This window comes from Heloderma suspectum, chromosome 15 (assembly GCF_057233095.1).
Source record: "Heloderma suspectum isolate Gila_16-S chromosome 15, 16-S_ref, whole genome shotgun sequence".
NCBI classification, from domain to species: Eukaryota; Metazoa; Chordata; class Lepidosauria; order Squamata; family Helodermatidae; genus Heloderma; species Heloderma suspectum.
In genome coordinates this window covers 21077149-21221327 of record NC_139472.1, presented here as the reverse complement: position 1 = coordinate 21221327, position 144179 = coordinate 21077149, and positions in this window count along the sequence as shown.

Genomic DNA, 144179 nt, shown 5'->3' with positions numbered 1-144179 from the left:
TGGGTGGCCGGTAGTAGACTCCGACCATTGGTTTGCACCTTCTGGACTTGAACACAAACCTGGATGCAATCAGCAGTCTCTGCCCCAAACAGCTTACATTCTCACTTCTCACTCCCCTCGCCACTAACGTTTCTGGCTCTAAGTCTGCTCGCAGACAGCTCTCTGCCCCAATCAGCTTACATTCTAAATCTTAACAGTGGAAGAGAAACCAGAGCGAGGGAAAGGTATGGAAATGCTGTGCCAGAGAGAAGGCTAACAGCAGATAGTGACGTATCTGTGTATTGCTTCATTTATAGGGATGGTGTACAGGGGCCAACGAGATCATATTATGCCAGTACTTTCCCAGCTGCACTTTCCCTTTCTGGGCCTGATTCAAAGTGCTGGTATTAACATCAAAGCCCTAAATGGCTTGGGGCCAGGTTATCTGAAGGATCGCCTCCTCCCATATGTGCCTGCCTGGACCCAAAGATCATCTTCGGGGTCCTTCTCCATAAGCCCCTGCCAAAAGAGGTGAGGCAGGTGGCTACCAGGAAAAAGGCATTTTCTGCTGTGGCACCCTGGCTGTGGAATGACTCCCTAGAAGGCTTCACCTGGCGCCTACGTTGTACTCTTTCTGGTGATCGATGAAGACCTTTTTAGTTTCCCAGGCATTTTTAGCATTTTAGCATTCCAGTTTTTTAGCTCTGCTGTCCTAAATCTGCTATTGTGTTTTAAATATCTGCACTAGGGATGTTAGAGAATTCCACCACCGACTCCAATGAGGCCGGATTCTTTAGAATTCTAAAGAATCCGGCCCCTCAGAGTCCATGGTGGAATGGACCACCCACTTCTGCCACCCCATGAAGTTGCACCGGAATGGACCCTACCTGCCACCGGCTGGGTCCGGTCTGTCCGCTGCCTTCTGCAGAAGAAAATGGCATAGCGGATGTCATTTACATCCCTTCTCTTCACCGTGATAGGCTATGTAAATATTTATGTAGCCTATCACGGCAAAGAGCAGGGACGCAAATGGCGTCCGCTATGCTGGACGCCATTTGTGTCCCAGTGGCCAGAAGTCCCCCAGCGGCTGGAGCTGGCCAGCAGCTCCACGGACTCGCCATGGAGCGGGGCCGGCCAGTGAGGATTCCAGGGGGGAGGGATGGATCTCCTTCCCCCCCTGCAGTCCCCCCGTGGACTCCAGGTAAGGGGTTTTTGTACATCTCTAATCTGAGCTGCTGCTAGTTTTACTCTGGTTGTATTTTTATTCTGTAGTTTTAATTATATTTAATATTGTATTTGCTGTTGTATTTTTGTGGTTTTAATTTTGTGAACCCCCCCAGATAGCTTCAGCTATTGGGTGATATAAAAATGAAATAAATAAATAATGTATAAAGAATTCATTTCAGTTTGTTTTTGATCAGGATTTACTCAGTTCACACTTTCCAGACCAAATGCAGACTTGGATGAAATCTGTGGTCAAAGTCTGTACATTTCCGAGCTTGCACTGTGATTTGCGGACCCCCAAAATGCATTTGACAACATGCATACATTCAAGAAATGTGCATGAAAAATGCATACGACTGAAAAATGTGCACAAGTATGCTTCAGTCAATGGGAGAAGAATGTGTACATTTCAAAGATGCACATGATCGATGCATACATTTGGAAACATATGCATGAAAATATGCATGGATTTTCACGTGAAAAGAAAAGAAAAGTTCGCAACTTCAGTTGGAATGAGCTTTGAGATCATAGAATCCTAGAATAGTAGGGTTGGAAGGGGCCTATTAAGACCCTCGAGACTAACCCCCTCCTCAATGCAGGAATCCAAGTCAGAGCATCCCTGACGGATGGCTGTCCAGAGTCCAGCCTCCTCTTGAATGCCTCCAGTGTGGGACAGCCCACTGCCTCCCTGGGTAAGGGGTTCCCTTGTCATATTGCTCTGACAGTCAGGAAGTGTTTCCTGATCTTCAGCCAGAATTTGGCTTCCTGTCACTTGAGCCCATGATTCCGTGTCCTGCACTCTGGGATGATCGAGAAGAGATCCTGGCCTCAATGGAATTCAGGTAATTTTGTCGAGCTCATGTTTTGCTGATTTGCACGTCCCTATTCATTCATAAATCTTTCCCAACTTCTTTCTGCATTTTCAGTCTGCTCAAGATTTATCTCTTCATGTTGGCTTTCCCTGAGGGGTGACCCAGCCAGCATAGTTGGAATCAATCAGTTATTATTTTATCATTCTTTTATTGTTATGTTTTTTTAATATTCCTGTTAACAGTTTGGAGAGTTCACTGGAAAGCGGTATAGAAAAACATTCAATATTTTTTTTAAAAAATTAGTCTGTGATTTTTTTTAAAAAAATATCCACACAAAACTTGCCTTTCAATACTATTTAAAATTAAATGCATATTTTAAACATACTTTCTCTCCAAAAATACATTTCCAGTTGTATTTTCTCTCCAATACACACTCAGATCGGAGAAATCCGATGGTCCCTGGGAGGGACTGCCTATGTAAATAATGTGTAACCCACTGGTATATTTTTCTTTACGAATTCTGAGGAATATTCTTGCGCATGCTCAGTAAGGGAGTGAGATAGGGAGCGGCCACCATTTTAGGCAGTTACTAGAAATGCAGGGTAGGAGAAGCTTGTTTTCTCCTCCCCGTAAGACCCTGAATCCTTAAGACAGGGCTGTTTAATGATGTTCCTGTGTTGCTGGATCCTGATCCAGTTTTGAGAAGATTGCTGTGGAGCTGGAGTGAACTGAGTAGAGACTGTTCCTCCTTCTTCAGCCAGCAGAAAAAATCAAGCTTCAGAGAGAAGTTTTATTTATATTTTTGTTGTGGACTCAAGCTGAAAAGAAAGACAGAACTTTGGGAGGGATGTGCTCTGTTTTATTATTTTGGTGATAAGTGTATGGTTATGCATGTAAAACTATTACACGTGCATTATTATTGTTTTAGTGAAGATATTAAAATATATGTTAATTTTTAAAGCTCTTACTGCCATTAACCAAGACTTAGGAGAGACATTTCAACTTTTTAGAATGGGTAAAAACTGCACAAACCCCCAGAAACTTCCAAACAATCAGTGGTTGGGGAAAGAGGGTGGGGCCAAGGTAAGGGTGTGTGGCTATCTGGGAAACTCCAGAGGGCCTGGTTGGGAGCCCAGGAGGGCTGGATTTGGCCCATGTGCCTAAGGTTAAACATCCCTCGTCTATGTCAACAGCGGCCTTAGCTTAGTTGAAGATCAGATGCTTTGTGGCAGGGATGAGTCCAAGCACCTTGAGATATCTGACAGCTCTGATTCTGAATCAGAGTTGGAGCAGCAGTGAGATCAGAGGCCGGGGGAGGGACCTTCCCTAGTGAGCCAAAATGCTGGAAGAGAGTCCTCCCAGGACCTTGACTAACAGATGGCCCAGGCTGAGTCCCTGCCCCCCTCCACATTGAGAATGCACATTTCAGAGGAGGAGGAGGAGGAGGAAGAGGAAGGAGATGCTAGGGTACAACTCAAAGCTAAGTAGGAAAAGTTAGGGGCAGGGCTCAGTCACTCTGCCTGGATAGCCACTCTTGGAAGCCAGTCTAGGAGGGAGCCATCCTAAGGGACGTTCATACCCAAGCTTCCAACAACTTTCTCTCCCTCTGGTTCATCTCCTCTGCTTAGAGATTGTTGATTAGTTGTTTAGAGCCTGGGGCAGCCTGAGAGTTTCCTTGAATATGCATTTGTAGAGAGGCTAGGCTCAAGCAAAATAAAGTCAAATTAGCCTGAACCTTTGTCTATTATGGTGTTGATTGTGAAAGGGAAGGACGATCCATTTCTGACACATTGCTTACAGAAGGCCCCATCTTCAATTCCCTACATCTGCAGTGTAGAAACAGATCCAGTGATTGGCAAGTCAAAGCTTGGACCAGAGCACCTGACTCCAGGTGTGCTGCTTTATGGACTGCCTCTTCCTCCCCCTGTGATCGATGCCCTTAATTCTCCTCCTCCATTCCCTATGCCCAACACTGTACATGTCCCCTATTTCAAAGTGGAAAGGAGTAGTAGCTATTGTTAGCAGAGCGGCAGATCAAGAGACCATAAATATGTGTCAAAAATGGTCCATGACAAATCTAGGTTATTTCTCTGCAAAGAGATATTCTCTCAGCCCGAATTCAAAGTCAAAGAGGGTTTCAAAGTGTGAAATGTTCAAAGTATTCCTTTCTCATCCCCCCCACCAACTCGAGCTTTGAAATGATTCTGTGGATTCATCAGATTAAAGAATTGTGGTCTTCATGCCTGGAGCATGGATTTGCATGCAGGTTGTGGCCAGCTGGCCTGTGTCCTCCTGTCCTCCTGGCTAAATCCCACACACTTGTCTCTTATTATGCAATGTATGTAGGGCTATCAAAGGACATCGTCCTTTACTGTGGTTCAAAAGCAGAGCTGAAACAATGGGTGTGGGAGGTGGGGGGTGGAGACTTCTCCCTCTCAGGGATATTTTGGGCCCCTCCTCTGAATGTTCAGCTTTAATTTAACAAAACAATACAAACCAGCCTCTAGCCCTATTACTTGTGGAAATGCAGTATAAGAAAACCTGTGAAGGCATTTGCTAGCTGAGAAGCAGTGCAACGAAATCACGTTAGCTAAACTGGGGTGCCCTTGTATACGTCCGGCTCTTTTGCGATGCTTGCCTGGTCCTCTAGGTCCCCTTACCACAATAATTTCTGGCTTGTGGACAACTCTCTGCCCCAAACAGCTTACATTCTGAATCTTGGCGGTGGAAGGGACACCAAAGGGAGGGAAAGGCATGGAAATGCTATGCCAGAGAGGAGGCTAACAGCAGATAGACATCAGGAATGAGTCTGAGCATGTGGAGATGTCTGGCAGCTCAGATTTGGAATCAGAAGGGGAACAACCAGAAGAGAAGGAGGCACCCTCCTGAGTGAGCCCAGATACGGCAAGACTTTCTTCCCAAGACACACAGATGGCCCAGCCCGAATGGCTCCCCCCTTCCTCCACCATGAGAACTCAAGTTTCGGAGGGAGAGGGGAAGGAGGGCGAGGGGTGTGACTTGAGGGACGCAAGGGTCCATCGCAGAGTGAAGCAGGAAAAGTTAGGGGCAGGGCTCAGATGCTCTACTAGGTTGGCCAATCGTGGAAGCCAACGTAGGAGGGAGCCTCTCTAAGGGAGGGGCATACCTGCATCTGACTGAGGAATCATAGAATAGTGGGGCTGGAAGGGGCCTACAAGGCCATCGAGTCCAACCCCCTGCTCAATGCAGGCATCCAAGTCAAAGCATCCCTGACAGGTGGCTGTCCAGCCTAGGGATGTCAAGGAATTCTGCAACGGAATGAAATGGGATCGAATTCCATTCAGGCTGTGCCATGGAATCCTCTGCAGAATGGCACCATGAGGTCCTGCGGAGCCAGCAGCCATGCGGCTTTTTTTTTTGTCGTCCGCAGAGAGTCACGGAATTTTCATAAATAAAAACACGGAATTTTCATAAATAAAAATAAATAAAAAAGTGTAGTATAACCCACAATAAATACATCAGTTTTTTTTTTTTAAAAAAAAATGAATTGTGTTCACTGCCTTGGTTGTGGGCATTCTTTTTGAATTGAAATCCTCCATCTCCGTTTACTTTCAGCCAAAACACTTCCTCTTCCTACGGGCTTCCCAGAAGAAGGCTGTCTTAGGTGTGCCTGAGTGATGAACTCTTTGTTTAAAGCAACGCTGTTTTAAAGAAAGAAAAAACCTTTTAAAATGACTACGCTAGTCCTGGAGCATGTTTATTTGGGAAGCCCCTAGGAAGAGGAAGTGTTTTGGCTGAAAGTAAATGGAGATGGAGGATTTCAATTTTTTTTTTAAACATAAATATTTACGAAAAATAGAGATTCTTACGGAAGTTATGCAGACTCATGGAAACAGCTGGGCACCAGAATTACAGTTGTCACTATGGATTTATCTTCGCAATTTTTGGAGCGGAAAAAAAAGAGAATTCCGGGGGCTTGTTAACAGTAGGAGTGCTCGAAAGTCACTTACCTCGTCTTGCAGCTTGCTTTGCGGTGGGGGGGAGGCGCTTCGCTTCTCCCCCTGAAATTCAGGCTGGGGGGGGAGGCGCCTCGCCTCACCCAGCCGAAATTCAGGCCGGGGAGGAGGCGCCTTGCCTTGCCCGGCCGCGAAATAAAAAGTTAAAAAAAAAAAACCGCCCCCGTGATAGGCTACGTGACGATTTACGTAGCCTATCATGGCTAGATCTGCAAAGTCAGCCAAGATAGGCTATGTTAATCATCACGTAGCCTATCACGGGTGACTTAAAAAAAAAAAATGCACGTACGCAAATGGCGGCCCCCATAGGGATCCGCCATTCGCGTTCCTTATTTGGTCGCTGTAGTCTACGTAAATCTTTACGTAGACTACGGCGAAAATAAGGGCAATGCAAATAGCGTTGCCCTTATTTTCGTCGTAGTCCACGTAATCTTTACGTAGACTACAGCGACCAAATAAGGAACACGAATGGCGGCTCCCTATGGGGGCCGCCATTAGCCGTACACGCTTTTTTTTTTGCAAATCTAACTGTGATAGGCTACGCTAATCACCTCGTAGCCTATCACGGGGGCATTTTTTTTTTTACTTTTCTTGGAATGGCGGCGGCGGCGGCCCCATTCCAAGAAAATGGGGCCGCCCCCACCCCTGTCGAAGTCCTGCTGAACCGCCGCTGCGACCCGCCACTCCAAGAATCTCTTGGAGGGGCCACGTTCATGCCCAGACTGCTGGCAACATCTCTAACTTCATATCCACTTCATCTCCTCTATTGATATTTGTAGATGTGTGGATTGGCTGGTTCTATGCAGTCGGAGAGTTTCCTAGGATCTGCATTTGTAAAGAAGTGAGTTGTTGACTCCTAAAGTGGTCAGGGATGGGCCTGTCAGGGATGGGCATGGATCTGCCATATCCAAAGCCATTTGGTTTCCCCAGTTAATTCCCTCCACCTCCCAACTGCCCACAGCAAAATGTAAGGCAATGGCCCAGTTCACATGATCACAGAGGGGGAAATAAGCCACTGTGGGTTATGTCCCCATCTGTAAACATCTCAGCCCAGCCAATGAATGTGCAGGTTGCTTGACCAGGGGACTTCCCTCCTGCAACTGAAAAAGTACATCATGATAGCTCTGTTAACCACTGCAAGACTTTTCTTCTTATGGCTAGTGTTCTTTATTGATGGTTTTAACACCCGCTCTTGATTTCATGCTGCCTCTCTGCTTGCAATGTTATTTGTATTGTTAACATCTTTTCATTGTGCCTGGCTTTGGGAATCTGAAAAGATGAAAAGCAGGCTAAGATGAACCTAAATAAACAATCTAGCAAACAAAGAGAGCCAGCTCACAGAAGAGGAGATGACGGAGAATGAGATGTTGACCCGCTGGAATAATGGGAAATGTGCTTCCGTGCATCAAAACGACCTTCCTTTTCTTTACGGACATGTGCCGGACTCACTTTGGCAGATGAATCCCCCCTCCCCAGTGCCTGCTGAAGGTAACCTTCGCCTCTCTAAATAGCTCATTGCAGCAAAGCTCTTAATAATGTGCGAGAGAGAAAAATGTCAAGGACCTCTCGAAAGACAACTGGTTTAAAACGGATTTGGTTCTTTGAATGGTTTCAGTTCCTGGAATAACTCAGTGATGGAGGGAAACAATTTGACACTGAGACAGACTACTCCCCAACCCCACATCAATAATCTTTTGGGTTGTTGATGAGGATCTGGTGCCTACATCTGCCTTGCTTTTGGTTATCGTAGGACCTTGGGGATGTACTACTTGGAAGCTTGCTCGCATGTTCATTTGTTTGGTGTTCTTATAGTTTGGGGGGAAAAATTCAAGGCAGCTAACAGCTAGTAATGAAGGCAATCCTAAAAAAACACACACATTGCAAATAAAACATATTCCAGAAATGATTGGAAAGCAGTCAGACATTACAGATTTACTGCAGAAGGAAAGGCAATTAGCCGGTACTAAACACATTCCGAAAAAGGCAGTTCTTCTCCACATTGCAGCAAGGAAGCAGTGATGGTACTGGGGGGGGGGGCTTCCCTGTGAGGTGGGGCATTCCATGCCAATGATGCCATGACCCCAAAGACCTCAGCCTCGGATGGCAGAGTGGGGCAGACACAGAATGTATTGGAGGAGGCAGCCCTTACAGCAGGGGTGTTGAACCTCTTTCAGCCTGAGTCTGGATTTCGGAGAAGCACATAGGGCCACATTCCAGCAGAGTGCAGTGCCAGCGGCAAAATGGTATTTTTGGCCAAAATACCAAAAACACTGGCATATTTAAGTTTAAAGTGCTTGGTGCCAGGAAGTAAGCCTTAGGAGAGGCATTTCAATATTCTAGAATGAGGGGAAAAAACAGCACAAAAGCCATGAAACCATCACATAATTAGTGGCTGGAGAAAAGTGTGCAGCTAGGGGAAGGGGCCATCCACCTGAGGAACCACAGCCCAAGCCATGGTCAAGCTTCCCCACCACTCCTGATTAGCCCCCCATTAACGTCAGTCGCACATTGCAGGGCACACTCTTAATTGATATGGGGCTCACCAGACCTGGCCGGTGCCCTGTGTTCACAACTTGTCCCCAGACGTTCTGCAAGGCAGCGGCTTCCAGAGCTTCCTCCACACCTAAATCAATGTGGAAGGCTCAAAAAGTAGCTAAAAAGCTACCATTTTAAGAACACCTCCATTGTTATTGTTTTTGGTTGCTAAAACCTCAGTTTGTAGCGGCAGACTCTCCCCTATGCTGCCCCTCACCTGTTAGGATCCTGCTCCAGGTACCTTCTAATCTCAGGCTGAGCGCCAGGGGTCTTGAACTTAAGATTTTGTGTGTTTTTTGCTCGTAGTTAACAGAATGTGCGGTTCACACATGCAGGTAACATCATTTATCACTTTCGGGACAAGAGCACACACTGATCCCAGCTTATGTTTTTATTAGGAGTGTGGACTAAGTTTGGGTGAGAATTTCATTTCAGTAAGGTTTTGATAAGAACTTATCAAAATTCTCTATATATGGGACAAAAAGAACTTGAGATTAAAAAAAAAATCAAATGTGGCGGGAGAAACCAAAAATGGACAGATTCATCCAATCAGGTCTAGGATTTAGTGTGCTTAGGTCTTAAAAGTCTGTGTTTGAATCCCTAGGTATAGGGATGAATGGGTGCCCCTGCACCCGTTCGGGTTCTCTGGGTGCCCACCGAGCCCCTGTCCCCTCTTGCGCACCCCCAGACCTGTGCCCAACCCCCCCACACACTAGCTAAGCTGTCTGTGCTCATCCTGGGCCCGTCTGGAGACCTCTGCGGCCACCATTTTCTGGGGGGGGGGAAAGGTGGGCGCAGATAAGGCAAAATGGCGCCGTGAATGGCTAATATATGCAAGGTTACAGTCATAAATAGGCCTCTTCATGGTGGGAAGACTATGGAATCTGGCTGGTACAGATGGGTGATAATTTTGTTTTTGGTAAGAATTTGCCAAAATTTGCAAAGTTCATATACAGGATAGAAAGAACTTGAGATTTTAAAGAACCTGATCGCAGGAAGCAGTGATATTGACAGGTTTGCCTATCCCTCGTGTACTCTGATCACAAGATTTATTTTGCTGCTGGATTTACTGCTTTGGAAAACAGCTGGACTTGGCTTGGATCCATTTGGAGGCTGCCTGCTTCCATGTGAGTCTGAATCCAATTCTCAGTTTGGAAATCCAAATCTTCATGTCTCCCATTGACCCTCATTGAAAACCAACAAGTGGCAATAACTTTTTTTAATGTTTGCCAGAATTGGATGAAATCTTTAGGCAAAGTATTTTCTTATCATTAGTCCATGGACTGCCAGTGTGGTGTAGTTCTTAGAGTATTGGATTGGGACTCAGGAAATCCGGTTTATCATAGAACCTTGCATATATTGGGTTCTAGTCCTCTCTTGGCCGTGAACCTCACTGGGTGACTTTGGGCCAGTCACTGACTAACCTACCTCACAGGGTTGTTGTGAAGATAAAATTGAGATGAGGAGGATAATTTTTGCCACTGTGGGATCCTTGGATGAAAAGGCAGGATATAAATGCAATAAATTAATAATTATGAAATGCCTGCCAAATTTCAAACACAGGGGTTTTTGTGCTCCGCACCACCTTAATATTTTATTTTGTTTTTCGAAAAAAGTAACTGCCAGTCACTTTTTAATTTCTTGTCAGAATTGGATGAAAGTTGTACAGATCATTTTCAGTGACTCAAGCCTGCTTAAGTCAGAGGAATAAATACGGGGAACTTTGTGCAAGAGCAGCCTTTACAGTTTGGGGGTTTCCAAAAAATGATGCATTTATTCCCCTATGTTTGTTGTGGGTAATAGTTATGAAAATTATGCAGCATAACGGTATCCCTAGCTACAAAAAAATCTGCAAAAATCAGAAAGATAGGTGCAGTATTTTTTGTGTGTGGAAGGGGAATATTTACATTTTGGGGGTTGGGTAAATGACTCACTTCCCCTTGTCCCCTGGCAATTTGATAGGGATGTACGAAAGTCACTTACCTTTTCGAAGGCAAAAAAAAAAAAGGAATGCAAATGGCGTAGTGGCCGCCATTTGCATTCCCTTTCCCCCCCCGTAATAGCCTCCGTAAATATTTACATAGGCTAAAATGGCAAAAAAAGGGAAGGCAAATGGTGGCCGCCGTAGCCGCCGCCATTTGCATTCCCTTAGTTAAGGGATGCAAATGGCGTCCCTGCATTAGCTGTGATAGGCTACGTAAGTATTTACATAGCCTATCATGGCTATATGGATGAAGTGAATGGTGGCTGCAGACGTGGCCGCCATTCGCAAGTCAGCGCGGACGGCAGCAGGTAGGTGCTCTGTTCCGGGCCCATTTCATGTGGTGGGGGGGTGGGGGGCTTTGTTCTGCCATGGATTTCAGGGGGCTGAATGCACTGGCATTCGGCCTCACCGAGATCCATGGCGGAATTCTCTGACATCCCTACAATTTGAATGAAAATGGCATATCTCATTGAGGTGTCCATAGGCAGGAAACCAGCAATGTTTCAGGTAGGGATGGCAGAGAATTCCGCCACGGATCTCGGTGAGGCCGAATGCCAGTGCATTTGGCCCCCCGAACTCCGTGGCGGAACGGCCTGCCCCCCCGCCCCCCCGTGGATCCCCCCGGGACAAGACTTACCTGGGGTGGATCTTCTGGGCGGCTGCCGCCGCCGCCATTTCCAGTGTTGTTAAAAAAAAAAAAAAGACGTGATAGACTACGTAAAGATTTACGTAGTCTATCATGGCTAGGTTTAAGAAAACAACAACACACGACGTGATAGGCTAAGTAAATCTTTACGTAGCCTATCATGGCTGGGTGGGTTTAGAACAAACAAACAAACCGCGTACGCAAATGGAGGCGGCTATGGCCGCCGCCATTTTTGTTCCTTATTTTTCACCGTCTTAGTCTACGTAAATATTTGCGTAGACAATAGGGATGTCAGAGAATTTTGCCATTAATTTCGGGGAGGCCAAATGCCAGCGCATTCGGCCCCCCGAAATCGGTGGCGAAACGGTCTGCCCCCCGCCCCCCCCGGGACGGGACTTACCTTGGGCCAATCTTCCTGGTGGCGGCGGCTCCGGCGGCGGTTTGGTGGCGGTTTGGCGGTGGCTGCGGTGGCTGGTCTTCTCACTGGCTGCCGCCGCTGCCATTTCCAGTAAAAAACAAAACAAAAAACAAAAAAAGTGATAGGCTACATAAAGATTTACGTAGCCTATCATGGCTAGATTTTTTAAAAATACTGTTTTATATTTTTTTTAGATTTTTAAAAAATACTGTAAATCTTTACGTAGCCTATCACGGCTGAGTAAAAAAACAAAAAAACAAAAAACCGCGCGTACACAAATGGCGGTGCCCATGGGCGCCGCCATTTGCGTTCCTTATTTTGGCACGTCTAGTCTATGCAAACATTTACGTAGACTACAGCAAAAATAAGGGGAACACAAATAGCGCAGCGTCTATGCTATTTGCGTTCCCCTTATTTTCGCCGTAGTCTACGTAAATGTTTACGTAGACTAGACGTGCCAAAATAAGAAACCCATGGGCGCCGCCAGTTGCGTATGTGCGGTTTTTTTTTTTTACTCAGCCGTGATAGGCTACGTAAACATTTACGTAGCCTGTCACAGCTGACCGCAGGGACGCAAATGGTTGTGGCTACGGCTGCCGCCATTTGCAGACCCGGCCGGCCAGGATTCGCGGCGGGAGGGACGGGGCGCCTCCCCCCGGCCAGAATTTCAGGAGGAGGGATGGATTTCGCATCCCCCCACCGCGAATCAATTTCGTCATAAGGTAAGTGACTTTCGTACATCCCTAGCTAGACTATGACGGCAAAAATAAAGGGGAATGCAAATAGCGTAGCGGGCACTATTTTTGTCCCTTTTTGATTCGCCGTTTTAGCCTACGTAAAGATTTATGTAGGCTAAAACGGTGAATCAAAAAGGGACGCAAATAGCGCCCGCTACGCTATTTGTGTCCCCCTTTATTTTCGCCATCTTAGTCTACGTAAATATTTACGTAGATTCAGATGGCCAAAAATAAGGAACGCAAATGGCAGCGGCCGTAGCTGCCACCATTTGCGTACGCAGTTCCCCCCCCCCAGAGCCCTCCGCGGCCGGAAATCCGGCTGCAGTCGGCTCTGGGCTGGGCTGGGCCTGGCCGGCTGCTCCGTGGAGCTGCCGCGGAGCACAGCTGGCCATCGAGGATTCCGAGGGGGAGGAACGGATCACCTCCCCCCCTCGTCGAGGATTCCGGGGGAAGGACGGACCGCCTCCCCCCCCACCATCAACATAATCCGCGAAAGGTAAGTCACTTTCATACATCCCTAGTTTCAGGAGGAAAGGTGCAAGGGCTAGGGAATTTTGAATGAAAAACATTCAAGACTCTTTTTTTGTTTGTTTTCTGCTCAATTGGTGCTAAAGTCACGGAATGTGCAAGAGGACAGGGGTGGATGATGGAGGTGGAACCTACAGTGGCTGAGTCAGAAGGACCCGAACATTTAGCATTTTCCAGGGAAGCACCCCATGCTATACTCTCCCAGGTCCACAGATTCTTTTTAACGTTCCTGCTCCTGGGAGAAATAGCAAAGCACACTGATTAGTGGATCAGTCCTGTGATATATTATTTTAACATCCCTCCCCCAAAGTACTGGAATTGGAGGGCCCTGGTTACACCATTCAGTGTGATTAGAAGCTGGATGCATAGAGGTGCCTATCACAAAACCACACCCCTCATCACTCTCCCCTGGCGTTTTCTGTATATGGAGAGCTGGGGAGAAATACATCCAGTTTTGGAGACATGCTGCCAGTGTCTTTGCATCCCACTGAATTCCAGATCTTCACAAGTGTTACAATTTGGATTTGGTTCCCTTTGGAGGAGGCTCGCTTTGATTCGGACATCTCATGAATCTGTCTGAATCAGCCCGATACAGTTCAGGATTTAGCCAGATCTGTATGAGACCCCTAATTTTTATCGCAATTGCAGCAGTGAAGAATTGTGAACAGTATCTGGGTTCAGGGAAGAGGGAGGAGAGAAAGAAACAGGGAAAGAAACAGGGGAGGGAGATGAGAAGAGGTGGGTGGAAGGGAGTATCTTCACAGGTGGTTTTTGGTGAAGGGCGACTCTGTGAAGAGGGAGCGGATTTGGGGATTTAGTACTGGGGCTGAGTGGGAGAGAGAGAGCCTAGCAACAGAGACAGCATGAAGAAAGTGGGGTGTTCCTGCCAATCTGCTAATTGTTATTTGCTTTTTGAGTGCATAGGTATTCTTTAGCCCCAATCACTGAAATTTTGAAAAGCACATATCTCATCTCTTTGGGTGGTATGGAATTATCTGGAAGAAAAGAACTTCCATTCCAATCATTTAATGGTTCTCTTACTCTTAGCTCTGTGAACTGGCTGAGATTCTCATCTTTTGTCTTCATCTAAGGAAGTAAGAACAGAAGGAGCAAGAGGGGAAAATAGAAACAGGGGAAAAGGAAGGGGGGAATTGCCAAAGTTATTTTGATAATAATATATGTATGCGTGAGGCCATCTTATACACCAGGTCAGAACACTGGAAAACCACAGGTTGACTGATTTTATTGACTGATCAGTTCAACTTGTCCAGTATCTGTTAGATTGATAGTCTGAGCAATGAATTTGATGGCTAATTAGCTTTCAAGATGTTTCTCTGTTTGTCATTTTCTATTGTCACATCGAGTGTCACAATCAGCATTCTTTTTTTAAAAAAAGGATAAGTAAACACCAGCCAGGAAATGGCAAAAGTGGAAATGCAAAATGTTTTGACAAATTAACATATAGGATCTTCCTGTGCTCGCTCTCTCTCTCTCTCTCTCTCTCTCTCTCTCTTTCTTTCTCTGGAAAGCGAATGGAGATAGAGACTGCAGCTCTTTCAAAACTGGCTCCTGTTGTGAGACAGCGCGTAGGCCCCATGCCAGATGCAATTTTCCTACAATTGGAGAAAAACAACAACAGCCCCACAACACTACTGCTTGTGTCAAGCATGAAAAATAAGGCAGTATCCAAGCGAAATGAAATGCTGAAGCAAGGATGGTGCAGAGGAATGAAGAGCAAACAACCTCTAAAACATCAGCAACCGCTTCATCTACTCCCTGACAATTCCACACATACATCGAAGGCCCAGTTCATGATAGAAGAATGGAAGTGTGGAAGCCGCAGTGTCACCAACCCTGAAGTGCTAATCTGTATTTGTGTAGCCGTGGCTGGTAGAGAGGAGCCGAAGGACCTCAAGCAAAAAGAGAAAAAGGGCCCCAAAGGACCAGGCTCATGTTAATCCAATGCTTTTTCAAAGCACCACCCGGGAAACCACAGGCAGAGGGAAACCACAGGCATCAGGGGACTGGAAACAAAGCCCTATGAAGAGAGACTGAAAGAACTGGGCATGTATAGCCTTGAGAAGAGAAGACTGAGGGGAGATAGGAGAGCTCTCTTCAAGTCCTTGAAAGGTTGTCACAGACAGGAAGGCCAGGATCTCTTTGCCATCATCCCAGAGTGCAGGACATGGAATCATGGGCTCAAGTGACAGGAAGCCAGATTCCGGCTGAACATCAGGAAAAGCTTCCTTACTATTAGAGCAATACGACAATGGAACCCATTACCTGGGGAGGCGGGGGGCTCTCCCACACTGGAGGCCTTCAAGACGAGGCTGGACAGCCACCTGTCAGGGATGCTCTGACCTGGATTCCTGCATTGAGCAGGGGGTTGGACTCGATGGCCTTGTAGGCTCCTTCCAACCTTACTATTCTATGATTCTGTGATTCTAAGGTCCACCTTAGAATTCTAAGATTCTAATTCCACGAATCTAATTCCACGAATTCCACGAATTAGTAGATTCTAAGGTCCACGCTGTGGCAGGAAGAGTCGATCCTGTTGCTCCCTGAGTGTCCTGTCTGTCAGAACACAGATGGCACAGGGGGCATGGAAATACATGGAAATGCCCCTGGGTCATTTCCACAAGGAAATGACCCAGGGGCATGGCTGGGGCAGCTCCAGAGAGGCTTTGGATCCAGAAGGTCCAAAGCCATCTTGTTCTCCTGACGCTTCTACCTTCAAAGTGGGGAACAAACTATAGCAGTCCTCGAGTGGCATAGAATGGCATCCTGCCATTGGGAGCAATGTGACACAGAATGAAGAAGGAAATCAGAAGGCTGAAAAAGCTCAAGACACAAAGACCCCCCCCCCCACACACACACTTCCTATAGCTGTAGGGTATAAGAAGCAGTGCTTAGTCCACCATGGATTCTCCCTCTTCTGCTGTTGTTGGAATGTTCTGTTAATAATTAAAGGGACTTGTGAACCTCAAACAGCTATTCACAGGGGAGTCTGCCTGCTGTATCCCTGTATGGCTAAGGGCTCTGCCTCCTTCGAATCCAGCTCCACTGGGACCTGGGGTCATTCCATCTCTGCCGCCTCTCTACACTGGGAGTGACGGGCTCATCCAATCACTCCTGATACAGAGATGCAGACCTGTCGTCTGAAGAGGATGCCTGTTGCATCTCTCTGCGTGAGTTCCTGCTCTAGCCTTGCCCTTTTCTAATCAGGAGCCATGCCCCAAACTATCCCTCGTTTAGACACATAAGGCAGGGGCACGTGGAAGGTAGATCGGGACCTACTGCCAGATCTCCGAGTGATTTGCCGACGATTGCCAAGGGTTTCTGATTCCTTACAGTTTTAGGGTAGCAAGTAATACTGTACTGTACGTTTTTTTAAAAGGTTTTGTGCAAATCACATATCTCTCAATGTTCCTCACCTGTAAAATATGAGTCTTACCTGCTTGCCTTTGACCAGGCTTTTGTGCAGCTCTGCTGGCAACTTGGATAGTTTTGTGTTAGAAAGGCCAGACACAAAAGGGGCGAGGCCAAAAAATACCACCCCCCATATTGTAGCTTAAAGCTCTCACTGCCATTAACCAAGGCTTAGGAGAGGCATTTCAATCTTTTAGCATGCAGAAAAGACTGCATGAAAGTCAGAAAACCACCAAATGATTGGTGGTTAGGGTGAAGAGGTGGGGCCAGGGGAAGGGGAAGGGCGGGGCCTTGTGTGGAACCCTTGTATGGAACACAGAGGACATGGTCCTTTGCGAGCCATAGTTCCTACTCTCATGCACTCTAAAACAGCCCTCTCCAGCCTGTATCCCTCCAGACCAGGCTTTTGGACTTCACCTCCCAACACCCCTGACCATTGGCTATTTTGACAGGGGCTGCTGGGAGTTGTAGCCCAAAAAGTTCTGGAGGGACCCAAGTTTGGGAAGACGGCTCTTAAGCAGGAAAGGACAAATCTGTCAATTTTGGTTTCTCTCCATTCCCATTTTCCCAATCTTGAAGTCAGTTCATCCTGAACTGGGAATGTCATGAGTGCCTGGCTTAGGCCGGGGAGCCAGCAAAATCTCCCCTGCTCACCAAACTCCAGGGAACTGATGGGCCCAGCCGATGAGTGCCCTGGAGCTCTGCGAGCGGCTGGGAACAGCTTGGACTTGTTGCCATGCATGCCCCAATGGCAAGAGTGGCTGGGGCATGCTCCGTGCCTCCTCCTGGCCAGCTGTCCTTGAACGGCCTTGGCCAGCACTAGAGATGTTGCCGGCACCCTCCTGACTGCTCCCCACACTCACCCGGGCCCCACCCACTGAGCACCTGCCATGTTGCTGGCTTGAGTTTTTCGAAAAAAGGGAGCTAAAAACCCCTGTGCACATTTAAATATGCACACATTTGAGCCAGGAAAGCTTAATCTACACAATATTAGAAGCATTATGCGCGGCATTATGCGTGGGTCCGGAGGGCCTCCAGTGGGGCCGGTGCTTCAGCAGGTGCCTGACAATCTTGGACAGGGGTGGATTCGCGCATCCCTATCCTGAATGTTGAGAATTTTTCCAATCTTAAATTCAGGTTGTCTGAAATTCCGTTTTTTTTAAGTGTTTGCATGAACATTCATATACTTTTTTTGTGCATTTGTCCTAATACATTTATTTTTGTATACAATTTTGCGCAATAAACACATTTTTTGCAAGTAATTTTCCTAATATAATGGAGTTTTGAACATTTTTTTCAATTAATATATGCACTTGTGTGTGCACTTAGCCTTAGTATACACCTTTTTTGTAAACTTTTTTTTTTCCATTGGAGAACTCCATTGCCAAAATTCAGAGAAGTGCACATTTTGAAGGATAACTGAGGTTTGGATCATGTAATGCAGCCTCCCTCAATGTGGTGCCCTCCAGATATTTTGCACAACAACCCCCAGGATTCCTGAGCATTGGCCATGTTGGCTGAGGCTCCTTGGAATTGAAGTCCAAAACAACTGGAGAGCACTAGATTGGGGAAGGCTGAAGTATTGGTTTGGAAGTGTAAAATTAAAATGCAAAATGAAATTAAGGTGAGGTTTTCCAGTATAAAAGAGAAATGTTCCTGCAATGTAACCAGTGTAACAAAATCTTCTTTCCATTACTGAATGTTTAGAGACACTGTCTGCCCTAGGCACTTCTGCTTGTCCACCCTCCTGTAGGATCTGAGCAGCTGTGCCAATGGCAGGATGAGACCCTTCTGACCGTCCAGCAAACAGTTGAGCCAACCACTGCCTGTTGCTTCATCTCTGCGACACCATCATATAGATGATCACACAATCTCATTGCCTTTCCAAACATTCTCTAAGGTTATGCCATCCACCGAAAGAATGTTCTTTCTCTCTTGACGACAGGGAACAAAGATTTCTAAAGCTTCTTTCACAATCCTTTGTGTTGTTCTCTGATGTTTTTGCTTTCTCATTCCTCGCAAAAATGAGCAGAAGTCAAAGCAGCTCTATGGTAGGGACCGTGCTGCTATCTTGACCTCTTTAAATGAAAACCTTGAGCAAGGCTGGATTCTATTATCTTCTTGCATTGACTAATCTTAACTAGTTATGGGCTTAGTGCTCACTCCCCAGCAGCCTTCAAAGCACAGGTGGGTAGCCCCTGGGCAGCATGCGGCACATAGCCACTTCCTATGCGGCCCACTGGAGCCCCAGGGAGCAGCGCCCATTTCCCCCACAGCCCAGCTGATCAGCCAACAGCTGAATGGCAGGGAAAAGACCACTGTTCCCCCACTGCTGTTAGCAGCAGCAGGACAGTGATCTTTATCAGGATCACTTGGGGTAGGGTGGGGTGTGTGCTGGGGGGAGAGAATGTTGGTACCTAATATGACATTAAGGTTGGTTCTCATGGCCGAACAGGCTGGTCTAACCCTCATAAGAAGGGTGAGAAACCTTTTCATGGTTGAGGGCTGCATCCCCATGGATGTTGGGTGGGGTCAAAACCAAGGGTGAGTAGGACATTCCTCCTCAAGCTCAACCTCTCACGACACAGCTTCTCATGTTCCTTAGCCACGCAGGAACATGAGGCTATAGAAAGAATTGTGGTCCCTTTAAGGGCTATAGCTAGCATCCAGCAGGGGTGGGGCCTCTGAAAGTTCTGGGTCTGCCAGCCTTCTTAAGCCCTCAGCTGCTTGCAGTCCCCTGCTGGGACAACAGCTGTCCTGATGGGGGACCACTTCTGCGAGCATCGCCTGTAGTGTGCTGTCCATGGTCCTGACAGTTCTTTCCCTTGTGTGACTCTGCTCTCCTGAACCTGACTGTCTTTACTTGACATGACCCTGCCTTATTGGACTTGGCCCCTCTCTACCTGACTCTGAACCATCCAGGGATGGATGAACATGCAATGTTGGAGCTTGTTGAGCTTCTCTGAACCTCTCCTTGAAGCTTGGTTCTTCTTCTTTGTGTTCCTGAACATGAGCATCCTTTTTTTCTGATCAAGAAAAAAAGTGCATTTTCAATTGGGAAAAAAACGTGCATTTTAAAAAATACACTATATATTTATTTTAGGAAGTCTGCATCTGTGCCAGTGTGCACTTTTGAACACGAACACACGTTTGGGAACTTGCAAAAACCTCCTGGGAATTGCGTTCCTGCTCATGTTTCCATGCAGGGTTGTGAGCAGGGCATGTTTACATGATTTGCAAACAGGAACAAAATTCTCGAATATCTTAGGACCGTCTGTGTGTTTATGCTGTACAGGCTCCTTCCCCTGGGCATCAGGCCAAGCCATGACAGTTAATAGTACAGTCATTAGTTTGTGCAGGATGGCTGGGAAGATCAGCAGCATCTCTTTGGCTTAGCAATTGGCTGGACTGCTCCCATGCTGTTTAAGCAACCTTGTGCTGGAAAGGAGAGCCAGTGTGGTGTAGTGGTTAGAGTGTTGGACTTGGACTCAGGAGATCCAGGTTCTAGTCTCCAGTCAGCCATGAAGCTCCCTGGATGACTTTGGGCCCAGTCCCTGACTCTCAGCCTAACCAGGGTTGTTGTGAGGGGAAAATGGAGAGGAGGAGGGTCATGATGTAAGCCACCTTGGGTTCCTTGCAAGAGAGGAAAAAGTGGGATATTGATGATATTCAAACAACAATGGCTGTTGCTGCCGGAAGTCGCTCTAATAAGATCTATAAAAGCATCATGACCTCTCCGGGGAAGGCTCCCCCGTATTTGATTTCCATCACCTCACATGAATTGAGATGGCTCATGACTAGGTGTAGACTGAACTCACTCCAATTGATGGAGGTGAAGGCATGTTATAGGTCCCATCATGGCATGAGTGCAGATTGCCCAGCTGGATGCCCCAAGGTAGAGGACATGGTACACTTTCTAGCAGAATGCCCATTGTATATCGATTTGAGGAAGCAATACCTTGAGCCCCTATTAGCTGTGCTTGAGGATACTTCTGGTGCAAGCATAACTCGATTATTATTAGCTGGAACAGATCATTATACATAATATAGGACTGCTAAGTTTGTCAGTCGAGCCCTGGAGAGGAGAAAGTCATTGACGGTTATAAAAAAACTAAATCCGTAAACATGGTAATAACATTCTGGCAGATATTGTTTTAGGATTTTAAAATGTTTTTAACTTGCTCTTGTTAGTTATTTTATTAATAATTTGTACTTCGGTCTCCCTTTTGGGTTGATGTGAGAATTCTATTTGTTTTGTGTGCGGACGGCCTGATCGGCTAAAAAGCAATGAACTGTTAACAAGTGGGATATGCATGTAATAATAAATTTAAAAAATAAACAAACAGCCTTCCCCAACTTTTAGTTGTTTTAGACTATGACATTCACAATCCCTGACCATCTGCTGTATTGATTGGGGCTAATGGGAGTTGTAGTCCAAGATGACTGGAGACACCAGGTTGGAGAAGGCTTCCCTAGTAGAACCTGGCCTAGACTTATCCTCCTCTCAGTGTCCCACTGGGCAGCCTCCCCTGATCTCATTCATAAGGCTGTGACTGTCAGCTGCTTGGTTGGTGAGAATAGGATGAGAGGTTGCCCAGGGCATTGGAATTGAAGAGGTGCTGGGCTTATACAGATAACCCTCTGGGGGGAACACAGCTTGCCTCTGCCCCAGAACTGTGGCTCAACAGGATTAGAAGCAAGTGCCCCCACCTCTTCGATTTTCCCAGTTGCAGTGTCTCCACCTTGATCTCTTCACTGCCATAGCTGGGGGAAGGGGCCGCCATTGAAAGAATCCTTGAGGGAACTCTGTGCCCCTTCATACAAGATGATGTGGAGCGGGGCAGAAAAGTTGATGTTTGCCTTGGGCAGCAAGACCGCCTGAGCTGGCTCTGCCTTCCCCTCCCCCAAGGAGGCTGGAGTGTTGGCAAAGCGAGAAGAAACCGAAGGAAGGGGGCGGGGAGGCACTTCATCAGTAAGGAGAGACAACCCTGAAGGGAAATGAAATCCAGACTGCCAGAGACTCACTGGTTGATTTAAATTCATTGAAAGGAAGTCACAATCCTCTTAGTGGCTCTCCCGGGGACAATAACAGTCCTCAAATGTCATCGTAGCTCTCGGCAGTAAAGGAACAGCAAATCCAACGTCTGCAAGAGAGGGTGCCTCTTTTGGAACTTGGTACGATTCCCATGGGTGACTTCTCATCTCTGTACGAGTTGATTCACCTCCTCCCTACCTCTCCCTGATCCTGTATTTTTTACCTCCCCCCCGATTCTCCCCCATCACTTCTTCCTGGAAGAAGGACCGGGGCTAGAATCATAGGAATATTTAACATGGGGGCAGGCCCTTAAAGACCTAGTCAGTTGTGGCTTTAACTGGAGTTGGTTGGCTGTAGACCAGCCTTCTCCAACCTGGTGCATCTCCCATCACATGGGAATTGGTGAGGTGGTAAATTTTGAATTGCTCATTATGAGAGTCCCCCTAGCCATGCCCCCAAGGAGAGTCCAAAATTCAGGCACCTATGTTGATCCATATCAACAGTGCAAATCTAGAAGTTTTCACAGGAACAGCTCTTTTGTCCATCGAATGGGCCTTAATTGTCCACTCAAGACCAGGACCCCACAAATTACTTTGCATTACAACAGGGATAGCTGACAACAATATAGAGTTTGGAGAGCAAACCACCTGCGACAGAAGGTGGAGTGATATGCAGACCCCGAGAGGTTTGAGGTGCCCCTCTGAGGTTCAGAGCCTAATGACTTGTCCTCCTCTTCACAAAGGTCCTCTGGGGACTTCACTTCAGGCTCCAGTTCCAGTGAATTTGGGAGTCAGGGGACCCCCTGGGGAGAGACCACCTTACCTGTCTCCTGAGAAACCTGTACGAGGGTCAAGAAGCAACAGTAAGAACCAGACATGGAACAACCGAGTGGTTCAAAATTGGGAAAGGAGTACGACAAGGCTGCATATTGTCACCCTGCTTATTTAACTTATATGCAGAGTACATCATGAGAAATGCCGGGCTGGATGAATCAGAGGTCGGAATTAAGATTGCCGGGAGAATTATCAACAACCTCCGATATGCAGACGATACCACCCTAATGGCAGAAAGCGAAGAGGATCTAAAGAGCCTCTTGTTGAGGGTGAAAGAGGAGAGTGCAAAAGCTGGTTTGAAACTCAACATTAAAACAACGAAGATCCTGGCATCTGGCCCCATCACTTCCTGGCATATGGAAGGGGAAGAAATGGAAGCAGTGACAGATTTTACTTTCTTGGGCTCCAAGATCACCGCAGACGGTGACTGTAGCCATGAAATTAAAAGACGCTTGCTCCTTGGGAGGAAAGCTATGGCAAACCTAGACAGCACAGTAAGAAGCAGAGACATCACCTTGCCGACAAAGGTCCGTCTAATCAAAGCTATGGTTTTCCCAGTAGCAATGAATGGCTGTGAGAGCTGGACTATAAGGAAGGCTGAGTGCCGAAGAATCGATGCTTTTGAACTGTGGTGCTGGAGAAGACTCTTATGAGTCCCCTGGACTGCAAGGAGGTCCAATCAGTCCATACTAAAGGAAATCAACCCTGAGTGCTCATTGGAAGGACAGATAATGAAGCTGAAGCTCAAATATTTTGGCCACCTAATGTGAAGAGAAAACTCTCTGGAAAAGACCCTGATGCTGGGAAAGACTGAAGGCAAAAGGAGAAGGGGACGGCAGAGGATGAGATGGCTGGATAGCATCACCGATGCAATGAATATGAACTTGAGCACAGTCCGGGAAAAAGCGCAGGACAGGAAGGCCTGGCGTGCTATGTTCCATGGGGTCATGAAGAGTCGGACACGACTGAACGACTGAACAACAACGAGAATTGTGTTCCACTTCCACAAGTACACATTGGTGCAAGTGTGTATTTGTGCAAATCCAAACTCACTCGAAGCCATCGAAGATTTCCCTCACATTATAATGCTTTGGCTGCTCAACGTTGGTGTTCAGAGTTCTCCTGATGCGGATCCGTTTCCCCAACAACAGCCTGTGCCTCTAGATGCAAACAGCTTTGAATTTCTTATCCTATGAAGAGAGCGTAGTCAATTCTGTGAACTAAGAGAAGCCAGCAGTCAATTAGCAGTTGCTCCTGTGTGGCCTTCTCCTCACGCCCTGAATTGTGTGCTGGAGAATTGTTTTCCCTTGTTATCTTCTGAAGTCATTTTTTAAAGCCTACTGGCTAATATTGAGTGTTTTTTCTTGTTCTTCCTGCTGAGATGACAAGGTGATGTTTAGAAAGGGCCCCTTTCCTCATCTCCCTGATGGATTCCCCCCCCTGCCCCCCGCTTCACTGCTGTGAGTCATTTCACTTTTTTGGAGCTCTTACCTATAGTTAAAGGTGCCAACATGTTTCAAAGCAGTTGCCTCTTTTCCTATAATTATATTTTAGTATTAATTTCCACATCTAAAACAATTTCCAGTTGCAATTAATATTATCCCCCAAATCAAGAGAACAAAAGTCAAAGTAACCCACGGCAATATGGTTGCAGTCCTGAATGCATTTAGAGACACTGGGCTTCAGCGGACCTCTGGAAGGTCATTCTGGACAACCCCAAACCCAAATTTACCTGGAAATACGCTTCACCTCAATTCGACAGGAAAAAGGTTGCCCACCCCTACTTTAAACAAATAACCTAGGGGATGTTTATTCAAAATGGTGTGCACTTCTGTTTCCTGAATTCCAAGAATGCAACATGTTTTCATAAAGTGTCCATCCTCTTCTCATTAGGGATCCAACGAGCTTCTGAGTAATTATCATAGAATCATAGAATAGTAGGCTTGGAAGGGGCCCACAAGGCCATCGAGTCCAACCCCCTGCTCAATGCAGGAATCCAAGTCAGAGCATCCCTGACAGATGGCTGTCCAGCCTCGTCTTGAACGCCTCCAGTGTGGGAGAGCCCACCACCTCCCTAGGTAATTAATTACTCCCTAGGTAATTAATGCACAGGCCTGCAGATTTTTATAGAATTCATCAACAAAATATTAGAGAGGTACTGTGCCCAGCCCCAGATGACCCACCTCCTGGCACTGCTCAGAAATAGAACATGTTGGGTATGGCCAAAGAGAAGGCTGGGGGGTGGGGTGGGGGTGGAACTCCCAGGTCTGGGTGGGGAGTGGGTCTGTCCTCCACCTCATGCTGGGTTCGTGCTTGAGGAGGGGCCATGGCTTGGATGCCGTGTTGTCGGACAGCAAGCAAACCACCCCGTGCGGACCCAGGTGCTACATAAGAACCCGAGTGTCTCCTCTGGGCCTGTGTGGCTTGCTAGGCACAATTTGAGCAGTGGGGTGGGGAGAGAAAGATGAAGAGGGTGGGCAGTTCATTGTGCTGAGAAGGAGCAGAGAGGGGAAGCAGGAAGCAGATGACGCCCCCTGTCCCCCCGTCCCCTCTATATCCGAGGCTTGGAGATGGGGAGACATATTGTGCGATACCCACAGTGGCAAGCAGGAGTCCGCACAAGTCTGCTGCAGTCAAAACCACACCGAGATTTCTAGTACTTTAAAGACCAACGAATTCGCCGTGGCCTTGACATTTGTGGACAGGGGCCTGCTTGGAACATCTGATGAAGTGGGTGCTGCTATGGATGGGAGAACCGGGGTTTTTTGAGCTCACCAAAATTCTCTGAAAATCCCTTCTAAGCTCATTTTGGATCACTCCTGTTTTTGTTTTGACCCGTTTTTTGGACTTCTGTGAACAGGAAAATTGCACGTTTTGAACAGGGAAAGGGTGCATTGTTGAAAAGTGCACATTTCCCCCTGCATTGACTTATGGTGCATTTTTTTTAATGTGCATTTCAAGATGAACATTAAAAAAACCCCAGATTTTTGGAACATGATTGCAAATTCAGGAATTTGCAAACATTTCATGGAAAAAAGCACTCGTGTTCATATTTGGGATTGCAAATAGGACACGACTGCATGAGCTGCGAATAGAAATGAAATTCTCCTACATCCCTAGGTGTCCCTTCACAAAACCTGATGGCAGAAGGGTTTTTTTTTTTTGTGTGTGTGTGTATTCAATTGTCACATCAGGCATTTTGATTTGCTTACATTCTTGCTAAGAACTAGGGATGTGCAGGGACCCCCCGATCTGACTCAGAAGCCGCTTCATGGCTTTGGAGGCAGGCCCAATTTGTCTCGGGCTGATTTGGCCCCCCTGACCCGAATCGGCCCCAAACCCGAAGTGGGATTTGGGCTCCCGAATCCTGCTTCAGGCCCTCCAATGCCCCCGCTCAGACCCCCAGCTCCTTACCTGGGGTGCTGCCTCCGCTACCGCCATTGTCACTGCCCGCCACTGCCAGCTTCTGAGTCCTGGACATGTGCCAGCTCTTTTTAAAAATGGCAACTCCCTGAAACAAGAGCTGGCGCATGTCCAGGGCTCAGAAGCTGGCGGCGGTGGGCAGCAGCGATAGTGGCAGCGGTGGAGGTGGAGACAGCGGCAGCAGCAGCGGGTGGCGACAGAGATGACAGAAGCTGCGACTCCTGCAAAGCAAGGAGCTGGAGGTGCTGGCGCCTCTGGGCCGGGGTGCTGAAGCTCCAAAGCACACCGAGCACTTCAGAGAGCCCCCGACCCACTCCAGGTTGCTTCGTGCTACTTCGCTTTGCCTCGGAAGGGGCCTGAGATGGCCTGAGGCAGCCCGCTTTGACTCAGGGTCCGGGCCTCGGGCTGAAGCGGTGCACAGCCCTACTAAGAACAATGCTTGACCACAAAAAAAGACACTGTTTGTTTGTGTACCCATGTTTGAAAGGTATTAGCTGGTTTCTTTCCTAATTTTATCTTTTCTTCTTTAGCACAGAATATCAATGAAGCCACTGGAATAAAATTAGTACCTTTCCCATCTATAGCAGCACCAGAACATCATTCCGTTAAGCTGCCTTAACAGAAGCACAGTGTTCAGTTCATGGGAAGTAACAGTTCTGTTCTATTCTTCATCAGTCAGTCTGCATTTGGAGCACTATAACTAGTTGTGGGTGCCATAATAATGATGATAATAATGATGATGATGATAATAATAATAATATAAAAACTTGGAGAAGGCCATTCAATTGTATAGCTCGAATTTTATCAACTGGGGAAGGAAATGGCAACCCACTCCAGTATTCTTGCTAAGAAAACACCATGGAACGTATCACAAGGCTAAAAGATATGATGCCGGAAGATGAGCCCCTCAGGTCGGAAGGTGTCCAATATGCTACTGGGGAAGAGCAGAGGTTATTTCCAAGTAGCGCCAGAAAGAGTGAAGCGGCTGGGCCAAAGCCGAAAGGACACTCAGCTGTGGATGTGTCTGTGGTGAAAAGAAAATCCGATGCTGTAAAGAACAATATTGTTTAGGAACCTGGAATGTCAGATCAATGAATCAAGGTAAGCTGGAGGTGGTCAAACATGAGATGGCAAGATTGAACATCGACATCTTGGGAATCAGTGAACTCAAATGGACAAGCACGGGCAAATTTAATTCAGGTGACCATTATATCTACTACTGTGTGGACAAGAATCCCTTAGAAGAAATGGAGTAGCACTCATAGTCAACAAAACGGTGGGAAAAGCAGTACTGGGGTACAATCTCAAAAACGATAGAATGATCTCAGTATGAATCCAAGGCAAACCATTCAACATCACAGTAATTCAAGTCTATGCCCCAACCACTGATGCTGAGGTAGATCGGTTCTATGAAGACCTCCAACACCTTCTAGAACTAACACCAAAAAGAGATGTCCTCTTCATCATAGGGGATTGGAATGCTAAAGTAGGAAGTCAAGAAATCACCGGGATAGCAAGCAAGCATGGCCTTGGTGTACAAAATGAAGAAGGACAAAGGCTAATAGAGTTTTGCCAAGAGAACACGCTGATCATAGCAAACACTCTTTTCCAACAGCACAAGAGGCGACTCTACACATGGACATCACCAGATGGTCAATATCGAAATCAGATTGATTATGTCCTTTGCAGCCAAAGATGGAGAAGCTCTAGACAGTCAGTCAAAACAAGACCTGGAGCTGGCCGTGGCTCAGATCATGAGCTTCTTGTTGCAAGATTTCAGCTTAAATTGAAGAACGTAGGGAAAACCACTAAACCATTCAGGTATGACCTCAATCATATTCCTTATGAATATACAGTGGAGGTGAGGAATAGATTGAAGGGATTAGACCTGATAGACAGAGTGCCTGTGGAACTATGGATGGAGGTCTGTAACAATTGTTCAAGAGGCAGCAACGAAATCCATCCCAAAGAAAAAGAAATGCAAGAAAGCCAAGTGGCTGTCTGATGAGGCTTTACAAGTAGCTGAGGAAAGAAGGGAAGCAAAGAGCAAGGGGAAAGGGGAAGATATATCCAGCTGAATGCAGAGTTCCAGAGAATAGCAAGGAGAGACAAGAAGGCCTTCTTAAATGAACAATGCAAAGAAATCAAGGAAAACAACAGAATGGGAAAGACTAGAGATCTCTTCAAGAAAATTGGAGATACCAAGGGAATGTTTTGTGCAAAGATGGGCATGATAAAGGACAAAGAAGGCAGGGACCTAACAGAAGCAGATGAGATTAAGAAGAGGTGGAAAGAAGACACAGAAGAACTATACAGGAAAGATCTGAATGTCCCTGATAGCCATGATAGTGCGGTCACTGAACTTGAGCCGGACATCCTAGAGAGCGAAGTCAAGTGGGCCTTAGGAAGCATGACTAACAACAAAGCTAGCAGAGATGACAGTATTCCAGCAGAGCTATTTAAAATCCTAAAAGATGATGCTGTTAAAGTGCTGCACTCAATATGCCAACACATTTGGAACACTCAACAGTGGCCACAAGACTGGAGAAGGTCAGTTTACATTCCATTTCCAAAGAAGGGCAACGCCAGAGAGTGCTCAAACTACCGTACAACTGCGCTCATTTCACATGCCAGCAAGGTTATGCTCAAAATCCTACAAGCTAGGCTTCAGCAGTATGCGAACCGAGAACTACCGGAAGTACAAGCTGGGTTTCAAAGAGGCAGAGAAAATAGAGATCAAATTGCCAGCATTCGCTGCATCATGGAGAAAGCAAGAGAATTCCAGAATAACGTCGATTTCTGCTTCATTGACTATGCTAAAGCCTTTGATTGTGTGGATCACAACAAACTGTGGCAAATTCTGAAAGAGATGGGAATACCAGACCACCTTACCTGTCTCCTGAGAAACCTGTACGAGGGTCAAGAAGCAACAGTAAGAACCAGACATGGAACAACCGAGTGGTTCAAAATTGGGAAAGGAGTATGACAAGGCTGCTTACTTAACTTATATGCAGTGTACATCATGCGAAACGCCGGGTTGGATGAATCAGAGGTCGGAATTAAGATTGCCGGGAGAATTATCAACAACCTCCGATATGCAGACGATACCACCCTAATGGCAGAAAGCGAAGAAGACATAAAGAGCCTCTTGTTGAGGGTGAAAGTGGAGAGTGCAAAAGCTGGTTTGAAACTCAACATTACAAAAACGAAGATCATGGCATCTGGCCCCATCACTTCCTGGCATATAGAAGGGGAAGAAATGGAAGCAGTGACAGATTTTATTTTCTTGGGCTCCAAGATCACTGCAGACGGTGACTGTAGCCATGAAATTAAAAGATGTGCTCCTTGGGAGGAAAGCTATGGCAAACCTAGACCACATAGTAAGAAGCAGAGACATCACCTTGCCGGCAAAGGTCCGTCTAATCAAAGCTATGGTTTTCCCAGTAGTAATGTATGGCTGTGAGAGCTGGACTATAAGGAAGGCTGAGCGCTGAAGAATCGATGCTTTCGAACTGTGGTGCTGGAGAAGACTCTTACAAGTCCCCTGGACTGCAAGGAGGTCCAATCAGTCAATCCTAAAGGAAATCAACCCTGAGTGCTCATTGGAAGGACAGATACTGAAGCTGAAGCTCAAATATTTTGGCCACCTAATGCGAAGAGAAAACTCTCTGGAAAAGACCCTGATGCTGGGAAAGATCGAAGGCAAAAGGAGAAGGGGACGGCAGAGGATGAGATGGCTAGATAGCATCACCGATGCAATGAATATGGACTTGAGCACAGTCCGGGAGAGAGCGGTGGACAGGAAGGCCTGGCGTGCTATGGTCCATGGGGTCACGAAGGGTCGGACACGACTGAACGACTGAACAACAACAAATTTTATCAAACAATCCCAGTCCTGTTTCCCTCTAACTCTTAATCCCCTCTTTTATCATTCCCTATATTTCTGAAGTTCAGAGCTGAGTGTGGATCTCTGTGTAGCCAAAACAGTTTCGATAGGCTTGGGGAAATGCCTCTGTTTGCGGAAGGACAAAAAACCAACAAAACCACCCCTCCCCCAAACTGCCCAATGGTGTGGGGTGGAAAACTGAGTGGAGAGGGAACAGAATGAAGTATGGCAGAGGAGGGACTGGCTGGCTGGAACAGTGAACAGGGGCACTCTACACTGGAACATTTTGTTGTAGGCCTCCTTTGTGCTTCCTATTGATTATTATAATTCATGCCTAATTGCTCTTCCTTTTGTTTTTGGTAACATTGATCTGTCTGTCTGTCTGTCTGTCTGTCTGTCTGTCTGTCATCATCTACCTATCTATGTTTAGAGAATCCAACACTGTTCACCAAGCATTAAGGCAACCCAGGGTTTGCAGAAAATTTCTAGAAGAGAGGTGAACACCTTCCTTATTTCTCTCAAAGTGGTGGTGATGGGGGGCAGGATATAATTCTGACATTAAACTAAGCTCAATAGATACAACCGTTGCTCCCGAGAGAAGCTGTGCATAATTTGAACCCAGCTTTTCCAGCTCCACAACTCTATATCCACCAAAAAAATGCTATTATCAGCATTTTCCATGTGTCCTGGCAACTTGGGAGGCAAACGAAAGTGAGCCATGGACATTATGTGGATTAGGACCTGGTGATTAAATCACTGTAATGCACAAACACCCATTTCTTCCACATTTGGGAGGCTTATAAATATGTAATGACGCTAACTAGGCCTTAATTTAAAGGTTACTTATCTTTCCCTGTAAATATTTGCAGTGCTTTCTGCCTGGGCATTAAATTAAACCAGCATGTGAGAGGGAAAAAAAGAAGAAAGCACAAGTATATTCCTTGCCTGAAATTTATATCACTCCAAACAGCAAAGGACCTGTGTTTGCTTTTTCCTTCAAGATCCAGCAAAACCCAAGGATCTGGGCAACAGCAGCAGTGTCCCCTCTTTCAATTTCTGAGGACTGGGCCCATCTTTCATTCCCTAAAGGTGATTTGGAAGACGTGGCTTCTGTGAAATTCTGTGGCTTATACTTCAACAAGGATGGGCTGCAGAGAACTCACTTCCCCTGGCCCGCTGACTGCCCACACCAATCCTTGGATAGTGGCTGCTTTTAAAGTGCCATGTTGCTGTGGAATTGGGGCTCATAAGGTCAAAGTGCTGGGACTTTCTGATTAGCAGGGACAGTGATATCATCCGCCAGGCCCCACTGGCTTCCCTGTTCCCTCACAGCTTAGCTGCAATCCGCACAATACCTGGGGTGGGAATGAACTTTCCCAGCAAGAATATTGTGTGAGCTGTTTTGGGCTTGCTTGGTCTTGAATGGGCAATTAAGATTCTTTGGATAATGGTGACGATTTACATTTCTATGTTGTCCGGTAGCTAAAGGTTTCTGGGTGGTTCACAAAAATTAAAACCCTAAAATACATCAAAACATAGAACGTAATATAAAACCTTTAACATACAAAAATTTAAAGCAGTTTAAAACAGCTAAAACAATTAACAATAAAATACCAGGACCTGATAAAACAACTGACTTAACATTTTAAAAGCCCCATCCTATACCATTAAATGCCTGAGAGCAGAGCAAAGTTATGCCTGGTGTGGAGAAAGTAGATAGGGAGACATTTTTCTCCCTCTCTCATAATACTGGAATTCAACGGGGCCATCCCATGAAGCAGATTGGTGAGAGATTCAGGGCAGACACAAGGAAATCCTTCTTCACAGAGCGCATAGTCAAACTATGGAGTTCACTACCACAGGATGTCGTGATGGCCACCAATTTGGATGGCTTTAAAAGGGACAAATTTAAAAGGACAAATTCCTGGAGGAGAAGGCTATCAATGGCTACTAGTCCTGATGGCTACATGATACCTCCAGTATCAGAGGCAATCTGCCTATGTACACCAGTTGCTGGGGAACATGGGCGGGAGGGTGCTGTTGCACTCATGTCCTGCTTGTGGGCTTCCCATTGGAGGATCGAGCTGGCCACTATGTGAACAGAATGCTGGACTAGATGGACCTTGGTCTGATCCAGCATCAGGGTTGTTCTTATGTTCTTATTGTCAGGAGCGCCTTGGCGGCCTCTCTCAGTAGATTCCAATAGCCAACTCAAGACACAGATGAAAGGATTTCTTTTCAAAGTTTTAATCCTTTTACAACTTAATGACTCTTTCAGATGCTAATCACCAGCGACAAAAGCAAGGAACAGCAGAGAGGCCTAAGCTTCAAGTAGACAGTTGATCCCCGTTTGAAAGAGAGTCACTTGAAGACCCAGAACGTATGGGCTAGGGAGAGATCCTCCCTCTTTCCCTTGGGTCTATGGGAGGCAGACGTTGCTTGCGCGCCAAATGGGCGCTACGCCTCCTTTCCATGCCCTCCATCGCTCATTGCTCTTTGCGTCTGCGTCGAGCATCCAGCAAGCCCCCCTCCTGCACTCCTTCACTACCCGGGTCGCTATCTATCTCTGGAATGCCAGGAAGAGGAATCTCTGCCGGGTGCTGAGCCTGTGAGGGATGAGCTGGCCCCTCTCCCATGGATTGCTGTTCCTCCTCAGAATCCAAACTGCTTTGAGGCTCTCTGGGCTCAGTTTCCACCCTGACACTTGTGTCTTAACCTGGTGCTGGAAAGATAACAATGGTGGTGCCAGGTGGACCATTCCACAATTATGGGGCCACCACTAAAAAGATCCTCCCTTTTGTCATTCTCTGAACCTCCCTCAGATGAGGCACTCGGAGGACTGCAACCTAATCCAGAACAGGCTGAAACCCTTTCCAAAACACCTGCTCCTGGCAGAGGTGGAAATGGCTAGAACTGGTTTGCTGATACGAATCAACACTGCTCCTTCCATTTCTGGACTCTGCTTGTGGGGGTACCTTTGACGAGTGCCTGCACTTCAAGAGCGACCACGTGTTCTAATGTATCAGGAATGTAGAATCAGTTTTAAAGCATGAAAGTGGCAGTTGGAAGGAGCAAAGAGAAAGGTTGACTGTTGGGGCCTCCTCTGGTGCAGAGGCCTTTGGGCTCAGACCATTGGTGGAAGACTTTCCACTCTTGCTCTGGTTAGCTGCTGGTGTAGGTAGAGAATTCTTTTTAGAATTCTTTCCCATTTACGTTCAACTCCTCTCATCCACTATGAGTTTTGTGGCTCGAGGGGAGGTGACAGGGGAAGGCCTCCCGACCCCAAATCCCAATTGAATGTCTCGCCCAATATTACGCCAGGCTACGCTGGCTTTGAGAAGGTGCCTGCTTAGTTCTCCCTTCGCAGATCAAAGAATTTCAATAAATGTAGCCCGGATTTTATTCCAGATACTTGTGTCTCGTCTCTTTATTCCCACCTCCTTACACTCGCAACCCCCTCCCCCCGGGTCCTGCTTGCCTGGCCGCGGGGAGGATTTTGCCGGGGGGGGGGGAGAGAGGAGGGGAACGCGATTGGCGTTCCCAGGGTGGCACCACTGTGGAGAAGAGGGGCACACTGGCCGTTTTAGGCTAGGGCGCCCCCCCTTCGAAGCGCAGCTCCCTCCCACCCGTCCTGGATGCAGTGTTACACACAGGGCTGTCTACGCCCCACCCCCATCAGATAATTAAATCCTGGGTCTTAAATCACCTAGCTGCATCATTGTCTGGATATTCCCCCAGATTATCTCTTGTAGGTGTGATACTAGCATTATTTATTTATTTATTTATTATTAAATTTATTAATCGCCCATCTGGCTGGTCATCCAGGGACCCTCTTGGACAGAACATGGTGGGCACAGGCAGCAGCCGGGTTAAAATGTTTGAGGAGGGGAGAGAAAGAGCGCTGCTGCCATTCCCAGGGCAGCAAGCGGACCTTTTCAGCAGTAAAAACAGCCGCTGCCACCTCCATGATTACCACCCTGCCTAATGTCCTGAAACAACCTGCACTATTTTGGCTCCCAACCACCCTAAAACTGTGCCCCCTTTGTAGGGGAGGGGGAATGTCCCCCCCCATTGGGCAAACCAGCACTTTCAGGGCGATTCAGCCGAGTCCTGTTAGAATTGGCACACCACATTGCCTGGAACGTGGGAATAACCATTAAACCAGTTTTAGTATGTAATGCAGCTACGCGCAAAGCCTGGGACTGCTTGAAAACAGCCCACACTCCCTTCCGCCCTTGTGGCAGAGAATCAGGGTTTCCAGCAATTTTTTCCTGTTCAGTACAACTTGTCCACCTTGATTGGATCGGATTGAATCTGGCACCTTTCATGATCCCGTCCGTCCCTTGGAATGACAGTGTCGGCTCAGGACTTGCTCGCTATGCAAATGGATGCAAAACACATCTAATGCTAAGTCGACAGAGGACGCTGCCTTGCTGACTAATTCTTAGAAATTTCCATAAACTCCTTGCTGTGGTGGCTGGGTTTGGACTGAGCCAAAAGTGCAAATAGGTTTTTTTTTGGTTTGGTTTTGAGTTTTATTTTGAGATTTTTTTTGCTGCAAATATCATTGGCTGTTTCAAAACTCTTCTCTGTTTTGATGGGGAGGGGGGGTTTCGGCACTCAATGAAACACACACACAACGCTCTGTTTTTATTCATTGTTCTTCACTTAGCAACATCTGATTGGCTACATAGGGTTGTGATGTCATCCTGCATGATCCTGATAGTGTGGGATGATCCATGTGGCTGTTCTAGAAAGAAAGAAGAGGCAGGAAAACTATGATTCTGAGCAGGTCAGGGGAAACAAATGCATTTGTTTCTCAGGAAAAATGCCCAGCCTGTCAACATATGTTGATGGGTGGCCATATAAATATGGAGAATAAATAAATACATGCATATTTCTAGTTTGTCCCTGAAAATGGAAATTGGACGGTATTTTATTTATTTATTTATTACATTTCTTAATCGCCCATCTGGCTGTTCACCCGGCCACTCTGGGCAATGTACAGTAATACTAACAGTTCAAAAACAATAAAATTACACATGAAAACATCACTTTCTAAAATTTCCCTAGCCCACCCCAAATGCCTGCCTGAACAACCACGTTTTTAATGCATGGCGGAAGCTCATTAAAGAGGGGGCATGACGGCGTTCCCTAGGGAGGAAGTTCCACAGAGTGGGGGCTACCACAGAGAAGGCCCTGTCCCTCGTCCTCACCAGCCAAGCTGTCCTGGATGATGAGACAGAGAGAAGGCCATCCGAGGCTGATCTTGTTCAGCAGCCTGTCTGGTGTTGCTGGAGGTGCTCCTTGAGATATAGGGTATCTCATATAGGGTTTTAAAGGTCAAACCTAACACCTTGAATTTGGCCCAGAACACAACTGGTAACCAGTGCAACTCCTTCAGCACTGGAGTGATGTGATCACGCCAGCGGCTGCCTTTAATCAGGCAAACCACCATGTTCTGTACCAACTGCAGCTTCCAAACCGTCTTAAAGGGTAACCTTGATGCAGCTGTCCTGACACAGGGTTGAACCCAGATTTAAACATGAAATTAAAAGACGCTTGCTCCTTGGGAGGAAAGCTATGGCAAACCTAGACAGCATAGTAAGAAGCAGAGACATCACCTTGCCGACAAAGGTCCGTCTAATCAAAGCTATGGTTTTCCCAGTAGTAATGTATGGCTGTGAGAGCTGGACTATAAGGAAGGCTGAGCGCCGAAGAATTGATGCTTTCGAACTGTGGTGCTGGAGAAGACTCTTACGAGTCCCCTGGACTGCAAGGAGGTCAAATCAGTCCATCCTAAAGGAAATCAACCCTGAGTGCTCATTGGAAGGACAGATAATGAAGCTGAAGCTCCAATATTTTGGCCACCTAATGCGAAGAGAAAACTCCCTGGAAAAGACCCTGATGCTGGGAAAGACTGAAGGCAAAAGGAGAAGGGGACGGCAGAGGATGAGATGGCTAGATAGCATCACGGATGCAATGAATATGAACTTGAGCACGCTCCGGGAGAGAGCGCAGGACAGGAAGGCCTGGCATGCTATGGTCCATGGGGTCACGAAGAGTCGGACACGACTGAACGACTGAACAACAACAACAACAACAACAACAACAACAACAACTGTGCTGGCGATAGGGATGTACGAAACCCTGCTTAACTGGCTCCACTGGGTTTCGCTGGGGGGGGGGAGGCACTCTGTCCCTCCCCCTGGAATCCTGGCCGGCCGGCTCCGCTCTGTGGGAATTCCGCGGAGCCACCGGCTGGCTCCGCCAGCAGCTGCACATCTGGCCGCTGGCTAGCAGGGACACAAATGGTGGCGGCTGTAGCCGCGGCCGTTTGCGTCCCTGAATTCAGCTGTGATAGGCTACATAAAGACTTACGTAGCCTATCACATCTGGGTTAAAAAAAAGAAAACGCGTACGCAAATGGTGGCGGCTACGGCTGCCGCCATTTGCGTTCCTTATTTTTGGCTGTCTTAGTCTACGTAAATATTTACATAGACTAAGACGAAGACAAGAAAGGGGAATGCAAATAGCGTAGCGGACGCTATTTGCGTTCCCCCTTATTTTCGCCGTCTTAGTAAATATTTACGTAGAGTAAGACGGTGAAAATAAAGGGGAACACAAATAGCGTCCGCTACGCTATTTGCGTTCCCCTTTCTTGTCTTCGTCTTAGTCTACATAAATTTTTACGTAGACTAAGACAGCCAAAAATAAGGAACGCAAATGGCGGCAGCCGTAGCCGCCACCATTTGCGTACGCGTTTTCTTTTTTTTAACCCAGATGTGATAGGCTACGTAAGCCTTTATGTAGCCTATCACAAATGGGGGGGGGGGAACAGACTGCAAATGGTGGCGGCAGCGGCAGCCGGTTGGAAGACCAGCCGCCGCCGAAGCTGCCATCGGAGCCGCCGCTGTCCGGAACATCCGCCCCAGGTAAGTCTCGTCCCGGGGGGGATCTGCGGGGGGTGGCGGCGGGTGGCAGGCTGTTCTGCCATGGAGTTCGGGGGGCCGACCGAGTTCCGTGGCGGAATTGTCTGACATCCCTAGCTGGTGAAGGTGAAATTCCCCACACCTTCCTTCTCATGGCACCTCCTCCAATCCCCCCCCCCCCCGCCGAAAATGGGCATCTCTACACCAGCCTAAAACCTTGCATTTAAAATGGAGCTTTCTGCTTCCATTTTAAATGCAGGATCACGACTCCCTTTTTCACCTGCTTTCTTTCCCTCCTCCCCATTCCCCATCCATCCCTCCATATTGGAGTCTTCCATGGTCTTTCAGTGATCTCGCTCCTCTTCTTGCTGCTTTTACTGTTTTCACAGAGGAAAGTGAAGCAGAACACAGTGGGGTAATTTGAGAGCTCATGATCTGCGATCCATTTAAAAAGGAACAAAGAGCATTTAGTGCAGGAGACGTCCTGGAGGGTCACGGCACGGCCACAGCGTCATGTAAAGAGCCCGCAAACTTCTGTGAAGGAGCCATCTCCCTCACAGGACAAAAGCTCCATGTGAAGAAAGTCAGTGCCACACAGGGGCAATCTACATTACAACTTTAAACTGGTTTCAAACCGGTTTGTCTATAGGGATCCTGCAGTTTCACTGTCCCCTGCCCAAGCGGCCCCTTTTCCTAGAGCTACAATTCCCAGAATTCCTGTATTTGGTAGCCGTAGTCGCTCAAAACAGGTTTGAAACCAGTTTCAAGTTGTAATGTAGATTGCCCCACAGAGAGCAAGGAGACCCCCCCAAATGGGGTGAACCGTGGTGTGTGTGTATGTGAAGTGGGATCCCCCAAAATTGATCAGAGGGGCCTTTGGCATGCAGGGAGGTTCTCCTCATGGAAGGCAGATTCATTCAGTCATTACACTTCTACACCACCCAATAGCTGAAGCTCCCTGGGCAGTGTACAAAGATTAAAACCTAATAAAAATACAATACTATACATAGTAAAAAAAACCCTGTTTACATACAAACATATGAACAGACAGCACATGCGCACACATACACACACACCCCTCTAAGCAATTTTAAACAGTCAACACTATGAAAAACCAGGACCTGATTAAAAAGTTATCATGCACTGCCAAATGCCTGAGAGTAGAGGAAGGTCTTCATCTGGCAGTGAAAGGATAAACATGTTGGCTCCAGGCAGGCCTCACTGGGGAGATCGTTCCATAATTCGGGGCCACCACTGAGAAGGACCTTGCCCTTGTTGCCGCCTTTCAAGCTTCCCTTGGAGGAGGCACCTAGAGGGTGAGCATAGCAAACGGGTTGCTCATTCCAGGAGAGGGCCCTGTCAGGTATCGTGGTCCCTGGATCCAATCTGAATTCTTATACTTCTTCTGTTAGAAGAGTGACTAATCAGCCACTGATGATCGTTGCAGTTGCTCTAGGCATGGGCTTATACTGAGATGGCAGCAAGTGCATCTTTTGCCCAAGTGCTTATTTTCAGCAATTGTAGATAAGCACTTTTACACTGTCTGCAGTATTTTCCCCTCTGGTGTTTATGGGCCTTTCTTTAATGGATCAAACCGCCTTCAACAGGGTGGGCCAATTACCTTCTTTTCACATAGGCAGCAATGTCATCTCAGGGTTTCAGTAACAGCCCTGCTCCATTGTTCAACTTTCTTTACTGAAGGAAGGATGGCTGTAAAATAAAATTGAACATAAAAAAGCAGAGTTCTCCATCTTTATTGCCATGCTGGTTTCCCATTGGGATGAAGGATAAAAATTTGCATCTGTTGCTGAGGGATAAACAGTTATTAGATTTTTTTTTTTTTTTACTAATAACACCCAACACTAGAGATTTTTCATTGTAGATTGTCTCTTTGCTACCAACTAAATCTATTACTGTCCAATTAGTCAGCACTAATAATTGCTATCCAATATAAAATAAAAGTATCTGTGATTTGAGACATAAACTGATGCTTGACCGTTCTCTGGCTTTCATGATCAGTCTCAAAGTTTGGAACCACAGTAGTGAGATGAAACGACATTGAAAGATATGAAAGAGGGATGTGCAACATCAGTCCTTTTGATTGGCTGGCAATGTGAAGCTTCTGGATTGGCCAGGTCTGGTGTGAATATCAGGGACCCACTGATAACACAAGAAGAAGTTTCTTAAGCAACCAGAAATGAGCAGAAATGCTTCAGAATGGGACAGGTCAACACACTCTGGAGAAGGGTGTTGCACTGACCTGTCCTCATCTGTAAATGAGCATTTCTGCTCATTTCTGGGGTTACTTTAGGAAGCACCTAATGATGAGGAAAAAGAAGATTTTTTTTAATCATAATCTGTTTTATGAGAAGTTGTCCTGGTATCGTTAATCCCCAAGTAGACAGAGAACCTGAGGAATTTGTTGAAGTTCAACTAAGTCCCTTCTCTCTCTCAGTCATTCTCTCTCTCTCTCTCTCTCTCTCTCCCGCCCCCCATGCACTGATAAAACACTGGAGCAAGGCCAGGTTTTTCCTCTAGTAGAGGGTGGGGAAAGGACATGAGTGAATACAAGGGACTCAAAGCTTCACTATGTACAAAATTCAGAAATAGGCAAAGGGATGATGGAGGATTCTGAATAAGGAAAGCACCAGTTCCGCTTAGAAAGCAAGACCAGGGATGGACAGATGGGGTCCATGTCAATTTGGGATGTGCTTAATCATGAGTCCATTCCATTCTGTATCTGCATCAGCCTGAATTTAGAAAACAAATGGAAATGTACATTGAAATTGCATTTTTCCTATGCGCATTTTTCATATGTACACATGCCGTCATATGCAATTTTCTGGGTCTGCAAATCCCATTGGAGAAATTTGAGATAGACTAAAATGAGCTCAGATTTCTAAGAATCCAACCTGCAGAATCCATTGCAGAGTGACCCACTCAGGCCACACAGAGTCCGTGGAGTTTTGGAGGATTTCTTTACTGTCCCAAAATTTACACGTACACATTGTAGGAAAATATGAAGTTTCTGCTGAGGAAACGTTGAATGGAATGGGGGACAATGCACTAAACGTTACATACTGAGATAAACTATGTAAATACTTAGTTAAATACATACGTAATTATTTACATATTTTTCCACATGACGAAAAGCAAATTGCTTCTGGCTGTGGGTGGATGACAGAACAAAAAGCACCTGACAATCTATGAAACACAGACGGAGCGGATTTTACACTGTCCGTACATCTGAAGTACAGACTTTGACCGCGGATTGCCTCCGAGTCTGGGTTTGGTGTGGAAGGCGTGAACCAGGTAAATCTTGATCAAAAATGAACTGAAAGGAATTTCTCATACGTCCCTATTGAAATGGAAGGCTTTGAAATCTTCGACTGATTTTATCCTGCCAACTCATCAATGCAGGTTTGCAGTCCAATGGGGGAAAAAAAAATGCTGTGCCCACCAAGCAAACCACATGAGCAAACACTTTCTCTGGTTTGGGTGGATCATGCTTTTTTGCCATGTAATTTCTGACACCATTCCTTGTATTTCCGATGTGTAGGCTGCATGAGTACTGTTGATTATGTAGCGAAAATAGTTCCAACTGCACCCAAGGGGGAAGTCTCAGATGGCGGCAGGGGTGGTGGTGGGGAACGGGACCCAAGGCAGTGGAGGCTGGTGGCTGAATCCGCTCTGGGTTTCAGCTCCGTTAGAGTTCTGACTGTTTCTGGCTGAAACCCGGAGCAGATCCCCCCTCCCCACTGAGATTGGAGCCACCAGCTTCCACCGCTCCAAGGTTTGCAGAACTTTTGACCATCTTTAGGAGGAAGCGGGACCTGTGAACATCCCAGTGAGGAGTGAGCATGCGCAAAGCTCATGGAGTGCTGATTGACTGTTGGGGGAGGGAGGAAAACTATGGCGGGGGGAGAGAATGGCAATGCAATGGAGGGCATCAAATCCGGAAAAGCAGGGTACCACATTGCTACATTCATTCATTCATTCATTCATTCATTCATTCATTTAAAGAATTTTTATTCTACTCCTCCAGCAAAGAAGGCTCCCTGAGCAGCTGACAATTAGTCCATAAAATACAACCATCCCTGCTCACAGGCTTACAATGTAAAAAAGACACAAGGAAAAAGGGGTGGGGAGGGAAGAGGAAAAAAATTAAGTTGACTGTCAGCAGGGCTGGTGAAATGGTCATCCCCTGGTTGAGGGAGTGGTCTAAATGGAGCAGGCCCTCATGTTCCCTTTGGATGATCCCGTCTTCCTCACTCATTCCTTCTCACAGGGCAGTTGATGTCAATTGGCCCCAAGGGGGGGGGCAGTTGAAATGGACCAGGTGATGTTTCCTTTAACATTAACTCCTTGTATTAACTCTAAAAGAGGGGTAGGTAGGCAACCTGGTGCCTTCCAGATGTTTCAGACTGCAACTCCCATGTTCTCTGACCATCAGCCATGAAGGCAGGGGCCTTGTGGAGTTGTAGTCCAAAGCGTGCATAGGGCACCAGGTTGCTTACCCTTGCTCTAAAGGATCCATTATTCCACTCCCAACCTTAAGGCACCATGATGTCAGTTATTTATTTATTTATTCATTTATTTGCAACACGTACTTTGCCTTATAGCTTAACACATTCTCAAGGTGGCCTACGCAGAACAAGTTTAACACCCTAATAAACAAATGGCCTTAAAATACGATCACTAAAAACACATTCTGCCCAACGAAAAGCCGTAACAGAGGGAAGTCATAGTAGGTAGAAAGCCTCATACAGCAGCATCAATTTTACAGAACATTAAAAACCTAGGCAAGGAATCATGCATGGCCTCACTCAGCTGGGTGCCAAGTGAGCTGCCCTCGGAGGCCCATATAAACTTTGCTAGATTCAAGCTTGGAAACGAACTTGCTAGAAAGGGGCGGTGAACCTTAGACACCCCAGAATTCTCCAGCTCAGTTAAAACTGGAGCGCAAGGAAGACTTCCCAGCAAAAAAGATGAACCCCAAACAACTGAGGCTGGGTGCCAAAGGTCCTCTCCACCCACAAGGGGAGCTGAACCCCTCTTAGCCCAAGGACCCCCCATGGGGGGAAGAAGCCCCCCAGTCTGAGTTTTCCAAGTGGGGAGCTGTTCAAGGTGGCTCCCTACCCAACAACAGAAACTTTGCATTGCTTTGGTAGTAGGGTGGGTTTAAGAGCAGCTCCCGTGGAAACTAGAAATAGGGGGAAACTATGGGGGACTCTCAGGCTATGAGGCTCCACCATGAGGGGCAGGCTTGTGTTCCCCACTCCCAATTTTCACAGGGGCAGATCTTTAAACACCCCCCCTAGTAAAGCTGCAGATATGTTTTTCAGTGGCTTTCTAAGGGGAGGGAGTAGTTTGAAGAACTGTCCCTAGGAAATGTGGGAGTAAGGGCCAAAAGGTACCTCCCCTCGCCACACTGGGGACCCTCTCACCCCAAGGGTCTCTGCAGGGGCAGCCATTTAGTTCCCAACCCCTAGTTTTCCTGGGGAGGGTTCTTCAAAGCAAACCCTACCAAAGCCTTGTCTGTTGCTTTTCTGGGGCTGCCCAGATTGGCTTTGGTTTGGCAAGGAACAGAGTTATTTTCTGATTCGGGGTTAAATATCTCTGCTCATTTCCAAGCCAATCCCAGAGGAGCTGAAGGGAGCTCACTTATCTCCAGAGCAGACCATTTCTATGTTGGCTTCTCACCACAGGTAAGGCCCTTCCCTTACTTATAGCACCCACCTGACCTTTATTGGCAGGGACACCTGGATGAGTGGTCGTTTGGGCACCTGGCTTCCAAGTCACACATGGATCTAAAGGTTAAAACCAGCACTTTTTCTTGTGCCTGGAAATGGCCTGAAAGCCAGTGACGCTGTTTCAAAACTGGCAAGACATGTTCTGACTGAACTGGCCCAGTCAGTAGCTCAGATGTTGTATTCTGGACAATTATTGTTTCGAACTAGTAGTCAAAGGCAGACCCATGTACAACACATTGCAGTAGTCTATCTGGAATACCATCAGAGCATGGACAACCATGGCCAGCCTTGTCAGGGTGAACTGAAACCACTTTGGCAGCCATTTTGATTATTTTCAGAATGGACAGGGGTGGGGACTGAATTAGCAACCCTAGTCAGCATATTGAATGACTAGGAATGCTGGGACTAGTAGTCCAAAATCTATAGTGTGCACCAGGCTAGGGGAGTTAACCTAGTAACTGGAGAACCACAGACCACCTAAGTCACAGCTGAACACTTCAGCCACTACAGCAGTCTTGGTAGCGGCTATTTCAATATTTTATTGTATTATTTTATTAAGATTGCCACCATATCTTTTTCTGACAGGGTCCTCATCTTTGACAGCTATGTGGCAGTCAGGTAGGTCCACACTATGGTTCTCTCCATGAACTTATTGAATCTGGCCTCTGTAAATGGATGAGTGTTCCATTTCAGTCTGTTTTTGATAAGAATTTACCATAATCCACCCATTTCTTTGTATCTCAGATAGAAAGAACGTAAGACTTAAAAAATTCAAATGCAGGAGAAAGCAAAATGTACCGGTGTGTCCATCTCTGGTTGGAAGGGTGGTGTATAAGTCTTTGTAAGAAATAAATTCCGTGCTAGGTAAACAGGTAAAAAACCTAGGAGCTGAGCAAGCCCTAGAGATGAGCGGAGAATTCCCTCTTGCTGCCTCTGACCCCATTGGCTGCTGCTCAGTGCAAACGGAAGAGGTTGGAGTTGTGTGGATGGGGTCGTCACGGGCAGTTGGGGCCCCAGCAAATGCTCTGCCTCTGCACCTTCTGGGGCCATGGCAATGCTGAAAAACCTCCAGCACATCATCTCGAGCAGCAGTGGAAGCAGGATATGGCTCAACAGCACTACAAGCGAGAAGGATCTTGGAATTGTTCTAGATCCCAAGCTGAAAACGAGCCAACAATGTGTTGTGGCTGCATTAATAGAAGTATCGCTTCCAAATCCCGGGAAGTCCTAGTTCCCCTCTACTCAGCACTGGTTAGGCCTCATCTGGAGTACTGTGTCCAGTTCTGGGCACCACACTTTAAGAAGGATGCAGACAAGCTGGAGAGGGTTCAGAGGAGGGCAACAAAGATGATCAGGGGACTGGAAACAAAGCCCTATGAAGAGAGGCTGAAAGAACTGGGCATGTTGAGCCTTGAGAAGAGAAGACTGAGGGGAGATATGATAGAGCTCTTCAAGGCCTTGAAAGGTTGTCCCAGAGAGGAAGGCCAGGATCTCTTCTCCATCATCCCAGAGTGCAGGACACGGAATCATGGGCTCAAGTTACAGGAAGCCGGATTCTGGCTGAACATCAGGACAAACTTCCTAACTGTTGGAGCAATACGACAATGGAACCCATTCCCTAGGGAGGTGGTGGGCTCTCCCACACTGGAGGCATTCAGGATGAGGCTGGACAGCCCTCTGGCAGAGATGCTCTGACTTGGACTCCTGTAATGAGCAGGGGGTTGGACTCGATGGTCTTGTAGTCCCCTTCCAACCCTACTATTTTATGATTCCATGAATCAATGGACATGCTCAGATCAAAACAGGCTGGCCTCCAACACACAGACATGTTGTCACTCGGCCTCACACATTCCTTGGTACATTTCAAGCATTTGTCTTCCGCGTTCCCTCTCTCCTGTTGCCCATCTACTCAAAGTCGATGGAGCTCCTGCTGAGTCTTAATGGATCCAATCTCTTCCTGATTATTCCCAGCTCTACAGCCAAATAAGCTGTTCAAAATTAAAGCCCCCCCTTTTTTGCTGCTGTGTTGCTATGGAGATTCAAAGGCAGTCAACTCCCCCGCCCCGCCGTTTTTCTACATATGCGTGTTGTCTTTTCTACATCAGCATTGTTATAGTACTAATTTCAGAGGGCATTTTCAGTTGCTGCTGGGGAATGGAGGTAGAGCAATCTCACAGCTCACTGAGGGAAATGCATTTATGTTGATATTTTCAGGAAAAAGGTGATCCCTTTTAGTGACACCTTCCCATATTCTGTAGAAATTGGAGGTGTCCAGTTTGTCAGAATTGCTCAGCAAGTTTTCCTCAGTTCAGTTCTTTGACAATTTCCTCGACACCCTCCACTCTTGCAGCATTTTTAAATAATGCAGGCACAGGAGAGATCAGGTGTGTCTGCAATTTACTCACCCAAATTCTCTTTGGCATGTTTTGATTTCAAGTGTTCTCTGTTTTCCTGGAGAGTTCCCAACCATTCACCAAATATTTGATACCCCAATTTGACATCCTATGGTATTTGATTTCAATATTTGAGGACTAACTTTTTTTTTACCGTTTATTTATTTATTTATTTATTGCATTTATACCCCGCCTTTCTCCCTCTCGCAAGGAACTCAAGGCGGCTTACATTATCCTCCTCCTCTCCGTTGTATCCTCACAACAACAACCCTGTGAGGTAGGTTGGGCTGAGAGTCTGTGACTGGCCCAAAGTCACCCAGTGAGCTTCCATGGCCAAGTGGGGACTAGAACCCGGATCTCCCAGCTCCCAGTCCGTCACTCTCACCACTACACTACACTGGCTCTCAGATCCTGATATTTAGGATCTACAACTAATGGCTCATGAGATTTCATATTTGAACCCTCTCAAAGCAGTTAAGAGATATGAACAAGTCTAAAACAGGAATCCTATACACACAGTACAGCCCATTAAATTCTGAGTAGACATACATAGGACTGTACTGTTAAGCAGTCAAATTCTGTATGCGGAAGTAAAATTTCACATTCAAAGTGCAACATTGAATTCCCAGAAGACCTTGCAGCTTCCACAGGCTAAATGTTTGGAACACATCAGTTCTGGCATTCTGAAAGTGCTTTGATGGCCCCATGAATTGGTATGACACCCACAGCCATTAGTGCAACATCATAGAATCATAGAATAGCAGGGTTGGAAGGGGCCTACAAGGCCATCAAGTCCAACCCCTTGCTCAATGCAGGAATCAAGTCAGAGCATCCCTGACAGATGGCTGGAGATAGCTCCAGTTTACTTCATTCAAAGTAATTTGAACTCATTCAAAGTAATCAGTAGCTGCCTTTGCCACTTTTCCAGAGATTGAAAGGTTCAAGAGTCCAAGAGATTCAAGTTCGTCAGCACAAACAGGCATCACGCAAAGGCAAGGACTCAACAGTCACCTTCTGCTTGTTTCTTGTCTGCTGTCTTGCCTTGGGACCGGTTCACAGGCAACAAGACCCCAAGGCGACACAGCAGACAAGGAGCAGGCAGAAGGAGAGTCAAAGTCCAGTCCAGAAGCAAGGAACACTGGATTCAGGAATCACAAAATCATAGACTAGTAGGATTGGAAGGGGCCTACAAGACCATCGAGTCCAACCCCCTGCTCATTACAGGAGTCCAAGTCAGAGCATCTCTGCCAGAGGGCTGTCCAGCCCCGTCCTGAATGCCTCCAGTGTGGGAGAGCCCACCACCTCCCTAGGGAATGGGTTCCATTGTCGTATTGCTCCAACAGTTAGGGCATTTGTCCTGATGTTCAGCCAGAATCCGGCTTCCTGTAACTTGAGCCCATGATTCCGTGTCCTGCACTCTGGGATGATCGAGAAGAGATCCTGGCCTTCCTCTCTGGGACAACCTTTAAAGGCCTTGAAGAGCACTATCATATCTCCCCTCAGTCTTCTCTTCTCAAGGCTAAACATGCCCAGTTCTTTCAGTCTCTCCTCACAGGGCTTTGTTTCCAGTCCCCTGATCATCTTTGTTGCCCTCCTCTGAACCCTCTCCAGCTTGTCTGCATCCTTCTTAAAGTGTGGTGCCCAGAACTGGACACAGTACTCAAGATGAGGCCTAACCAGTGATGAGTAGAGGGGGACTAGTACTTTCCGGGATTTGGAAGCTATGCTTCTATTAATGCAGCCCAAAATAGCGTTTGCCTTTTTTGTGGCCACATCACATTGCTGGCTCATATTCAGCTTGGGATCTACAACAGTTCCAAGATCCTTCTCGCTTGTAGTGATGTTGAGCCACGTATCCCCCATCTTGTAACTGTGCCTTTGGTTTCTTTTTCCTAGGTGCAGAACTTGGCTTTTATCCCTATTAAATGTCATTCTGTTGTTTTCTGCCCAGCGCTCCAGTCTATCCAGATCACTTTGAATTTTGTTTCTGTCTTCCAAAGTATTAGCTATCCCGCCCAATTCTGTGTAATCTGCAAATGTGATCAGCATTCCCTGCACCTCCTCCTCCAAGTCATTCATAAAAATGTTGAAGAGCACTGGGCCCAGGACTGAGCCCTGCGGTACCCCACTCGTTACGGCTCCCCAGTTTGAGAAGGTCCCACTGATAAGCACTCTTTGAGTCCGATTCTGTAGCCAACTGTGGATCCACCGGATCATTGTTTCATCTAGCTCACTTTGAGCTAGTTTGCTCATCAGGAGATCATGGGGCACTTTGTTGAAAGCTTTGCTGAAGTCGAGGTATATGATGTCCACAGCATTCCCACAGTCCACAAGGGAGGTGACCTGATCCAAAAATGAGATCAGATTCGTCTGGCAGGACTTGTTTTTGACAAATCCATGTTGGCTTCGAGTAATCACGGCATTGTTGTCAAGGTGCTTACAGATGGATTGCTTTATCATCTGCTCCAGAATTTTCCCTGGGATTGATGTCAGTCTGACTGGTCTGTAGGTCCCAGGTTCCTCCTTTTTACCCGTTTTGAAGATAGGGACAACGTTAGCCCTCCTCCAGTCATCTGGCACTTCCCCCGTCCTCCATGATTTCTCAAAGAGAATAGACAGCGGTTCTGAGAGTTCTTCTGCCAGTTCCTTTATGACTCTAGGGTGCAGTTCATTTGGCCCTGGAGATTTGAATTCATTCAAAGTAATGAGGTGTTCCTTGACCATATGCCTATCAATCTCAAGCTGCAATCCTGCCCCTTCAGCCTGTACTTCGCCTTTGCCAGAGGGGTCATAGACCCTCCTTTGGGAGAAGACTGAGCCAAAGTAGGAATGGAGCACCTCTGCCTTTTCCTTGTCATCTGTTATCATTTTGCCATCTTTCTTTAATAGCTGAACCACGATTGCTTTCCTCTGCCTTTTACTATGCACGTGGCTGAAGAAAGCTTTTTTGTTGCTTTTAGCCTCCCTTGCCAACCTCAGCTCGTTCTCAGCTTTAGCCTTCCTGACGCCATCCCTGCAATTCTGTGCTACCTGCCTGTACTCTTCCTTTGTTACTTGGCCTTCTTTCCACTTCCTATATGTGTCCTTTTTTATTTTCAGGTCATCTCTAAGCTTTTTGTGAAGCCACACTGGCTTCTTCTGCTGTCTTCCACCTTTTCTTCTTGTTGGAATTGTTTGTAATTGTGCCTTGAGAATTTCCCTTTTTAAAAACTCCCACCCATCTTGGACTCCTTTTCTCATTAGTGTCACTTGCCATGGGACCTTACTGATCATTGTTCTGAGTTTATTAAAATCGGCTTTCCTAAATCCAGGGTACGCGTTTGGCTACGTTTAGCTTTTGCTTCTTTTAGAACCAAGAACTCAAGTACAGCATGCTCGCTTTCCCCCAGAGTTCCTGTAACTGCTACTTTACCCACTAAGTCAACTAGTACTTCACGTGATTTGGAAGCTATATTTCTTTGAATGCAGCCCCAAATATCTGGTCAATGTCCGGTCAATGTTGTTTCTAACTTCTCTCTCAGCCTTACACTGCTATTTTTATGCAGAGGCCATCGCCATGTCCAAGCCTCAGCTGTGAGCTGTTAGAATGCAGCTGAAAAGGTCCTCCTTGTGTGCAAGCCTCCTACATGCAAGTAGACGCAAGTGGCGTCCCTGCGTTAGCCATGATAGGCTACGTAAGTATTTATGTAGCCTATCACGGCCATTTGGAAGACGCGAACGGCGGCTGCAGACACGGCCGCCATTCGAGGAGCACTGGAATGGCCAACATTGGTAGGCTCCATTCCAGGCCCATTTCGTGGGGTGGGGGGGTGGGGGGCTTCGTTCCTCCATGGATTTCAGGAGGTCGAATGCGCTGGCATTCGGCCTTACTGAGATCTGTGGCGGAATTCTCCGCCATGCCTAACTGTGCTCAGTTTGCTTCAGCTTTCCATGGCTTGCATCCAAGATCTGCCTTCCACGAGAGGAAGGACTTTCCATGACAGGAACGTCCCTCTGCCCAAGTTTTGAGGATCTCCCTCCCCCATGCACAACAGCTCAACCCATTCAGCAGAGTTTCCGGATTCCCCATGTAGCATTTTCAGGGGGCTAGAATGGCGGGGGGGTGGAGGATGCCATTGGAAGGAAGGTTGATCCAGCATTAATCTGGAGGTTGATCGGAAGGTTGATCTGGGGTTTGATCTAGCAGTAATCTGGAGGTTGATCTGGAGGTTGATCCAGCATTAATCTGAAGGTTGATCTGGAGGTTGATCAAGCAGTAATCTGGAGGTTGATCTGGAGGTTGATCCAGCATTAATCTGAAGGTTGATCTGGAGGTTGATCCAGCATTAATCTGGAGGTTGATCTGGAGGTTGATCCAGCATTAATCTGGAGGTTGATCTGGAGGTTGATCCAGCATTAATCTGGAGGTTGATCTGGAGGTTGATCCAGCATTAATCTGGAGGTTGATCTGGAGGTTGATCCAGCATTAATCTGGAGGTTGATCTGGAGGTTGATCTAGCAGTAATCTGGAGGTTGATCTGGAGGTTGATCCAGCATTAATCTGAAGGTTGATCTGGAGGTTGATCCAGTATTAATCTGGAGGTTGATCTGGAGGTTGATCCAGCATTAATCTGAAGGTTGATCTGGAGGTTGATCAAGCAGTAATCTGGAGGTTGATCTGGAGGTTGATCCAGCATTAATCTGGAGGGTGATCTAGAGGATGATCCCGCATTAATCTGGATCCAATCCAAAGCTTTCAGTTTAGGGCTGGGGAAACTTGTGGCCTGCCAGATGTTCTTGGACTACATTTCCTACCATCCCTGCCTATTGTCCATGCTGGCTGGCACTGATGACAGTACCTGGAGGGTCCTGGGTTCCCTACTTCTGCTTCAGTGCATCTGCAAATTCCCCACTCCCCATTGGTGGCTGTAGCTGTGTTTTGGGATGGAAAATGAATTTGAAATTCTTTGCTTGGGGAAAAAAAGGGTGTGTCATTCCCTTTGTGGTTGCCAGAGTTAGACGAGAAACAAAGGCTGCCCTGGTGAGGAAACCTGCTTGGCCAGTGTGAAAAGATTTTGCAAGATTCCATCTTGAAAGGGTCAGATTTGAAGTGGAATTTCCACATGCTCAGGGGACTGAGACTCTTAAATGTTCAGACCTGGAGGGAAAGGAGAGGGCACGGAGGGAGATAATGTTTTGGAACCGGTGCTTAGTTCCTTCACGAACGATCTCATTTGTAGGCAATTTGCTCACTCCAGTAGAATTTTAATTAGCGTTTTATTTCTTTTGCTGCTACCCTGGATATTATACCTTTAATCCAAATAATCACGTCTCGGTGATAAGAATTTCCACTGGGAGCCTGCTGGAGAGAGGAAGGGGAGGGCTCCATGGGGAGAGGTTTCCAGCAGGCAAAGAAGAATTGTGCCGGTCTCTGTACGTTAGGTGCTTGCGGGCTCAGTGCAGGAACAAACAAACCTGCTTCATCTCGTGGAAGTAATCCTCGCTTAAATTAACACCTTTTCATTAATATGGAAGAACTTTCCTGACGAGGCAGCTGTGAGTGATTTTTTTTTTTTTAAATGGTTGTGACAATTAGATGCGTGTGCAGAAGGAAGCATCGGGGACTTGAATTGAAGCGGGAAATTGACAATTTCGAAGGAACAGCGCTGCAAACAGAATTGGTCAATGTGGACACAAACGAATATGTCAGGAACAGGAACCGAACATGGAGAAAACATGCAAATCAGGGGCAGAAAAAGGACAGAACCTGGTATGTAATCAAAGGAGCTGGTGTGTATTGGCTTTTCAGGACCCCATGCTGGCTATGGTTTTAATGGTTGGATGGGAGGGGCCGTAGCTCAGTGGTAGAGGCCCTGCTTTGCGTGCAGAAGGTCTCAGGTTCAATCCCCAGCATCTTCAGGTAGGGTTAGGAAGGAGTCCCACTTAAAACCCTGGAGAGCTGCTGCTGCCAGTCAGTGTCAACAATACTGGGCTAGATGGACCCAGGGTCTGACTCAGTAGAAGGCAGCTTCCTGGTTTCCTAATGTCCTGCTTGAATCAGTGCTCTTTCAGCATTATTTTTTGCAAACTTAACAGCCAGGAACTAATTAACTTTCTTTCTTTCTTTCTTTCTTTCTTTCTTTCTTTCTTTCTTTCTTTCTTTCTTTCTCTCTCTCTCTCCATCCCAAGAGGTTGGAGTTCTCAATTGCCAGGTCTCATCTTCAAGTCGAACAGACACACTCCTTTTCACTGCCTGGTGCATGTCTGTGGTTTTTATTGGTGGCCTGGCTCAAAGATGACTTCATGTGCTCACCGTTCCCTGTGATGTGATATCATCATGTCCGTCTCCTAGCTTCCTTTGCACATGACTCACTGCCACATGTAAGGGCAAATAAATGTGGAGCGCGATGTTGCCACATCATGGCTAAGGGGAACCAAGTACGATGGAGAGGGAGGGAAGACCACAACACAGGAGGCCATTTCTGGTGGCCATAACATATTGGCTGTAATGTGTTGTTTGGCCTTATACTAGGTGCACAGGATAGTACCTTTGGGAATGGCCTAACTTTAGGGTGAGCTGTTACTTTCTTCTAGCATTTTCAGATGGGTCTTTTTGAGCACTACCTGGAGGTGATGGGGATTGAACTTGGGATCTCTTGAATGCAAAGGATGTGCTCTACCCCTGAGCTACAGCCGTACCTGAAAAAGGAAATGTGAATTTTTCTGTTACAGGAAGTTGCCTTCACTAAGTTAGACCATTGGTCCACCAAGCTCAGTATTGTTTGCTTCAGGCTTCTCCAACCTGGTGCCCTCCAGATGTTTTGGACTTCAACTCCCATCAGCATCAGTGAGCATGACCAATGTACAAGAATGCAGGGATGTATAATCCAAAACATCTGGAGGGCAACAGATTGGGGAAGGCTAGTCTTCTCTGAGTGGCCAAGGCTCTCCAGGGTTTCAGGCAGGAGTTTTTCCAACCATATCCTGGAGAAGTCATGGACTGAACCTGGACCTTCCACATGCAAAGCAGGGGCTCTACCACCAAGTGATGGCTTTTCCCCAATTCCTTTAGTACCAACTGCAATGTCTACAGCTCGATCATCAAGACTAATGGTTAAGGTATATTTGAGCATCTATGAATTGTTAGAATTTGGAACGTAAGTTGAATAAGTTTCTTTTCAACTGCAGAATCCTTTACCTACTTATGATGAACCCCTTTCTTAAAAATGTAACTTCCTGAAATTATCCCTTGTCCTGTGTAAGCCCCCTGTTATGCTCATCATAGCTAAAGGGGACTTTTTCTCTCCCCAGATCACTTCAGCATGAGAAAGGGGTTTGTGATCTTGAAAGTCACAATGACCCTCAGAGTGGTAGGTCAGGTGGGTGGATTTTGGAACACTACAACTTTTCAGGGGCACCAGAAACATTCCTACTCTAAAAAGAAACATTCCTACTCTAAAAACAAGATCTAACTCTTTCAATAGGAACTGACACGTCACAAATTAAGAGGCCTGTTTTTTTTTCTAAATATTATTGTCATAAGGACATAAGAAAGGCTCTGAAGGATCAGATCCAGGGTCTGTCTGATCTCACATCCCAACAAGCAAACAAACAGTGCAGGTGTAAAGAACCTTCAGTGAGACATGGTAAACGGTGAGTAGGTTCAGGTAGTGCATGGGTCAATCTTTTTCTGGTCCATGTCAGTTTTACATATATTCATTTGTAAATTCATTAGGGATGTCAGAGAATTCCGCCATGGATCTCAGTGAGGCCGAATGCCAGTGCATTCGGCCCCCTGAAATCCATGGCAGAACAAAGCCCCCCCACCCCACCACCCCGCAAAAGGTGCGTGAAACGGAGCACTTACCTGGTGCCGTTCGCGCTGCTTTGTGCATTCGCTTCACCATTTTTGCCGTGATAGGCTACATAAATACTTATGTAGCCTATCATGGCTAACGCAGGGATGCCATTTGCGTCCCTGCAGAGGCTGTGATAGGCTACGTAAATATTTACGTAGCCTATCACGGCAAAAAACAGGAACGCAAATGGCAGCCGCTGTAGCTGCCACCATTTGCGTCCGCAGGCTCTGCACGCCTGCGAATGCACCCGGCCGGCGGCTCTGTGGAGTTGCCGCAGAGTTGCCAGCTGGCCGGGTTAGGATTTTGGGGGGAGGTGCAGAGTACCTCCCCCCCACTGTGAATCACCCCCTTTGAAAAGGTAAGTGACTTTCGCACATGCCTAAAATTCACTCTGTCTAGTTTCACCATCATTCTGTCCTGCTTCCTTCTGAGTAGCCATTCAGAGGCTTGTCCTACTTACTTGTGAGTAGACATGCTGCAAGGGATGTTGGAGAAATCCACAACAGAACCAAATGAGTTTGGATTTTTGTGAATCCAATCCAGGGATTCTACAGCGGACTGGCTTTTCCCATCAGGAGGATTCTGTGGACTGGAGGACCATTTTTCTAACCTTCAGAAATTTTGTGCAAATTTCACCATAGAAAAATATGCAAAAATTAAAAATAAAACACCTGAAAATGTGCATTTCTATCATAGGCTAAGGCATGAAATGCACATGGGGGGATTTGAGCATTTTGTGGGAATTTGCACATTTTTGCATGTGTGAATTTGCACAAATTTGGAAACTTAAAAAAAAAAAATCCAATTCCGTCCATGGGTGGATGATGGAATGAAAGGCACTTGATGGAAAGGATTTTACACGATGCATACATCCCTACATGCTGCCCATGCTTACTTCTGAGTAGACACGCTTCCTACTATAAATTGGTAATTGATTTTTTTGTGGGGGGGAGTTGTGGTGGATATTTCAGCCCTTCCCACTTTTGCCTGTGGCCCACCCACAACTGGAATGCGGCCTCCAAGAATTTCTCCAAAATGGAATCTGCCCTTGCTATGGAAAAAGTTCCCCACTCCTGCTAAATGTTAACTCCACCCACATTCATCGGCTTCTAATTCTTCTCTTTTTTGCACCCTGATTTCCCTGAATGGCTCTCAGTTGAAATTAACACTGTTGAGGAAATATTACTTCTATTAACATTGGATAAGCCTCCTGGACCAGATGGTATCCTCTTTGAATTCTTGAACTATAATATGAGTTGTGGACCCTCTGTTGGTCACTAATAAAGAAATCTGGTATAATTCTTGTAGCTCAAGGCTTTTATTATTCCAGTTTACAAGAAAGCCCCCAAAGACGATCCAAATAATTATCAACCTATACATTTGTTACCTATAGTTGGGAAAGTTTATGCCAGCTTTTTGTGCCTTACGTTGGAAATGCGGATTAAAGATTATGAAATCTTAGTGGAGGAGCAAATTGGGTTTAAGTCTGGCCAGTCTAATCTAGATCATTGTTTGGTTCTGGCTCACTTAGCAGACAAATACTCCAAACCAAAGAGAGGTAAACTATTTACTACGTTTATTGATTTAAACCCTGCTTTTGACTCCATATCCCATGACTGTCTCCGGACCAAACTAGAGCAGTTTTCTTTTGATAAGAGGTGACTGTTTCTGTTCTGTGTATTATACCAGTCCAGAGCTCATCTGCCCAGGTACACTGTAGCAATTATGGCCACCTTTCTGAGGAGATTTTATCCACCCAAGGAGTTAGACAAGGATGTGTTCTTGCCCCCACTTTGTTTAATCTGTACTTGGTTGATCTCCCCTCATTCTTGGGGTCAATATCTTCTCATCCCCTAAGATCAGCTCTACAAAGTATCCATTCTTCCCTATACAGATGATGCAGTTCTCATCTCCCAAACATGAAACAGTCTCAAGTGATGATTGACTGCTTTTGCTGATTATTGAGGGCGGAAACTGAGATGTGCAGCTCACACATACATACATACATACATTCTTCCAGCCATTAACTATTCAAAATCTAAAGTTGTGGTATTTTCCAAGAAGTGGGTTAGATATTCTGGCCACCCATGTCTTTAAAGCCAAAATGTGGAACATCTGTGAAACAAGCTCCCTGATGAGGTCCGCCTGGCACCAACATTGTTATCTTTTCAGCACCAGGTTAAGGCCTCTCTCTTTTCCCAGGCATTTGGCAGCACATGATGAATTTTAATCGGTCCTGGATGTGTCTTTAGTTATGACTGACTGTTCAAATTAGTTTTTAGTTATATGTTGTTTGTGTATATTGTCTGTGTGCTTTTATGTAAATGGCTTTTAAACTTTTTATATTGTATTTAATGTTTTAACTTCTATAAACTGCCCAGAGAGCTTTGGCTAAGGGAAGGTATAGAAATGTTAATAATAATAATAATAATAATAATAATAATAATAATAATAATAATATCATATCCCAGACTCTCTTTGGAGCATCTTTCTGGTTTCTATGCACTCAAAATTCTTTTGAAGGAGTTCAATCCCACTTCCTGTGCTGGTGCTACTCATAATTTGGAAGCTGAATTCCTTATATTGTTTGGCTTTGATATATTCCATCCATTTTTTGCTTTACTTCTGTCTCTTGTTACCCTCAGTTCCCTTGAATTCCAGATGATGACAGACTCCTACAAGTCTGCCTGGAAGAAGGAAATGGTGCATACAATTTTTTTTCAGTGAGGCTGTCTCCTTCCTATTTATTATCTATGAATTAGGAAAGAGCCAAATTTATTGTTAAACAGAGGCTAACAGATATTGATTCTGAAGACCTCTACAAAGCGGCACAGGGTCCTTGGACGTTGGGTTTGCCAAGCCCAAACTTCAAAAATGGGATGTCCTATTTAAATTTGTTATCTACCCTCAAATATAGGAAAGCTTTTTCTCTGGCTTGGTGCAATGTTCTACCTTCTGATCTTCTAGATAGGTAACGAGTGGGGTACCGCAGGGCTCGGTCCTGGGCCCAGTGCTCTCTGACATTGTTATTAATGACTTGGATGAGGAGGTGCAAGGAATGCTGATCAGATTTGCAGATGACACAAAATTGGGTGGGATAGCTAATACCCTGGAAGAGAGAAACAAAAGAGAGAAACAAAACAAAACAAAAAGTGATCTTGATAGGCTGGAGCACTGGGCAGAAGACAACAGAATGAGATTTAATAGGGATAAATGCCAAGTTCTGCACCTAGGAAAAAGAAACCAAAGGCACAGTTACAAGATGGGGGATACGTGGCTCAACCACACTACAAGCGAGAAGGATCTTGGAATTGCTGGAGATCACAAGCTGAACATGAGCCAACAATGTGATGTGGCTGCAAAAAAGGCAGATGCTCTTTTGGGCTGCATTAATAGAAGTATAGCTTCCAAATCCTGTGAAGTACTAGTTCCCCTCTCCTCAGCATTGGTTAGGCCTCATCTGGAGTACTGTGTCCAGTTCTGGGCACCACACTGGATGCAGACAAACTGGAGAGGGTTCAGAGGAGGGCAACAAGGATGATCAGGGGACTGGAAACAAAGCCCTATGAAGAGAGACTGAAAGAACTAAGCATTGTTTAGCCTTGAGAAGAGAAGACTGAGGGGAGTTAGGATAGCGCTCTTCAAGTCCTTGAAAGGTTGCCCCACAGAGGAAGGCCAGGATCTCTTCTCGATCATCCCAGAGTGCAGGACACGGAATAATGGGCTCAAGTGACAGGAAGCCAGATTCCAGCTGAACATCAGGAAAAACCTCCTGACTGTTAGAGCAATATGACAATGGAACCCATGACCTACGGAGGTGGTGGGCTCTCCCAGACTGGAGGCATTCAAGACGAGGCTGGACAGCCATCTGTCAAGGATGCTCTGACTTGGATTCCTGCACTGAGCAGGGGGTTGGACTCGATGTTCTTGTAGGCCCCTTCCAACCCTATTATTCTATGATTCTATGATTCTAGATGGTAGATACAATAAAATTCCAGTTAATAATACAAGCTGCCCCTGAAACAAATGAAGAGGTGGAGTCTGTACTGCATGTCTTCTTCAATTGTAGTTTCATCAAGGGGCTAGAGAAACTTTGATTTACCCCATTAAGCAGTCTTTTCCTGGACAATCCTTGGAGAGTGCTTGCTGACCATTTTACTTGAGGGTTCTAACTTTTCAACTACAGCGCAAGTTGCTAATTTTTTTAATGCAGACACCTGGATCAGCCTTTTATGATTTCTTCTTGATTCTGCTCTCAACAGAATACCTATTTTATACTTCCATATTCTTTTATTCTGTATGTACATATATGGTTGGTAGACCATAATAATAAACTACTACTATTATATGCTATCACCAGCATGCATCTGAATACCAGTGACTTCAGAACAACAACAGGAGAAGGTTATCGCCTTTGTGTTCTGCTTCTGGGCTTTCCAGAGCCATAGGTGCAGCATCAGTTTTAAAGTTAGTAATTCAATTCTGAATACAAAGAAGGAAGGAAGGAAGGAAATGAATGAAAGAAAGAAAGAAAGAAAGAAGCACATGCCTTTGTTTTGTTTTCAGGGGACAGAAGGAGGAGGTTTTCTCCAAGCAACAGTGCACATCTCTCATGAAAGCTCAGAAATGCTATTATCATCCGGAGAAATGGAATATTTTCCCCCTGCCCTGCTCGGATAGCTTCCCAGGAATGATCCATGTTATTGATGGTGTTACTCTTGTTTTATTCCCTGTGATTTGTTTTGTTAGTTTTTTTGCTCTGCTGATGCCTACTGGTTTTTAAAAAAACTAATCTTTGGATAAAATTACCTTTTATTCCCTCCTGATGTTGCTTTGCTATATGCACTGGATCTGTAGGCTATGGGTCATTCACACATGCTATGGCTGCAAACCTGGGTTTGCAATGAAGTATTTACACCAGCAGGAGCTACAGCTCATCCGAAATCTGTGATCTTTGTGATATTTGCATATTGAACACTATTTATTTATCATGATATTTATATCTCACCTAATTCATACTCAAGGCAGCATAGAGAATAAATCAAGTTAAACTAGCTGATTTCTCCCCAAAAGGGCTGGGGGTGGCCAATTACGAATGGTCAAAAAGGAGGAACTGCAAGGCCAAAAAGGAGGACAAACGATTTGCATAAGATCTCCATATCCTAATGCACAGTTGGAAATTTATACATTATTTTAATTGTTGTGAACCGCCCAGAGAGCTTTGGCTATTGGGTGGTGTAGAAATGTAATAAATAAATAAATAAATAAATTAATTAATTCAAATAGAACTACAGTACATCTCATCATAGTGGGGAAGTGACTTGTGTATTTGCCTGTTGAATCTGTTGTTCAGGAGCATTGTTGTTGATAAGCAACAGTTCTTATGGTAGCTATCAATGGCCACTATGACATTACATCGCTCTCTATATCTATATCTATATCTATATATGGAGTTTGTAAGTATAATAATGTGTTCCTGTTCCTGTTATAGGTCTATGTTTATGCTGAGTATCTCTAGGGTGAGAGTGGGATGAGTGACAGGAAGAAAGATGGATTTGCACATGTGTGATGAGTGAGTGAAGGGCGGGGGAGTTGAGTGTGTGTTATATAAACTGTATGCATTACTTGAGAGAGTCAGATAGATTCTAGGATATGATTTGATAGGGATCAGACATAGGAAATTGATGTGTTAAGATTGTAGAACTGAGAGAGAGAGAGAGAAAGAGAAAGAGATGGGGTGGTGGTGGTCTGTGATGATTGTGAAGAGTTTGATTTGAGAGGCTGATCTGGTGTATGGTGTATGAGAGCACACACAGTAATAGAACCATTAAGAGTTGCTTATTTACTGTTCAGCAACTTATTTGCTGTAATTAATGAAGTTTATTTGTTTAACCAAAACCGACACCTTCTGCTCTTGGCTACATAAGGTAACAAGGAAACAATACAGGTGATACTATAAACAAGTGTGTCCTCGCAGATAGAGGAGTGAGTGTGGGTAGGACCTGAGCCTTAAAGATCCTGATGGCAGTGAGACTGTGTGTGGGGAAGGTGCTTCCTGCTTGGGGTCAGAAAGAGAAGGGGAATTCTCACTGGGAAGGGGCAGGAACACCACAGCTACTAATCACAATGGCAACATGCCACCTCCAGTATCAGAGGCAGTGTGCCAAAACTCTTGTACATGTATATAGAACCCTAGATTCTTGCACATCTGACAAAGTGGCTAGCACATCAGAAAGAAACAATTAGCCTAGCTCACACCATGCAGGGATCATTGCTACATTCGGGAGAAATGTCTGTTTCCCGCCTCCCAGTTGAGCAGAGCAGAGCAAAGCAGAGGAAGCTGCTCCAGCTGGTTCAGGGACTATAGAAGCAAGCAAGCTCCCAGAGAGTGAGCAACCAGAGCGAGCGCATGGGGGGAGCAAACCAGAGTCAGCCAGGGGAGTTCGGCAGGGGAGGTCAAGGGGGAGGCCCCTAACATTTTTGTAAAAAAAATATTTTTTCTTGTAACACACACTTCCACACCAGTGGGACTCTGTTTTTAACCTCCAGTGAGTAGAGGAGCAGGCACAGGCTAGTCTAGAACAATCAGAAAGCTAGACACAAAAAGGGAAAAGAGGCTATGGAAGGAAAGGACTCTCCAGTGGTGGTGACCTGCAAGGTGTGTGCAATGTTTGTTTTCTTGCCTGAGAACAACATGGCCTACACCTGCAACAAGTGCAAGTTGATCACGCTGCTGGAGGAAAAAGTAAGTGGACTGGAGTGGCGACTGTCGACCCTCCGGGGAATAAGAGAGCACGAAGAGTTCTTGGACAGAACGGTGGAACTACAGAAGCAAAGTGAAGACTAGAAGCTTGAAGAGCAACAGCAAGCTGAGGTAGAAGAGGACAATGCTGAGGTGAGGAAAAATGCAGTAGAGGATACTCCTTGGAAAAGGGTGACAGTTAGGAGAAGAAGAACTAGACGCCACTCTGCACCAGTGGAAGCAGTGGAGCTGTGGAACCAATTCCAGGTACTTGTGGATGAGACTGGAGGACAGCCTGCAGAGGAAGAATCACAGGGGAACCTGCATGAGAGCGAGCAAGAGGCTGAAGGTCAGTCAAGCAGAGGTGATGAAACCAAGGCCTACAACAAGAAGAGAAAAGTAGTAGAAGTGGCAGACTCCTTGCTGCATGGGATCGAGACCCAAGTATGTCACAAAGACCCATGGACTTGCCAGGTATGTTGTCTCATAGGAGGATGGATTAGAGATGTGACTGAAAGGTTCCCTGTACTCATAAAGCCCACTGACAGGTATCCCTTTCTTCTCATCCATGTGGGAACAAATGATACTGCCAAGTGGAGCTACAAAGAAATCACGTCAGACTTTGAAGCTTTGGGAAGGAAACTCAAGAACTTTGGGGCCCAGATAGTTTTCTCATCCATCCTTCCAGTAGTTAGAAGAGGGACAGAAAGGAAAATACTCCAGGCGAATGACTGGCTACGAAGGTGGTGCTGGTGCGAGAGATTTGGATTCTGGAACCACGGGCTATACTTCCTGGAAGATGGGCTGTTGGCAGGGGATGGGTTGCACCTCACAAAGTCTGGGAAAAATGTGTCTGGCTAGCACATCAGGAGGGCTCATCAAGAGGGCTTTAAACTGAATCCTATGGGGAAGGGAGATGTAAAGTTGGGGGTAACAATGGATGAAGGCTCATGCACCACAATGGAGAGAACAGCTCGAATAGCACCCAATAATAGTCTTCAGAAACATGTAGGAAGAAAGCCAGATTATGAAGCACATGGTCTTCGATGTCTATATACTAATGCCCAGACTATGGGAAACAAACAGAATGAACTTGAACTCTTGATACAAGAGGGAAATTATGACTTGAGAGGTGTAACTGAGACTTGGTGGGATGACTCTCATGACTGGAATACAGCAATTTAAGGATATAACTTGTTCAAAAAGAACCGGAGGAACAGAAAGGGAGGTGGGGTTGCACTATATGTGAAAAATACATATCTCTGCACAGAAATACAAGAGGATGAGCTTGGTAGCCCCATCGAGAGCATCTGGGTTGAAATAAATGGAGCAATGAATGAAAGGAACCTGGTGGTCGGAGTCTACTACCGGCCACCCAATCAAGGAGAAGATGAGGATGAAACATTTGAAAAGCAAATAGCCAATGTTTCAAGGAAGCATGATGTAGTAGTAATGGGGGACTTCAATTTCCCCGATATTTGTTGGAAGACAAATTCTGCAAAACACGTCCCCTCCAGGAAATTCCTGACTTGTGTGGCGGATAACTTCCTCCTACAGAAAGTAGAGGAAGGAACTAGAGGATCGGCTATCCTTGACTTGATCCTAACCAAAAGAGATGACCTAGTGGAGAAAGTAGCAGTTACAGGAACTCTGGGGGAAAGCGACCATGTTATACTTGAATTCTTGGTTCTAAGGAAGCAAAAGCCGAGTGTAGCCAAACCTGTACCCTGGATTTTAGGAAAGCTGATTTTAATAAACTCAGAACAATGATAAGTAAGGTCAATGGCAATTCCGTCCCATCCTTCTAGGGAATGCAGCACCAGCCACTCCATGAGGCAAAGTGGGACAACCAGCTCAGGCAGCAATCTTTGAGTGTCATGAAAGAGCATCAAATGGTTATATAATGTGTTGTTATTGTACTTTTACTGCCAGGATGCGGGGGGAGGTGCTTCTGGGAGGTTCTGCCTCACGTGCCAACATAACTTACTTTGAGTACTAAGCACCCTGAGCTGGGTACTGCCAGGGCACCACTTGCTGTGGTGGCAGTTTCATGGAGTTGTGCCTCTCCCCTTTCGAGGGAAGGATGAGCATTTCAGTTTTGCTCTCAAAACATGTGAGCGTGCCCTTTTCGAAGCCCTGAATGCGATCGTGATGATGAGCACGTGTCTGCTGAAAATGTTCTCAAATGGCAGGACATGTGCTCGTGTCTGATTTGTGCAACATTCCCAGCCCAATGTGCACATTTCCCAATTTGCGCAAATTTCCATGTAGACTGAATCAGCCCTGCTTTAGTATGGAGGAAATTTGCACAAATTTGGGAAAATGTGCACAAATTTGGGGAAATGCGTGCACATTTCATATGCAATTGCCTTTCAATTTGTGCAGTTTTCCCGTTTGAGCAGGGTGAGCAGCAATGAACAAGATCTGGGGATGAGACGAGTGGCAAGATGACATTTGGAGAATCATAGCGGTCACAGACATTGCTTGCTCGCCCATCCCAGAGTGCGGGACACGGAATAATGGGCTCATGTTACAGGAAGCCAGATTCCAGCTGAACATCAGGAAAAACGTCCTGACTGCCAGAACAATACGACAATGGAACCTGTTACCTGGGGAGGCGGTGGGCTCTTCCACACTGGAGGCATTCAAGATGAGGCTGGACAGCCATCTGTCAGGGATGCTCTGACTTGGATTCCTGCACTGAGCAAGGGGATGGACTCAATGGTCTTATAGGCCCCTTCCAACCCTACTATTCTAGGAGTCTATGATTCCTACCCCTTTCTCTCTTACATAGCTCCTAAACTGCTGTCTGTAAGTTTCCTCAGTTATTTGATATTTATCCAAAATGGGTGCTTTCACTTTGTCATACTCTAAGGCAGCAAAATCTCTTGGGGAATAAATATAATCCCTGAGGGAATGACAGCACAATGCTATAACGTCAAATTGTTTTAGGTCTTGTTCCTGCCATGGTCAAATTGCTGCCTCATCAGGAGCAGTCCTGTGGTTGAACAGACCAGGAAGGTCGTCAGACTAGTTGGGAGCTGTCCAGCAGGGAGCACAGCGAGAAAGGTGTTGCTTCAGCAAGGAATCCAACTGAGCAGCTTTATGGGGAATGCTGATGGCCCACCCTTCCTGGCTTGCCAGTACGGCCCTGATTCAGACACGCTTCCTCCTCATGAGTAGGGCTCAAGGCTATCTCACGTGCTGCCAGATGGGCATTGCATCTCCAGATCGGGGCTTCTGTCTGGACCCTCTGCTGTCTTTGTTTTTGGGGGTGATCCCTGCAGGGGAATGGGACCAGTTTAAGTGCTTTGGGTCTCCCTGAGTGGGGCATTGCTTCTGGTGATGGTCTCAAGAAGACTATCAGCATCTTCTGCCTTCTCCTGGCTCTTGCAACCACTAGAACCAGTAACAGGGCTGTCCTTCTCAGATGCCTCCTCAAGTATCAAGGTTGTCCTGCCAGGAAAGTGGTGGGATGCCCAAGGCTCACACAAGGTGGGTTGTGCAATCCACCCCAATTTGCTCACAGAACTTGACTGGGGGGCTCACCTAAGTGAGTCACCTTTCTCGATTTCCCATGACACAACTGCATGGGGAATGTGGGGTCTCCCACCCTGGAAGCATTCAAGACAAGGCTGGACAGCCGCCTGCCAGGGATGCTCTGACTTGGATTCCTGCACTGAGCAGGGGGTTGTACTCGATAGTCTTGTAGGCCCCTTCCAACCCTACTATTCTATGATTCTATGAATCTCACATCACATCCAGCATAATGCTTTCCTGTGAAGTCACTTTGAATATTCAGCTGCCAGAGAAATCAGGGGGTTCTGCAAAACACGTCCCCTCCAAGAAATTCCTGACTTGTGTGGCAGATAACTTCCTCCTACAGAAAGTTGAGGTAGGAACTAGAGGATCGGCTATCCTTGACTTGATCCTAACCAACAGAGGGGAATTAGTGGATAAACTAGCAGTTAAAGGAACTCTGGGGGAAAACGACCATGTTATAGTTGAGTTCATGGTTCTAAAGGAAGCAAAAGCCGAGTGTAGCCAAACCTGTACCTTGGATTTTAGGAAAGCCGCTTTTAATAAATTCAGAACAATGATCAGTAAGATCCTATGGCAAGCGACTGTAATGAGAAAAGGAGTCCAAGATGGGTGGGAGTTTTTAAAAAAGGAATTTCTAAAGGCACAATTACAAACAATTCCAACAAGAAGAAAAGGTGGAAGACAACAGAAGAAGCCAATGTGGCTTCACAAAAAGCTTAGGGATGACCTGAAAACAAAAAAGGACACATATAGGAAGTGGAAAGAAGGCCAAGTAACAAAGGAAGAGTACAGGCAGGTAGCACAGAATTGCAGGGATGGCGTCAGGAAGGCTAAAGCTGAGAATGAGCTGAGGTTAGCGAGGGATGCTAAAAGCAACAAAAAAGCTTTCTTCAGCTATGTGCATAGCAAAAGACAGAAGAAAGAAATGTTGGTTCAGCTATTAAATAAGGATGGCAAAATGATAACAGATGACAAAGAAAAGGCAGAGGTGCTCAATTCCTACTTTGGCTCAGTCTTCTCCCAAAGGAGGTTCTATGACCCCCCCCCCCCCGGCAAAGGCAAAATACAGGCTGGAGATCAACAGGCATATGGTCAAGGAACACCTAATGACTTTGAATGAGTTCAAATCTCCAGGGCCAGATGAACTGCATCCTAGAGTCATAAAGGAACTGGCAGAACTCTCAGAACCACTGTCTATTCTCTTTGAGAAATCATGGAGGACGGGGGAAGTGCCAGATGACTGGAGGAGGGCTAATGTTGTCCCTATCTTCAAAAAGGGTAAAAAGAAGGTGTCAGGAGCGCCCTAGCGGCCTCTTTCAGTCTACTCCAATAGCTAACTCAAGACACAGACAAAAGGGTGCTTTTCAAGGCTTTAATCCTTTTACAACTTAATGACTCTTTCAGATGCTATCTATCTCAGGAATGCTGGCAGGAGGAATCTCTGCCAGCTGCTGTGCCTGTGAGAGATAAGCACGCTCCTCTCCCACGGATTGCTGTTCCTCCTCAGAATCAGAACTGCTCTGGGGTTCTATCGGCTCAGTTTCCACCCTGACAGGAGGAACCTGGGAACTACAGACCAGTCAGTCTGACATCAATGCTTGGGAAAATTCTGGAGCAGATGATAAAGCAATCCATCTGTAAGCACCTTGAAAACAATGCAATGATGACTCGAAGACAACATGGATTTGTCAAGAACAAATCCTGCCAGATGAATCTGATCTCATTTTTTGATCAGGTCACCTCCCTTGTGGACTGTGGGAATGCTGTGGACATCATATACCTTGACTTCAGCAAAGCTTTCAACAAAGTGCCCCATGATCTCCTGATGAGTAAACTAGCTCAAAGTGGGCTAGATGAAACAACCATCTGGTGGATCCACAATCGGCTACAGGATCGGAATCAAAGAGTGCTTATCAATGAGACCTTCTCAAACTGGGGAGTGGTAATGAGCGGGGTACCGCAGGGCTCAGTTGTGGGCCCAGTGCTCTTCAACATTGTTAGCAATGACTTGGAGGAGGAGGTGCAGGGAATGCTGATCAAATTTGCAGATGACACAAAATTGGGCAGGATAGCTAATACTCTGGAAGACAGAAACAGAATTCAAAGTGATCTTGATAGGCTGGAGTGCTTGGCAGAGGACAACAGAATGAGATTTAATAGGGATAAATGCCAAGTTCTGCACCTAGGAAAAAGAAACCAAATGCAAAGTTACAAGTTGGGGGATACTTGCCTCAAAAATATTACAAGAGAGAAGGATCTTGGAATTGTTGTCAATCACAAGCTGAATATGAGCCAACAATGTGATGTGGCTGCAAAAAAAGCAGATGCTATTTTGGGCTACATTAATAGAAGTAAAGCTTCCAAATCCCAGAAAGTACTAGTTCCCCTCTATTCAGCACTGGTTAGGCCTCATCTTGAATACTGTGTCCAGTTTTGGGTGCCACACTTTAAGAAGGATGAAGACAAACTGGAAAGGGTTCAGAGAGGGCAACAAAGATGATCAGGAGATTGGAAACAAAGCCCTATGAGGAGAGACTGAAGGAACTGGGCATGTTTACCTTTGAGAAGAGAAGATGGAGGGGAGATAGGATAGTGCTCTTCAAGTCCTTGAAAGGTTGTCACAAAGAGGCAGGCCAGGATCTCTTCTTGTTCATTCCAGCATACAGGACACAGAATAATGGGCTCCAGTTAGCCAGATTCTGGCTGAACATCAGGAAAAACTTCCTGACTGTTTGAGCAATATGACAATGGAACCCATGACCTAGGGAGGTGGTGGGCTCTCCCACACTGGAGGCATTCAAGATGAGGCTGGACAGCCACTTGTCAGGGATGCTCTGACTTGGATTCCTGCACTGAGCGGGGGTTGGACATGATGGTCTTATAGGCCCCTTCCAATCCTACTATTCTATGATTCTACTATTCCTAAAGCACGATTATGGGTGAGCCACCCCAGCCCTGTTCCACCTCTACTTTATGTCTTTGTTCCATCCATCCAACACCCAATAATGGATGTCCTCCTGATTCAAAGTCTCCCAAGACCTAGAGTGTGTTAAAGGAAATCCTAGAAGGTCCCCCAAACCAAAGGATAAACCTGGGAAACCACCTTTCCCCATCAGGGTGACTTTGGGTGGTCTCCAGACATTGCATGTTTATTTTTCCATCTCCCCTGCAACCCTGCCATGGTAAAGGGGCAAGCGTCAGCCTAGACGCTGGGCCTACCAAAACAGTGTGCAGGTCATACTGCGAACCTTGCAAAATTACATTGTTGCCCTGCAGGCCTAAGCCACTCAGGCCTGTTGTAGCAAATCTCAGGATGGGCAAAGAAACTACACAAACCCTGAGGCATGGCAGTCTACAATTCGTTACTTCCTTCTGGCTTTCTTGAGACATCTAGCCCCCCCACCCCCCCATGAATGCCTGGGAAAGACTGCTGACCAAACCAGCAAAATTCCTGGCCAACAGCACTGGATCTCAGACAAATCAGCAATAGCTTGAAGTATCAGGGCCTTGCTTTTCAACTGACCCATATCACTCTCTCCTAAGCGCAGAAGCAAAACATGTGATGGAGGGCCACGCCATTCTCCAAAAATGACCGGAAGCAAATGTTGCTGTCTCATGCCTTGCCTGCCCATCCATTCAATGGAAGCTAAGGGTGCAATCCTATTGAGATAGACTGTAACCAGAGGTGACCGCCTATCCAATGCAAGGTGGCTGAAGCACGGAGGAGAGGGTTCCTTCTGAGCTCTGGCTGCCCTGTAGTTTTCCTTTGATGCCTGATTTCGGGGAGGGGGCAGGAACAGGGCTGAAGACTGCATAGGAAGCTGTCTAGAACAGCTTCCGTGCTCTCCTCCCAGGAACACCCCCTTTTTGTCCATCAGATAGCATGGACAACTACGCAGCTCCCCACAAGGCACAAATGCCGGCACTCTAAAGCTCTGCCAGAGTTATCACCTCTCAAAGTGAGCACTAACTTGCTAATTCGAAATGCATCCAAAAGAGTGGTCAAAGCTGCCGCAGGGAACAACTGAACCTCCAGATCTGGTGAACAAATGTAAATCCACTTGGCTCTCAAAGCTTGCAAAATCTGAGGAGATATCAGTGACCTATCACCCCGTAGGGCTCCCTGCTCCCTCATCCATCCCTCAACCATCTTTTGCAGCCTAAATTTAGGGATGTTGCAGGTGTCTGACTGGGGCTCAAAGCCCGCTGAGGAATTGCCAGCTCAGCCGCCCATCTGCAAATCCCCCCACTTGCCTGGCTGCCAGCTTCCTCACTGAGCTGCCATTTTGCAGGGAAATGGCGGTTCATCCTTGTTCGTAAACACTGATTGCATGAATGGCAGCTGCAAAGTTCCATTTACACAAGATTACAGGTGTAGATGGACCATTTACGCCCGTAATTGTGTGTAAATGGCACCAAGAAAGTGAATGGCCATGCACTGCTTGCCAGGTGTTCGTGGACTGCCCAGTGGCTAGTGTGGCTCAGCAAACAGGGGTGGCTGGCCAGTGGGGGTCCGGCGAGTGGCGTGCGACCCGGACTGTGTTGAGTTCGCCCATCCCTACCTAAAACCAGCTGCCAGATCCCCCAAAGCCTGGTCTTTTAAAGCCAAAATTCTCTGCCCCCACACCAGTGACATACATGATGCTGCATGCACATACGGCATCCACCTGGCCACGCCTCCCTTCTGAGGCATGTGCAAAGCGGCCCCTGGGTCAGTCAGCCAACCTTCTGAGGAGAGTGGACATGGCAAACTGGCATTCTCTGAACAAACAGCTGCTTTCTATGGACTCAATAATAAACAACGGTGGAAAGCTTATGTAAGTTGACGTGACCTCAGCCCTCTTAGTGAACATGAATCAAGCTTATCTGCATGCATTTAAAAACAAAATCAACTAAGGGCAATGGTTGCAATTTAAAATAAATAATAGGGTTTTTTTTTTCAATGAATTCCATAATTTGATCAATGTTTTTTGTCCTGGGAAAGTCAGGCAGATTGTCACATTCTGACAGAGGATATTATCTCAGGGCATGTGGGTAAATTAACAAATAGCTTGAAGATCCAAGAAATGATAGCAATTATAGGAACAAAATTGTTATTAATGTAACTAATTTACTTGGGAGCCAGACGTCATGTAATTACAATTTAGGATCAAGATAAGGTTAATGCATTTACCTTCCCCGGTATTTATAGAAAGTTTAAACGGATTCGCCATAGTCAAATCCTGAGAATTATAATTGCTTGTCTGAGGCTTGGCTTTGTGCTTTCTGCATGGTCTCCAGGTCAAGAAAGAAATTACTAGAGCTGGGCTGAAATTTCTCAAAAGTCATTTTTTTTCGGAGAAAAAATTCTGAGATTTTTCTTTTCCTCACCCCTGTAGAAAAAGAAGGCCACTTTGCAGAAGATTCTATGAATACTGTCCATCATTTTTTTTTGTTTTGTTGTTTTGGCCACCATTCCCCCCCCTCCCCATGCCCTGGAACAATGCTAAGTCTGGGGTATTGTGAAGGATGCAAAATGTACAAAATAGTGGCCAAGCTGCCAACACAGTAGCTGTTTCTGTAACCACTTGTAGATTTTCCCCATCCTATTACGTCATTGTTCCTCTGTTTTATCCTGCCCTGCATTCCACCCCTTAATTCTGATTTATCTTGAAGAAAATTAATTTAGTTAACTGTAGCATCCACAGTTTGCTGCAGCTTTAAGTTCCTTCAGCCCATTTGTGTCTCTCCCCCCGCAAGTTACTGATGTGCATGTGTGCAGTGATAAAACACTATAAAGAAGCAAGCATGATGCTATTGTGTCTATGATTGCCTCAAGATTCCTTTTGTGCAGTGTTTTACTTGGACACACATGCACTTTGGCGCACTGGTAAAACACCAAATCAAAAGAATATCCTTACAACTGTACATGCAATCACGTTAAGAGTGTTTGTTTTGGTGGGGGAATGTTTTATCAATAGCAACTCCATTATGAGGAAAACTTACAACATTTGGGCTATCTAGCTTAGAAAAAGCTAAGGGGGAGGCATGATAAATCTGTACAAAATTATAGATGATATGAAGAAAGTGGAGAGGGGGAAATTTATCTCCCTCTCTCATGATACTAGAACAAGGGATCAACCCATGAAGCTGAATGATGGGAGATTCAGGACAGATAAAAAGGACTTCTAAACACAGTGCACATTTAAACTGTGGAATGCACTACCACAAGATGTAATGATGGCTGTTGTGAAGGAACAGAACTGTCTTCCAATGTTGTATATAGTTTGGTTTGGATATTGTGGGGTTAATACTTTTCTGTGATTGCTAAAACCCAAAGGTCAGAAATTCAGGTAGTTTCCAATAAGTCTTATTGGAAAGGTTCAGCTAAAGCTTCAGCTATGTATCAGGAACCTTGCTCAGTTCAATGTCTGCTCTGAGAGAAAGATCTGTTTCGGTTCTGCAAGATGCAGAGACTTTTGCAAAAAAATGTGTGCAGAACTCAGCAGAAGGAATTTAGGGTAAAAGTGAGCCCTCAGTTACAAGAGCACAGGCTAGCTTTAACATATAAAAAAAAGTTGAGGCAAAATACATTTTTGAGGTAAAGGAAGGTTGGAAGGGAAAAGATCAAGAATGAAAGCTGCTTGGGAGAGCTCCAAACTCTTGACAGTAAGATATTGCTGGGAGGAACATGGAGAAAATAGGTAGGTATCGCGGGATGTGTTTACCCTGGTGGTTTTTGTTCTCTCTCTCTCTCTCTCTCTCTCTCTCTCTGTGTGTGTGTGTGTATGAATGTGATGGTAACCATTCAGATGTTAAAACCTGTTTAATAATAGTAATAATAATAATAATAATAATAATAATAATAATAATTTTCCATTAAACTTTTAACATTTTGACATTTAAATGTTGTGCTCTCTTTTCTGGTTGGACTACCCACCACACGCCTAAAAGCCAAACCCCACACCAACTACCTAAAAGTATTTACAAGAGACCCAGAGGGTTAAGGCTGTTTGGTGGAGGCAGACTAGGAAAATAAAGAATTCCACCTAGGGGCAGTGGAAAAATATCAGCAAGGGAAGGGCAGACTGGAATGGAGCACTCTATTTGGCTTGGTCTCCCTTCTACCAATTTAGATGGCATTAGACCAGGTGACAGTAACCTCCAGTCCAGCTTGCAAAGATATTGAAGATGACAATTCTCAATTTCCTGCATTGAGCAGGGGGTTGGACTCGATGGCCTTGTAGGCCCCTTCCAACCCTACTATTCTATGATTCTACTATTCTACTATTCTATGATTCTATGACAAGGGAATTCCCTCGTACTTGGCCAGGGCTTGCAGGACTGCCCCAATTGGGATGTGAATGGCATGGGAAGGAGGTGCTTGTTTCAGCTGGTACTTCTAGGAGCCAGCTACAGCAAGTGCTATCCAAGTCCCTTTCTCTATGCGCAAAGAAAAAAGTGGGCAGGGTGGCAGTGGTGATGTCATGGGAGGAGTGGGACTTTGGGGAGGGTCCACCCCCCTTGACATCATCCAGCCCACAGGCTTGGTCTGAGAGGACAAACTGACCCCTGGACCAAATGATGCTGCCTGCCCCTGCTTTAGACAAATGCATGGAGGAAAGTCTAGCCATGGCTACAAATCAGGAGGACCAGATATTACCTCCACTATAGGAGGTGGTCTGCCTCTCAGAACCAGTATGCTCGGGAACATGGGCGGGAGGGTGCTGTTGCACTCATGTCCTGCTTCTGGGCTTCCCACTGGGCCATCTGGTTGGCCACTGTGGGAACAGAATGGTGGACTAGATGGACCCGTGGTCTGATCCACCATGGCTTTTCTGATGTTCCATTAGGGTAATGGTACTGTGGAGAGGGGCAGGCTAGGAAAGATGCAAATGAGCTGTAAGAGGTGAAAGGGTGTGTGCTCTGTACAAATCTCAGAATGAAAGGAACTGGAATAGTAGATGCTTCTGAATACCTCAGAAACAAGGCCAGAGAGTTCAAAAGTCCAAAATCCAAGGAGATATTCAGATGAGAATTTCAGAAGCATCTTCAGGGATGTTTTATGTGTGAACCTGTGCAAACATGCCCGAAGTTCATTTTGCTTGCAAACTCCCCCTTCTGCTTGGTTTTTTTTGCAGAAAGTTTGCAAAAGTTGGAAAAGGATTGAAAAAGAAAAGAAATAGGAAGCTCTTCCTACACAGCCAAAGAGTTCTCATTCATGTGGTGAGTTCAGATGCCAAATGCATCTCTTGATGCCTTTAAAAGCACGTCACTTACATAAGAACTCCTATAAACTCATCACCATTAATTTTCCATATTAAATACATTCATAATTAAATCTCCAGAGAAGTGAGGCTAGGCTGGGACCTTGGCACTTCAGAAACAAACCATCCTCTCTGGGGAACAGCAACCAACCAGCCAGCCGGAGAGTGGAGCTAAGTGCTTTCGTGTCCCCTGGGGCATGGATTAAATGGTGGCCCAGGGAATGGGCCTTGCTGCTTCTCTGAAATCTCCCCCAGGTTTATGCATCAATAAATTATTGAAGCAAATTACTCTGAGTGCTGGAAACTGCCAGTTAAGTGTAAGGGTATTTCGACTGGGAGGCTGTTAAAAAGGCACAGGGAAACATGCATTAAGAAAGACAGATTAAGCAAACTCTCCTGTGGAAGAATTATAAGACTGATATCCAGTTGCTAAACCTCCTTGGATTACCAGAAGCAGGCCCGGTCATCTGAGCCTGGCCTTTTCCAAGCTATTCATCCCATGGGTGCCCTCCGAAAAAAAGCTTCCCATGCTTAACTTCTAAAACAAAAGGTCTGTCTCTGTCTCTGTCTCTGTCTCTGTCTGTCTGTCTCTCTCTCTGTCTGTCTGTCTCTCTCTCTGTGTGTGTGAGTTACATTATTGGAGGTAACACTGTAAATGGGATAACACATCAAGCCATCCACCACAACCCAAAGATCCCTTTCTGTTCAGCCACCTCCAGTTGCAACCCCATCAATCAGAGTTAGGAATTTTTACCCCAATGTGCATCACTTTAGACTTGCTTACACTGAACCACATGGGCATTTTAATGTCTATTCCCCGAATAGGGATGTACATCCGAGTAGGGATGTACAAAGGGACGGGGAAGTGCTAGATGACTGGAGGAGGGCTAATGTTGTCCCTATCTTCAAAAGGGGTAAAAAGGAGGAACCTGGGAACTACAGACCAGTCAGTCTGATATCAATCCCTGGGAAAATTATGGAGCAGATGATAAAGCAATCCACCTGGAAGTACCTTGAAAACAATGCAGTGATTACTCGAAGACAACATGGATTTGTCAAGAACAAATCCTGCCAGACGAATCTGATCTCATTTTTTGATCAGGTAACCTCCCTTGCTTCAGCAAAGGAGATCGTTACCTTGTCATGGTGCTGGAGCTTGAGCACCTCAATGACGTCATGAGCTAAACCGTGAAGGGACACCCAAGACGGGAAGGTCATGGCAGAGAGGTCTGACTAAATACGATCCCTGGGGAAGGAAACGGCAACCCACCCCAGTATTCTTGCCATGAAAACTAAATGGATCAGTACAACCAGAGATATGTCAGTAACTCGGTATACCATCGGAAGATGGGACTCCCAGGTCAGAAGATGGTCAAAATGCTACTGGGGAGGAACAGAGGATAAGTTCAACTAGCCCCAGATGTGATGATGCAGCTAGCTCAAAGCCAAAAGGACGGCTAGCAGCCGATGGTGCTGGTGGTGAATGACGAATCCGATGTTCTAGAGATCAACACACCATAGGAACCTGGAATGTAAGATCTATGAGCCAGGGCAAATTGGATGTGGTTATTGGGGAGATGTCAAGATTAAATATAGACATTTTGGGTGTCAGTGAACTGAAATGGACTGGAATGGGCCACTTCACATCAAATGACCACCAGATCTACTACTGTGGACAAGGGAACCACAGAAAAAATGGAGTAGCCTTCATAATTAATAATAAATAAAGTGGCTAAAGCAGTGCTTGGATACAATCCAAAAAATGACAAAATGATCTCAATTCGAATTCAGGGTAAGCCATGTAACATCACAGTGATCCAAATATATGCCCCAACCACAGATGCTGAAGAAGCAGAAGTAGATCAGTTCTATGAGGATCTGCAGCACCTACTGGATAGTATGCCAAACAAAGATGTTATTTTCATTACAGGAGACTGGAATGCTAAAGTGGGTAGTCAAACGACACCTGGAATTACAGGCAAGCATGGTCTGGGAGAACAAAATGAAGCGGGACATAGGCTGATAGAATTTTGCCAAGACAACTCACTGTGCATAACAAACACTCTCTTCCAGCAACCTAAGAGATGACTTTATACATGGACTTCACCAGACGATCGACACCGAAATCAGATTGACTACATCCTTTGTAGCCAAAGGTGGCGGACATCTATGCAGTTGGTAACAACAAGACCTGGAGCTGATTGTAGTTCAGATCACGAACTTCTTATTGAACAATTTAAAATCAGACTAAAGAGAATAGGGAAGACCCACAGATCAGTTAGATATGAGCTCACTAATGTTCCTAATGAATATGCAGTGGAGGTGAAGAATAGATTTAAGGGACTAGATTTAGTAGATAGGGTCCCGGAAGAACTATGGACAGAAGTTCGCAACGTTGTTCAGGAGGTGGCAACAAAAAAAAACTGTCCCAAAGAAAAAGAAAACCAAGGAGGCAAGATGACTGTCTGCTGAGACACTGCAAGCAGCCCAAGAAAGAAGGAAAGCAAAAGGCAACAGTGATAGGGGGAGATATGCCCAATTAAATGCAGAATTCCAGAGGTTAGCCAGAAGAGATAAGGAATTATTTTTAAACAAGCAATGCATGGAAGCGGAAGAAGATAACAGAATAGGAAGGACAAGAGACCTCTTCCAGAAAATTAGAAACATCGGAGGTGAATTCCGGGCAAAAATGGGTATGATCAAAAACAAAGATGGCAAGGACCTAACAGAAGCAGAAGAGATCAAGACAAGGTGGCAAGAATATACAGAAGATCTGTATAGGAAGGATAATAATATCGGGGATAGATTTGACGGTGTGGTCAGTGAGCTAGAGCCAGACATCCTGAAGAGTGAGGTTGAATGGGCCTTAAGAAGCATTGCTAATGACAAGGCAGCAGGAGATGACGGTATCCCAGCTGAACTGTTTAAAATCTTGCAAGATGATGCTGTCAAGGTGATGCATGCCATATGCCAGCAAATTTGGAAAACACAAGAATGGCCAACAGATTGGAAAAGATCAACTTATATCCCCATACCAAAAAAGGGAAGCACCAAAGAATGTTCAAACTATCGAACAGTGGCACTTATTTCACATGCCAGTAAGGTGTAACAGTAACATGCCTCATCTGGAGTACTGTGTCCAGTTCTGGGCACCACAATTTAAGAAGGATGCAGACAAACTGGAGAGGGTTCAGAGGATAGCAACAAAGATGGTCCAGGGACTGGAAACAAAGCCCCATGAAGAGAGACTGAAAGAACTGGGCATGTTTAGCCTTGGGAAGAGAAGACTGATGTGAGATATGATAGTGCTTTTCAAGTCCTTGAAAGGTTGTCATAGAGAGGAAGGCCAGGATCTCTTCTTGATCATCCCAGAATGCAGGACACGGAAGAATGGTCCCAAGTGACAGGAAGCCAGATTCCAGCTGAACATCAGGAAAAACGTCTGACTGTTGGAGCAATACGACAATGGAACCCATGACCTAGGGAGGTGATGGGCTCTCCCACACTGGAGGCATCCAAGACGAGGCTGGACAGCCACCTGTCAGGGATGCTCTGACTTGGATTCCTGCATTGAGCAGGGGGTTGGACTCGATGGCCTTGTAGGCCCCTTCCAACCCTACTATTCTATGATTCTGAGATTCTATGAAATAGTGTAAAATCTGCTCCATCTGTGTTTCATGGGTGTAGTGGCTAGAGTGTTGGACTGGGAGTCAGGAGATCTGGGTTCTAGTCCCCACTTGGCCATGGAAGCTCACTGGGTGACTTTGGGCCAGTCACAGACTCTCAGCCCAACCCACCTCACAGGGTTGTTGTTGTGAGGATAAAATGGAGGAAGGAGGAGGATCATGTACGCTGCCTTGAGTTCCTTGGAGGAAAAAAGGCGGGATATAAATGCAATAAATAAAATAAATAAATAAATTTTGTTCTGTCATCCATTCAGATGGATTCGATTTTTGTTGTTGTGCAGAAAAATACTCAAATAACTCTGTAAGAGGGTTTGCCACAGTTTACCTAATTTACCTTAGTACGCAACATTTATCATATTGTCCCCCATTCCATTCAACTTTTCCCCACATATATTTACCAGTCTCAGCAGAAATGTCCATATTTTCCTATGGATAAATTTGTGTAAATTTTGGGAAAGTAAAAAAAAAAAGATCCGGAAGTCCACAGACTCCTCATGGCCTGAGGGGGGCTCTGCAGCAGATTCCGCAGGTCAGATTCCTAGAAATCCGAGATCATTTTAGTCCATCTCAAATTTCTCCAGCATGGCAGCATCCCTGTCCCGAACTTTGGAGAGATCACTTCGGAACTCTTTGCAATCTGTTTTTGTTTTAAACATCCTAAACAATTTGGTGTTGTCAGTGAACATGGCCATCTCACTGCTCACTCTTAACTCCAGATTATTTATGAACCAGTTAAAAATCGCTGGTTCTGATCCATGTGGGATCCCACTTTACATCCTTCTGTTGTGGGAGTGGGGAATGTCTTTTAGTCCAAGGCCAAATTCAATTTTGGAGAAGCCTGGGGGGAGACAATATTCCAGTGGTGGTGGGGCTGAAGGCCAGAGGGGGGAACTGTCAGCATATTTTAGTTTCAATGCGTTCTTGGGGATTGCATTGTGAATGGGATGATGTCATAAAACAATGTAGCCAGAACTGGCTATATGTTAATATCAGTGAAGACAAACAAATTCAGTTGTGACTATGGAAATTGTTTCTTGGATCAGTCATATGAGTGAGCGTGCCCAGTTCAGGATCACAAGGCAAATGAGTTGACATCGCAGCAATATTTTGCCAGTCAGATTGCCTATGTGATGACATCACTGTGGGCCAATGGAAGTATGGATCTGTCCAGAACTAATCTAAATATAAATAACACTGCAATTCAAACACAGTGTGGACTAATGATGACCCTAGGCTTGAATCTGATTGGTTTGCACAGAGTGAAAGTGTTCCCTCCATCCCCCCAATTTGGGAAATACTTCAGTCCAATCCAATCCAACTCAATCCAACCCAACCCAATGTAATGTGATTCTCCCTATTGCACCCCCAACAGGAATGCAGTGTTGCCTGATCTCTGCCCTTCAACCAGCTGCCCAACCTCCTCTCTCCCAACCACCCATCGAGGCTGCAAATCCAATATCCAGAAGTTCTTAATGTTTTTTTCCCTTTTAAATCCAAGATACTTGTAATGGATTTGGTTCCGGAAGAGCTGGCAAGGAGTCGTAGTGAGCTCCTACAGTTGTGTCCTGTACAGTGTGCTGAAGGCATAGAGATCTGTCCTAGAGATCTGTGTAACCTAATACAGTCAGTAGATTTTAGTGGGCTTTAGCAAACCAAAGTAGGCCTCAGTCTCTAGATGGGCTACTCACATAGTTTTAGTTGGTTCCAAGCAAGTACAGCAAGGACTGTACATATGCCTAGTTACCTCACCCATTTAAGGTAGGGAGTAGTGTCTTTTCTCACCCATGAATGAGCCTGATGCAATTAATTGACCATGCTGGGATACTTCCAGAACCTTCAAGAATATGAGAGAGGGCTATATAAGCTTGAGAACAACACGACCAATTTGGTCTCACTCCAAGGGGGATAGCGCTTCCAGCCTGGAGAACGTCTTGTATATTTTGGGGACTCAGATGTACAGCCAGCTTGTGACAAGGGTGCTTGTCTCATCACCTGGAAGGGTGTGAGCTTTCTTTGTGTGTTCTTTCTGCCTCCATATAACATCTTTTTGTAATCAATAAACTGTTACACTGATCCACTTGTGCTTTGTCTCACTTCAGCACCCATGAATCTGGTCTGATTGGGACCTACATTAATCAGAATCCCTTAAATCCAAAACCATACTTTTCAGGGCAGGAGCCTCCCCTATAACATCCCATGAGAATGGCATATCCCAGTTAGGGATGGGCAAGCGAGTGATGTTTCAGGTCACCAGGCTTCAGTCTACTGAGGAAATGTGCAACAATGAGGAAATTTGCACAAATCAAACTCAGAATCTGGAATGAGACAAATGGAAGCCTGTGTTCAACAGTTTGCGAACTTTTTTGGCAGACGTGTGCTTGCGCCGACACTTGGAGCTTCGAATGGGGCATTATCACATATTTTGTGGGCAAAATGAAATTCTCATACAGCCCTAATCCCAGGTTTACTTTTGCCTGGCATGCTCCTTAGAAGCATTTTAGGCAATGACAGGGCAGGGGCGGGGAGACCTCCCTCCACTCCTCTCTCTTGCTTGCTGCCACTAGAAAAACAGGAACAGCTGGCTGGGTGGGGAAAAGGGAGGGGATAGAGATTGTGGGGCTGATTGAATGGTGGAAGGGCAGTGCAGAATCCTTCTCTGTCCTTAATTAAAATCTGAGCTGGAGACGAATTTGGGGGTCGAAATGGCTTGTCTCATATTTGAGGCAAACACTGCAAGCCCCAGGGATGTATATATTTCAGAGTTCAGAAATATAAGTCTTGTTGACCCCTCAACTCTAGACCTGCCAAGTTTACCCCTAATGGAAAAGTACTGCTGCTAGGATTGACCTTTGGTTAGATCTTAGATACCACTTCTAGGGAAATCTGTGAAAATTTCAGATGTGTCAGCATTTCAGAATTCAAACTGTTGAGTTGACTTCTTGAAACGGAGGCCGAGTTGAAAGCTCCCAGAACAGATCTGACAGCTTTGAAAAGACCCCCGTCCCTTTTCCCAATGATTCTTTGGCAGCACTTACGGACATGTTTACCCACTCATTTACATCACCTTTTCCTGCTCTCTGCCTCTCTCAATTGGTTTGCTTGCTGTCACTGTTGGCATCACACAGGGAACTCTGATTGGCTGTGTCATGCTGTGCGTAGCAACCCATTCACAGTGTGATCCCTTGTTCACTGGATCACCCAGCAATGAACTGAATAAAACATTTACACAGACACAACAGCAGATGGGGAAACTATGGTTGTAAACGGGGTGGAACAAAGGTGAATATCATCACAAAGGTTTAGTTTGTTTCTTCTTAGGAAATATTTTCTATTTATTTACTAAATGTATTTATTAAATGTATTAATCGCCCATCTGGCTGGTCACCCAGCCACTCTGGGCGATGTACAATTATAAAACCAGTTTAAAACAATAAAATTCTACATTAAAGACATCATCTTTTTAAAAATACCCTAACCCACCCCAAATTTTCTACACCTCCCCCTATTATTTTTGGCCTGAAAATAATAGAGAATGGGCAGTGTGTCACTCACACAAACAATGCTCATTTCCCCGGGATATTTTGCAGAAGAAGGAATGTCAGCGTTTCTTTGAATCTCAAATACATTTGCCAACCAGCCTTTTTTAACCAGATTTATTTATTTATTGCATTTTTATCCCGCTCCTCAGCCAAAAAAGGCTCCCGGAGTGGTTTACAATCAATGAACAAGGAAGACAGTGCTGATCTCTGACACCGCTAACCTATTTTAAAGGGGTGCAAGGAGGGATTGCATCTCCATTCTCTGCCCTCTTGGGAAAAATCCCCAGCATTTCCCCACTTCCGTTAATCTAATGCCAGTCCCACTTCCAGAGGGAAGGAGCCTTGAATCCTATGCACAAAGGGAGTTAAGCAAAGTCTCTTGACAGCACGCCATGCCTGCAGCAGGGGGGGCCATGAAACCAGCTGTGTACAGCAAAGCACCATGGATTGGGGCCACCCACCCTTCTGGCCCATTCTCTCTCTCTCTCTCTCCTTCCACTCTCATGCCTGAGACTTGCGGGTGACGCTAATATCTGTTGCCCTGCTATCTAGGTTTGTGCTGCTCTGAACAATCCAGACATCCAGAGCTCTTGTATATGTATACCTGAATGCAAAAGATTTTTCATTTCAATACAGAGGTTCTTGATTTACACACACATGAATTCTCGCACAGTCTGGCAATTTTGTATCTATCCAATGCAAGGATTAGTACATCTTCCTGTTCTCCTCGTATGTTTTGGGGGGTTTAAAAATGGAAAAAAGTTTGAGAGAGAGAGAGACCCACAGGCCCTGTTCAGACATTCACCTGAACACAGGTGGCCTAAAAGTAGGTAGGGGCAGACTCAATGTCCCTGGGTTCATGGGCAGACCTTCTGTCATTGATCCCAACTGAGTGGATGGGGCCTTTGTGCTAAGAGATCAGGGAGAGGGCTTGACTACAGAAGGGTGTCATGGGGTTTCCACCTTCATAGGACATAGTTCTCCAGGAAGTCCCCAAGAACCAGCTCCCCCAGTCCGTGTCTGGAGGAGGTCATTTTGCCATCCTCCAATTCTGAGGATGACAGTGATGAAGATACCACCACCATTTCCATGACATCACAGCCTGAGGCTGCTGAAACAGACCAGGTCCCTTTATGAGAAAAGGCCTCAGTTAGTGTAGAGGTCAGGCTAAGCCACCTAAATGAAGGCAAAACCATACTTAAGGCTCATTCACAATCTGCTGCTTGCTGGAGCAACACATATGGAAGCTTCTCTGGTTTCCAGCTCACCCAGAGTGAGCTGGAAACCACTCAGATCACTCAGAGCTCTCCTTGGTGCTGCTTTCTCTCTCTGGGATACCTGACTCCTGCTTGGTTGGAATCTACCTTGACCTATCTTTCCCAAGACCTCAATGTGAACCAGAACCATGGTGGACACCCTGAAACGTGGATCTCACAGTGTCCAACTATACTAGGTCCTCACTGCAACAAAGCTCACTGGCTGTAACAGAATAAATGTATGCTTTGAGCATGATGGTCTGAAAATGGTTTCTAAGTAATGTGCTTAGAAAGGGAACACTACTTTATCAGGGTTTCTAATTGCACCGGAATTTGTCTGCATATTAGAAACCCTTTTCAGAGCTTCACGCCAGATGCATGAAACTCTGCATAGAATTCCATAAGCTTGGGGACATTTGGGGAGTGGCTGGAGTGGCTTGCATGCACACCCCTGCTCCCTAGACATTGTTAGCCCTCCCATGTTCAGGTGAGTGCTTGAACAAGGCTTCAGGGTGTGTTACAGGAGTGACAGGGGAAACAAGATGGCAAGACAATACAGTGGAGATTTCTGTGTTTTCAGAGGAGAGCCAAAATGAAACCGAAACCAACTTTATTGCTCCCCTCCCTCCTTTTTGTTTGCTTTGCCCCATAAATCTATTACAAGTTTCAAAGTTCAGTGCATTCCAGAAATACAAGGTACCTTTTCTAAAATGAGCTTTTATTAATGTCAGGCTAAAAATGTCAGGTGTGTTTGTTAACGCACCAGGAATGTTAAACACCATTCATTGGTGTTTAATATTAAACTCACCAGGAATATTAAACAACATTATAGTCTTCTCCAAAAACTGCAAATGAAAAACATCAACCAACCTTCCTTCCTATGTTAAAGATTTGGAATACACACACACACTCACACTCACATACTTCTGTCAGTTCAGAAATAATGACAATCATGGTTTGTGGGTGAAAGGAGGGAGGGGATAAATAGATGAGACATAAAACCCAGGCCACGTTTATTGAAAATCTGCGAAGGGGAAATACCAGGCTGGGTAACTAAACTGTGCCGGCAACTAGCCAGGCAATATATTGGGTGAAACATTCTATGCCTGCTGAGTGGTGTCTGGGCCACCCTTCAGAACTACGCCATTTGGGGAAGGGAGGCCTTCCCCTGTCACCCCCCCGGGCCACAAAACACCAGGTGAGTGAGGTGAGTTGGCCTCACAGGTAATCCTTATCCCCCCACAAGTTTGCCGTCAAATAACTGGGAATCTTGGTGAGACCGAGATTGACTGATCCGTCCATCCCTACTCCTCTTTAGTATCTCTTAGGGATGCATGAACACAGCCACCCCTGGGACTCCAAGCACATAGACAATGAGGCTGAATCTAAAGCCTAGACTGGAAGGCACTGTCAGGGTGGACACTGAGCCCATAGAATCCCAGAGTAGTTCTGATTCGGAGGAAGAGCAGTCGCTCCTGGGAGAGGAGCGCACCCCTTTTTCCCAGGGCCCGCAGCTGACAGAGATTCCTCCCACCAACATTCCTAGATTAGAAAGCAGTCCAGGGAGTGACCCAGCACCGATAGCAGACCGGTTGGATGCGCGGCGCAGACGCAGAGAGCGGCACCAAATAGAGAGCGCGGAAAGGAGGCGTAGCGCCCAGTTGACGCTCAAAGAACGGTTGCATCCAGAGGATCCAAGGGAAAAGGGGAGGGATTCTCCCTAGTCCTTATATTCAGGGGTCTGCCAGTAATTGCCCTTCAAACGGGGACCAACTGTTCCAACTTAGGGCATAGGGATGCTGCTGCTCAGATCTAGTTGCTACCTGTAGAGTTGTAAGTTGTAAAAGAAGAATAAAGCTTTGAAAAGAATCCCTTTGTCTGTGTCTGGACTTGGCTACTAGATTAGACTGAGAGCCCTCCAAGGAGCCCTTGACAGCTTGGTCCCTGTTCCTCTTTTTTTTCTCTCTCCTCTCTCCCTCATTTCTCCTACTGCCTTATGGAGGGTGCAGGGAACCCAACGGTGCAAGCTCTGGTGCAAGAGAACCAGATGCTCCATGATCAGATGGCTCAACTGACGGCTGCCAAGCAGAATCTACAGGCAACGTTTCAACCCCCCTCACCTCCGATTCCCCCACGCCGCAAGTGCCTGGTGGTGTTGCCAGAGACGTTTTCTGGTGAGAGAGGACTTTTTCAGATTTTCAGGGCCCAGTCAGAGCTGTACAAGTGTCTTAGACCTGAGGATTTCCAGACGGAACAGGTTCGTGTGGGTTTTGTTATTAACCTGCTGTTGGGCATGGCCGCTAAATGGGCTTTGGGACTTCTTCTCGCTAATGACCCCCTGCTCGGGGACTATCAAGGTTTCATGACAGCTAGGGGTGTCAGAGAATTTCTCGCCGAAACTTCGGCTCCCCGAAGTAGTTTCGGGGAGAAATTCTCCCCCCCGCCCCCCCCCCTGGGATGGGACTTACCTTTCCCGAATGTCGCTCCCGGTGGCGGGTCGCAGCGGCGGTTCGGCAGGGCTTCGACGGGGCGGGGGCAGCAGCCGGTCTTTTCGCTATTTGCATTGCCCTTATTTTCACCGTAGTCTACGTAAATCTTTACGTAGACTACAGCGACCAAATAAGGAACGCATTTGCGTACACGCTTTTTTTTTTTTAAAGTCACCCGTGATAGGCTACGTGACGATTTACGTAGCCTATCACGGCTGACTTTGCAGATCTAGCCGTGATAGGCTACGTTAACCGTCACGTAGCCTATCACAGGGGCGTTTTTTTTGTTTTTTTTACTTTTCTGTTGAAGTTTGTGGCCGGGGAGACGGGGCGCTTCTCCCTGGCCTGAATTTCGGCCAGGGGCGAGGCGGGAAGCCTCCCCCCGGCCTGAATTTCAGCCGGGCGAGGCGGGAAGACACCCCCCGCTCGCGTGAACTTCGGGGGGAGAAGCGAAGCGCCTCCCCCCCACCGCGAAAAAAGCTGCGGGACAAGGTAAGTCCCTTTCGTACATCCCTAATGACAGCCATGGAACGTTTTTTCGGTGACCCCCTGAGCACGCAGATGGCTTCTCGGGAGATTCGCCGCCTCCAGCAGGGCAAGGACTCAGTTTCCAGCTACGTGACAACCTTTCGCTTGCTGATGCAGGATTTACAATGGAATGATGCCGTGCTAGTGGCTCAGTTTTTGGATGGTTTGAATGACGAGATCTTAGATGAGTTGGTGCGCACGCCCTGCCCGCCTACTTTGGAGGAGCTCATCCAGACCTGCCTTCAGATAGATAGTCAGCTGGAGGGGTGCCGCCAGACCTGGCGGGGCGCCGGGAACCGGGATTTCCCTCCTCCCATTCCCCCACATTTCCTGCCTCCTCCCCCACCCCCCGCTCCGGTGCTGGGGGTGGAGGAGACCCTGATGCAGCTGGGGGCTACCCGAGCCTCACTGCCACCAGAGGAGCTTCAGCGCCGGTGAGTTGAGCGCCAATGTTTTCGATGTGGAAGTCTGGGGCATTTCGCCAAGACCTGCCCAGTTAAATCCACGGCTCTGCTGCCTCCTCCTCCTCCTCCTCGTCCCCAGGCTTGACTAGACTGCCCCCCAAGCTTGTTGGGGGCCTCCAGTGTGGGGGTCAGTTCCCCACCGGCTGGGTGCCTTCCCCAACCCCCCCCCCTCCCATCTGCGGTTGCATGTTCACCTCCTCTCCCCACACCGGGGTGGCGTGGAGGCACTAGCTTTAGTAGACTCGGGGGCTACGACCAGTTTCATGGATGAGACCTTCGCCCTCTTACACAGGATTCCTACCCTGCCCCTTCCTGCCCCCTTCGCAGTGCAGACCATTGATGGGCGTCCTCTCTCTTCGGGCGAGGTGACCCGTATTACAGTTCCAATCACTCTACGCGCCCAGTCACACGTTGAGCAGATTCAATTTCACTTAGCCAAGGTTCCCTTATACCCAATTGTGCTGGGTTTTTCCTGGCTCTCTAAGCATAACCCTCAGATTTCTTGGGGGTTTCGGCAAATGGAGTTTGCATCTCCCTACTGCTGGGAGCATTGCCTCATGGAGGAGGCGCCAGTCCCTGCCCAGGCTTTCACCCTTTCCCCCCCCTCCTTCTCTGCTTCTGGCAGTCCTTCAGCTACCGTCATCCTCCCAGAGAAGTATGCAGCTTTTCGGCATGTGTTTGACAAGAAGGAGACCGACCGGCTTCCCCCCCAAGGCCTGGCAGCAGCTGCGGTGCCTCACTCTTGGGAACAGCTCCTTCACTCTGCACAGGCTCAGGATGATTTTGTTCGCACAAAGGTGTAGGAATTGGGGCTAGCCTCTGCCCCCTCCACTCTAACCCCTTTTCTTTGCGAGGTGGCCTGCTTTACCATTCCGGCCGGGTCTATGTGCCTTCTAGATCCCTCCGTGACAGGGTCCTCCATCAGTGCCACGACTCCCCCACAGTGGGGCATTTTGGTGTCGCCAAGACCCTGCATGAAGTGACGAGGGATTTTTGGTGGCCTTGTGTGTGTCAGGATGTCAAGTGACAAGTCCTATGTCGCCTCCTGCCCAACCTTCCAGCGAGCGAAGGCCCCCTCAGGCGAGCCCACAGGCTTGCTTCACCCCCTGCCTACCCCCTCAGGACCTTGGAAGCTGCTCTCCCTTGACTTCATCACTGACTTGCCTTGCTCACACGGTAAGACCACTATTCTGGTGGTGGTGGATTTGTTTTCTAAGATGGCCCATTTCATCCCCTGCTCGGGGTTGCCCACAGCCAGGGAGATGGCGGAGCTGTTCGTGACGCATGTTTTCCACCTCCACGGATGGCCCGAGGGCCTCGTTTCCGATAGGGGGGCCCAGTTCACTGCCCATTTCTGGAGGGAGCTACTGGCATTGCTCCATGTGACGCTCCGTCTTTCCTCCGCCCACCATCCACAGACGGACAGTCAGACCGAGTGCACCAATGCTACTCTGGAACAATATCTGTGCTGTTATGTCAATTACCAGCAAGATGACTGGTTTTCCTTGCTGCCTCTCACAGAATTTGCTTATAACAATGCCTGCCATGCGTCCACCCGCCAAACTCCATTTTTTGCCAATTTTGGTTACCACCCCAAGGCCTTCCCGTCCACCCCAGCTCCCTCTTCGGTGCCAGCGGCCCAGGACTTTTTAGAGGAGTTGCGAGCTGTACACCTCCTCTTACGGGACTCCCTCGAGCAATCCAAGACAGCCTACAAGGCCTCGGCAGACCGGCGGCGCCAGCTGGGTCCGTCTCTGCAACCGGGGGACTGGGTTTGGTTGTCCACCCAATACCTCCCCTCTCACTTGCCTGCACGGAAGCTCGCGCCTCGCCGCACGGGGCCTTTCCAGGTTATGGCCCAGATTAACCCTGTTGCTTTTCGCCTGGCTCTCCCCCCCTCCATGAAGATCCATCCTGTTTTTCACCGGTCCTTGCTGTCCGCCCTGGTTTCTGGCAATCCGCATCGCTCAGTCGGCTCCCCCCCGCCGCCAGTGCTGGTGGAGGGGGAGGAGGAGTTTGAGGTCGCGGAGATTCTGGACTCCCGCCTTTCTCGTGGCCTCTTGCAATATCTGGTGGACTGGAAGGGGTACGGGCCTGATGAGCGATCCTGGGAACCCGCAGAAAATGTGCATGCTCCGTTGCTGCTGCGGCGCTTCCACCAGCTGTACCCCCACAAGCCCGGGGGCCCCAGGGGAGGAGCAGGAGGGGGGGGCCTCATGGGAGCGGGGATGATGTCAGGGTGGGCACTGAGCCCATAGAATCCCAGAGTAGTTCTGATTCGGAGGAAGAGCAGTCGCTCCTGGGAGAGGAGCGCGCCCCTTTTCCCCAGGGCCCGCAGCTGACAGAGATTCCTCCCACCAACATTCCTAGATTAGAAAGCAGTCCAGGGAGTGACCAAGCACAGATAGCAGACTGGTTGGAATCGGATGCGTGGCACAGATGCAGAGAGCGGCACCAAATGGAGAGTGCGGAAGGGAGGCGTAGCGTCCGGTTGATGCTCAAAGAACGGTTGCGCCCAGAGGATCCAAGGGAAAAGGGGAGGGATTCTCCCTAGTCCTTATATTCAGGGGTCTGCCAGTAATTGCCCTTCAAACGGGGACCAACTGTTCCAACTTAGGGCATAGGGATGCTGCTGCTCAGATCTGGTTGCTACCTGTAGAGTTGTAAGTTGTAAAAGAAGGATAAAGCTTTGAAAAGAATCCCTTTGTCTGTGTCTGGACTTGGCTACTGGATTAGACTGACAGAGCCCTCCAAGGAGCCCTTGACAGGCACATGTCTACTTGGGAGCAGGAATCACAAGAGAAGTAGTCTCTGGTTCACGGTCCCAGTGATGCACCAAAAAGGGGTGGATCATCAGGACCAGCTTGCCTTTAAAAGTGCTCAGTTGGTGGCTGGATGTTGCTGGGGCAACTCCTCTTTTGAGGAGCTCCTTGTCACTATGGTTCTGCTCTAAGGTCCCATGGCAAGCAATGCTAGCGAGAAAAGGAGTCCAAGATGGGTGGGAACTTTTAAAAAAGGAAATTCTCAAGGCACAATCACAAACAATTCCAACAAGAAGAAAAGGTGGAAGACAACAGAAGAAGCCAATGTGGCTTCACAAAAAGCTTAGGGATGACCTGAAAACAAAAAAGGACAGATATAGGAAGTGGAAAGAAGGCCAAGTAACAAAGGAAGAGTACAGGCAGGTAGCACAGAATTGCAGGGATGGCATCAGGAAAGCTAAAGCGGAGAACGAGGTGAGGTTAGCGAGGGATGCTAAAAACAACAAAAAGGCTTTCTTCAGCTACGGGCATAGTAAAGGGCAGAGGAAAGAAATGGTTGTTCAGCTATTAAATAAGGATGGCAAAATGATAACAGAGGACAAAGAAAAGGCAGAGGTGCTCAATTCCTACTTTGGCTCAGTCTTCTCCCAAAAGAGGGTCTATGACCCCCCTGGCAAAGGCGAAGTACAGGCTGAAGGGGCAGGATTGCAGCTTGAGATCGACAGGCATATGGTCAAGGAACACCTCATTACTTTGAATGAGTTCAAATCTCCAGGGCCAGATGAACTGCATCCTAGAGTCATAAAGGAACTGGCAGAAGAACTCTCAGAACCGCTGTCTATTCTCTTTGAGAAATCCTGGAGGACCGGGGAAGTGCCAGATGACTGGAGGAGGGCTAACGTTGTCCCTATCTTCAAAAAGGGTAAAAAGGAGGAACCTGGGAACTACAGACCAGTCAGTCTGACATCAATCCCTGGGAAAATTCTGGAGCAGATCATAAAGCAATCTATCTGGAAGCACCTTGACAACAATGCCGTGATTACTTGAAGCCAACATGGATTTGTCAAAAACAAGTCCTGCCAGACAAATCTGATCTCATTTTTTGATCAAGTCACCTCCCTTGTAGACCGTGGGAATGCTGTAGACATCATATACCTCGACTTCAGCAAAGCTTTCGACAAAGTGCCCCATGATATCCTGATGAGCAAACTTGCTCGAAGTGGGCTAGATGAAACAACGATCCGGTGGATCCACAGTTGGCTACAGAATCGGACTCAAAGAGTGCTTATCAATGGGACCTTCTCAAGCTGGGGAGAGGTAACGAGTGGGGTACCGCAGGGCTCAGTCCTGGGCCCAGTGCTCTTCAACATTTTTATTAATGACTTGGAGGAGGAGGTGCAGGGAATGCTGATCAAATTTGCAGATGACACAAAATTGGGCGGGATAGCTAATACTTTGGAAGACAGAAACAAAATTCAAAGTGATCTGGATAGACTGGAGTGCTGGGCAGAAAACAACAGAATGGCATTTAATAGGGACAAATGCCAAGTTCTGCACCTAGGAAAAAGAAACCAAATGCACAGTTACAAGATGGGGGATACGTGGCTCAACCACACTACGAGCGAGAAGGATCTTGGAATTGTCGTCGATCACAAGCTGAATATGAGCCAACAATGTGATGTGGCTGCAAAAAAGGCAAATGCTATTTTGGGCTGCATTCATAGAAGCATCGCTTCCAAATCCCGGGAAGTACTAGTTCCCCTCTACTCAGCACTGGTTAGGCCTCATCTGGAGTACTGTGTCCAGTTCTGGGCACCACACTTTAAGAAGGATGCAGACAAACTGGAGAGGGTTCAAAGGAGGGCAACAAAGATGATCAGGGGACTGGAAACAAAGCCCTATGAAGAGAGACTGAAAGAACTGGGCATGTTTAGCCTTGAGAAGAGAAGACTGAGGGGAGATATGATAGCACTCTTCAAGTACTTGAAAGGTTGTCACAGAGAAGAAGGCCAGGATCTCTTCTTGATCATCCCAGAGTACAGGACACGGAATAATGGGCTCAAGTTACAGGAAGCCAGATTCCGACTGAACATCAGGAAAAACTTCCTGAGTGTCAGAGCAATACGGCAATGGAACCAATTACCTGGGGAGGTGGTGGGCTCTCCCACACTGGAGGCCTTCAAGACGAGGCTGGACAGCCATTTGTCAGGGATGCTCTGACTTGGATTCCTGCATTGAGCAGGGGGTTGGACTCGATGGCCTTGTAGGCCCCTTCCAACCCTACTATTCTATGATTCTATGATTCTAGCAACTGGCTTGGACTGCCCCTTTTGAAACATGCTTCTTGCGTTGCTGTGCAGGGCTTCTGCCCTGCCAGGAAATGGGGAATCTGGGTGTCACAGCTCCTGGACTGAAAGCAGTACACTTCAGTACAGCCTCCATCATTATTGTCCTCCGTGGATAGATTTTTGAGGCCTGTCCTCCCGCAGGATTCTCCATGGGTTTGAGGACTTCGAACAGTGGGGATAGGCAATGCTTTGGCGTTGCTTAAGTGGATTGTATTAATTAAATATATTAACACAGCAAGGAAGTTTGCTTTTCTTTGGTCCCTCACTTAACTATCCAAGCCATTCCCAGCCACGGAGCAAGGAGGCTGAGAGGGCTGCAAGACTGGATGCAGGTAACCTTTCATACGAACAGGAATGTTTAATAAGGTTACATTAGTCCTTCAGAGGAATCCACGATGGGATGTCAGCTTGGCCTTTTAATAATTTATACAGAAATCACTTTGCAAGAGTAATTGTCTGAAGTCAGACAACTTGCCCTGAAGACACGGGGAGACTCCACAGCCCTACACAGACTAATAGGGGAGGAAAGTGTGAGAGAGAATTATGTGGAGACATGACCCAGGTGGGGTACAACGTAACAGGAATAACCAAAATGATGGAAGAATAGAAAACTCAGACAGGAAGGGGCCAGAACAGCAATTTTATTACTGAAACTGTTCTGGCTGTTCCTTTACTGCCCGGAACAGACCCTTAAAGGTAGATTCTTAGAAGCTTTTTTATGGAGGACTGCATCCTTCCAAAGTTATCCTATGTGGCTTGTCAGTTTGGAACCAGCTGCTCTGGGCTGTTTTTGAAATGTATCCTTTATTGCCTAGAATGGGCCCTGGAAGGTGAATTATTTTAATGTTGTGTAGGTTGCAGCACCATGTTATGCCCAAATCATCATATAAGCATTGGACATTCTGGGCTGTTTTTGTTGTCATAAATGCGGTCTGGTCAGAGATGGGTTAATGAAATTGCCTTGGTGCATATTTCTTATTCCTAAATTATGTTCCCAAATGCCTCCCAACCAACTGATTGTTGGTTTTCTTGCAGCCAGTTCAACAGGAAAAACAAACAAACAAAAATAGTTCCAGTGCATGGAGTTCCTGTCAGGGATGCCGGGAAGGAGCAACCTTCACGGCAGGTAGGGACCAAGGTTGCACTGTTGTTTTTGAGGTGTGCCTCACACCTTGACTCTGGAATCTCTGGATTTCCCTGGAAGCCTGGCTGGACAAGGGCTTAGGATCAGCCAGGGCAAGAAATGTCATTTGTATTTGCAAACTGCAAACCCACTTGTGCACAAAGCAGGGGAACTCCCAGAACCTGCAGGTGTGCCTCTAATTGCCGAATCATTACCCCAATCAAGCTACCTACGGTAAATTCTGAATTGGCCAATCCAAAGCCAAGGTGGGAAAAGAGACTCCACTCATTAAGTGCCACCATTAATGTTAAAGTCATTAGCAGTCATTAACTGCCATTATGGCTAGGAATTTCCACCCAATGCTTGCACATGGCACCTATTGTTTACTGTGGTTTTAATGTTTTATATATTTTGTATTGTTTTGTTGTGTGCTCTTTGGTTTACATTTTTGTGAACCGCCCAGAGAGCTCCAGCTATTGGGTGGTATAGAATTGAAACAAACAAACAAACAAACAAATATTGTGACCTAGGACCTTTATACAGTTTTGAACACAGAACATTATGCACTGGTGGCTAGACAGCCTGGCATCCTTGATTCCCTGTTGTTCCCTTCGCTTCAGGTATGACCTTGTGGCATTCCTGCCCCTTCCCGGTGAGAATTCCCCTTCTCTAAGGCCTTTCTCACCCCAAGCAGGAAGCACCTTCCCCACAGACAGTCACGCTGCCACCACGACCTTTAAGGCTCAGGTCCAACCCTTTACTCTGACCTAGAGCTGCGAAGACACACTTTTTAATATTTTCATCTGTATTGTTTCCTTTATTACCTTCCCCTTAATGTAGCCAAGAGCAGAAGGCATAGGACTTGGTTAAATAAATACACTTCATTAACTACAGCAAGTAAGTCATTGAACAGCAAATAAGTAACTCTTAACGGTTCTATTAATGTATGTTCTCTCATACACAATACTCCAGATCACACTGTCAAATAATCACTTCACAAACCACCACAAAACCTCTCTCTCTTAGTTCTCCATCCTACATCCCTATCAGTCCTACATCTCTATCTCAATAGTTCTCAATCCTACATCCCATTCAGTCCTGCATCCCTATCCTATCCTGGATTCTGTCTGACTCTCTCAAGCACAGCACACAGTGTATATAACACACACGCTGCCACCCCTTCACTCACTCAGCCAATCATCACACATAACCATTGCAAATCCACCATTTTTCCTGTCACTCATCTGCCTCTCTCCCCACAGAAATACTTCTCATAAAACACAGAGATATAACAGGAATACATAACCATGACCATACACTTATTATATACAGATGTGTAATGTCACAGACCTCTCTCTCAACTAAGGTTTTAGAACAGGTTTTCTTCCTTCCAAGGGGAGAGTGAGTTGGTTAGTCTATGCTCTGCCTTCTGCCTACAGTTAGCTCTGCTCTGCTCCCCTTCCTTCCCCTCCTACCTTCTTCCCCCAGTTTCCTGTTCCCACCTTAATGAGCTGCTGGACCTGTGAGAACTCAACCCTGTGGTGCACCATGGAACTACATGAAGTAGCTTCTCAGTGAACCTTCTGGATTGACTCTGGTCACGCAGGCTGACCACTGGATCCTTCTAGGTAGGAAGGAGTACAAAGGACTTCAAGTTCCAGCTCAGCCTTGCTCAAGCAACAAGATCTCCCTGGGATCTGGTGTGTTCCTGCATCCATGGTTATTCTTCAGTCCTGAATTCTGGCTTGCTCCTCAACATTGCCTTCTGGTTTGTCCTTTGACTCTAATTGATCCTACGGCCCTGGGTACTGCCTTCCCCATCAGCACCTTGTCCCCAGCTCCTGGCTCAACTCGGACTTCTGCCCATGGCACAGCTCTGGCACCCATGTATGCTATTTTGCTTCCAGTCTAGTCAGGGTTCCTAGAGAGCGCAATCCCTCGTGCTTCCCCCCCAAATGCCTTAGAATGTACAAAGGTCAAAGCAGGCTGGGCGACCTCATGCCTGGGGGCTAAATATGGCCCTCCTGTGCTCCCAATCCAGCCCTCCAGGGTTCCCCAGATGGGCACACCCATTTTTCATGGCCTCACCCTCTTTTCCCAACTGCCACCTATTTGTGCAGGTCCCCCCCCTTCTAAAAGGTTGAAATGCCTCTCCTAAGGCTCAGTTCCTGGGAGTCAGAGCTTTTAGCTAAAACATGCTGGCCTTGTTTGTATCTTCAAGCCCACCACCTTTTGCCAAGCCCCCTGTGCCTTTGGCCACACCCACCACTGGAATGACTCCACCCGCCCCCCGAGAGCTTCTCCAAAATGAAGTTTGGCCCTCAGGATGAAACAGATTCTAAACTCCTGACTCAAGGGACCTACAAGGGCCAAAGCAAGCCCAGAAATGAGCAGAAACATGCACTCTCAGATTGGGACAGGGCAGGAAAGCTCTCTTCTGCAAGCTCCCCTGACCTGCCCCATTATGGAAATGGGTATTTCCACTCATTTTCAGCCTTGCTTTAAGAATGGCCAGCTCTCCATTGCACCAGTGGTGGGTCCTGCTGGTGTGCAGGTGGAAAAGTGAGCTCATTCTCCACCAAAAACCTGTGAGATTTCCCATTGCACAAAGGCTTCTTGCCATGCTTGAGAAGATGTTGTTAGCAACCGTATTGGCGTGGGGATAATGCTGGCACCAGAAAATGAGTCGGGTGTAGAGAGGTGTCCTTGCTAATCAACAGAAGGCAGAAACAAGTCAAGTGAACAGCTGATGGATAACATGGATTGGTCCGGAGCATTGCGCCAGAATGGCGTTGTCCGAATGGATAGACAGATGGAGGCTCTTCCCGCTGACTCCTCTAGTTGAGGAGTTGGAAGATGTGCAGAAAAGGGCAACTAAAATGGTCAAGGGGCTGGAGCAACTCCTCCAGGAGGGAAGGTTTGAACAGCTGGGACAGTTTAGCTTAGATAACAGGCAAGTGAGGGGAGACATGATAGAGGTGTACAAAATGATGGATGACATGGAGAAAGTGGATTAGGGAGACAATTTTCTCCTTCTCTCATAATAAAAAGTAAGGTAAAGGTGTCCCCAGCCAGTCGTGTCCGACTCTAGGGTGTGGTGCTCATCTCCATTTCTAAGCCGAAGAGCCAGCGCTGTCCGAAGACGCTTCCGTGGTCATGTGGCTGGCATGACTGAACACCGAGGTGCACGGAATGCTGTTACCCTTCCCGCCAAGGCGGTACCTATTTATCTACTCGCAATTTCTTGCTTTCCAACTGCTAGGTTGGCAGGAACTGGGACTGAAGATGGGAGCTCATTCCGTCACGCAGCACTCGGGTCTCGAACTGCTGTCCTGCTGACCTTCTGGTCTTCAATTCAGCGTCTTAACCACTAAGCCACCGCGGCCCTTTCTCTCATAATACTATAAGCCAAAGGCCTCATCCCATGAAGTTCATTGGTGGGAGATTCAGGACAGTCAAAAGGAAATACTGCTTCATACAGCGGATAGTTAAACTATGGATTTTGCTACCGCAAGCTGTAGTGATGGCCACCAATTCGATGGTTTTAAAAGGGGATTGGGTAAATTCATGGAGGTTAAAGCAATCAGTGGCTACTAGTCCTGATGGCTATATGCTATCTCTTCTATTGGAGGTAGTATGCTTATGTACACCAGTTGCTGGGGAACATGGGCGGGAAGGTGCTGTTGCACTCGTGTCCTGCTTGTGAGCTTCCCGTGGGCAGCTGGTTGGCTGCTGTGTGAACAGAATGCTGGACTAGATGGACCTTGGTTTAATCCAGCAAGGCTCTTCTTATGTTATTATGTAGAGTGCCCACACGGGAGTTATGAATGTTGATTTAATGCTTGTTGTAGATCCTTGTTAGCTAATAAAGTTGTGTGGCCCTTACACCCAACCTGTGTCCTGTGTTTTAATTCTGGGTTGGGAGCAATATTCAGCACCAGCCTAATAACTACAAAAGACTACAAAATCTGTTGTCCATGCCATACTAAGGGTGCAATCCCTTCGCATGTTTAGACAGAATAAAGGCCTACAACTCCCAGCATGCCCCAACCAGCCATGCCAGGAGTTGTAGGCCTTTTTTTTCCTGTCTGAACACACATAGGATTGCCTCTTAAGAAAGGACGGCAAGAGGACTGTGTTGTTGGTTTTCAAAGATAATGTTTACATGATTTTTCCCCCCTTTTTACAATTGGGTTGATTTCCAGCAGGCTGAATAATGGTTTAGCTTTAAGGCATGCCAGTTAAACTTCATTACTCCTTAGTGCAATTTGGACACTGTTCTGCAGAATTTTGTATAATGAAGACATTATGCAGCCTGCTTAAGGAAAGGCTCAGCTAGGCAAACACAGGCTAATCCTGGCTTGAAGTGTTTTTTTGTTCAGTCGGCATGTGATTCCTTGCCAGGGTGTGGGGTGAGATCCTGCCAACTGCTGGTGGTGCATCTCTTTTATGATCGGGAGGGTTGAGTTTCTGCAATGGCTGTTTACTCAGACCGACTTCGTGCTGACTTGGCATTGCTCCTAAAGATTCTCTGCAAGCCAGGCTTAAGAACATTACAAGACTGTTTGCTTTGTTCCCCAGTTTCACAAATAAAGCACTCAACATGGGCAAAATTGCCCATTCACAATGTAAGCCCCTGTCTAAAGCTTTCTTTAGAGGACAGAAGTGGGGTTTAAGCAGGGCTGTGCTGGTCGAAATGTGATCCCGAATTGGCAATGCAGCGGCTGTCTGATAGTGTAACATCCAACAAAACAAAGAGAATAGAATGTTTCTTCAGCAGGATTGACCCACCAGGGCCTGTAAGTGTGCTCTGAGTGAAGCTGTGAATATTCTCAATGGGCAGGTTGTGCCATAAATACTGTATATCCCCTTCTGTAGAAGGGGGTTTTGGAAGTGTACAAATCAAAATATTAAAATTAACCCTTTAAAACTGGACTAACAAATCTGTCAGCATGGCTACAGAGGAGGAGAGACTGGATGTAACCACCAGTGATGTCACAGAAAAAATGTGGGTGGGAGGAATGGAGGTTCCAGGTAGAGATGTGAAGGTCTGGGGAAACGGCAGTAGAAAAGAAAAAAAAAAAAGGTGAGGGGAAACATACAAATAATAAAAAAGGGGGAAAGCATACAAATACTAAAAAGCATACAAATATTAAAAAATAATAAAAAGCATACAAATAATAGAAAGCATACAAATATTAAAAATAATAAAAAGCATACAAATAATAGAAAGCATACAAATATTAGAAATAATAAAAAGCATACAAATAATAGAAAGCATACAAATATTAAAAATAATAAAAAGCATACAAATAATAGAAAGCATACAAATATTAGAAATAATAAAAAGCATACAAATAATAGAAAGCATACAAATATTAAAAAATAATAAAAAAGCATGCAAATAATAAAAAGGGGGAAAGCATACAAATGCAAAATGTTTTGTCCAGGATCTTTTTTGTTCTTTGGTGGGGGGAGGGGGGATACGGAAAAGATCTTTCCTGATTTTTTGTTTTGGTCCGGTGTGTCCGCCCCACCCAGCGCCTTCACATCTCTATTCCAGTGGGACTAGAATTGGTGACTTGAGGGATACTATCATCTGCCTCTCCCCCCCCCCCTTCCCTGTTCCCTCTGATGGTAGCTGCAATCCAATCCTCACAATAGCATGGGGGTGGGATGGGGTGGATTTTCCCAGCAACAAGGCATAGTCATGAACTATCCTGGTTGTACAGCAAAGCATTATAGAGTGTCCTGGTCTTGAATGGGCAGTTAAGAGCTGCTTTGGTGAAGATGAAAAGTGCTAGAACCCGTCTGTTGAGATGGATCTACCAAATGCCAGCGTTTCTCCACTCTCCTAGAGAACATGGGGGAGTGGCCAGGATGCGTGCCTGTATTTCAAAATGGGCCAGTATGCCGCTGTGGGTCAGTGCTGTATAACTGTGTTGAAACTAAGCAATTATTTCCTTAAAGAAAACAACTCCAAACCATCTGGAACCATTTTTAAACGAGTGGAGTGGAGAGAAGAGGTTTTCCCTGCCAGGGAGAGGGGACAAGGCCAGGCGAGGGAGCTGCTGACTGGCTTAGTGCTGCTTCCTTCTCAGCCTTGCAAAGGGTTTTTCTATTTACTTCTGTGTAGACATGATGCCCGTGCTTACTTTCGAGTAGACATGCAGAGACTTGGTATTTAGAATGCTATTTGCAAGTGTTGCTGAGTGATTATTTCCTGCTTACAGGCATGCAGAGATTTGTCCCACTTTCTAGTGAGTAGGCATGCTGCTCATGCTTACTTATGAGTACATATGCAAAGGCTTCATTTTGGGGATACTGTTTGAAAGCACTGCTAAGTGAGTCAGTCCTGCTTACTTCTGAGTAGACATCCTTCCCACTATAAATTGGAAACAATATAATTGGGGAGGGGGATGGATCTTTTTTCAGCCCGATCCACTTATTCCTGTGGCCTCACTGACCACTGGAATGTGGCCCCTAAGAACCTCTCCAAAATGGGAACCAGCCCTCGGGCCAAAAAAGGACTGTCCCACCCCTGCCATGAGGACTAGAATCTGGCTTTTAAAAAGTAATGACACCTAGAGATTCTCAGGCCTTGTCATTTTCCACCCAATGCCCCATTTTCTGCATCTCCCCCCTGTGCTCCTGCAGAATTCCAACATATATACATCTCTGCCAATGCTGTGCAGTGAAATTCCAGCTCAGAGTTTTCTGTTTCTGGGAGTGTGTCAAAAAGGGTGTCATGCCTCCACCCCAAGAACCTTGTTTCTTCAGAATACTAGGCTCCTAATAAGTCACTGGGGCCAGATGCTTCCCATTGTAAGTCACAAGTGTTAATTATGTTCTAATTACTCATTAGAAGAGGCCGGGTTGGCTGGCACAGAACACAGTTGAAACCTGTCCAAGAACATGGAGAGCTCGGGGTGGCAAGAGTTTAACTAACAGCTTTTCCTGGCAGCGGGGAGGACCCCACACCCACTGCTGCCACTTTGTGCTTCTCCCAGAGTGGAAGAGGGATCAAAGAGAGTGGATGCTATCACGTCCTTAAAAGGCTCAGCAATTGTAGGGGCTTCGTTTCACTAATATTGCATGAGCAATGCTCCTGAAACTCTCTTTCCTCCCCGTTTAGCCTTGAGAAGAGAAGACTGGGGGGAGATAGGAGAGTGCTCTTCAAGTCCTTGAAAGGCTGCCACAGAGAGGAAGGCCAGCATCTCTTCTCGATCCTCCCAGAGTGCAGGACACGGAATCATGGGCTCCAGTTATAGGAAGCCAGATTCCGGCTGAACATCCGGAAAAATGTCCTGACTGTTAGAGCAATATGACAATGGAACCCATGACCTAGGGAGGTGGTGGGCTCTCCCGCACTGGAGGCACTCAAGACGAGGCTGGACAGCCATCTGTCGGGGATGCTCTGACTTGGATTCCTGCACTGAGCTGGGGGTTGGACTCGATGGCCTTGTAGGTCCCTTCCAACCCTACTATTCTATGATTCTATGAAACTATGTCTTCGGAACCTGCCAAAGTTCTTCTGTTTGGTCCTGAACTGTGTACAGAGGACTGTCCACATGAAGCGTGTTGCCATTCTCTGATCCTCCTTTAATCAGAACCAGTAGCAGGGGTAGGCATGCTGGGCACCACTGAAGGTCCCACATCCCAGTAGGGGCCCACCATCAACAGCTTCCTGGAGCTGCTCCTTCTTTTCTCACAGCGTTGCCCATACGGCTCCTTTAATCTCACCTCCAACAGCCCAGTGTCACTCATTTTTGTGGCTCAGGAGCCTGGGCTGCCCCCAGGAAAAAGGCCCTCCCCTCTCTTACCCAATGCCTGCGCCCCTCCCCCAAACCTAGGGCTGAATGAATATCTCCAATTCCCATCAGCCAGCAATCTCTCCCACGTATCCCTCTGGCCTGTGATTGCTGTTATGCAGTGAATTCCAACAATGAGCCACCAACCATTCCTATTCTCTTCCTGAGTATGGCAGCAATCAGCAAGCATAGGCAAGAGCCCATTTCAGGGCTTCAAAGCTGGTGCCAAGGGTAGGTAGATCCGGGCACTTGCCGAGGGCCCACACCCCAGCAGGGGCCTACTGGCAAGAGCCCACGGGGGTTTGCTCCTCTTCTTCACCATTGCAACCTGCTTGTTCACCTGCCTCTCGCTCTGGCCCAGACAACAGGGGTGGTGAGAAGGGGGAGAAGGAGATGCTCTGGCCTGCTGGCTCCCTGGCTCTCTGCCTGTCCAGCAAGCAAGTAGCAGCAATAATGAGAAAGAGGATGAGGGGCAAGAGCTGCTGGTGATAATAGCGGTGAGAAAGTAGACTCACTGAGGAAGGGGGCCTTGCCCTCAAGATCCTGGAGCTGGCCCTACTTCTAATTTCAGGGGCAGCATGTCTTCGAACAGTGGTAGCTGGGAAACAATTGAGGGAGAGAGCTATTGACCGGACAACTCACTTGTGGGCTTCCCAGGGGCATCTGGCCAGCCACTGTGGGCAACAGGAAGCTGAGCTAGAAAGGTCTTTGGTCTGATCCTGCAAGGTTATTTTATTAGCCTTTCATTCGTATGGTTCTGTTTTCCTGTGTGAGCGAGTCACATCCACTCGGATGTCAGAACTTTTCCCCTATTTTCCCATTACATTTTGCAGCTTAATACTGTGTGGTCTGTTTTCTTGTTGGGTTATGCATGCCATGCCTAGTAGACCCCCATCCCCACTATGGAGGAAGGGTTACAGGAGATCCAGAAGTTGTTTAGGTTGTCTATTTATTTGATTTGTACCCCACCTTTCTACCAAGAAAAATGACACTCAAGGCAGCTGGGTGGAAGCTGCCAGGGAAAAAAAAGATTCCCAGCTGGTGGCAGTGGGAAGATCACAGGAAGGGAATGGCAAACAGGAGTGGACCAGTCTCTTTGGCCTGGTCCCCTTCTACATACAGACTAGGGTGTTGCTGGTCTGTGACACAGCCTGACTACATTAATGCAAACCCAATCATTCTGAGGTCAAATAGGGACAATTGTTGAGAAAGATGGGTATGATGGGAACTGTAGTTTGTAGTGAGCACCAGGGATACTGAAACTCAGAAAATGATGGGAATCAAGCCAAATCAATTTCTTTTTACTGAACTGTTCGGATTTAAAAAGGGATAAATATCAGTTCATACCTTTGTTTAGGGATGTGTGAATCAGCAAACTCAAGCTTGCTGAAGTTCTCCAAATTCCATCTTGAAGCTCGGAAGGCAGGGTACAAATCAAATCAAATCAATCAATCAATCAATCAATCAATCAGTAAACAGCCAAAATACCTTCTGGGTCTCTTGTAACCACTTGAGTCCATAGCAGATTATGAGCTTTGTTTTTTTCTTTTCGCATGAAAATCTGTGTGCGCTTTTCCAAATGAACATATCAGTTGTGCGCATCTGTGAAATGTACACATTCTTCTCCCATTGATTAACACATATTTGTGTGCATTTATTAAAAGTGTGCATTTTTCCATGCACATCTTTCACATGTATGCATGCTGTTGAATACATTTTGTTTGGTCTACTAATTTATTTATTTATTATTGCATTTCTATCCCGCCTTTTTCCCTCTTGCAAGGAACCCAAGGCGGCTTACATTATCCTCCTCCTCTCCATTTTATCCTCACAACAACAACCCTGTGAGGTAGGTTGGGCTGAGAGTGTGAGACTGGCCCAAAGTCACCCAGTGAGCTTCCATGGCTGAGTGGAGACTAGAACCCGGATCTCCCAGCTCCCAGTCCAACACTCTTGCCACTACACCACACTGGCTCTCAGAAATGTATGAGCTTCAACCACAGCTTACATCCGAGTCTGTATTCGGTCTAGGAGCTGAGAACTGGGTAAAATCCTGATCAAAAATGAACTAAAATGGATTTCTCAGATACCCCTAGCTTTGTTGTACTCATATTGCAAATCAGGGAAATAGTCTCTAAGACCATGATCCTATGCACACTTTCCTAGGAGGAAGCTCACTGAATACAGTGGGAATTACTTCTGAGCAGATATGCACAAGTTTGTGCTATAAAGCTGTAATAACGAAAATGTATGGTGTTTTTACCTCGGGAGCAAACAGGGCTCTGTTTTGGTACTGCTTTCCAACTGCTAGGAACAAGCCCCTAGTCTTTATGACAGTTTGTGTTCATTTACCATTATTCACAATGTACATTCTGTGTGCCCAACTACCCTTTCCCTGGAGATGCATAACTAGAGAAGTGGAGGGGGTGTGCTTGTGCACGCATGCACACTAACTCTTTGCTAGTCATTTTATCTTCTAAAGTGCTACATAATTTAGATTTTTCAAAAGTGGGTTTGTAAATTTTGGATTTTTTAAAAAAAGGAAAATACTTCTAAGACTTGCTTTTGCTCCAGCAGCTCCTGAATCTTTTATGAGATGTGGAAAGTTTGAAACATGAATAGAGGTTAGTAAGCAGCTCAACACCAGAAAGCTGGGCTAGTCAGATGGATATTATAGCTTCATCATTAATTATTCCTCCCCTCCCCTTCCTCTTTTTCATCAAGTCTCCTTGCTTTACTCAGGGGTTTATTTCACATATCCAAAAATTCTGAGGTTGGAAGAGATAACTAAAGATCATCTAATCTGCCCAGCTGCATTTCTTCCAGATGTCACTCTCCATGGACCAGAAACCATTGGGATGTTCTGCTGTGCAAACCCCATGTGATTTATATTGTGATAGCTTGGATTGATTGCAAGGTCTCTCAGTCGTCTTAATTTCCAAGGAACACATGGCAGGAATTAAAGACTTCGCAAGGGTAATGAAGCAAAGAAAAATATCAGATACTTTAATGCCATTACATAAGGCCACGTTTCGAATCCTGCATGGGATTCTGAGCGCTTCAGCTCACAAAGGCTAGAGTGGGGTTAGTGAAAGAGGTGGCTGAAATGTTCAAAGTGATAGATCACCTCCTTTGAATAATGCTTGGTGTAGGGGGAGGAAGAGAAGCATTTTGTTGGTTGCCTTGCTACCATGGGGCATACTCTTTGCTGACGTCTTGGTGGTTCAAGATTCAGACAGAGATGAGAGATTTTGGGCTCCTTCACACTGAGGTTTTATCCTGTGATTGAGATGGCTCCTTCACGGAAGTTGGCGGGCTCTTTACATGACGCCGTGCTCATCCAAGGGGTCTCCTGTACTAAATGCCCTTTGTTCTGTTTTTAAATGGATCACAGATAATGAGCCATCAAATTACCCCAGTGTGTTCCGCTTCAGTTTCCTCTGTGAAAAGAGTTAAAGCAGCAAGAAGAGAAGTGGGATCACTGAAAGATAATGGAAGACAAAGGGCTTCATCACACAGCGCTTTTATCCTGTGATCGAGATTGCTCCTTCATGGATGTTTGCGGGCTCTTTGCCCTTTGTTCCGTTTTTAAATAGATCGCGGATCATAAGTTATCAAATGACCCCGTTGTGTTCCACTTGAGTTCCCTCCGTGAAAAGAGTTAAAGTGGCAAGCAGAGGAGCGAGATCAATGAAAGATAATGGAAGACTCAGATATGGGGAGAAGGAGGGGGGAGGGGAGGGGGGGAAGGAAGCGCGTGTGAAGGGAGTCAGTTGTGATCCTGCATTTAAAACAGAAGCAGAAAGCCCTGTTTTAAATGCAGGATTTTAGGTTGGTGTAGAGATGCCCTTTGCAGCCATTTCTCCTCTTATCAAGATCCAGCAAAATGACTGGTTCACAAAAAAGAAAAAGACCACCGAGGGGGTGCATGGAAGAGGATTAAAAACATTGCAAATGGCATGGAGACAGGCAAAAGGGGGAAATCATTCTCTGTGGAAATTAAAAACAAAAAAGCAAATACCTCAGGGTTGCGATTGATAGGCATCCAGGGTAACATGAACAAAATGAAGAATTTTTCCCTGCAGCTTCCTGTGGATTTCACAGCCCAAGGAAACTATGACAACAACCTGTAGCTTTTGGAAAGGATCAGTTGAACACACAGTCCCTTTTGCACATTATACGGGAACAAACCTGGGCTTGCCACTCAGTGTGCACTCCACAGAGAAATGCAGTCAGTCCCGGCTCCCTGACTGGTATAAGTGTAGGTAGGGATGCTCCCCATATTTTTCCCATTCAAATTTGTCCCTGGATTTTGAAGTTCTCAGTTACAGGGTCTCATTTCCAAAGAGGAATCAATGAGTTAGGAAGGAAACTACATTTCCCAGCATTTCAGATGCCAGGGAAGGAAGAAATGAGAGGAGGAGGAAAGAGACAGTCCCTTCTCTCCCTCCCTCTCTGCCACTGCAGATACAGGCTCCACCACAAAAAGATGGAGGGAGAAGAAGGAAGGGGTGGGGATGGATAAAAATGGTCAAGCATGATCTCATAAAGTCTCTTGTTTTTCCACGGCCAAGCATGTTCCAACTTGGGTCCCCATTGGACTGTGAGCCTTCTTCCCACTGCCCCATGCACATGGAAATTAGTAGTATTTCTGTGTACATTTTTCAAAATGCATGCATTTTCATTAGGGATGGACAAGAATTTCATTTCTGCTCACAAAACACGCAAGTCTGCCCTGTTTACAACCCCGACTGTGAGTGCAAGCACATGTCCACCAAAAAGGTTTGCAAATTCCTGAACATGTCCATTTGCTTTGTGCAACTTTCCCCCTTTGATTTGTGCACATTTCCTAATTTGCACAAATTTTTAAATCAACGAAAACCTGTTTTCGTCTATGGGGTAGATTTGTGCAAATTAGGACATTTGTGTCTATTTGGGGATTTTTGCGCAGCTTTCCTGTTCTATTGCTATCTGTTTGGCACAATTTTCTTGCTTGGGCAAAATGAACAGTGATCGCAAACACGACACGAGCACTAATTGGGTGTGAGAGGAGTGGCGAGCTGACACTCAGAGATTCTTGCTCGAACATTGCTTATTCACCCCTTCATAGTTTAAATACACATATTTGTACCAAGAAAAGTGGTTTTATGAGCAGTCCTGAAATGCATGAATTCTTTGTGCACAACTTTCATTGTGCAGTTTTTTAAATAAGCATCCCCACTCCCCAAAACTCATCACAAGCCTCAGAAATGTATGAAAGGCATAGCCTTAGGAGGTGCAGATAGGGTATTCTCACATTAAAATGCGAACCCAAAGAGCTGCCCCAGAGCAGTGGTCACCGGTCAATAAAAATGAGTTCCCAATCATTTTGATTTGTTGAATGTTAGAATTGTTTAAACCATGTCCTTTGTGCTGCAAGCTACAGCATGGCTGTCTGGGAAATGCTGGGAGTTGTAGGACTTTCTTCTGTCTAAGCATGCATAGGATTGTGCCCTAAATTAATTTCTTTAGAAATGCAAAATCCCATAGCTTAGGGAGCAATCCTATGGCCGCTAGTCAGCAGCCAGATGGCCATAGGATATGTGGTTTTCCAGGAACCGTCCTCGGAGCCTGTGCTCCAAGGTCGGTTCCTGGAGAACTGACCTTCCCCACCCTTCCGTGCTGCCTTCCGTGCTGCCTCGCAGGCAGCTCAGAATGGCTCTGCACTCCGCGCTCAGAAAGACAATGTGGAGTGGCCCAAACGGGGCATTCCAGGGGGCGTGCTGGAGCGGGGTGGGCAGAAATGCCGGTACGACACATCCTATGTGTTGTCCAGCAGACTCCTCCCATACTCCACTTTCCTGAAGCTAGACAGCCAAAACCAGCTGTCTAGTTGCAAATGCAGGGCAGGAGAAGAGCAGCGGGAACGATCCCCTCTGTGCTTCTCCTGTCCTGCATTGGATAGGCAGTCACCTCCAAGTTTGGAGGCGGCTGCCTGTCCCTATAGAATTACACCCTTAATGTACCACTTGCTAATTCTTGGGATTTGATTAGCTTTCCAAATCCTTGCATATATTCTAGCAGCGACAAGCATGTTACAAAGGATATTTCCTTATCCTTACCTTTCAGCCCTTTAAAATTTGTTTAAAAAACCCTTAGGGTCAGGAGGTATCTTTCCCCCAAGAATTTTATTGGCTGATATTGTTGCCAGTATCTCTGAGCCTGTCTTCAGTAACACCAATAACTGTACCCCTAGCATCCAGGTAGAACCAGTTTTATTTAGCCAGGCATTTAAGTCAGTATTTCTTTCAAGATATTATGATCTGTTTCATTCCTGCTGTTTTTAAGGCTGTTTATTTTATGATGCATTTCATGCTTGTTTCTTTTTGGGTGTCAGGTGATACATACATTTATTAAGTGAAGAACATTACAAGACTTGCCATGTACCTGGCAACCTGGCAACCATTTCACCTGGGGTACCCACCAAATTCCAATGCAGCTCTCAACATTCCAGAGGCAGTCTGTTTTGTGACTCTGGATCAGGAGTTCTTGAGATGAATACCTCTGGGAGGTATCTGAGGTAGAGTTAATGGAAAAAACGCAGATGGGAGCAGAGGATTCAAACTGCCGAAAAGCTTCATTTGAAGCTTACGGAGCATACTGCATATTTTAACAGGAAAAATCCCTCTGGCAGCTATACACATATTTCTTTCTTTTTTTTAAAAAAAAAACCCCTTTTTTCCTGGTGTGTGGATTGGCATCTTGTGTTTTTATTACATTGTTTTCTCATCCCCCCCTCCCCGCGGAGGTCCTTGTTTTCAAATGGCTGTGATTAAACTGTCAAGTGTGATCTCTGTAGCACTGGACTCCATGGCTTTCAGACTCAAGGCTTGCAAAACCACTGCAGTGAGGGTGTCAGATTGCTCAGGGTATCTTCTGCCCAGATCTCCCTTTCCAGCCTATCCTTGAATCTCTTTCTTGACTTACGTTCCTGAACAAACATTGGGGGGGTATTTTTAATAGCATTATTGCAGAACTTGGTTAGCATCTCAGCAACAGAAGAAGACAGATGTAACACTGAAGCTGTGGTCTTAAAAGATTCTTCAGCAGCTGTGATCCTGGGTTGTACACATGTGTGCTGGAAGGTTGAAACCTTGGAACATCACTTCTGTCCCTCCTCCATGCTTCAGATAAGATTTTAGAGTCAAACTATGGGTGATGTGAGGGTTCCCCCACTGGAACTCTCACCATCTTATTAATTTTAACAAGGCAGACTTGTTGTTGTTGTTTATTCGGTCAGTCACTTCCGACTCTTCGTGACTTCATGGACCAGCCCATGCCAGTGCTTCCTGTCAGCCGTTGCCACCCCCAGCTCCCCCAAGGTCGAGTCCGTCACCTCCAGAATATCATCCATCCATCTTGCCCTTGGTCGGCCCCTCTTCCTTTGGCCTTCCACTTTCCCCAGCATCAGCATCTTCTCCAGGGTATCCTGTCTTCTCATTATGTGGCCAAAGTACTTCAGTTTTGCCTTTGATATCCTTCCCTCAAGTGAGCTGTCTGGCTTTATTTCCTGGAGTATGGACTGGTTTGATCTTCTTGCAGTCCAAGGCACTCTCCGAATTTTCCTCCAGCACCACAGTTCAAAAGCATCTATCTTCCTTCGCTCAGCCTTCCTTATGGTCCAGCTCTCGCAGCCATAGGTTACTATGGGGAACCTATGGTAGACTTACTCCTAGGTAAATTCCAGCCACAAAGGCCAGCAGTTTGGATCAGAGCCACAGTGTGGAGGAGGAGAGACACATTGGGGTTTCAAGCCAAATCATCTCCCTTAATTGGTTACTGAAATTCAAACTGAACCTTAAGCTCAGAATGTGAAATGGCAGGATTTGCATTGACCTGGAGAAGGCCCCCTTGAACACAACAGGAACCTGGAAATAAAGTGTACAAGGAAATCAGGGTTTGGGCAGGGGTGGCCACAGGGCATGTACTCCTGCCTTAAATCCCCTTAAGTGACTTCATAGTTGAGGGATATCTGAAGCTATATGGACCCATCTGTCAGCCACTATTAACCTTGCCTCTGTCTGGATTCAGCTCCGATCTCTTTCCACTTGCCTAGCCCCTCATGTGCTGTGACAAGACAAGGACAAGAAATAGCCCATTTCCCTCTGCCATCTGCCAGGCCCCAACACTGAATGCTGAGTCCAAATTTTCTGTGTTCAAAACCACTGGCCAGACAAGTGCTTTGACTTCAAATGACTTGCATTAGCTTAATTCAAAGCCAGGCTTGGCCTGGTTTCTATACTGCTGTGATAAACAAAGACTGCTTGTAGAGCATTGTGACTTTGCACGAAAGAGTTGGCTCAGGCAATTATTCAGCAGGGAGGGGGAGAGGAGGGGTGGCGGCGGCTGATACCCAGGATGCCTTTCTTTCATTCATTCATTCATTCTGCACGTCACAGTACTCTACAGGATGCTGATGGTGCCCAGGGCATAAAGGGCCCAATTCGAAGATGCAGTACCCTATTAATGCATGAGATAATGAAGTCCATGCAGGCCCTGGCGTAATGAGTAATTCACATACTTGGTTCTACCCAGTTTGGCTGCTACTGAGTCTTTACCTACTGCATCACCTACAATTAATTACATATTTTACTAATATAAATGCTACTGTCATTCTATTTATTTTTGCTCTCTGCTTTACAAATAGGGATGGATTAATCTGTAAATTTTGGGTTCCCTCCATTTCTCATTTTTCCAGCCTTCACTTCACCCTGTTTCTGCATCAGTTTGAGATTATTTTTTTTTAAAAAATTAGGACCTAAAATTCATAAAGGGTTTTGTTTGCCTTTCTCCTAATATACTCGTTTTTTTTGCAAGCAAATTTCCCCAGTTTAATGCATTTGTATATGTTCTCTCCCCCCGCCCACATATACATTTTTTTAAAAATGGAGAACTACATTGCAAAACTCAGAGAAGTGTGAATAATGGAGTATAAGTGTGTTTGGATTTGAGGAAGTGCGAATTAGATAGGTTTGCATTTAAATGTGAACCTACCTGCAAGGGACCGCTGTGTTCCAATTAGTCCAGAGGCAGATCTGAATTACTTCTGTCACTTATATTTTCAAACTGGAGAATGGGCTTTTCTTCTCTGTCCCAATAGCCCTCACTGGAATTTTAAATCTGTTTTGCACCTTGCAGGAGCTAAGCTAATCAGCTTTGCATAATACCACCTGTACGTTCAAAGAAAATTGTCGGTGTCGCAGCTTTTCCATCATTCTCCCTCTTTTGTTTTACTGAACATCTAGCCTAATGACAGCTTCTGGGGAACTCAAAAGCTTGCTCACAACTTGGTGGCATTTTAGTTAGCTGTAATAAAAAGAAGTTATTATAATACGGTTCCTTTGCCTTAATTCTACAGGAGTTACCCCTGGGCTGACCTCATCAAAGAGTGAGGGGTAAAATTTAGGAATGGTCTGGTGGTGGCTGGTCTGGCGACATGCTAGTCAGAACTGCCAGGAGCTGCTGTGGGGCAATCAAGGTGAGAGGGGAATTCCTGCCCTCATATGCAAGTGCTGGAGGTGGGGGTGGAAGCAGGGGTGACGCTGTCCTGTCCTAGATCAGCTTAGTGCTCTCAGGGGAGACTGGGTTGCAGCAGTGGTACTGGAAGGGCCAGAAGAGAAGACTGAGGGGAGGTATGATAGCACTCTTCAAGTACCTGAAAGGCTGTCACAGAGAGGAAGGCCAGGATCTCTTCTCCATCATCCCAGAGTGCAGGACACGGAATCGTGGGCTCAAGTTACAGGAAGCTGGATTCCAGCTGAATATCAGGAAAAACATCCTGACTGTGAGAGCAATGCGACAATGGAACCCATTCCCCAGGGAGGTGGTAGGCTCTCCCACACTGGAGGCATTCAAGAGGAGGCTGGACAGCCACATGTCAGGGATGCTCTGACTTGGCCTCCTGCATTGAGCTGGGGGTTGGAGTCAAGGGTCTTATAGGCCCCTTCCAACCCAACTATTCTCTGATTCTATGAGATCGCCCTCGGTAAAGTAAGATCATGTCCAATGATGCAAGTTCTCTTCCGATAGGCAAAGCCCGGCCTGTCAGGACCCCGGACAGATCTCTGTGGCAGGTATTGGCTGAAACTTGCTCAGGAAGAGCACTTATCTCAGCAAGGAGCAGACACCCTCTGGGGCTGGCAGGTCTGGACCTGCTGCTAACCCCACCTTTCTTTGGGAACTGTCAGCTTCTTAACGGGTCATTGCCCAATTCTGCAGCCACTGGCTCCTACGGCACAGGGTTCTGAGGACTACACTGGAAGGGGGCTGTCTCAGTCTAAGGAGTCTGGTAAAGTCTAAGGAATCTAAGGAGTCTGGTAAAGCCATGTCCACAGGCTTGGAAGGTTCCAGAGTAGCAGATGGTGGGTCCCTGGATGAAGCCTCCTTTCCCTACAAAAATCAGAAGAGCCCTGCTGCATCAGACCAAGGATCCATCCAGTCCAGCTTTCTGTTCCCACAGTGGCCAACCAGCTGTCAACTGGGAACCCAGAAGCAGGGCATGAGTGCAATAGCACCCCCCTGCCCATGTTCCCCAGCAACTGGGGTACAAAGGCTCACTGCCTCTGGTACTGGAGGTAGCACATCGCCATCAGGACTAGTAGCCCTGGACAGCCTTCTCCTCCAGGAATTTGTCTAATCTTCTTTCAAAGCCATCCAAACTGATGGCTATCGCTACACCTTGGGATAGTAAATTCCAGCTATGCACTGTGTGAAGAAGCCCTTCCTTTTATCTGTCCTGAATCTACCCCACCAAGCAGCTTCATGGGCTGACCTCGGGTTCTAGTATTATGAGAGTGGGAGAAGAAAGTATCCTCATCCACGTTATCAACACCAGGCATCATGTTGTACACCTCTATGATGTCTCCCCTTACCCTTCTTTTTCCAAGCTAAACAATCCCAGCTGTTGGAACCTTCTCTCATAGGGGAGATGCTCCAGACCCTGGATCATGTTTGTTGCCCTTTTCTGCCCTCTGAGTCCTCCTCTGAGCCAAGGGAGGTGGGACTGAGGCTGGACAACATGACAGGCTGAAGCTCATGCAAATTCATTACTGCTGATCCTCTGTGATGTTAGCAGCCCCACCTGCACTTCAGTAGCCATCTAATCAGAAACCATGCGTCTCTAAGACGCTGGCTGAGCAACTCCACCCTGTGTCACTGTCCCAGCATCCAGTGCTTGTATGGGAATTTCCTGGGAATTTCCCTCCTGCTCAATCACCCCTCAACTGTGCCTGGCAGCTCCAACTACCTGGTCCTGAGAGGATCATGTGCTTCCCACACGTCTTTCTCCTAGACCAGCACTACTACCTTGTGGCTGAAGGTGCTTTTATTTTTTTTTAGGCAGGGATGGTCAAATCTGCCAGTCTCACTTTTCCCCACATTTGATTTTTTTTTTCTAACCTCAAGTTCTTTCTTTCCCCAATTGTGCTCCAGATATTCTCACCGTGGAGAGGACCAAGTTGATTCTGCCTGCCAAGTAGCTGTTAGAGATGAGGAGTCTCTCAGAAAAAAAGAGGGGGGCACCTTAATTCTGCAGCACTAACATGGTTGAATACACAGGGATGCAACCATGGACTTTTCAGAGGAAAGCACTCAAAGTCCTGGGCCCGGGTGGATGAATCTGACAGTTTCAGCTTCTCCCACATTTGAATTTTTTAAATCTCAAGTTCTTTTTTGGCCTGAATTGTTTATTCATTTCATTTCATTTCATTTCTATACCGCCCAATAGCTGAAGCACTCTGGGCGGTTCACAAAAATTAAAACCAAACGGCGCGCAACAAAACAATATAAAATATATAGAACATTAAAACCACAATATAACAATACAACCAGAATAAAACCTAGCAGCAGTTCAGGAATTTAAAATACAGATTTAAAACAGCAAAGCTAAAATTCTAGAAAGCTAAAATGCTAAAATGCCTGGGAAAATAAAGAGGTCTTCACCTGGCGCCAAAAGGAATACAATGTAGGTGCCAGGTGAACCTCACTAGGGAGCTCCTTCCACAGCCGGGGTGCCACAGCAGAAAAGGCCCTCCTCCTAGCAGCCACCCGCCTCACTTCCTTTGGCAGGGGCTCACGGAGAAGGGCTGCTGAGGATGATCTTAAGGTCCAGGCAGGCACATATGGGAGGAGGCGATCCTTCAGATAACCTGGCCCCAAGCCGTTAAGGGCTTTGAATATTAATACCAGCACTTTGAGTCAGGCCTGGAATATGGAGAACTCACCCATCCCCAGTTTTAGCTTGCTGGTGGAAGGCCAGCAAAAAGCTGCAATGGTGCCACTGTGCAATGGTTCCAATGGGGGGTGGCATTCCCACCCCCCAAAAATGCCCCACAATGCCTCTGGAATGACATTATGTCATGACATTAGGGATGTATGAAAAATTTGTTTCAGTTCATTTTTGATCAGGATCTATCCAGTTCACACCTTCTGGACCGAACATGGACTTGGATGCAATGCTCAGTCTAGGTCCATACATTTTCAAGATTGCACTGTAAATCATAGACCAAAAAAAGAGAGAAGTATCTGACAGCATGCATACATTTGAAAGGCGCAAATGAAAAAAGGAATACTTCTGAAAAAAGCACACAAATTTGCTTAATGGGAGAAGAATAGGTACATTTAAAAGATGCACACAATTGATGCATACAGTTAGAATGATATGCACAAAAATGCACATGGATTTTCATGTGAAAAGAAAAAACCCCAAAGCTTGCAATCTGATATGGACTCATGTTGGAACGAGCTCCCAGGTGGAATCTGGAGAACTCTGGCAAGCTCAGATTTTACTGATTTGCACATCCCTACATGATATCACATCATTCCAAGGAAGGCATTAGGAAGCAACGGCTGGGGAGCTGAGGGGATAGCTTGCTTCTGATGGTGGCTAAACTTTTTTTTAGTTTTTGAGCCTTAAAAAAGAAGGGTAGGAAGGGGTTGCCTAGTCCAAGTAACCCTCTCACCCCCACCAAATTCTCAGATTTGTTTTCCCTCTGCCTTGAAAATTCCCAGATTTCTTTCTACCTCGCAACCTTTCCTCTCACCTTGAAAGCAAAAGTTCCAAAATGGAACTTTCATCTCATCTCTAATTTTAATCCCAGCCAAATAGACACATTTATTTCCCTCAAACAAGGTGAACTGCAGCCATATGAAGAGCTTCCCAATGGCCTGGAAATATCATGAATATAGGTAACTAGATGCGTTGGAGTAAGACATTGCCGCCTAATCCTACAGTACTAGTGGATTCAGCCATATCTGCAGAGGTTATTAGCAAAAGTTGAGGTGGGAGAGGGGGTACAGTCCAATTCCTTTTATGAGACCTTGTAATAAAAAAACCCAAATCTTTTAAAAGCACCATGAACAAAATGCTGACATATGAAGTGGCTGGGCCAAAGCCACAAGGACACTCTGCTGTGGATGTGTCTGGTGGTGAAAAGAAAGTCTGATGCTGTAAAGAACAATATTGTTTAGGAACCTGGAATGTAAGATCAATGAATCAAGGTAAGCTGGAGGTGGTCAAACATGAGATAGCAAGATTGAACATCGACATCTTGGGAATCAGCAAACTAAAATGGACAAGCATGGGCGAATTTAATTCAGGTGACCATTATAACTACTACTGTGGGCATGAATCCCTTAGTAGAAATGGAGTAGCACTCATAGTCAACAAAAGGGTGGGGAAAGCAGTACTGGGGTACAATCTCAAAAATGATAGAATGATCTCGGTACGAATCCAAGGCAAACCATTCAACATCACAGTAATTCAAGTCTACGCCCCAACCACTGAGGCCGAAGAGGTTGAGCGGTTCTATGAAGACCTACAACACCTTGTAGAACTAACACCAAAAAAAGATGTCCTCTTCATCATAGGGGATTGGAATGCCAAAGTAGGAAGTCAAGAAATCACCGGGATAACAGGCAAGCATGGCCTTGGTGTACAAAATGAAGCAGGACAAAGGCGAATAGAGTTTTGCCAAGAGAACACGCTGATCATAGCAAACACTCTTTTCCAACAGCACAAGAGGCGACTCTACACATGGACATCACCAGATGGTCAATATCGAAATCAGATTGATTATGTCCTTTGCAGCCAAAGATGGAGAAGCTCTATACAGTCAGTAAAAACAAGACCCGGAGCTGACAGTGGCTCAGATCATGAGCTTCTTATTGCAAAATTTCAGCTTAAATTGAAGAACATAGGGAAAACCACTAAACCATTCAGGTATGACCTCAATCATATCCCTTATGAATATACAGTGGAGGTGAGGAATAGATTTCAGGGATTAGACCTGATAGACAGCATGCCTGAGGAACTATGGATGGAGGTCCGTAACACTGTTCAGGCGGCAGCAACTCAATCCATCCCAAAGAAAAAGAAATGCAAGAAAGCCAAGTGGCTGTCTGATGAGGTTTTACAAGTAGCTGAGGAAAGAATGGAAGTGAAAAGCAAGGGAGAAAGGAGAAGAGATATCCAACTGAATGCAGATTTCCAGAGAATAGCAAGGAGAGACAAGAAGGCCTCCTTAAATGAACAATGCAAAGAACTCAAGGAAAACAATAGAATGGGAAAGACTAGAGACCTTTTCAAGAAAATTGGAGATACCAAGGGAATGTTTTGTGCAAAGATGGGCATGATAAAGGACCAAGAAGGCAGGGACCTAACAGAAGCAGATGAGATTAAGAAGAGGTGGAAAGAATACACAGAAGAACTATACAGGAAAGACCTTAATGTCCCTGATAGCCAAGATAGTGCGGTCACTGAACTTGAGCCGGACATCCTCGAGAGTGAAGTCAGGTGGGCCTTAGGAAGCATTACTAACAACAAAGCTAGCAGAGATGACAGTATTCCAGCTGAGCTATTTAAAATCCTAAAAGATGATGCTGTTAAAGTGCTGCACTCGATATGCCAACACATTTGGAACACTCATTAATGGCTGCAAGACTGGAAAAGGTCAGTTTACATTCCAATTCCAAAGAAGGGCAACGCCAAAGAGTGTTCAAACTACCACACAATTGTGCTCATTTCACATGCCAGCAAGGTGATGCTCAAAATCCTACAAGCTAGGCTTCAGCAGTATGTGAACTGAGAACTACCGGAAGTACAAGCGGGGTTTCAAAGAGGCAGAGGAACTAGAGATCAAATCGCCAACATTCGCTGCATCATGGAGAAAGCAAGAGAATTCCAGAAAAATGTCTATTTCTGCTTCATTGACTATGCTAAAGCCTTTGATTGTGTGGATCACAACAAACTGTGGCAAATCCTTAAAGAGATGGGAGTACCAGACCACCTTACCTGTCTCCTGAGAAACCTGTATGAGGGTCAAGAAGCAACAGTAAGAACCGGACATGGAACAACCGATTGGTTCAAAATTGGGAAAGGAGTACGACAAGGCTGCATATTGTCGCCCTGTTTATTTAACTTATATGCAGAGTACATCATGAGAAACGCCGGGTTGGATGAATCACAGGTCGGAATTAAGATTGTCGGGAGAATTATCAACAACCTCCGACATGCAGACGATACCACCATAATGGCAGAAAGCAAAGAGGATCTAAAGAGCCTCTTGTTGAGGGTGAACATGGAGAGTGCAAAAGCTGGTTTGAAACTCAACATTAAAAAAACTAAGGTCATGGCATCTGGCCCCATCACTTCCTGGCATATAGAAGGGGAAGAAATGGAAGCAGTGACAGATTTTATTTTCTTGGGCTCCAAGATCACCGCAGACAGTGACTGCAGCCATGAAATTAAAAGACGCTTGCTCCTTGGGAGGAAAGCTATGGCAGACCTAGACAGCACAGTAAGAAGCAGAGACATCACCTTGCTGACAAAGGTCCGTCTAATCAAAGCTACGGTTTTCCCAGTAGCAACGTATGGCTGTGAGAGCTGGACTATAAGGAAGGCTGAGTGCCGAAGAATTGATGCTTTCGAACTGTGGTGCTGGAGAAGATTCTTACGAGTCCCCTGGACTGCAAGGAGGTCAAATCAGTCCATCCTAAAGGAAATCAACCCTGACTGCTCATTGGAAGGACAGATACTGAAACTGAAGCTCAAATATTTTGGCCACCTAATGCGAAGAGAAAACTCCCTGGAAAAGACGCTGATGCTGGGAATGATTGAAGGCAAAAGGAGAAGGGGACGGCAGAGGATGAGATGGCTGGATAGCATCACTGATGCAATCAATAAGGACTTGTGTACACTCTGGGAGAGAGAGGAGGACAGGAAGGCCTGGCATGCTGTGGTCCACGGGGTCACATAGAGTCGGACACGACTGAACAACAACAACTCCTTTTAATCCATCAAGGCAGAGAGGTCCAGCATTCCAGGCAAGACATCAGCCTCTGCCACTCCCAATTCTAGGATTAAAGGGAGATACTGTCCATCCTGTACATTTCTTTACCTGCTGCCATTGAACTAAGATGCATTCCAGAATCTCAGTTTACACCTGTTCTGAAATTCTGCCTTGTGAGAAGCCATGTAGGGTGACAGTCTGGCTTGTCTCCCCACCCCACCTGAATGCAATTACAGCAGTCCCAAAGGAGGTGGGAGCTGGCTGGCAGGTGCAGCTAATAGCCAAAGCAATAGCGAGCAAGAATTAAGGACAGAGGAAAGTGGGGGGGGGGAGAGGAAGGAAGGAAGGAAGGAAGGAAGGAAGGAAGGAAGGAAGGAGGAGATGACACCAAGGAGTCCTGTTTGTGAAGCCGGACAGCACACAGGCACGTTTTCTGTTGGGGACACTAATTGAGATGGGGAATACCATTGAGAAAACATTAGCCTCTATGATGAGCCAGCTATCTCTGGTTCAATGCCTAGCCGGAAAAAAATATTTAGCTTTCTCGCTGAACTGAGAGAGACTAAGGCTCTCTTCACACCTGGCATTGTATCCCACTACAAACCGGTCCTTTTGATTCTGGAACCTTTCTGGGATTTAGACTGGCCCTGTATACAGGCATCTCCCATAGTGCGTCCCTCATAGAATCATAGAATCATAGAATAGTAGGGTTGGAAGGGGCCTACAAGGCCATCGAGTCCAACCCCCTGCTCAATGCAGGAATCCAAGTCAGAGCATCCCTGACAAATGGCTGTCCAGCCTCGTCTTAAAGGCCTCCAGTGTGGGAGAGCCCACCACCTCCCCAGGTAATTGGTTCCATTGCCGTATTGCTCTGACACTCAGGAAGTTTTTCCTGATGTTCAGCCGGAATCTGGCTTCCTGTAACTTGAGCTCATTATTCCGTGTCCTGCACTCTGGGATGATCAAGAAGAGATCCTGGCCTTCTTCTCTGTGACAACCTTTCAAGTACTTGAAGAGTGCTATCATATCTCCCCTCAGTCTTCTCTTCTCAAGGCTAAACATGCCCAGTTCTTTCAGTCTCTCTTCATAGGGCTTTGTTTCCAGTCCCCTGATCATCTTTGTTGCCCTCCTTTGAACCCTCTCCAGCTTGTCTGCATCCTTCTTAAAGTGTGGTGCCCAGAACTGGACACAGTACTCCAGATGAGGCCTAACCAGTGCTGAGGAGAGGGGAACTAGTACTTCCCGGGATTTGGAAGCGATGCTTCTATGAATGCAGCCCAAAATAGCATTTGCCTTTTTTGCAGCCACATCACATTGTTGGCTCATATTCAGCTTGTGATCGACGACAATTCCAAGATCCTTCTCGCTCGTAGTGTGGTTGAGCCACGTATCCCCCATCTTGTAACTGTGCATTTGGTTTCTTTTTCCTAGGTGCAGAACTTGGCATTTGTCCCTATTAAATGCCATTCTGTTGTTTTCTGCCCAGCACTCCAGTCTATCCAGATCACTTTGAATTTTGTTTCTGTCTTCCAAAGTATTAGCTATCCCGCCCAATTTTGTGTCATCTGCAAATATGATCAGCATTCCCTGCACCTCCTCCTCCAAGTCATTCATAAAAATGTGGAAGAGCACTGGGCCCAGGACTGAGCCCTGCGGTACCCCACTCGTTACCTCTCCCCAGTTTGAGAAGGTCCCATTGAGAAGCACTCTTTGAGTCCGATTCTGTAGCCAACTGTGGATCCACCGGATCCTTGTTTCATCTAGCCCACTTTGAGCTAGTTTGCTCATCAGGATATCATGGGGCACTTTGTCGAAAGCTTTGCTGAAGTTGAGGTATATGATGTCTACAGCATTCCCACGGTCTACAAGGGAGGTGACTTGATCAAAAAATGAGATCAGATTTGTCTGGCAGGACTTGTTTTTGACAAATCCATGTTGGCTTCGAGTAATCACGGCATTGTTGTCAAGAACAATGCCGTGATTACTCCGCTCTATACCTTTTCATGGCTGTGTGGAAAAATCAGGACAGAAGGCTGAACATTGGTTCCTGTAACAGGATTGATGGCTCCACCCACCCCTCCACTCCTATGCAGCAGGAGGAAAGTCGGAAGCCCTTCTAGGGGCTTTAAAGATGGAGGGAATCAAAGGAGCGTCTCCCTCCCTCCCTCCCTGGCATCTGTGCAAAGGAGCTGTGTGTGTGTGTGTGTGTGTCTTGTTTTCATCTCTAAACTTGTGCTGTACTGTTTCCTTGCAGCCCCCAGGAAAGCTACAACTTACTTCTGAGTAGATGTGAGATCGTGCTGTAAGTCTGCAACCCTTGGCACACTTACTTGGAAGTAAGCCTCATCAAACTTAATGGGGTGCTTGGAATCAACAGAAGATGCTGATTCTGAGCTTGGTGGGGTGGGGGATCAGACCTATCTCCCTTTGTTGCAGGGAGGCCTTTTACCCTCTTCTCCCTCCAATCGAGAAATATGCTCAAGCATTTTCATGGCAGGCATGGAGATGGTGCAGCCCACAGCCAACCAGACACAACGGTTTCTTCGCTATTGGAGAATTTCACATGGTGCTCCTGTCCCATGGGCTGGAAAAAAATACTTTTTTTTTTTTTTGCGTTTGGGGAAAACACGGGATAGGCTGGGGGAAATGGCAGGAGATGGCCTGGAAGTTCCTGGTGTCTTCTAAATAGCCCATAAACTTCCGTGAGAGAGCCACCTCGACAGCAGGATAAAATCTCTGTGTGGACAAGCCCTAAACATCTCTGAGAGGCATTATTGTTAGCAGCTTATCATATGCCTGAATAGATTACACCAACACACATAAGAGGCATGGAGGCTGCTTGCACTGTCCCTGACCCCAACATCCTCGTGTGCCCTCCAAGTTCACATCTTTCCCATGATGAGCAGGGAGGTCTGCAGAGGGCGCATCCTCACATTTGCCACGCACCACCTCCCAGATCAGACCAAGCAACCATCAACTCTCCTTTTGGGAAATGATTCATTGGCTCCCATCTGGGCATTGGTTCAGCAGTCCCACAGCATCACCTGCATTTGATGAAAAGGATAAGCAGCGTTACGTTTCGTCTGCATACAGAACTTCTAAGGACAATTCCAGACAATGGCCAATTCCCTTCAAACTGACAGACTGTCTGAGATGCCAGCAGTGATATAACCAACTCCTCTTCTTGTCCCCAGGAGGAAGAGGGTTCACACAGTCAGTAGGCCCTGCTTCTCAGCCTAAGAGATCAGTTGGGCTGTTATACTTGCTGGAGCATGTCAGGGTTCCTCTTACGACCTGGACCCCCTGAGGTCTTGCCTCCTTAAGAGTCCCACCTTCCTCCTTTTACCTTCCCATTCCTAGTAACATGGGGCTTAGGCTGTAGGCATGGGGTGATTGACACTCTAGACACAGGGTTAACCACAAGAGTTTACTGGTGAATTAAAGCAAGCAAATCACAACTAAAGGTATTTACACAATAGGGCTGAGTAATACAGAAGGCCTTAAGAAAAAAATAAAAGTTGCAAAATGCAAGTTCCTTTACCCTCACTGTCCTTAGTCTTCTTCAAGCTGCTTCTTCCTTCTCTCTCTTCAGGCTTTGGTCTCTCTGACTCTGGTCTTACTGGATCGCTCACTCTCTTTATATACCCTCCTCCCTCAAAACTGAAAGCATTGTTTCAAAATGGAAGAAATGAAACTTGACTGGGGAGATGAAACTGAAACTTAACCAAGGAAATGAAACTACCCCTCTCAGAGATATCCCCTCTCAACAAAAAAATCCAGCCCTCCAGCCCTGACCTTTTCCCTCTTTGCCGCTGTAGGCCTCAAACCTTCACAGAGCAACATCTGTTCTTATTATCCCTGAGAGCTCTCCTAGGTGCTGAAAACCTCAATTCCCACATATTCCCCAGAAATGTGCTCTCTCTGCTTATGGCTTCATACATCCTACTGCCATTTACCCCCCACTCCATCTTGGTTCCACCTGACCCTGGCTCAGCGCCCTCCTTATACAGGCTGGTCATCTTCAGTGTTCATGTTCAATGCATCTGTGTAGCTGAAATAAATTGGTCTCAATGCCCAATACATATTCATGTGCCTAAGTAGGCTAACATTTGCCAGTAAATTTTGCTGCCTCAGCTCTGCTCCCTCCCTCAAAATACATCCTTGATAGGTGTTTGGTAAGCAAGCCCGTGCAAATCCAGAACTGTCATTGAGATGTCCACAGATGTATTTACAGTATATGTCACTGCTGTCACTTCTGGAGTGTGAGTCTCTTGCATGTTAAACATCTCCTGGGAAAGCAGATGAATCAAATGGTGATATATTTCACATAGTGCAATTGCCAAATTTTACAATGAGGCTTTGGTCAAGGGATAGGGATGTACAAACCCAACCCCGTCCGGGTTCTCCGGACTGCCGCCCAGCCCCTGCTCCCGCTTGCCGGTCCCTGGGCTGTGCTCAAGTCCCTCCCATGCTCGGTGAGCAGCCCGCACTCACCCTCATGAATTTTTCCATCCAACTTTTTTTCCACCGTGGCTGCACCCATGAGTGGCAGATCCATGATTTTTCTGCTTCCATCCATGGCGGCAGTTTGTGACTGGATGGTGGTTTTGTGGGTCTCCCCTTTAGAAAGCATATGAAATCTGGAGGATCCCTTTTTGATTTTTTGGATCCTCATTTTACCCAGTCCCCTTTGTGTTTATTGCTCTCTTTCCCAGCACAAGCGTATGTCTGTCTACTCAGAAGTAACTCCCATTGTGCTCAATGAGGCTTGCTCCTGAAATGCAGGGGCATCTGGACTTTCAGGGGAAAGGAGAATCATAGAATAGTAGGGTTGTTCACTCCAGCTCCCACCAGGAAGTATGTTCTGTGAAGCGGTTTTTACTGGTGCGGAGAACCTGCTCGTGGAGCCCTGCATGGACCACATTGCAGCAAAGCTGATTCTTTTAAAAAAACACACCAGTACTCCTCCATTAGCTTCCCTTTCCATTGTCATGGGAACATAGCCCTAGACAGCCAAGTAGGCAGGGGGCAGGGGCGGCACGGCACCTAGAGGTATAGCTTTTTGCTTGGAGAGTTCTTGTGGAAAAACTCAAAGTTTAGCTAGCTGCACCTAGCACAAAGTGTACTAGGCCAAACTGTCTGAAACTTGGCAGGTGGGATTCCCTCCATGTCGGCAGAGAGGTCTCCACGTTTCATGTATTTATCATAAAAACTGAAAAAGGTCTGGCCATTTGTGTTTTCCCACGCAAGTCAATGGGAAAACGCCCAAAGAGAGTGGTCCGGATATCCAAATCTCACTTTGGAACCAGAATTGAGTTGAAGTGGAGGGGGTCTGAATCAGTTCGAGTTGAAGCGGGGCTGATTAGGAGGGTCTGAATTGGCATCTGAAGCGGATCGGGGGGTCCGTGCACAGCCCCAGTTGAAATGCCTCTCCTAAGGCTCTAAGGCAGTAAGAGCTCTAAGCTAACATGCGTTGGTAGTCTGGCCACACCCATTTGCTTTTGGCCCCTCCCACCACTGGAATGCAACTCGAGAGAGCTTCTACAAAATGGAGTTCACCCTTGGGGGGCAAGAAGTTCTACACCCCCAACTTATGTCATTTGCATGACTCCCCCCTAACAAAGTTCTCTGGCCAGGTTGCAGGAAACAAATATAAAATACACTTTTCAATACAGCACAGGACATAAAGCCATGCAATCAAAAGGACTGTAAGATATGACAACAAAACAGAGCTCACTGCAACCTAAAATTGAACACCCTGCTTCTAAGAATGAGAAGCCCAGGCTACGCGAGTTACCGAAAAGGCCTGGGTCAACAGCGCCGTCTTCTGTTGGTGTCAGGTGAATCCCTCTGGGAGAGCTGTTCTATAACTGGTAGTTCTCTATCTCACTTCATTTGGTGGGGGCACTTGGGGGCCAGGCAATCCTAGATTCATCACCAGTTCATTGTTCTCTGCTTATCAGAAAGGGATTCGATGTCCATGCGTGCACAAATTCTTTCTCTGTTCAGTGGGATGCCTAGGAGCCATTTTGGCAAAAGTTGTACTCATGACATATCCATCTGATAGCAATCAGTGAATGAATACACTTCTGGGGTTAGGGAATGTTGTTGGAATACCAGAGCCTCACATACTCAAGTGCTACAGGAATAAATGAAATAATAAGGAATAATAACACCCAAGACTTTAGCTCCAAATGTATTTGACATAGAGAAAAGTCATCAACGGCTCTGCAATCGTATACCCTGAGTGTAGGCCTGATTTGAATTAATGGGACTTGCCTGTGAGCTGGCATCCCTAAGATCGCACTGTTGATCAGTATGATGATGTGGTGATGGATCCATCTACAGAACGTGAAGAATCCAGGGGAGCATCTCCATTGCTTCCATTTCTGGAAGGGCCCCTGGGTTGATGTTATGTGTTGCCAGCAGTTCTTGGCTTAGTTTGACTGATGTTTCATGGATTTTTTTTAAACCACTCTAAAGCAGGAGTGCACAGTCTCCAACCTGCCAGGCAACCCAGTCCAGCCTGCAAAGCTTCTGGGAGTTCCTCAAGTGCATCCCCCAGTGTTATCTCCAACCTCAGATCAGAGATAACATCGGGGATGAGGGTTGGGGGGAATTGCCTGTGCTGGGGAGAGTTACCCCTCCCCTTGGCATGCACCAAATCCTGCCACCTGACAAGTGTCCATGGTTGCTGTTATCTCTGACCTGAGATCAAAGATAAGATCGTGGATGGGGGTTGGTGGCCTGGCCCTCCGTTCACTGCCCTGCCTCCTTGCCCCATTGCAGAAAGGAGGCAGGGCAGCAGAAGCCGGCTGAGTCCCCTTTGCTCCTCCATCGAAGAAGTGAAGGGGACTCACAGGCTTCTCCTCTGACTGCCCTGCCTCATTCCTGCAATGGGGAAGGGAGATAGGGCAGTGAAGGAGAAGTGGCTCAACTTCACAGAGTATGGGGAAAGCTCCCACACAGTGGAGCCTGGTCCCAGGTCCAAGCACTGGTTGGAAGATTCACTTGGGCCACAGGGGACATTAGGTCAGGTGGGTGTGGCCACACTCACCGATGTCAGGGGTGTGCCACACCCACTTGACATCATATAGCCCACAGAGGGCTGGGTGGAAGGGGGGGTGTCACCCAGGCCCCCCCCCAAATCTGGTTCTGCAGCCCTGCTCTAAAGGATACGAGTGTATGGCTTCAGATTTTCTTCCCGAGTGGCAGATTTCAAATTGTATGTTGATGTTGTTTGTTGGCACGGGTCAACTCACAGGAGGATTCCTCTAACAATTCATTAAGGTTCAGATGCTTCATAATCCAATACATCTTTGCTGGTCCAAGGCACGTCATCCTCCCCATCTGGATTTGGACCCGAAAGACCCAGGAAAAGTGTGGGAGAGTAAGTTGTAAGCAAGCATGGACAAATCTGTCAATTCCGGTTTCTCTCATTTTTCCAGTCTTCAATTTGGTTTGCTCCAGACCTGGAGAATATTTCCAATCTTATTTTCAGTTTGTCCCAAGCTTTGAGGTTTTAAAAGTTTGCAAGAACATTTGTATGCATTTTTGCACATTTCTCCTTGTATGCAATTTTGCCTAATACACACATTTTTTGGAGAACAATATTCTTAGCATTCTTGAATGTTTTTTTTTTTCAGGAATATATGCATTTTTGTGTGTACTTTCCCCTAACAAATACATACCCCATAGCAAAATTTGGAGAAGTGTAAATGTCATGTTGATTCAGAAGTGTGAAATTAGGTGAGTTTGCGTGAAAATGCAAAGTGAATTGATTTATTCTCCATCTCTAGGCTTTGAGCTGTGGTGCTGATTTCGTGGCAGATCCCTCCTGGGAACAACAGGCCCCTATGGCAGAGGATATAAAGTTAGGGGTGGGCAATTGTGGGAGGTCTGGGGGCCCATTGACCCCACCCACCCAGGCTATACCCCCTCGTGGCACCAGTGTGTGTGTGTGTGTGTGTGTGTGTGTTTAAAAGGCATCTGTAGCAGCGATGGAGTGCCAAATGGTCAAAATGGCAAGCTAATTGCAAGCTTGCACACAACCTAATGTTGACCCCTTTTGCACTCCATAACCACTACGCATGCAGCATGCCATTTTGGGGGGATTGTTTAAAATTATTTTTTACCAATTTCAGGGGAAGTGGGGGACACATGCAGCCCACTCTTGAAACCAATGTACTGGGGAAAAGGGCTCTTGTTTGGACACAGGCCTGTGTTTTATGACTCCTTGTCTGTGAATCCTGAGAGATGCAATTCTTCCCTTTCCAGCACATTTTGCTTCTCAGTTTGTGTTTCTGACTTGTTAAAGAGATAGCTCTGGGACTCTCAGGAAGTCCTTTAAAATCCTCTGAAAATAGAGGATTTCAGCATATTCTGCTGACCCACTGGGAAGCTTCAAAACAACCCAGCACTTTTGGTAGGCGTGTGTTTGAAACTTCTCCTTTTCGGCTGCCTCCTTCTCTTTGCCGTTGCCATAGAAACAGGCAGGGTATCTTTTCCTTAGTCTCCCTTTCCTGCCAACTTTTTCTTTGAGATATCAGGAGGGCCAAAGGAAGCATCCTCATCCTCCGTGCATTCAGTTGTCAATGAGAATAAAACAAAATGAAATAAAGACACCCAGGCTTCATTTTAACCACAGAGCATCGGGGAATTGGGCACGCCATGTGACCAAGCACCATACAAGCGGAGGAATGAAAATGCTGGATTTAAAGAGTCTTCCAGAGGTGCAATACCTCTGGAAGGATGAACGGATGGCACCTCTCAATGCTGGAGGCTCAGGGTACGTACCTATTTAAAAGAGACCCAACAAGCTCAAAACGTTGTTGTTCAGTTGTTAAGTCGTGTCCAACTCTTCGTGACCCCATGGACCAGAGCATGCCAGGCCTTCCTGTCCTCCGCTCTTTCCCGGAGTGTGCTCAAGTTCATAAGGAAAGGTTCCTCTTGTGCAAGCACTGAGTCATTGCTGACCCCTAGAGGGACGCTGCTTGTGCTAGCATTTTCATGGCAGACCATAGCGGGGTGGTTTGCCATTGCCTTCCCCAGTCGTGACTACCTTTCCCCCAGCAAGCTGGGTACTCATTTTACCGACCTCGGAAGGATGAAGGGCTGAGTCAACTTGAGCCGGCTACCTGAAAACCAGCTTCTGCTAGGAAGCCTGGGACCGAACTCAGGTCGTGGGGAGAGTTTCAGATGCAATACTGCCACCTACCACAATTAACAAAGTAGATTTGTTTTTTTTTTTTGCAAACTGTCCAGAGAGCTTCGGGTATTAGGTGGTATAGAAATGAAATGAATGAATGAATAAATAAATGCTCCTAAACAGAGAGCTTCTAAACTAATTCTTTTTCTTCCCACCCCACCCATCAGCCCTGAAAGCATCTGGAGAATAGAATAATAGAATAGTAGGGTTGGAAGAGGCCTACAAGGCCATTGAGTCCAACCCCCTGCTCAGTGCAGGAATCCAGGTCAGAGCATCCCTGACAGATGGCTGTCCAGCCTCATCTTGAATGCCTCCAGCGTGGAGAGCCCACCATCTCCCTAGGTCATGGGTTCCATTGTTGTATTGCTCTGACAGTCAGGAAGTTTTTCTGGATGTTCAGCTGGAATCCGGCTTCCTGTCACTTGAGCCTATTATTCCGTGTCCTGCATCTGGGATGATGGAGAAGAGGTCCCGGCCTTCTTCTCTGTGACAACCTTTCGAGTCTTTGAAGAGCGCTATCATATCACCCGTCGGTCTTCTCTTCTCAAGGCTAAACAGGCCCAGTTCTTTCAGTCACAATATTTGACATCGGCATTTGCAAAGGAAAATGTTGCGGGGAAATTAATTTCGGTTCCAGCACTTCGTGTTGTGTCGTTTTAACGACTTCTGCTGGACGCCAAGCTGCTGGGATCAAGGCCTGTTAAAGGTCCCACCAGTCGAGGGATGATGCCGCCATCTTGGGTCTCAGCACCCCTGGCCTGAATTTCCCAGAATCCCCCAGCCAGCAGGTCTAATGGTGGAGGGCCCTACAAAAGATGGAGTGGGCCATGCTGATGGTACACAGTGAAGCTCTGTGGACAAGAACGTCACCACAGAAGTGGTTAGAATGGCTGACATGAGTATTTATCCATGCAAAACAACACCTCTTCCCTCAACTCATTTCCACCGAGCCCAGAAGCCGGTGAAGTCCCAGTGAAGCGCCCCGACTATCTCACGTTTGCAGGCAGCTTTGGAGTGAAAGCTGGAGATTCTCTGGCAGCACTTGAAACCTGGCTCCGGATCAAGGCAGCTTGGTGGCCTGATGACTACAATCCTCTCTGCTTAAATGCAGACTTGAAAAGGCTCCACTTGGCCACAGCACAAAATGGGACGCTCTGTTGTGCAAACACAAAAGGCCTCGTAAAGGATGCATACGGAGAGGGTTAGCTTGCAGTCTGCCAAACCGGAAGGAGGGCGACCGCTTATGAATCTCCAAAAAAAGAGAGGAAAGGTGTGACCCAAAAAGAGAACAGTGGGTTGCATAAAGTTTGCATATGGCAATTTATATGTCCAAATGCAAATGTAGAAGTACTTATTATACCTTCAACAGAAACACAAAAATATTCTCACCATGGTATGGAAGATCATGACCTGGTGAGCTGTGTGGCTGCCTGTTCACTCTGATTTTTAGGTGCTAACTGTTGATGGGAGCCGAAGAACTTGGCAGGTGGGTTGTGGGTTGTAGGCGGGCAGCAAGCAGAAGATATTGCTCTGTTGGCAAGGCAAAAGAAGAAGGCCAGAGTCCCAACATTTGTGCCTGGCCTGGCTGAAGGCTTCATACTGCCTGCCAATCTCAGGGGCTGATGTTGTACACCTTGACCCCCTTGGATGAGAGAGCTTTGATGCTGGAGCACATGGAGACCACTAGGTAAATTTTCTCTCTAGGGTAAATTTTCAGCCTTGGACACAGGATTCCCACTTCACGTTCCAGAGTCCGTGCCACTGGATATCATGGTGTTAGTCTGGATGAACTCCACAGGACTTCGTGTGTCATTCCAGTTCAGTGGTCTCACTGTTCAGGTAGATTGCTCCTAGCTCAAAAGCTCTTGTGCACAAAACCTGTTGCTGCTGTCCTGTGTCAAAGGTCACCTGTCCCCCCCCCTCCACCATCAGCATTCAAAGACTTGAATGTGCTGTACTGGGTTAGGCTACAGGCACAGGATCAATGAGCAATTGCATCAACAACACTATCCTGCTTGGCCTGCTGCCCTCATTAAGCCTCTGGGCAAGCTGCTATTCACTGTACTGAGTTTTGCTGCAGGCACAGGGTCAATGAGATGTGGGAACGTACCACTCAGCCTGGCTTGTAGCTCTCACTGAGCCTTTTCATCCACCATTTCAAAACCATGCTTAAATAGCCCTCACTGAAACGAACCAATTTAAGATTTTACTAAGCCAAGATGCTGAACCCTATCCCCAGAATAAAAGAGCTACCCAAGGTGCTTAACCTATTTTGGGGATAATTTTCAGCATCTTGGGTTGCTCCTTTAGAGTTCTGGCTGGTTCTGAGTGAAACCCAGAATGGATTTGTGGCCTCACCAACATTGGAGCCATCAGCCTCCACTGCTACCTCGGGATGTGGTTTCTGGAACTCTCAGAAAGGCAGCACTCTCTTGCAGTGGGAGCCTTCTGTACTCAGCCATTTTAACAGCGTAGCTCTGAAGTGCTAAAGCTGCTTTAATTAAATTTTCTTTAAAGAGACAATTGGTAGGTCTTATGTCAGTCATTTATCAACAACCGAAGTTATTGGCATTGCTGTTGTCAGTTGTATTGACTATAAAATGATATTAAGGTCTTCACTGCAGTTATTAGATGCTGGGCTTTTGTGCAACAACCAGCTATCAATTCTGGGCGATCCTCTTGAACATAAACAAGCCCTCCCCCCCCCCGCCCCATGCTTTCTCTGTGATGCTGCATTTGCTTTCCCCCTGAAAATAAGGGGTAAAGCTGGATTTCTAAGATTGCAGTGATTTCAGGTTTTATTGCTGCTTTCCTCAGGGAACAACATTAGTTCACCTTGTAGTTGCTGCTGGTGGTGCTCTCCAAACACAGAGCAAATCTGAAAGCTGAGAAAACACAGCTGTGTCCTTCTGAGATATTCAGAACAGAATATTTCATTGCTGGAAGGTTCCCCACTTCAAAAAAGCTCCCTGACCACTGTGGGTCAACCAAGTTTTCTCAATATATGGCCAAACACCTTAATCCATCTTTTCCATGTCCCCCTTCCCAATTTGCAAACAAAACAGCTCCTTAGTTCGGGCAGGTAGGGACCTGATGTGTGCATAAGTTCCATTCTCTTGTGCTGGCTCAGGAAGACACGGTTTTTGCACTTCTCTGAATTTGGAGATATCATTCATGGCTCATAAAAAGTACTAAGATACATCTAGAAGTTCATATTTTAGATCAAAATGCTCATACAAATGTATGTTTATTGGAGAAAATGCATACAGCAACATGTATTTCAGGGTAAATATGCATACAAAACTATGCATTTTGTGTGTGTGTGTGTGTGTGTGTGTATGTCTCTCTCTCTCTCTCTATATATATATATATATGATAGATATAGATATAGATATAGATATAGATCTCAAGTTGATGTGGAAACAGGATGGAATCATTATGAGTGGTTGGTTAGGGTTATGCTTATGCACAAATACATATGGTACTGATATAGATTGGAAATAGACTGATTCATCAATCCTTAATTCTTATGCTGCAGTGCAAAGCCATATATATATGGAGTACGGATGTCAGAGAATTCTGCCACGGACTCCAGTGAGGCCGGATTCCTTAGAATCCGCCCCCCCCGGAATCCGTGGCAGAATGGCCTCCCCCCCCGCCACCCTGCGGAATCCCCCCGGGATGGAGCTTACCTGGCGGCGGATGCAGCAGCGGCGGTGGCTGCGGCTGATCTCCCGGCCGCTGCCGGGTTGCTGCGGCCGCAAATGGCGGTCGTCGTAGCAGCTGCCATTTGCGTGGCTTCCTTTTGCCGTGAGAAGCTACGTAAATACTTGCGTAGCCTATCACGGCAAAGAGCAGGGGCGCAAGTGGTGTAGCGGCCACCATTTGCATGGCTGCCTTTTGCCGTGATAGGCTATGTAAATACTTACATAGTATTTACATAGACCATAGACCATAGACATGGTAGACCATAGACATAGTAGACATGGACATAGACCATAGACATGGTAGACCATAGACCATGGTAGACCATAGACCATGGTAGACCATGGTAGACCATAGACCATGGTAGACCATAGACCATGTACACATGGTAGATGTACATCATGGTAGTCCTCCAGGTTACCCGAGATGTACACGCCCCGTCTCCTGGTCCCATTCCCTTTCTTCTGACCACTGTTTGGTGGTTTTCTAACTTTGGGGTAGTTTTTCTCCATTCTAAAAGGTTGAAATGGCTTTCCTAAGGCTTGATTACTGCCAGTAAAAGCTCAATGTACTGGTATTTCTGACCCCATAACTTTTGTCTTTGGCATATTCCCTTTTGCCCTTGGCAGCACCCACCACAGGAATGCGGCCCCTGAGAGCTTCTCAGGTACTGAATTTGGCCCTCAGGCTGAAAGAGGTTCGAGGCCTTGGTGCAATAGAACCTCCATCTTCAGAGGCATTCTGTCTCTGCATATCTGGAGAATGGGGCCAATCAACAGGTGCGGCCATCACCTCCACACCCTGCTGGTGAGTTTCTCAGAAGCATCTATCTGACTACTGTTGGAAACAGAATAGTCATAGTCAACTTATTTGTAGACCACATTTTCCACAATACATTGGGATCCAAGTGGTTCACAAAACAAATACAGTCGCCGTCATTATAAAACAACATTAACTCAATTGCAGGTCATTTAAAACGTATCAAAAATCCAAATAAGCCCAAGACACACCAATAGGTCAGTTAACAATATCCAGCACCAATAGCATCAACATTATACTCACAGGATGCTGGGCTGGATGGAGCATAGATCTGATCTGGCAAGGGAGGTGGCATGCTCTTAAGCTGAGGTTGCGCTGAATTGCTCTTGAGTCTTGCTACACTTAGAATGGATGGATGCTTTCAACGCTGCTCCTCCAGGCTTCCAAATTAAAAACCGTAGGGGTTTTATGTTGAAGGAACACGATAAAGAACAATGTAATCTTGCATCTTTTTAGCATAAAAATTCCCAGTCTGGGCTGCAGACACATTTGCCGGGCATATGAAATGAAATGTTCCAATGTGCATTCTCTGTAAGTGAAGGGTAATTGGCAGAACCCCAGCTGTGGATGACGCACAAGGCAAGACTAGTTATATGAACACGGAGGTTAAAGCAGTGGCAGAAATGCTAGGATGAAAGATGGCACCCCAACTGTGCTGTCAGCAAACCAGGAGAGTCAATACAGTAACCGGTTTTAGCCCCCTCGGGAGAGTCTCAGTCTGAACACCCTGTTTTGTATGTTGAAACCAGAAAAGCAGCAATGCTTCTCAAAAAGCATGTGCCTTGTTAGCTATAACCACCTTATTGCTGTTGCTGCTCTGCCACATATTGGTGGCACGTTTGGAGGTGTGGCAGTGGCAATTTAAGTGGCAACGGGATGTGTGGGGTGAATTGGCCCTGGTCCCCCAGGAGTTGGCCACCACATGTTAAGGGATGTCTTGCTTCAGTAATGAGACGATTAAGGGCCAAAGATGAAGCCATGTGAAGCACATAATTGGCCCTGGTCATGCTTGGTTTTGTTTACTATGAAGCAGAGCAACGGGGACCCCATCTGGATTGTGACCATGGCATGGGGGAAGAAGGGATTTGACCCTTTGCTCCACTGCAGACCCAACTGGGATATCTCCCTGACACCTGTTATTTGCCCTGGGACAAAAGCTGGATCATGGGATCTAAATTGGGACCATGGTAGGGGAAAGGGTTAAATCCCCCCTCTGCCCCCACACCATCTCCTCTGCCCTGTGGCCATGCTGGCTTGAAATGATGCGACCTGCAGAGGATGCCAGTTTGGGGGAAACTGTACTAAACCGCAACCAAACATGGAAGGACCTATCTGGGGCTTGATGTCTCATCTCGCTCTAAGTCTTTGTCCAGAGAAGCATTCTGGGAATACAAAGATTGGTGTGTACAATAGGACACAGCCCTTCACATTCTTTTATCTTTTATCCCTGTTCTATTGTTGATTCTATTGTTGGTCATGGGTCAGCAATATAATCTGGAGCAGAACCAGTGGACTGCTCTCAAGTTTCATAATGCATCAAGGCTACTTCTTGATTTTCTGAACTTTCAGTGTGGGTTTATTTACATTCATTTAACTTAATTTATCTTTTTCTTTTCCTTCTATGCAAGTGGCTATTAGCCATATTAGGAAACTGGTAAGTGTGCTTTGTTCAGTGAAGGGACTTGGCTGAGCATGTTAATCATTCATTTAAAGCCAATGTTTATTCTATTTTAAAGCTTAGTTTAATTCAGTTGAACCTAATTGAAAAGAAATAGTTAAACTGGTTGTTCACTGGAGAGATTTCCTTTTACGTTAGGAAGGCGTAAACCCATCTCCCATCCCTTTCCTATTCCTCACCCTATACTTGCACATCCCACATTTCATTAATGGTCCCAACCAGTGAGAACTTGAAGTTGGATCTTGTGGAAGGGTTGATGTTAATTATAGTACTTCCAAAGAAACAAGTCAATAGGTAAGAAAAGTGGGCAGAAAAGAACAGAATGGAATTTAACAGAGACAAGTGCAAAGTTCTTCATTTAGGAAAGAGAAATCAAATGCATGGGTACAAGATGGGGGATACCTGGTTTGTTAATATTATGTGTGAAAATGATCTTGGAGTGCAGCCAATCACAAGCTGAATATGAGTCAGCAGTGTGATGTAGCTTCAGAAAAGAAAAGGCCAATGCAATGTTTGGTTGTGTCAACAGAATATAGTTTCAAAATCATCACGGGAAGCGATAATTCCCCTCTACTCTGCACTGGTCAGACCTCACCTTGAATACAGTGTCCAGTTCTGGACACCACACTTTAAGAAGGATTTAGATCAATTGGAACAAGTTCAGAGAAGGGCAACAAAGACGATCAGGGGACTAGAAGGTAAGTCCTATGAGGAAAGATTGAAGGAACTGGGTATATTTAGCCATGAGAAGAGAAGAGAAGACTGAGGGGATACTTTTCAAGAAGTAAAGGGTTGTCCCACAGAAGAGGGCCACAACCTGTTCTCTGTTATCCAAGACTGTAGGACATGAAAGAACGGGCTTAAGTTACAGGAAGGGAGATTTCAGTTGAACATCAGGAAAAACTTCCTAATGGTCAGAGGAGTCAAACTGTGGAACCAGCTGCCCCAGGAGATGGTGGGCTGTCTGCCACTGGGGGTATCCAAGCAAAGACTTATCAGGGATACTTCAAACTGGATCCCTGAACTGAGCAGGGGGTTGTACTAGATGGCCTAAGAGAACCTTCCATCTCTATGATTCTATGATTCTATTAATCATACTTAACAGAACTCACACAATGCTCTCACAGGAAAACACTATTTTATTTAATCCACACAAGATTAGGGATGGATGGACTCACAGGAGTCCGTGCTCAGTGGGTGCTCACCTGCATGAGCCAGGCTCGGAGAGCTTTCTGGAAGCACACCACAGCTGCCCATTCCTCATAGAATCACAGAATACTAGGGTTGGAAGGGGCCTACAAGGCCATCAAGTCCAACCCCCTGCTCAATGCAGGAATCCAAGTCAGAGCATCCCTGACAGATGGCTGTCCAGCCTCCTCTTGAGTGCCTCCAGGGTGGAAGAGCCCACCACCTCCCTAGGTAATTGGTTCCATTGTTGTATTGCTGTAACAGTCAGGAAGGTTTTCCTGATGTTCAGCCAGAAACATCAGCCAGATGTCCTCCATGTGAGTCACCATCTTTTACGCAAGATGGGGCTCTATATTTTTGTATATTTACTGTTGTGCACAACAGTGGCCACAAAGGGGCATTTCCATATTAGAGGCCTCAAATGTTGTGAAAATGGTCCCTCATGGCAGCTGTTGTGCACAATAGATATATGAAAACATAGAGCCTCATCTTGTGTAAAAGATGGTGGCTTGAAAGGAGGATGGGTGGCTGCTGGGAGTGAGTGGACGGGCCCGGTAACTCCTGGCCGCTCATGTGTCTCGGCAGGCAGGAGTGACAGCTTGCTGAGCTGGATTTAGGGGTGGGGGAGGGCAAGTGGGCTTTGTGTTTCTGATGGACTCCAGACCCAGTCAGGTGCCCATGCCATGCCACCATTCCTACACAAGACTCCCTTCAGAAACCTCTCTCATTTTAGCCCCTCCAATATATTTATATGTCAAGTCACTTTTTCAATAAAACATGTCTACCATTTCTGTCTGTTTATTTTAAGCTGCCAACAATCATAACTTACACGGTGTGTTTCAGTGTTCTAAATGTTTTATATAAATTATGTATTGTGTGTTGTATCTCGGTGGTAGGGCAGCCGCTTCACATACACATGGTCCCAGGTTCGATCCCCAGCATCTCCAGACAGGGCTGGAAAAACTCCTGCCTGAAACCCTGGAGAGCTGCTGCTGCCAGTCAGTGTGGAAAATACTGGGCTAGATAGACTAATGGTGTGACTTGGTATGAGGCAGCTTCCTGTGTTTACACAATAGGAAAATTCACATTTGGAAAATTTGGAGAAATTCAGATTCGGAGAAGGGTCTAAGCTCGGTGCCAGAGCACGTGTCTTGCATGCAAAAGATCCCAGGTTCAGTCCCCAGCATCTCCAGATGGGGGTGGGGGGAATCCTTCCTGGAATCCTGGAGAAGCAGTGTCACTCAGTATCGACAATATTGAGTCAGATTGTCCAATAGAAGCCACCCAAATGGGAGCCCTTCTCTTTGGCATCCTGTGCAGAGAAGGATGCTAATTTTGTTTTTGCTTGAAAAACAGGTGAGCATGCCCTGTTTGAAGCTCCAAACGTGAGCACGAGCACATGTCCACTGAAAATATTCATGAATTGTTGAACACATGCTTGCATTTGTCTTGCTCCCGATTCCCAGTTCGATTTGCACAAATGTCCTCCATAGATTGGATCAGCCCCTCTAATTTTCAGGGAAAGTTGCTCAAATTAGGAAATTGGTGCAAATATGGGGAAACCTCCACAAATCTCCCATTCAATCGCTGCTTGATTTGCACACACTTCTCGTTCTCACAGAGCAAGCAGCAAATGCAAACGTGAACGAGAATCGGCCATGAGACAAGCGGCAAGACAATGTCTGGAGAATCTTGGTGATCTTGAACATTGCTCATTCACCCAATCCTAATCCTGCAAATGAAGCTACAGATCTGGAAGGGCTTTCTCCCCCCACTCCTAACAGAAACAGATTCACTACATGATTCCCTACAACACATCACTACAAGATTCAGAAGCAGAATACAACTCTGAACAATGACATGTGCAGAATTGGGAGCTGCAAAATAAGCAACACAGAAAACATCATCTGAAACAGCTGAGAACATGCACTTGCTAATTATTCTTGGGAAGGCTGTTCTGTGACACAGTGCCATGCTCAAAAAGGCCCTGCTCCTACTTCATAGTTTATTTATTCACAGGAGAGTTGTTAGGGCACAGAGATGGCACACTCCTGTGGGTTGTGCTTACCTTCCCCTTCCCCACTGGCCTTAGTTATCTATCAAGGGTGTTGTGTATCCAGGCAGCTTCTTTTATATCCCTAGGTAGGTAAACATCCTGAACTGTCTTCATGATCAGTCCAGGGAAGTCATTGACCACATTGATGGGGCTCAAGTCCTAACTGGGCATCAAGAGATCCCCCAGGAGACTCCTGTTCTGGAGAGAGCTTCATCACTGGTGAGGAATCATGGGAATTGCATTCCAGCATGTCTGGAGGGTTCCAGAGAGACTGGAGCCCACATTAATGGGGCTCAAGTCCTAACTGGGCATCAAGAGATCCCCCAGGAGACTCCTGTTCTGGAGAGAGCTTCATCACTGGTGAGGAATCATGGGAATTGCATTCCAGCATGTCTGGAGGGTTCCAGAGAGACTGGAGCCCACATTAATGGGGCTCAAGTCCTAACTGGGCATCAAGAGATGCCCCAGGAGACTCCTGTTCTGGAGAGAGCTTCATCACTGGTCAGGAATCATGGGAATTGCATTCCAGCATGTCTGGAGGGTTCCAGAGAGACTGGAGCCCACATTAATGGGGCTCAAGTCCTAACTGGGCATCAAGAGATCCCCCAGGAGACTCCTGTTCTGGAGAGAGCTTCATCACTGGTGAGGAATCATGGGAATTGCATTCCAGCATGTCTGGAGGGTTCCAGAGAGACTGGAGCCCACATTAATGGGGCTCAAGTCCTAACTGGGCATCAAGAGATCCCCCAGGAGACTCCTGTTCTGGAGAGAGCTTCATCACTGGTGAGGAATCATGGGAATTGCATTCCAGCATGTCTGGAGGGTTCCAGAGAGACTGGAGCCCACATTAATGGGGCTCAAGTCCTAACTGGGCATCAAGAGATCCCCCAGGAGACTCCTGTTCTGGAGAGAGCTTCATCACTGGTGAGGAATCATGGGAATTGCATTCCAGCATGTCTGGAGGGTTCCAGAGAGACTGGAGCCCACATTAATGGGGCTCAAGTCCTAACTGGGCATCAAGAGATCCCCCAGGAGACTCCTGTTCTGGAGAGAGCTTCATCACTGGTGAGGAATCATGGGAATTGCATTCCAGCATGTCTGGAGGGTTCCAGAGAGCAGGGAAACTGTTTTAGCAAGTCTAGATCGAGACTCATGGGTGTCTCCATCTTCTTTCATTCAAATTTAAACTCATAATCTCCAAAGTTTCATCTCTGCAGCTCCAATGAAGCCATCAAAGGGGGCCTCAAACAGACCTGACAAATGATTTCATGTTTGAGCATTACATTAACACTGTTTTTTTTTTTTAAATTCTAACTAGAGGTTTTTATTTTTATTTTGAGTCTCCCCATTTTTCAAGCCTTCTGTTTATCAGAGCATAAATTAATCATCTCAGAGGCATTAATTTAGTTAGCACATCTCTTTGCTGATCTTCAGACAGAACATATATATGCATGGCATCATTTTTAACCATAAATACTGCAGGCTTTTGAATCCAGTTTCAAAATAATGGCAGCTCTTTAAAACCTCTTGTGAACATCTGAAGACAGTTCTAGGTCATTCCCTTTCCCCAGCTGAGTTAAAATTCAGTTTGACTCTGATTTTTATTAGGGACAAGAAAAAAAAAATAGAATGTGCTTTTCCATATGCACATTTTTCTTGTGGTGTCTGTTATCCTTTGATTAGAAAATGGAAATTGGATGGATGCATTGTGGACACCTTCTGACTTAGCAGCAAACTCATTAATTACTAAAGTTCTTAGGAATCTGACAATTCATTTCGAAGGGAACTCCAGGTGAGTCCTGAAAAAGGTTCCCAACAGAGGAATTATAATTGTTCTTGAAGCAACTTTATTTGACAGTTGCCTCTATTCAAAAGATAAATCAATTCATTCCCATAGAGAAAGCAACCGCTCTTTTACACATGCTACTTTCATTTGAGTAGAATCAAACTGAAGGCAATGTTCCAGTTTGCAGATCAAACAGAGCACTTCCATCATGGCCCTATCCAGTAACCCAGGGATCTGGCTGTATGTGTTTCAACCAGCAAGCCCTGTGACAGTGAGGGCCTGGCAGGATCAGCCACCATGAGGTCTGCCTAAGTCCACACCAAGGACTTGGGGCAAGTCAAGTTCGGTGCATTCCAAACATGCAGTAGTCAGGATTCCCAGAGAGGCAGGAAGCGGTGGAGAACAGCACCATGGAGAGGTCTGAGTGATGCTGGCGCTGAAAATCAGACAAGCTTGCACATATGTTGTTCCAACAAGTAGCAGATTGTGACTGAGGTTTAAGTATGGTTTCGGCTTCCTTTAGGCTGGTATTAGTCTGCTCCATTAAAGGGGCCCAGTCTGTTCCAGCTGATTTGGGCTGCAATGACATGGAAATGGGGGCAGCATGGTAGCATCTTCATGGCTAGGGTGCTCAGAATCCAAAGATGGCAACATGACCACCTCTGGACACAGGAGGGCTGGTCCCTGCTGACTTCTAGGAGAACTAGGTCAAAGGAGGTGGGAACCCCATGAAACCCTCCTGTAACCAAGCCCTTCTTCTTATCCATTAACTCAGAAGCCTCATCCTCAGGATGACCGGTTGGGGTCCTGGACCATGACAGAGGAGGATCATTACATCCCAAACCCTTGATAATGATCCAGATGTAGACCTGCAGGACATGAAGTCAGACAGCTCACAAGGGTCCCAAGAGTTCTAAGGACCCATATGAGAATGATAATGAGCTGCAATTCAGAGAGAGCCCACTCCCCACCCAATGAAGACCCAGGTATCTGCAGCTTAGACCACCCAAGCAACCTGCCTGAGCCCTATGAGGGGCCATGTTGCCAATTGCCCTAGATCCCATGTTCACATCATCCTCCTAAGCAGGGAACAGGCCCACTAAGAGAACTGAGAACAATTCCAGCTACTCTGAGAGGTCCATTCTCTGGCACAACTTCTCACACACCTGGTTACCAGCTCCTGGCTCCCCTCTGACTGCAGCCTATGGCTCAAACCTGGCAGAGAGGACTGGCTGATAGGGAGGTCATTACAAGCCAAGCCCAGATGGCTGGGGCTTGGCCCTTAATGGGGCCCAGGATCCCAAACTCCCTTCTGAAATCCACCACCCAGATTTCCTGCTTGTGTTGGGATGGTCAAGGTAGGTCATTGACTTACTAGAGAGCTAAGATTGGATGTATCAGGTGGGTAGATGGAGCAGCAAGAACTCGGCATTTTAACATCCATATCTCCAGGATCCCCGCCATTCTCAACTGACAGCTGATATTACCCACCACTCCCCATAACCCTTCTTCTGTTCCTGGACTTGCTATGCACATTGCTTCTCCTGTTAGTAGACTGGGGCTGAGGATGTGATGCACTGGGTTTAAAGAAGGGCCCAAGGAAAATACACTCTGTGAGTGTGTTCTTGTATATGGGGAGAGGGCTGAGGTATGCAGGGGAATGGTGTCTCTTTAATGCACAGACACAGCAAAATGGCAAAGGTGGAGGACTGAGCATGCACCTTGCAGTCACAGGCATACATGCATCTAGAGCTGGCCAGAGCTGGCACTTAAGCTGATGGAAAGTCAGCTGGGGACCAAGCATTCCTTGAGCCTGTGCCCTCTCCCTCCAGATGCTTTAAGCTGCAAGGGATTAGTGACAAGACCATTCCGAACCAGACCCAAACATCAGAAGGGGTTTGGGCTCAGCTCATAATGAGCTCATAATTTCTGAACTTCCCCAATTCCAACACTGACTGCTATCACTATCCCACACTTTGCCCCTGAGCATTCAGAGGTCACAGTGGCTCACTAGGCTAGGTCCAATGTCCCTAGCAGCAAGAGAAAATCAGAAGGCTAATGAAACATCTTACCATATATGTAAAGGGAACAATGTACTTGCCATCAATCGACCAGTTGAATGACAGTTTTGTTGCTTTAGCCAGAGGGAAGATACACGCAATTGAGCCAAGTTGACTCCTCAGAGCCAAACAAGTAATGAAGCAATATCAAAAGCAGCCAAGTACATTTGCTGTCAAGCCAACTCGAAAGGAAGTGAAATCAGCTCAGACAATACATTTCGGGGATTTGAAATAGTTTTGGAACTGTAATTGCTTCAGCTGAGGCCACGCGTGGCAGCCGGGCTGGTGTTGTGCTTCACTCCGTGCCTTCAAATGTGTTGTCTGGTGAATGTTAACACATCTGTTTCCCTTCAGTGGACTGTACAGCATCGGTCCCCTGCAGAATGGCCATAGCCAACACACTTCTGTTAGGTCAGATCTGGGTGAATCGTACAGAGGAGTTTAACTGGGGCCCCCGGTGGGCCAGTCCTGCTCCTCTCTCCAGTTGGAGTCACTGGATCATAGAGTTGGAAGGGACTTCAAAGATTATTTAGTCCAAACCCATGCCCATGCAGGACATCTACTACTGTAAGAACAGAAGAAGAGCCCTGCTGGATCAGACCAAGGGTCCATCTAGTTCAGCATTCTGTTCACACACTGGCCAACCAGCTGCCCATGGGACACCCACAAGCAGGACATGAGTGCAACAGCACCCTCCCACCCATGTTCCCCAGCAACTGGTGTACAGAGGCATACTGGCTCTGATACTGGAGGTAGCATAAAGCCAACAGGACTATTACCCAATGACAGCCTTCTCTTCCATCCCCAATAGCATCCCTGATAGATGTCCATTCCTCTTAAAAAAAACACAAACCTCTATTGGGGGAGAATCCACTACCTCCTAAGGAAGTGTGTTCCACTGTTGTCCATCTTGGACCAGCAGGAATTTCCCCAGCGTTTAGTCCAAATTCCCTGCCTTGTAATTCAAAACCCAGGGTTCAGGACTACCCACAGCAGCAACAGAGAATAAGTTTGCTCCATCATTGTGTGACAGCCCTTCAGACCTTTAGAGATGGCTATCATATCACCTCTTAGTTGCCTCTTCTCCAAGGTATATGTACCTAGCTCCGCTGAACATGTTCCAGTTTGTTCATATTTTTTGTTAAACTATTTTAATTCTTTAAGTACTTCACAGTGTTTGAGATCATTTCTGTTTCAGTGCACTCAGTGCATACCCTCAATGTTTCACACATTGAAGTAAGGACATGCATGGATACTTCTAATAGTCCTAGGGATGAACACATTGTTCCTCTGGTTCAGCTTGCACCCAATTTCACTCATCCTTATTTCCTCCTGTATAAAGAAGATGCATTCCTAAAATTGGTGCCAGAATTAAAGCATCAGCAAGCTGCCTATGCTTCCAGTTAAATTGTTTTATTTTAGGGATGTCTGAGGATTCCATTTTGGAGGAGAAAATCTTTTGAGTTCTGCCTGGCAGATTTCGTTCTGTTTCCCCCTTCTGGCATCGACTCAAATATGTAGTGAGTTGATCCAATTGATGGATTCTGTTTTATTTTTTTTTTTAAATGGTGACAATTTGCACAGGTTTTTTTTTATGGTGGATCTTGAAATTTGCACAAATTTCCCCCTCCGTTTACTGCACAGCCTTTAACTTTAATTTAACTTTGTGGAAATTTAGTGGCTGGGAAATAAATGGACTACACATATCAGACAGCTGAATCTGTGCTAGGACATTTGTGAAAGATTGGGGGACATTTTTTCTTCAAAAAAATACGACCCCATTTGTGCAAATTTCAAGATCCACACACACAAATACAAATCCAGTTTGAGCAAATTGCCATTTGTGCAAATGGTGGGACATGAAAAAATATGTACAAAACATTTCTGGAATTGGGGAAAAAAATCTGCTACAGTCTGCTGCCACTTACTAGAATGGAAACACTGTGGAATTCTATCAGGCTCAAACGGAATGAAATTCCCAGCAGTTTTGTATCCCTAGTTACTTTACATTTTCCCCTGGCCAAGTCTGGTACATGTATGCCTTAATGCAGCCTTCCCCAAACTGGTGCACTCCAGATGTGTTGGGGTACAACTCTCAGTGTCCCAAATGTAGACCAACACATCCAGAGGGCACCCAATGAAAGGTGTATTAATAAAACACTGCACAAAAGCAGTCTTGATGAGCTCTCACATTGTTCTTTTCTTGTGTTTTGTTGCTGCACGGTGCATTGGTAAACACCCAAAGCATCTTGGAATAACATTTTTTTTTTTTGCAGTGCTACATCCATGTGTAAATGCGTATTAGTAACACCAAAGGAAGGGGAGATGCAAAGGAACTGAAAGCTGCAGTGGACTGCACGTTCTCCGACGCTGGAATTCATTTTAGAAACTCTCTTACAGTGGAATCAAAGGAGGAGTTCAGAACAGAGCAAAATTCTGAAAATAAAAATAAAGGAATAGAATGGGGGAAATTCATTCAACCCTAGGAACAATATTGCTGTTGTTCCTTTTACCGTTAAGAGGGGGTACCTGGGCGTCTTGAGGTAAGGAGTTAAAAAACCTGTGTATCCTGAACATAGAGACGTCCCAATCCCACATACCCACCAAACCCACTTTGGTCAGTGAAGGGACATAGAAAAGCATCTCTCCCAAAGATCTGCTTAGTCTCATGTAGGACATGGTATTCCCTTAAATACCCTGGTGCTAAACCACATTCATGTCCTTGTTTGGGTCAGCTCTTGGTTCTGAGTAGTGTGTGATTACTCCTTTATGCCTTACCTTTTTTTTTTAGAGAACTTGTATCACCCCTTTCAATTTGATCAGCTCTTCATGGTAGCTTTCAAATTATGGTAAGAAATACATACAATGCTTTAAAAAAAATAAAATCTAAAAATGCTATACGAAACAAAGTGGCAAATAGCAAAAGACAGGGTAAATGCTGATCAAATTTGCAGATGACACTAAATTGGGCGGGATAGCTAATACTTTGGAAGACAGAAACAGAATTCAAAACTATCTTGATGGATTGGAGCTCTGGCTGAAAACAGAATGAAATGTAATAGAGATAAATGCCAAGTTCTGCACCTGGGAAAAAGAAACATTATGAAATCTTCCTGACTGTTGGAGCAATATGACAATGGAACCCATACCTAGGGAGGTGGTGGGCTCTCCCATGCTGGAGGCATTCAGGATGAAGCTGGACAGCCATTTGTCAGGGATGCTTTGACTTGGATTCCTGCACTGATCAGGGGGTTGGACTCCATGGTCTTATAGGCCCCTTCCAACCCTCCTATTCTTTGATTATTTGATTCTAAAGCCAGCATAAAATATGAAGAGCCACAATAAAACTTAAAGGTGATCATAAAAATCAATCATCTTTCAGTTAAAACCTGGGGCAAATACAACTCTTTTGACCTGGCACCTAAAGCTTATCAGGGTTGGTACCAGGTGAATGTCCTTGGAAAGGAAGTTCAGGTACTGGGATGCCACCACAGAGAAGGTCTTGTCTCTAGTAGCCCACCCATCTAACTGCAGTGGCAGGGGCCCCTGGAGAAGGGTTGTGAAGAGCTCAACATCCAGAGGAACCAGCTGCCTAGCACCCCTTTGGTCTTTCCTGAAGATAGACAAATCACTCTGTTTCTGGTCCATGTCTGTTTTGCATTTATTCAGCCCTAACTCCATTCCATTAAATTTCTAAACGGGTCTGTAAATTAAAAAAAAAAAAAAGCATTTATTTTCATACATAATTTTCTCCTAATGTACACTTTTTGTATGCAATTTTGCTAATACACATTTTTATACACAAAGTTCCCCATAAGCACATTTTTGTACACAGTTTTTGAGCCGAGAACTGCAAAGTTTGGAGAAGTACACAACCCAAAGGATAATTGTGTTCTGATTCACACATTAGTCCAGGAATTATGTATTAGATCGATTTGCTTAAAAAACCAGACCAAAGGTCTTTCCCCCTCCCTAGTCTTTCTCCAGAACCATTAGGGGAAGGTAGGGAGGAAACTCTTGAAGATCTGGAAGGACCATCATATGAAGGGCCTAGAACAGTTAACCCCCCCCCCCCCAAACACACACTCCATGATACTCTAATTCTTCAACAAAAGTGGTTGTCAAGGGGGAACTGGAGCAAGGTGGATGGACACATCTGTCACAGGCATTAGACCCTGACAGCTTCATGATGGTGGATGTCTCAGGCTTTGAAGAGTCACCTTATACATTAGATATGAGACAACACATCTGTCTCTCTCCATTATTCATGACCCGCATTTCCATCCTGGAAGCTGCTGAACATTTAAACTCTCCTGTCAACAGCACAAATAGCCTCTCCCCAAACAGAGTGTGGCTTCTTGGCTCAGCTGTAGTTGGGGGTGGGTTGGCCACAAGCTGGTGTGAGCAGATGAACTGCACCAGGCACCACTGATCTCAGCAACTTTTCCATCCAGATTTTGCCTGCAGCCCTGCTCTAGAGATGTGCGTCAGTAAGCCCCTTTGTTGGTGAGCAGGTGGGACTAGCAGGGAGTCGCTTGCCAAATGAGAATGCATGGCTCATTAAAGCCAATGGGACTCATGCCTGGCTTGCTACTGCAAGTGTAGAGATGGAGAGGCTTTGCTCCAGTCGAACACTGTCAGGGCCTCACAGGTTGCAGGGTTTGTGGCCATCAAAAATGTTTCCAGGATTGAGTCGGTCTAGCTTGTGCAAGACAGAGTGGACATATCTTTTTTCTACCAAAAGGATGAGTGGTGGCAAGTTATCTGGGCAGATGGTGAGAGGGTGCTGCATGCCAAAAAGATCAGAGTTCAGTCAACACAGAAAACCAGAGAAAGCCAGGTGCTCCGTGCTTAGTAGAGACGTTTGCCAAATTCTCCTCATCCAAATGTCTTCCTATATTTTGGGATATTGAACTACTTGCTCTTGTTTCCAAAGTGGAACCATTAGGAGAAGTGTATGCATTAGAAATCCCCCACTGTCACATTATTTCTGGGTTTTGTATGGTGTATTCTGCATGTACAGTTTGCCACAACTTTCACTTCCTTCAGTTCTGTCATTTCTCCCCACCCTCAGCATTATCGCGATGTATGTGTGAATTGATAAAGCAGAGGAGGAGGAGGAGGAGGAGGAAGAGAAGAGGAGGAGAACTGTTAGCAGAAGCAGTGAAATAAAGAAGTATGAATCCAGAAAGTGATGGGCTTGGCAAAGTTTTCTGAATCATAAACAGATAATCCCCAGGCCAGAAGAATACAACTGTAGAGCCAGAAGTAAACAGCAGAGCAATTCAGGCCAGGATTCTAACAGCATGAAACCACCACTACTACTACAGAATATAGTGAACATGCTAGTCTTTTTATACACAAGAATCCCAGGCTAAAAAGGAAACTTCTTTGGATCCACTTGGCTGCTAGGCAAGATTCCCATTCCCACCACTCCTGTGACCCCTGTGACCCCAAGGCTATCTAATGCATCCAAAGCTGCTCATTAGCTCTGCACCTTGTGTGACCACTACCACTGTACCTACTAACTGCTTTAAAACTCTGAGGAAAAATTAAAATGTGCCTTGCATTGTGTTTGTGTGTGCATTGGAATCACTATTCTAACAACAAATTTGATGTGATGGTGCAGATGGTTAAATCTAGGCTTATTTTGTGTGGTGTTTTACCAATGGATATGTGCACGTAAGCATATCAGGAAAACACTGCACAAAAAGAAACTTGATGCGATCATATACATAATTGCTTGAAGGCTGTTATTTTTTGGTGCTGGGGTGGGGTGGGGATGACACAAATGAATGGAAGGAACTGAAAGGGACGAGAAAGGTGGAGAAAACCTCTTTTCCCTCTCTGTTGGGTCTGCCACAACCATGGGTGTCATTAGAGGACACCCATGTACCACCAATCTTCTGAACTGTCCAATGGCATCATGTGCCTCAGTATAAGCCTGTCCACAACACTGTACCTGCCAAAGGAAGGGAAGGAGGCAGAAAGTGTTTGGTGGGTGGAAGTAGGGAGGATGGCTTGGAAGGGTGGTAGAGTCATGTGTGAGGCAGATGAGACAGGTGGGGTGGCAAATCTTCCAAGCCACTCAGATTGGCTTTAGAGATTCCCCAATTTTTTTTTTTTGGGGGGGGACTTAGGTAAATCTGAAGCCAATCCAAGGAGAGTCTTGAAGGTTTCACTCCTCCCTAATATCCAGCTTTTCTTTAAAGTAGCATTGATGGTAATCATCCAGTTTGGAGCCTTTGTATCCCGGCGGTGGTGATTGCTTCCTCATTCCTGGATTAGCCATACCGGTGATCTCACCCAATTAGAGATCACAGACTGTATAGTTGGAGTTAGTGATGCAATATTCAGTGAGGGCAAATGAGGGCTATTGAACGTTCAGAAAATGCAGGTGAATAAGCAAACATTTTCACAAGGAGTTCACAAAAAGCGTGAGTGATAATTTAAGTGGCTTGCACCACAGTACTCCTTCCACCAGTATAGCCATGGAGCTCTTTGAATTTAACTGCTATGCCAGGTCAGAGTGCTAAACCACTTCAGAAATAGAAATGAGGTTCTTCTAAGGAACATGTTGAATTGATATCCCCATTAAATCCAGTGAACTAAACTGCTGTTCATTTAAGAATGCAAAATGGCAAATACGTATTAAAATTCTGCGCCTCAAGCTGTCCCAAGAGTTTAAAACCATTTTGCTCAAGTCTGTGGAGGAAAAGCCTCCCACCCCTATAGCAGTTTTAATCCCCCGCCCACCTGCGTTGAAAAAGCAATTGAAAAGAAATTTTGAAGCTATCCTGAATTTTGTGCAATGTGATGCTAATGTGAATGCTCTTTGTATGCCATTTGAGGGAGCTGGGAAAAATTCATGGCTGATCAGAATTTATTGATAGTAGGACAAGAGTGCAATGAAATGTCTTTATATATTTAGTATTTATTTTCACATTTGTTTGCCTAGTGATTTACGTGTATTGCCTGTTCCAAATCAAATGTGCGGGATGGATAACAACAAATAAAAATAAAATAAAATGCACAACAGCACATGCACATCGCATTTAAATTGCAATAGCTAAAAGAGTAACTGTTTACAGCTGAACCCTCTCCCAGCTCCTAGCGCCAGTTCCTGTGAAGTCACAAAAAGTTCACAAACTTTCTTGCTGTTTGTAGGAACGTCAGAGAAATCTGTTGGGGAGGGGGGAGTTCAGCAAGTTTTCCTAGGCTTCATTGTGGTTCCCGCTGAAGCACCCGATTTGATCTGTGGCGACTTGGGCCAGTTCATGGATTTTCTGGGCATTTGGGGGGGGCGTCTGCAATTTGCACAACTTTCTGAGCAATTTGCAGAAATCATGGCTGAATTTGCACAAATTACAGCTGAATCTGCGTAATTTGCACAAATTACAGCCGAATTCCAGTAATTTGCCTAAATTCAGCTGTAATTTCTGCCAGTTGCTCAGAATTTTGTGCAAATTGCAGAACCATAAAAAAGTGCAAAAAAGTTCCTGGAGTTTGGGAAACAGCATATGGCTCAGCTCACAGATGCAGAGTGAGTTGGACATGGCACAGAACTCATTCGAGCCAAAAAAGAACTAGATTTTCCAGTGACGGACATCTCTCGGTGACGGATTTCTCTCTCTCCCCACCCAAAAAATTAATTGGCCCTTTCAAATGTCTGATTGGAATAGTCCACCCTTACCTCCATCACACAATCCTTACCTTTAGGGAAGGAGAAAGAGGACAGGAGGTGGAGAGCTCCCATCAATGCTGGCCAGAGCAAAAAGTTGCTGTCAAAAGTTGCAGGCTTGGTGGTTACTGTATCAGCCTGCCCTCGGGTCTCTGGATGCTTCTCTTAAATGCCAGATCACTTCAAAAGAGGACCGCTTATATCCATGATTTAATTGTGGATGACGAGTTAACCTCATGCATAACTGAGACCTTTGTGAGTGAGCAGGGAGGAGTTAATCTCTCCCAGTTGTGCCCACTGTGGTACTTGGCTCAGCATCAGGGTAGACTTGAGGGCTGGGGAAGGGGGTTGTTGTGGTTTATAGGAATTCTATTGCCCTCTGCAGGCTCCCAGTCCATCCGACTACTGGTCTGGAGTGTTTGCCCTTGTGTTGGGCCAGTGAGACAGATTGGGGATTCTGCTGGTGTAGCACCCACTCTGCTGCTCAACAGACTCCCTACCTGACCTGATGGAGGTGATCTCAGGTGTGCTGTTGAGGTCCTCCAGACCGCTGGTTCTAGGGGATGTCAACACGCATACCAAGGACACTTTGTCTGGGATGGCTCAGGATTTCATGGTCCCAACTTATTCTCGGCCCAACATATGTAGTGGGAGATAACTCTAGATTTGCTTTCTTTTTTTCCAACCAGGCGTAGAGATGGTGATCTGAAGGAGGGGGACTTTGAACAGGCCCATTTATCATGTTCGGATACCTTC